The 142,666-nt window shown below is 38.4% G+C and overlaps 1 protein-coding gene across 6 annotated transcripts; it reads left to right on the plus strand.

Moving 5' to 3' along the window:
- The first annotated feature begins 15,708 nt into the window (after window positions 1-15,708).
- Window positions 15,709-98,088, plus strand: LOC146424742 (transducin-like enhancer protein 1). 6 transcript variants are annotated; one of them, XM_085043181.1, is made up of 20 exons: window positions 15,709-16,688; window positions 17,266-17,366; window positions 18,935-18,998; window positions 19,089-19,133; window positions 38,141-38,203; window positions 39,098-39,202; window positions 58,480-58,684; window positions 59,427-59,443; window positions 67,517-67,633; window positions 70,664-70,717; window positions 72,323-72,475; window positions 73,300-73,444; window positions 74,155-74,345; window positions 75,400-75,476; window positions 82,198-82,447; window positions 84,103-84,350; window positions 86,135-86,282; window positions 86,671-86,821; window positions 87,244-87,320; window positions 87,482-98,088. In XM_085043181.1, exons 1-20 carry the CDS (start codon window positions 16,665-16,667, stop codon window positions 87,587-87,589), a joined length of 2,343 nt encoding a protein of 780 aa, XP_084899307.1. In that variant the 5' UTR covers window positions 15,709-16,664; the 3' UTR covers window positions 87,590-98,088. The 6 variants fall into 6 exon arrangements, with proteins under 6 accessions (XP_084899307.1, XP_084899308.1, XP_084899309.1 ...); XM_085043182.1 differs by having other exon boundaries at window positions 58,483-58,684; XM_085043183.1 differs by having other exon boundaries at window positions 39,098-39,172.
- Window positions 98,089-142,666: the final 44,578 nt, after the last annotated feature.

Consider the following 142,666-nt stretch of genomic DNA (forward strand, 5'->3'; position numbering starts at 1 on the left):
AAAACCTATTGGTATGTTCCCCCTGTCAATTCTCCCCCTCCATCTCCCAGGACTGGCTCCAGGGGAGAAAAATCCTGCCCCTTCTCTTCCCCTTATAAGCCTGTGTCTGCGTCAGAGAGAGGTCTTCCATCTCTGAGCTGCTAGCATCTGCTACCTGCCCTGTCTCCCTTCCCTCTTCTCCTTCCCTGCACCCCTTTTCCCCATACCCCAAATAAACCTCCCTAGCAGAACAGAGATGGAGTCCAGTTCGTTCTTTCGTCTCACTACGTTTCCTGCTAGAATTTCTGTGGCTGGGAGACTCGCGCCACACCGCGGGACCCCGGGGGCCGGGCGCCCCAGATCTGGTGGAATTATGAGGACCAGGGACCTGGTCCGGGAGGGGAGCCAGCCTGTGCCACCCTCCCGGAGCCTGCAGTAACACATCCCAGGTCTGAGAACCATGAGTCAAGATTTATAAAACAGATACTATGAAAAAAAAATCCAGAAGTTACTTTTGTAAATAATGTAGGACCTGAACTACAGCATAATCATATTAAATGAGCTTTATTATTTCAAACATACATATAAACATGTAGAAATGCCTGTGACTTGCTGTTTATGAGAAAGCTCAACATATAATTGATTTAAAATGTAAATTGATTGATTTTTTTAGTATTTTCCATAGTTTTTATCACTTAAGGATAGATAAAACAGAGCTTTTTAGCAGACATAAACCAAACCATGCACTCTGCATAGAAATGTCTGCTTATATTCCCCAAACTGCTATGACTTCCAGCAAAAGATTGTTTTAAAGTTGTTTTTGGCTAAAGATTAGGAGGAACTCCACCAGAAAGAAGACATGGCTTATGACCACACATTATCAATGTAGCATGTGGTGGCTAGCATGAAATCTGTTTGTGGATGTGGTTCCTTCCCTTTGGAGTTGCTGCAGCTCTGTTAGATCTAGATGTTTAAGAGCATGAAGCTGTGATCCATATTCCTTGGGGTTCTTTTTTCTAATCTTAGTTCTAAAATCTCTGGGTACACCAGATGCCTCTTACTATTTTTTTCAGTTGCACCTCTTTTCTCTCATGAATTTCTGGCTAAAATCTTAATATTTGACAAAAATAAATAACCAAAAGGTATCTTTATGGTTACATCTGACTACACACCCCAAATTTTTCATTAAGTAAATGGAAATTGGAGCAGTACAGAGGAACCTGCACAGAACTGTTCTACATCAAAAGCACTGTTATGCAGTTATGAGGTGAAAGTATGTGATAATAGCACCCATCTTGACACAAGAACGGAACCACTGGCTGCGCTCCTTTAAGATTAATGTCAACACCCCTCTCTTTTGAAAAAGCAAGCTTCTCCTCTCAATTTTGTACCTATTGGCTATCCCTATATTTTGTGGAGAGGTAAGACAATGTTCCCAATGGCTGCTGTTGGTCCTCTCTCAAGTTGGTATATTATCCTGTTGTGCTAGTGCTGTTCCAGCAGTTTGCATTGATCAATAAAGTAGGGTTGCTATTCCTGTAGATCAGCAGTTGTAAATGCCAAATGAAAAACACAACTAAATGACAAATTCAAATTCAATGTTTTGACAGTTGTTTTTTTTCCAGTGGAGGTCTGAGTGTCCTCTTTGAAAATTATTTTAATATATCATTAGCACCCAATCATATTTATTCAGTTCTTCAAGGTTGATTTGTAGTTATTACAGCAAGTTCCCCATTACAATGGGTTGAACTACTTCACCCTTACTCCCAAAGGAAATCAGTGTACTGCAAAACTACAAGCAATCACACAGTTTTTTTCCCTTGAACAAGCACATCAAGGACTAGTTTCCACCAAAATACCCAGCACATGGTTGATAATAATCTCTAAATGAGATAGCATGGACACTGGAAGTGACCTAGGTGTGGCCACTAATTGCAAAGCAGGTTTGTGCCCCTTTACTGTATTTTGGCATGCTTCTAATTCCATCTTAAATCTTTTTTTTCATAACTGATATGAGCATAGGTCCATATATTTTGAAGCAGAATCTTAGGATTTGTGGAGAACCATTTGGCTGCGTGAATCTTTGTTTCCACCCCTTAAAAGCACATCTTTGATGACAGGAAATAAAAATATAAATATGTTCTGTCGCTGTTGAGCAGCTAGCAGAGTAATGAAAACACCAGTTCTCAGTGGCAAGAAGGAATGCCCTTTATTGTTTTGATTTCATCACATATATAGAGTTCTCAAAAGTCACCCAGATTGGTCAGTCAGAAGCCTTCCCCCAGGCCTGATTGGCCAGGCCTGCACTGCCCAAGTTCTGGGACACTGTTCCAATAACATCCAAACTTTATCTTTATTTATAAAACACAAGAAGAATTCTCGTGGGAAAAGCCTGTGCTAGCCACAATGTTCCTACAAAGATCTCACAAAATCAGGTAATTTAAGCTAAAACCTACACACTTTGCAAAATACTCCAAAGCAGTTATTAAAAAAATTCCTTAAAAGAAGTACTAAAGGATTTTTAGTCAATATTTTTATTGTATCCTAGTTGAAAGAGATACAGCCCTAAATCTAAATTCTATGAGGTTTCTTTCTGGGGAAATCAAGAGGAATAAACCCCAACTTTTTATTGTGACAGCTTCCCTTTAATAACCTTCAATACCTGTAGAACCCTGATGCTTAATTTACAAACTACAGACGTCTTCCTATTGAACTAAAAGGTGAGGTCTTTTAGCAGTGATCTGTAGCTGGACCTTTAAGTTCTTACTGAACTGGAAACAATCACTAGACACATAACCATTATCTTCATTGATGGATTTCAGATACCCACGGATAAAAGTTTACAAATAGCAGAGAAATTACTGGGCCCAACCTACTTGCAACAACAACAACAAAAAAACCTCCACTTGACTAAATACTTTTTCTTAAAATACCTCTGACACATGAATGTTCAGCAGATTTATGTAAAAGATTAGTTTAAAGCGGTAATGCAACAACAGACACTTTGATCCAGACTGACTAAAACAAAATTTTGAATTAGAATATTTTTAATATAATGAAAAAATTATTTGACTAATTTATCCTTTGCTTCACAGAAACATTCTGTCTTTTCTCTAAAGTTGATGGGATAGACATCAAGCCAAACTTTTTTTCCAATCTGGAATTACAAGACTGGATGAAAAAGGGTTTCATATTTGTGGCTGTTTTTACTCTGAAACCTGAGGGTGTTACTTGGTATGTTAAAAAAAAAATCCAACCAGTGATTATTCTGTGGGATGAAACCAACACCACTATACATAAGAAGTGGCGTAGGAATATCTGAATTGATTGGCTCCAGTGTTCTTTCATAAAACCTGAGGACTTCATCACAGTGGAAGTTTTTGGATTCCCCTAGTGAACCACTGACACTTTTGTTTTTTTGTACAGCAGCTGAAGACGAAGATGTAACTTCTGAGTATGTCCTGCCATGATTTTCTGCAGCCTTGAAAGACACATCTTTTCCCCCTCTCACCAGTAAGTAGGCAGCAGGGGTAATGCAAATGGGAAAAGAGAGAACCATGTGTGGAATAGAATACCATTTATTCTAAAAACAGTATCAGAGGGTTTTAAATTAAAAGAGAAAATACAGACATATCACCATCCTATATAAGCTCTGACATGTCATTATTCACTGTGCAAAAATCTCAGTCTGGTACTGAGTACAGCTGTGCTCTTGGTAACCAGGCGCAGTGTGAACCCCACATAAGATATCTACATGGTCTCATGGTTTATCCTTTGTACATAGACAAAAAGTGCATCTATTCTCATGCTCTCCTTTAACCAGACTCAAGGATGAAAATAAGTTCATGGCGTGTTTGCTTCCTATCTACAAATGTAAAACATCATGTCAGTCTCCCATCTAATAAGCTAAAGAACCAAGTACAAATATCATCTAGAAAATCCTTTCACTAAAACACAACAAAAATATTTTTATAATTTCTTCTATTCTGCAGAAATTGATCACAAATCCCAGTGGCTTTGCATCACCATAATCATGAAGCATCTTTCTATTAGTGATGTATTTGTTTGTGGGCTTGCATATGAGCATGGAGACTTGATATATGGAAGAAGAGAAAAAATGGAACAAGAGCCTCATATTTAAAAATGTAGATGTTAAAACCCACCTGAATTTCTGAACCCCAGAAATGAACAAAGTGACTTGTAAGGAAAAAATCCACAAAGTCTAAAGCACAGCTTTGAGTCACTTAATATGCTGTCACTTTTTCAATTGAGTTTGCATTTAATAAAATCTGATTTTTTAATAAAGGGAAGAAATATATTTTGCCTTATTTTTGTATAAAGTTTAGGAAAAAAACCCCAGGAACTTAAAGTGCAAGAAAATGTTCCACCAGTTTCTTATCATATGATTAAAAGGCTAAGATTTTTTGGACTCTTAATTACAGAATTATCTTCAGGAGTTTTTTTTTTTTTCCTTAAGATATCAAAAGGTATTTATAAATTAATTTAAATTATTCTCCATGTATCTATTTTGTGGTAAAAACTACATTAATATGTCTGTTTCCACAGATATACACATTTGCAAACAGAAGATCTAAATTAAGGTGATATTCCTTCACACTGGCTGTTTGTATTTATCAATGTCATGCTAATACTTTCAGTGTATTTTAACATTATTTTTCAGGTGCCAGTTGCAGTTTGCAATTTATATTGAGGAACAGATCTAAAATGCTGAAAGCATAAGACAACAGCATTCCCTGGCATCTCATGGTCTTAAAAGGGACATTTTTAATCAGACAGTATTAATTTTGAATAATCATTTGCAATGGGAAAAAGTAGAAAAAAAGTGATGCTACTTCGGTTAGACTTCAATGAATCATGGCATAAACTGAAAGCTTAGCACCCATGGATCAGGTTCTCTTCACAGCCCTTCAGGTTCACTGAATGCCCTGCCTGGGAATTAAACAGTTCAGTTCTTACCTCATGCTATTTTATATGTACATCTCTATGTATACATTGATGTAATTACATGTATGTATGTATGTATATGCATAAACAACTTTCTGATCTACTGAAGAACAACAAATTGTTTTTTCAGAACAACCAAGAAACAAAATTATACCCTGTATCATACAATATTTTGTGTCTTATCCATAATTTGGGATATACCACACTTAGTGCCCTAAACAGTGAGTTTCCCTTTCTGCTCAGCTGATGCAAGAGAAAGCTGGGAATAACATTTATACATTTTACTCTTATTTCATATGTACAGGATTTTTATAAAATATACTTTTCCAGAAGATTTGGGAAAGCACTAATATTCACTTTTTCATTCAAGTAACACTTATACATTGGTGGGCAATTAATAGTCACATGCTAGATAGAGGATGAAGTTCAGTCAGAGGCTTAAGGCAGTACAGTCTGCCTTCTATAAAGGAAAAATCTTCCTGTCTGGGCCAGATGCTAGTAGCCCTGATTTCTCTAATAATCTCCCACTCATGAAGAAAATATCTAACTAGGCCCAAGACATCATGTAAAGGTTTCTCAAATGTTTCCAATGAAAAAAAAAATACAACAAAGCAAGTATCTAAAGCAGCACTTAAACTCTATTTCCTAGTCTCTTATGCTTTTCAAATACTTATTATGCCAATAAATGTTTTCTTCATTTTTACTAGATATTTACTGCAGATGTCTTGCAATGACATGACAAACTTCAGGGCACTATCAATATAATAAAGTGATTGATCTGAAGATTTCTATTTTTAAAGTTCTGCTACATTCTCATTAGAAGTTAAAAACTCTGGAATAAAAAATTCAAACAACTAAATGAGAAACCAAAACAAATGAAAAAACAAACAAAAATAAGTGACAGCAGGATACCTTGAGAAAGAACTATTTTTTCTGCACTTAAGAGCTGCTTATAAAATATTTTCTAGTACTGTATTCCAGATAAACTACACTCTATCACTTCTTTGTGCACACAAGTAAACCAGTCACACATGTTCTTTGCAGGCAAAAGAAGAAGATACTAATGCAGAGCAGCAAAATTATGAAAGACCTTAAAACAAGAAAGAGTGGACAAAGAGGAACAAATATGCCCCACAGTAAAATTCTACCCAGCAGTATTTCCACAACTGCCCAGGTTTCTTGAGAAGAAAGCTGTGCTTCACAATTAGGTTAACACAGGTGATTCGGGATGGTTGCTTTTCTCTATGAGAAAATAGAAAACTCTCAGTATATCTTAGGTCATTCAGTATACTTTACTAAACATGTTAGATACCTAGGATGAAATCCTACTTCATTTAAAGTGAATAGGACCTGTTGAATGCATAGAGACCTATAGTTAGCCCTGTACCTCATTCATGAAGAGTCTCTCCTGCTTTATGACTCAGGGGACAGGGACACACATTTGCTTGACTTACACTATTAAACAAGGTAGGATAATGTGTGAGGCAGAGAAAAGGAGATGAGGTTTATGCCTGTGCTGCAGCTGGCAGCCCACATTCAACGGAAACCATTAGAAGACAACCATCCTGGGGCAGTAATCCATAGACAATCCTTTATACTCCTAGGGCCTCTTGTGAGGGGTCCAATGGCGTCTGATAGAAGTAAATCGGGATAGAAGTACACATGCTTCTCTTTCCTGTTGTGCTCAAACACAGGGGCAAAATGTGCCAGGCTTTGTTGAGCAATTTGCTTGTGGGGACTTTTGCTCAATTGAGAATTCAGAAGTTCTCTTGTGGTTTGGCTGGCTGGTTCAGAGAGAAACAACCAATACTCAAAACTTATTTAAAAACATGTGGGACCTGGTCTGTACCATCTGACCAGTTCAGCAGGAGCCCTATGTGAACCACTTAAAGAAAAATCCTTTAGAACACAGACTTCTCTCTTCCCATAGTATCTCAGACGAACACAGACCTAAAGTCCAACAATTGCCTGTGATTTTTTTTCTCCATACATTTATTTGCTTTCTTTTTCCCCTCAGTGGAATTGATAGTTTAAGGAAAGAAATTGTACAACATTCTAATTCAAACTGGGCATGATTTCAAAATAAAAATATCTACTGCCTTAAACAGAAACTTGAGATAGGCATTCAGGTGTCTATATATATTCAGACACATCAGAATTTATAAGAAATACAGGCAAAATCAGGCTCCTAATAAAATCATGTAAATACAGCCAAAATGGACCAAGCTTTATCACATTAATTAAATTAATTAAATACCTCTGCTCTTTTAGAGGAGTTGCATTTAGGTAATTGCAGGTTGAAGATTTAATAATAATTGATTTAATAATCACTGCAAATGATTATTAAATTTCTCTTAAAAATTAAATGCCATATTCTGAATTGATCTGCAAGGCGGTAGAATTTGCCATGCAAAATGCATATAGAAAATATCCCTAAATGCTTACTCACATCCTCCTTTTGCTAGAGAAATATATCTCAGCTTTGTGGAGCTAAAGAAAAAACTAGGGGAAAGAAAAGAAAGGAGGTGAAGGAGAGGAGAGGAGAGGAGAGGAGAGGAGAGGAGAGGAGAGGAGAGGAGAGGAGAGGAGAGGAGAGGAGAGGAGAGGAGAGGAGAGGAGGGAGAGGAGGGAGAGGAGAGGGAGAGGGAGGAGGAGAGGAGGAGAGGGAGAGAGGAGAGGAGAGGAGAGGAGAGGAGAGGAGAGGAGAGGAGAGGAGAGGAGAGGAGAGGAGAGGAGAGGAGAGGAGAGGAGAGGAGAGGAGAGGAGACATTTCATTTGCAGATGTGAAGAGAACTGATAAAAGTGCTCTTGTATTGTCCCACCTTCAGAATACTAATCACATATCTCCTTCATTTAAATGAGAGACTTTATTCAAAACCAAAATATGGGCAATATAAGACTATTGTCTTCAATGTATAATAATGCCAAATGATGTATGTGCACCTGTATTCCTGTATGTCTTGTGCTGCTTACTCTCTGCTTTTTGGAGTTTATATGGGTGAGATTTTCAAATTATTTTATTGCAAAATCAATGAAGATATAATGGTTTCACTTATGAGATCCAGTTTATTCCCAAAGTACAATCTACTGCCAGTTTTAGGGCATAGACATTCTCCTGAGTTATGCTCTAGGGTCAAGTTGCATCCAGATTTTCTTCTGCATGGATGCTACTTAACTCCAACAGCTGAGCACCTGAGCATGCATAAGGACATTAACAGACAGTAAAGCTACAACAGAAAACATGAGAGGCTGGGTAGAAAATGTCTTATCACCTGCTGAATTTATAATGGTAAATGATTGATATGTGCATATTTTCATTACTTTTGAGCTCAGGTGGATTGATGGAAAATCATTCTTGTGCAAAAGACACACACAAACCCAACCAAACAACACCAAAAAAAGCAACCAAGACCCAAAACAACAAAACACAACCCCTTGCTGCCTCCACCATCCCCTTCACACCAAAGCAATGTTCAACATCCCAGCTATACTATGCTCATTAGCTCTCTTGTTTTCATAAATTATGTCCTTTCAGGATCTTTGGCTGCTTTCTCCTCAATAAACAGTATTATTATTAACTCTACATCATGCTTTCTAACTGCTAAATATTCAGACATTTGGACTACTGAACATGGTTACTGTCTGTGCAATCATGACGTGGTTTTCTGCAATAGAAGGTCTATTGGTATTTTAGAAGCATTAATTTATGAGTTGAATTGAACAGGATGGATCTACTTTTCCTTTCCTTCATACCAATTTTCTACTGGGTGATGCCAATGATTATGAGCATACCAGTGTATCGGAATAGATGGATAGATGAATGACATGCCTTTTTGATTGGATGCTTCATGTGGACATTCATTTGAGGACTGAGTAGATGACACGTGTTAGTGACAATTCTATGTGTATGTCAAATGGTGGAATTTATAATTTGAATATGAAATCTATTATTTCATATTTTGGAAAATGGATATACTCTATTAATAATCACAGTTGTTGTTACATGTTTGTCCTTCAGGATATAAACTTAGACGCTTGCATTGAATGTAGTGGAAGGGCAGCGTAAGTAAAAAAAAAAGAGACGTGGACAGTGCTGGATGACTCAGATAATTAATTATTTTCTTTTTATGTTGTGAGCAACTGTTACCATTTACAATCTTGCCTGAAGTTCGATGGTTTTTTACTAAGGAAACTTCCACATTTGTTAAGAATTGCATCACATCGGTACTGAAATGTTCCCTCCCTGTTTAATTCCTCTCCCCTGCTCTCCTCCCCATCACTGTTCTTGTCCAGCAACTTCTTTCACATAATTTCTCCACTTCCCACTGGGTCCTAAAGACATTTTGGTTAATTCCATCAAGAATATGGAAGCCCAGAGCTTTCAGGGCAAGCGAAAGTTGTAAACAGACATAATGCCTTTTTGCCACCAGTGCTGTAAGAGCATCCACACAGATGTTGAAGTTGTAGCAAGACAGCACATTACAGCATCCGCACTGATGAGACAGCAGAACAGGACAAGCTGCTTTCGTCTAGCCTCTACCAGGCTGAAATCTGAGGTCTGCAGTAGAAGGTTGGTATAAGAACAGCTCATATGGTGTTTATAACCTCAGTATAGGCAAGAACCTCTTCTGAAGGACTGAGAGGCAGAATTATTACAGAGAGAAACAGCTGTCAAACTCTAGCCAACTTTCAGTTGAATCTGCTTCCAAATGGCTGACAGAGCGTTATGGTTCCACACACAATATTTCTGTATCACATCCGTACTTAAACAATTCCTAAAGGCTGCTACTTTCATACATGGAGAAGAGATACAAGGGTAAAAGATAGGGCTTCATGTACCTTAGCAGCAGCAAGCACGTTGCTGTTCCTAATCATGAAATGCCAGTGCACTTGGAGCCGTCCCTCTCAGAAAATCCCTTTCTTTGTACAACAAAACTTCCTTCAGCCATTTCAACAAATGTTTTGAAAGCATAATTTCCATACAACCATTTTCCTCAATGCTATTTCCCCTGTGGTTTTAAGTCAAAGGGTCTTTGGTGATCTGTAGATTCTTTCCAATGTTATTGACAGCTTGGGGCAAACAAAATTCTACAAATTCTGTCAAAAGACAATATATATGGAATCAAAATGCAATGGGAAAGTTTTAGTATTTTGCCAGGCAAGGAAAAATAGTGTACCACAACTAGTTGACTCACGTGCAATGGTTAATGGTACCTTTGTGGTAATCTTTTAGGTAGCTCCCGAAAAGAGAGATAAAACGTCTACAGTTGCATGGTATCATGTGTTTGGTAAAAACACATATGTTTTGCATATGTATGTCACACACAACCTACCATTCCATATGCACGGCCCTGATCTGGTGAAGTCTGACACAAAGATATCCTTTTTCAAGCAAGTATTGTCATGGACTTCAAAAGGACTATTTCCAGGAGTAAAACTTTGTCATGTGTTTGATGACAGGATCAGGGAGCTGGTATGATCATGCACTCTCATTTACTGTACAAAATATACACACATTGCTCCTTTAGCTGCCACCTCCTGCAATGGATGCCTCATCCTGCTACAGGCTGAAGTGTGATACACTGGCAAGTGGTCTTTATTAGAAAGGTCATTGACATTGTCAAGCATCCTTTGAAAGGTGACATTGCACCTAGAAGGTTATCAGGCCAGAGCCAAGAAGTCTACAACAATTTCTCTGTCAATATTGTAAACAGGTAATACATCTGACCTCTTTTTGGACTTAACAAAACACAGATGATTAAAGTTCTTCTGTGCCTCTTTCACCCCTCTGTCATCCATGTATACAACTTTCCCTAAGCTTTGTCTTGAAGTACCCTGCAGAAGTAGTGAAGTTGAGAAAGAGCTACTTTAATTATAAGTACCACAGTAATGAATTCAAGTACACTCATTTATCATAAAGGGCTTCCCCATCTGTCTCTAAAGTATGCTCAAAAATGCTGTGTATTTGATAACATGAATGTTAAAAATTTAACACATTTTAGCTTTAAGCACTCCATTTTGGCTAGCTTTTTGTAAGATTGTACAACTGAATTTTGACTGAAGGAGCAGATTGGGGGCGGAGGGGGGTGTGTGTGTTGGGAGTGTGTGTGTGCGCGCGCACGTGTGTGTGTGTGGTCTCTTCCTAATTTATTTGCACTTCACCCCACTGGGATCAAGCTGCAATCCCTGTAGGCAAAAGAAGATTAGGGAAAGCGACTGACGGTTTTTTCCCAGACACAGAAGGGAAAGCGACTTCTCAAGTACCGCAAGTTTTTCTGGCCACTGTACAAATTGTTCCTTAGTATGGAGAGTTTCCAAAAGACCTAATTAGCAACTCGCTACAAACATTTCTTTGCATTAGCTAATGATCCGGCTACACTTGTAAGCAAACAGTACCAACATATCTAATCAATGCAGAAAACCAACAGAATGCCTATTAAACATCTGGATGTAATTTTCTAGTTAGACTTAGAACAAAATGAAAACATATGCAGGTTTCTTTGATCTATGCCTCAACAAAGAAATTGTCGATAAAAAAACACACTGGCCAGTCAATGTGTCATTTTCATAAAGCCCAGTCATTTCTTTTCAAATGTTCCCAGTTTAATTTTTTTTGGTTTCCTGCAATCTCTAATTTTACCATATTGTGTGAAACCAAAAGGGATTCTTTGGATCTCATTCTATTTGAGGTTTTAGTGCTGCACGATCTGCTACTGGCTTTTTTTTTTTTTTTTTTTTTTTAAAATAAGGGTTTTTTTAAGGGTGGAGGAATGGGGGAAGTGAATACAGCCATGATGGTAAAATGACCTGGTGCAACTTTTTGAACATTCTTGCCTACAAGGAAAGCTACTAATTAAAAAGAAATCAAATTACAAAGAGGGTATGCAATGGCTATTAGCCAAAAGACAGCAAATAATTAGAAATACAATTGCTTTACCCTGCACACATCATTTCCACTTCATAAATAAATAAATATTTTAAAAGTGATACTGTTTTGCACACCCTTATAATAATTACTATTATTTCAACTCTATAAACAATCACCACTATGCCGTATTTTCAACCATGTATTATATGAGTCAGGTACTATTTTTTTCTCTATATCACCTGCATCATGCTGGCATTTAAAAAAACCACCAAACAACAAAATAAAGCCTAAAACAAACAAAATCAAATAGAACAACCCCCATGCCCATGCACACACGCATGTTTCTCTTTCAGTTGCAAATCCAATGATCTTCCTATCTAAAACTCTGAAAGCATAAATTCTATTGAATTCTAGAATTGCTTCCTCCATTGATTTGCTTCCTCCATTGATTTGCTCTCACTATATAGAGTAGAAGAGTGGGACAAATCACACATTTGTTAAATTGTTTACCGCCCACCTGCAGCTAACTCCTAGTGACTAACATCATCAAACTTGTTGTTTTATGTGACAGTTTGTGCAAAGTTAAAAAATATTGCTTGTAAATAGTACTGTGAACAGTGAAGGAAAAAATAATAAACGGTGCATTAAACAGAAGTTCATACAATACATCATTTCCCTAAAGAATGGATGCTCCATATGAAACTCTTTCAGTGTATTTAACCTAAATTTTCGACCCAAAAGTGTTTTTTTTTCACTCAAAGCTCCAGCTGCTTCCAGTGAGTTTTCAGCACATATTATGACCATTTAGGATTAGGCCCCTTGTTATAAGAGGTAGGAAGACTATACTAAAATTTTTACAGTAGAAAACAACTAATTTCAAACAACAGAGTCAAATGGATGATTAGACAGAACAGTTGGGGAGGGTTAATACAGAAGGAAATATCTTTATTTTTAAAACATGAGGGATTTAAAACCAATTATTTTTAATCCGGTTTGAGAATTGTGTAGAATACATACAGCATTGTGGCATAATAATCGGGTATAAAATGCTACCTACTTGAATACAACATGTTTAGCCATATTACTGCCTTTCTGTGGTGTAAATAGTGAATATTGCCATGGAATGAGAATGTTCAGTTTCCTGGAATTAATCCAGTTTTATACCCATCCAACAAAAATAATTTTTATGCACTAATGAGCCAATGATGATGCATTATAAATTAGTTAAATATCAGATCATGTTGGCTATAATTCCTGCTATGTAATGTCAGAGCTCTCATTTGAAAAAAGAACCATCACATTTGATTTTGCTCCTGCTTGTACAGTTCTTCTATCTCAAATATAATGGATAAGATTCAAAATGCCCTTAAGTGTCTGATTCCAGAGTCTAAGTAGGTTAAACGCACTTGCTAATAAAACCCAGGAAAACAGAGCTTTTCTCTTTCTGTTAAAACATGCCTTGGACATTTTAATGTTGACAAATACAGGTAACAAGACATTTCAACTTTCATGTACGTGAGCAATTAAAAAAAACCCAAACCTCTTTTGTTTATGTTCCAAAACACAGTGTTGTTTTAATGTCATATCTGTCAATATCTCATTAACAACTTGTGCCAGCAGGTTAAGCAAAGTACAACGAAAGTTAGGTAAGTGTTACATTATTATAGACTCCATAGCTACTAGGTACACACACAAAGTATATAATCATAGTTTGCATTTTTATGGCACCTTTCATCTGAAGATCTAAGTACTTTAATAAGCATTAAGTAATTAAGTTTTCCATTGCTGTGAACAGAGCAGTGAGTTGGCTTGTCCAAGACAACAAGGGAAGAGCTCGGAACAGAATGCAAGATTTTTAGCTTTGGTTATGCAGGCGGAACACCAGACAAGTTTACACTCCTGTCCTGGGAACCACAAACTATCACAGCTCACTATCAAGGGTATTTTGCCTCATCTCTTAAAAACCATTAAAAGCCCACATATTTATTTCTGTGTTACCAAGAATGTAGGCACATATACATCATACACATAAACAGACACACACATACATATGTACACCTACAGGTACAGACACCATTACATTGACACATATACAGCCACACAGACATATGCATGGAGACATAGATGTATCAGTACTAACTGACAAAACTCTGCAGTCCTGGAATAAAGTCCAAACTTTGCCCTGCAGAAGACTGAGACAATTTCTTTCCTTTTTTTTTTTTAAGTAAAAATGGGAATATGGAATATTCTGGGAATAATACTGGGAAATTATCACTCAATGATTAAAGCTTTACATTGATACTGCAAAACATCAAATTTCCTATGGAATTTTAAACAAAGACTGCTCTTTCTTTAGGATACAAGATGAAGCACAGTACACTTCTAAGGAAGTAATCTGTATCTAGCAAACATTAACGGGCAATTGTGAGAAAATGCAGCTTATAACATCGCCTTTACAGTGTTTAAATAACGTGATTCAACATTCTATAAGACCTCTTTTTAGGTACCCCACGGATATATACTGTCAGCATAAGTGTGTCTTAAGGCACTGTTCTAAGTGCAAAGGTACCAGTATTTCACACTTCATTGTGGAATTCTGCTATGAATAAGGTGCTTGCTAATAGAGGATATGTTTTGAAGTTTACTTCCCACTGCAAACTATGTCACCATTTGTCATCTCCTCAGCAAGCACACACAGTATGCGGAATTCGTTTGACCTCATATATCTCACGGGGGCCTATAAACCAAAGTTCTTGACAGCTTTCCTCTATCAGGCCCCTCTTAAAAAGAAGCCATTTTTCCCCAAAGGACAACTTCCGACTGATCAGAGGGTCATTCCAACCAACACAGCAGTTGGCGTGCCCTGAGCCGCGCAAGCACGCGGGAGGGTTTATCCTTCCTTTCGGCGTTTTCCGTGGCACGTTGTCAGCAGGTGCCACGGCACCGCCGCTGTCGCTTGGCGAACAAGGCGGGGCCGTGCGCCTGAGCCGCAGTGGCAGCGCGGGTCGCAGCGCGGGTCGCCGTGCGGTGCGGGTTATCCCGGGGCTGCTGTCCCGGGGCGCTGTCTGTCCCGGTCGCTCCCCTCACACACCGCTCCGCTCCGCGCCGCGCCGCGCTGCAAGGCTCCTCCGCGCCCGCGGCTCCGGCAGAGGCGGGGCGCGCGCATGCGCCGCGCGCAGCCTCCCGCAGCTCCGCCCGCGCTCGAGCCCCACGTTACTTTGATGGACAGCTCGGCCTCCCCGCTCTCCTTCCCGCCGACCTTCCCCGCCCCCCCGCGGCGCCGCGCGCCCCGCGCCCTCCCATTGGCCAGCTCGGAGCGCTCCCGCCGCTCCGCCGCAAGACGCTTCCCAGCGAAAGCCGAGAGGCGGCGCGACTCCGGCTCTCGCCATTGGCCCGCGGGGCCGGGGTGCGTCACGGGCCCACGTTGGCGATGGCGCCGGCGATTGGGCTGTCGACCCGCCGCGCGGTGGCGGGGGCGGGGCCGCGCGGCTGGTTAGCCGGCGGAGTGTGAAACCGCGTGCTAATGTAAGCGGCGCGGGCGAGCTCGGCGTGTCCAGCTCGGCCACGGCCGCGCTCCGGTCCCGCCGAGCGCCGCCCGCCAGGCCGCCGCCTCGGCTTCCCCTTGCCCTTGGCCGGCGCGGAGGGGACGGGGGAAACGAAGCCGGTGGTGTTCCTGTCCTCTCAGGTTCGGATTTTTCAACCGGGGAGAACTTTATCCCGGGTCGGCGAGGAGCGGCGGGCCACCGCGGAGGGGAGCGAGGGTGAGGATGATGCTGCTGCTGATGTTGCCGCGATATATCGCGCTCGGGGGGCTCTGGTGAGACGCGCAGTTCCCAGATGCGCGCCCGCCTGGAGGAGGCTGTAGTGGTGCCGTTGCACGAAGGAGCTTCCCGTCTGATTTAAACCCGATACGGACGCTTTCTTTTCTTTTTTTTTTTTTTTTTTTTTTTATTTTTAAATCATCCCCAACGGGGCTGGTTGCGTGGACGCTAAGGCCAGCGAGCATCTTGAGGGGTTTGCTTTCCTTTTGTCCTAGAGACTTCTCTGCAACTAACGGAAGAGCCTGTGCTGCGTGTGTGGTACCCTTTCCTCTGCCCTCCAGCGTTTCGTGCATGTGCTATTGGAGCTGCTCCGATCGGGGACGGCTGTGCAAGAGCCCCCGCCTGCCTCCTTCCTTCTCCTCCTCCTCCTGCCTTCCTCCCTTGATCATCGCTCTGTGTCTTGCCGGGGATTTGGCCCCTGCGCCGACGCCTGGGAGCAGCGCGTTCCTCACTGGAGACTTTCTCTCGCCCCCTCGGCTTGCGACGGTCCCTCTGCTGACACGGCGTCCCGCTTCGTCAGGCTGGATTTTCCCCTTCTGACAAGGGGCAGAAGTGGAGAGAGGAGTCGCCTCCGCTCGGGGTTTCCGGCCTTACAATCGCATCGACCACTTGCGAGTCCGTGAAGGGGATTATTCACTATCGCTGAGGGGCGGCTGTCGCCTCCCCCCTGCGCCCCGTCGGGTCCCGTCCCGCCGCGCCCGGGCGTTGCGGGCGCCGCCCGCCGGTCGAAGCGCCGCCGAAGGAGCGCGGAGCGGTGGTGACCGACCCGAGCGCGGCCCGTCCTCCTTTCCCGGCCACCTTCATCCCTTTCCGGAACGACAGCAACAAAGGACGCCGCGGCTGGGGGATGTCCCCGCGGCAGGGGCACTGAGCCGCGCCTCGCCCCGCTCCTGCCCAGGGCGGCGGAGAAAGGGTGGCCGGCGGGTGTCGCCGCTCCTGTCCCCTTGGCGCACAGGGTGTGAAGCCGGGGCAGGGCGGGGAGTCTGGCCGCGATAACCGCGCTGCGAGGGAGACCCGCCGCGGCCGGAGCCATGTTCCCCCAGAGCCGGCATCCCGTAAGTACGGTTTGGGCCGCCGCTCCGCGGGTAAGGGGCGCGGGGCGAGGGCCGGGCGGTCCGGAGCTCCTTTACTCGGCTGGAGCGGGGGAAGGGAGAGGAAGGCGCCCTCACAAGTTCATTCCCTCCGGGGTGGAGCGGCTCATTCTGCCTGCCGGAGCGGCCCCCTCTACTTTTTGTTGAGTGGACAACTTATTTGCCTTGGGAATGACGGCGGGGGGGGGGGTCACCGTCGGGCCAGGCAGCATCCGCCGAACACAGCGCCCGGAATGGGGCTGGTTGTGTCTCCGCGGCGGGGGTCGGCGGGGTGGAGCCGGCACGCCCCGCTTTCGTGTAGACGGTGGCGGCAGGAGCGGGTGGGTCGGAGCCGGAGCGCGGTTAACCTCGGCCCCATCGCAGATGAGGGACGGGAAGGTGGGTAACAAGTGCGCAGCGCCCCGGGGCGGGGGCGGACCGGCCGGCGGCTCTCTCCATCTCTCCGGCCCAGCCGCGATGGGCAGCGCCGCCTCCTCTTCCCCGCGGGGCGGCCGCGCTGTGTCTGAACGTGCATCTCTCTCCCGTGCCGCCACCGCGCCAGACCCCGCACCAGGCTGCGGGCCAGCCTTTCAAATTCACCATCCCGGAGTCGCTGGACCGCATCAAGGAAGAGTTCCAGTTCCTCCAGGCGCAGTACCACAGGTGAGCGCCTGCGGGCCGCCCCGGGACCGGGGTCTACCGCCCGGTCCTCGGCCGGGCGCGGGGGGCTGCACCGAACGGGCACGTCCAGGTGGTGGCGTGCGGCGTCGCGACAGAGCCCCGCCGAGGGACCCCGACGGGCCGATGAGGGGAGCGCGGGCAGCCCCCGTCCGCGGCGGGGGCAGGGGGTGCCGAGTGCCCGTGGTCCCCTGGCAGCTGCGGAAGGGTGGTGGTGTCGAAGCTGGAGCGTTTGGTACCTGTGTGCATTTGAAAAAATACAGTATTTCTTATGCACGTTATGTGCGGGGATCATTTCAGTATATTGAGAGAGAATACCTGTGCAAATTCTGTGGTACAGCGCTTTAAGGAGGCTACTTCCCGTGTTTTGCCCATTTGTGTGTGGTGTTATTGCAAAAATTAATTAAAAGCCAGTGTCCTGTGGTTAAGAGCCAGGGAGGATGGTTAAAGCACACAAGGACTTGGAGCAGTAACACAAAGTTTACTAGAATCCATGGAAGCCGTGGGATGTTCTCCTCGTTTCAGTGCTGCCCCTGAGAAGTTCTTTGTGGTTGTGTGCTTGCTTCTGAGGTACTTTCAGAGATTTTGGGTGCAGGTTCTTTGTTACCCTGGGCAACTGGTGTTAACGAGCATTAATCGTCCTTAATTTTGTACTTATGCGCAGCTGGAGTATTTGCAGATAAGTAAAAGCTTTACAGGCTTCCCAGTTAGAAATCGCTGGGTTTTTGTTACGCTTGCTCTTCCTTTACCTATGATACTGTAGTCTTACAAAAAACCATTAACCTGCTTAGGCCATTTATTGCTTAAGAAATACAATGTATTGCTTAAGAAATACCGAAACTAAACATTCGGTATCATAGTCGTAAGTGAAAAATGCTGCTTGCACTCTAACTGTTCCACAGGATGCTCACAAGTATCATTAAAAAATAATCATTTTGATAGAGAACAAAGGGAACTTTGAGGCTCTCAATGAAAGTCAGAACTATACCACTGTTTGTGATGAGATGTGCAAGTGCCAAATGCAACTTATTTTTATTTATGAAAACGAAAATGGAAAAGAAACTTGCAAGTACCCATTTTCAAGCACTGGGCAAGTTAATATTTGCTAGAGTGTATTTAAGGCAAGAATTATGTTCAAGTTGTAATTGTAAAAGTGAATGATGTTACTTGGCAGTAATTTACTAAATGCTGTACAGAAAGAAATTACTCTCTTACCTATTTTACTCATGAGAAATACTTTGGAGAAATTCACATACTGTTCTAACTTTTAAGTTGTAGCACTTAATAGCAGCTCCTTGTCAAAGCATGAAAAATGGACGTGTTTGGGTTCTGGAGACAGTTCGGGCCTCATGCAGCACCCATGAAATGTTCTTTAAATTTCCACTTCAGCCTTTTTATTTGAAGTATGAATTAAGTCTTTATAGTATAGATTAGTTTATGAGGATTTTTAATTAGCAGCTTCTGTCAAAATAAAAATAGGGTGGGTAGATGTCAAAAAAAATGACATTACATCTAAGCATGATGTTATATTAATTACGTGATCTGTTTTGTAGCCTTAAATTGGAATGTGAGAAACTGGCAAGTGAAAAGACAGAAATGCAGAGGCATTATGTGATGGTAAGTGTATTTGTTTTTATTTTTATTTCAGTAAATATCTCCTTAATGTAAGTCAGCATAAGAAAATAATGTATGCCCATTTATTTGCAGTACTATGAAATGTCATATGGATTAAACATTGAAATGCACAAACAGGTAAGACATTTTGTTTTCTAAACCACAAAATCTGCAGTCTGTCTGGTGTATCTAAATGTAGCTGTGCTGTTTATGTTCAGATGACTGTTTGGTGTCTGAAGCAATAGCCTGATTAGTAGACCTCTGCTTACCTCCTGTCAAATAAGGTGTAGATTAGATTAAGCATCAAGGCCTTTTTGGTCCTGAAAAGACTTTGGCATAAATAGGAAAGGTCTTGTAACTGTGGTTTTAAAAATGTAATTCAGTACTTTACAAGTTTGGGGGTTTTTGCGTTGGTTTTCTTTTTGTTTGTTTGTTTTGTTGCTGGTAGAGGCTGTGACATGTAGAACTGATCTTACGTCTGTGTAGCATATGCAGTCATAGTTACTCAAATCCTTGCCTGATAAAGGTATGAAGAGATTAGTGACTTGGAAAGCTCTAGTTATGACTATGAGTTTGCAAGTTCCCATAAAATTCACACTTATGGCCACTATAATGGTGAATAAAAAGAGTATTGAACTGGAACAAGACACTAAGGACCTCATAAGAGAAGAAAAGCTAAATGATTGCACAGCCCAGAGGACCCTCAATTGAGTAGTCATTGTCTGCCAAATAAAGCATTAATGGCAGGGTGTAAGTATTCTGTAGATATGCTGACATTCACTTTTTCATCAAGATGCTAGTACAATAAGTCTTTCAGAAATCGATGGCCTCTTAAAAAAATTATCATTAGATGAAGTTGCACAGTTGGACACATTTCAAAGTGCAACAATACAATTCTTTCTTGATGTGTATGTGCTATTTCATCTAAAACTCTTGTTTCATTAAATTAAAGAGCATGGCTGACCGGCTAGGGCACAGCGAAGAAATTGATTAGTTCAGGCTTCAGATCTTCAGTATATTCAAAGACATTCATTAAGCAAGTGAATTATGGAGTTGAATTTTGCTTTTGTAACTCTGAACTCTTTGATTTTTTTTTTTTTTTTGTTGTTGTGGTTGTTTGTTTTGTTTTCCCCTAAAAATATGATATTTGGTAAGGTGGAATTGTAATTTCCATGATAGCTTTCTGTCTGCAAATCTGGGTAGATGTTCTTTTGAATTTTGGAGGTATGCTTGTTTCAATTCAAAATGGCATTAAAAGAAGTAGTATTATGACAACCTTTTTTTTTTTTTTAATAATGCAGCAAATAACTAGATGGAACAGCAAGCTTAGTGTTTGACTTTGTTATGTATTGTAGCTTAACTAACTTTCTTGTGGCTTGTATTTTAGAAGAATGTCAGTTTTTCTGTGAGGTGACTTTCCTAGCTTTGTGATTTCAAGATTCTTTTCTTGGATTTTTTCTCTTCAACAACTTCTTGGCATACTGTAACCTGTGAGGAAGTCAGCATCTGTATAGGAAGCTCGTTTGTTGCAAAAAGGATGTTCTTTTCAGAGGATCTTTGAAGGGAATGTGTGATTTCAGTCTGTGTACTAGGAATTAACTTTAGATAAAATCAATTAAACCTACAGGATTCAAGTGTGTGAGAACTAAGGTTTCCACTTTGACCTTAACATATGTATAGAGGTTTAATGTCCTATATGCATGGCAGTTAGAATTATGTGCCCAGTAGGCAGTGATACTTCAGAAGCTTTTAAGATTTATGACAGAGCATTATATCTGTGTTGGTTGTAGCTGGGGAGAGTAGTGCACGCTTACTCTGTGTGTGCTGTTGAGAAGAATAGGCTTTTGAAGGCATAAATACGTTTCTCTGGATGTGAGTCTCAGATACTATGCTTTTACATGTTAAGTAATTCCAATTTCTGGTAAAAGTAGCACCTTCATGTTAAAGACTATTGATTTAGATGCCTGCAGTGAGGATGCCAAATGGTGTTGCAGTTCAGTATGTAGGTGGCCTTAGATTACAGGAAGCAAAAAAGAAAAGCCTAACAATGACATTCTTCTGAATTTCCACTGCTAACGATAAGTTCTGAGGAGGCTTTTGACAGATAGTAATCATAATTCTTATTAACTGGTGACGTCTACCCCCAAGGGTGTAGCCAGGCTCAAATTGATGCTTTTTGCTGGCTGATCACCAGCATGGCCTAAGTGCTCATTATGTTGTAGAAAGGGCCTTTGGAGCTCTCATTACGTTTGACAGGAATTCTCTCTAGGGGGAAACTGGGCATTAGCTAGACTCCTGACAGGCTGAAATTGTTCCTGCTTTATGGCTTATAACCAAATGCTAGCAAGGCATCATCAGGGGACACAAAACATTGTCATTTTTGACAACATCTTTGTTACTGGAAAATGCAGTGATGGGGAAACTTTCCAGAGAACAAGCTTTAACGTTTTTAAGGTCTTCCTCCTGTTTGGATGCTGTACTTGCTCTGTGTGAAATGCTTCAGATTGTTTGGGCTGCTGTTTCAAAAAGAAAATTACACTGCAGCAGAGCTTATTTATGAAGTGTGGTGTGTTTATGTATTTATGGACTGTTAAGGTACAGTCACTTAGATAAAACAGAATACTTGTAGTTAGCCTCTCTGTAAATGAGGTTGAGTTCTTGTACTGATAGACGTGTGTCAGCAGTTCTGTCTTTATTTAATTTAGTAATCTATTGTAATTTAAAATAAAGTTAGTCAAGACTTGGATGTTGTTATAAATGGACTTAACTGAGGTGAACTTTGCATACACAAACAGCACTACTGGCAGAGCTTTCCACTTAAATATGTTGCATTTAAGTCCAGAAAAGGCCCTGGTAAGGCTTCCCTCACAAATTTATTTAGCTTTGGCACTTTGCAGTGTTTAATTGCGTGATGTGTGCTTAAACCAAGGCACTGCTGCATTTCAACCGGCTGGCTGAACAGTGGCCAGAAAATAATCCTTTTGACACATTTTTTTGTTTACTTTACATTTGGTTGTGTTTGTTTGTTTCCTTCTTTTTATGCATAGTATTTTAAATTTCTTTAATTAAAGAATTTCAAAGATTTTTTTTTTTTAAGAGCAAGTTTTATGTAGACACTTTCACCATGTTCTTAGAAATTATTTTAAGGTAAATAGTTACTGACAATGTTTTGCATTCCTGAAACAGAAACAACCACCTGAAGATTTGTGTAGGTAGATGTAGGTTGATTTAGATGCTGTTTTCTTATGTGTCAAGACAGAATGAATAAGAGCATTGTGTGGTCTTAAGTTTCTTTTCTGTGTTATATTGTCCAAGTGAAGTTTTCCTCAGTGTGACATCTGTGGCTGGCAAAGTAGATGAATCAACTACTAATGCCAAGATGAAGAGGTGGTTGGGTGTTAAAAATCCTGCTGTACTTAGAGCTGCTGCCCTTGGCTCCTAGGGCAGTGCGTCTTTATTTTCGCCAGCTCTGCTTGTCATCTTCTGACATAAGTCAGAAGATAAGGTTTCCCGTACATTTAATGTCTAGATTGTTTAGACACAAGTTTCTTTTGTTCGTTGGCAAGCAGCCAAAATAAAAAATTTGTCGGTGCCAGAACCAAGTTTATACACTTATAAACTGCTACAGTGTCTGGGTTTCTGCTATCCCAACAGTTATGGCAAGGATTCCTGCTCTTTGGGTCGGTCTTTTTGATCGCTGTGACCTGCCTGGAGGCAGACCTCTCATTCAGTACCTTGCCTGCTGTAGAAAAGTATACAAAGTCCAAAGCTGCACTGTGTTACCCAGTTGTACAAGAGTTATGAGTCCATTTTATCCTGGAATGTGTTGTGGAATCATTTCTAATGCTTTACAGCAAAGGACAGAATCTTCTAATGATATCTCATTAGAACATCAGTCTTCAGGAGTGGGTTAAACAGGAGGGAATTAAGGAGCTTAGTTAGCTCTCCGCAGCTCCTCAGTAGGATGGCTGTGCTGTTGAAAGGGATTTAAAGATAAATTAATTTTTTTTCTTTTTTTTCCTATGTTTTAATTATTGGAATGAAAAACTCCTTAAGGTTTTGGTGGTGTGCAGTGAATGTTTCAAGAGCATTTTGCAGTTGGCACAGCCACTAAAGACAAGCAGGAACTGTTTTTATTTAAAAGAGCAAGTGGTAGGATTGATTGTGACACAGTATTTTTTCACTCAAAAAATTGTACTTATTCTACAAATGTTTAGTTTGTGAGTACAGTTGTGTCAGCAGTCTAGTCATTTCAACCACAAATAGAGTTGCCAGTTTGAAAGGGGAGAAAAGACTAGAGTTATGACCTCAACTTTCACGATTTTTAAACCATGTTTCAAGCTCGAGGCCACCATTGTGAAGGAGTTACGTGACAGATTCAGGGCACTTTGAAGTACATCTCCATGTGGCTTTCACATAACCATGTTGTCAGATACCATCTATTATGTCAGCTCCATATAGAACATAATTCCAAAGTGTGTCACAGTGTAAACACTGTGCATATGTTAAATACTGCCTGATCATCTCTCATTTTAGACTTAGTCTACCGGATTTCAGGTTCCTCGCAGAGCTGAGAGGGTTTCTGTCAGCTACACTGTTAAACTTCCCTTGCATTGCTAGAGCTTGCATTGCTGCATGTTTTTTGATATTCTTTGTGTATCTGTTCAATTGGAGGGAAGAAAAAAACGGCCTGGTAATTTTTCAGGTAGGGTGAAGAGTAAAGAGGAATATGCTTTGTGAATGTGCAATATCCTTTTGTCACAACAGATTCTTTGGGGAAGGCTTAATGATTTTCCTCCTTCTGGTTGCTATACCAAATCAAGCTGAGCATTTGAATTACCTTTCTTCCCTCCTTACTTAAGTGTTTGTAGCAAAGTGCTAAAATTGCAGTGTCTCCTGTGCAAAACGGAAGATTGGGATCCTTTAGGTTTGATAGACCGTTGGCGTACAGTAAAAGCCTTTAAAACCAATTTTGGGTCAACTGGCACTTATCAGAGTACCTACTTTGGCACAGTACCTACTTTAAAAATGGTAACAGCTTTGAATAGAACTAATGAAATTCCCTTTCCACTTAGGGTAAGGTTTAGGGATATCTAATGGTAATTATGTCAAACACTACTATTTTCACCTTCTGCATCACACTTCTTTGTTGGATTCTTCAGTGTAGGTATTTTAACAGTAGTTGCTCACGTAGTTCCTTTCAGAAAGAGAAGGAGCAAAAGCAGGGAGAATTCATGATTTTGTCAGCATTTATTTGTCAAAACAGCTAGTTTAATGGATTAGTCCTTATGATTACTTGTAGGCTATGGCTTTTAAAGTTCTTGCAAGTTGGTCCCATAGCAAAGCTGAATTTGCAACCTGTGTTCTTCTAAGTATCAAATTTCTGCTTAAAATAGTTTTCTGGTGGTAATATTCCATGACATGTCAGGGCAACACTTTCTAGTGTTTGACCTGCCCTTATTGTGAAGAATTTTATCCTTCACCAACTGGTAGTTTACCTTTCTGCACTGGTGACCATTGCATGCCTCTTGTTTTTCTATTGTGCACCTCTACGAAGGAGCTGACACAGTTCTCTCCATAATAATTTCTTTGTCAGCAATGAGGTCTCATTTTCCATTAATCCCCTTCTTCTTGAAGTTAATCAAATCTGTTTTCTCCCTGGTATGATGAGTGCTCTGAGTGCCTGGTTGTCTTACTAGTGACACTTAGGGATTTGCTCCAGTTTAGCAACATCTTCCATCTTGCCAAACAAGGGGAACAGAAAGGAGAATTATTTCAATCAGCCAGCTGGTTACAGTCATTCTACTGTACAGTCATTCTACTGGCCTCGTATGAGGTGTAGTCTTCATCAGCACGTGAGCGTGGGGCCAATGCATATTTAACTTGTTCTCTAGAGCCCTCCTCAGCAAAACTGCTTTCTAGCGTGTTACCACTACTGCTGTGCTGTTGTGGGGAGAAGCCTGTCCCTGATGTAGGACAAACCCCAACCTTTGTTTGCTTTGAACCCAGTTTCCACTGTCTTTATTTGAAGACCCGTGCTTCTCAGGGTAGAAGCTGTTGCTGCCTAGCTGCATTTTCGATGGAGTCAAAATGTCATACCTCTTGCAGCCTGTCTGCATTGACTGGTTTGCAAGTTGGGCAGTCCCAGTTTAAAGAGTTGTGTAACTTTCTTTGATCATTTTCCTTGCTTTTCACTCAACCTTTTCAATTTTTAACTTTACCTTTTGAAATAAGGAAACTAGAGCTGTATGCAGTTCTCAGGATGCATGTGAACCAGAGATTTGTATTACCACCTTCTCTTTTCTGGATGTTTTTTTTTTTTTTTTTTTTTTTTTTGTTAATTTTTATTTCTTGTTCAGTAAAGTTTCCAAGTTTTTGCTTTTGATTTCCATAAAATGCTGAGCTGCTGGAGACTCTTTTCACGTTTTAGTTCTTGCTCATGAATGATAACTGTTAGCTCGGGAGCCATCATTTTACATGGCTAGGGATGTCTACTCCCAGTGTGTGTAAATTTTGTTCATATACAATTGTTTTCATTGCCCACTTACTCTTGTAAGGTCTCTTTGCAATTCTTTAGCCATTGCTTTTACTTTTTTATGGAATAAAATAATGTATTTCTTATTTCCTTACAGCCTTTGTGTTTGCTTTCTGTCTAATTCTTTTATGGAGCAAGTTTTCTTACTCACTGCTTGCTGTCTTTTCCAGGCAGGACTTCTGATTGTATTAGTAAAACAGATTGCAGCAAAGGCCCCTGTGAAACTACACCAGTGAACTGTTTCTGGCATAGAGCTGGAGGTGATTGAAAAGTAGATTAGAGCTTGCTAAAATTGAGTTTAATTTTAACTGAACTCTACTTAAATCAGGTTAGACTTAAAAATCAGTTGTTTCCTGAGGTTATCTCTTTTAAAAAATAAACCCTAATGCTATGCAAACAAACAAAACCTCCCAACAAAACGAAAACTTAAAATACTACAACCTTGTGAAATAATGCTAGAAGCCTTTTCCATTCCAATTTCACTTGAAACTATTATGATTATATTTTCAAGTTAGTGATTTCAATATTGTTTCCATAGGTTTGTATGAATCTTGACAGCAACAGGGTGGGCTGTTTGAGGTTTTTTTGGTTTTAAGCGTTGAGTACTATTTCAGTTGTTAGCAAGCCTAGTTATAAAATACTCTTTCTAGTATGGGGAAATCAGTTCAGGAAATTAATGTTTGGGGAGTGCCCTTGAACTTTTTTGTTACAATAATACTCCGTGGCTGATGAAAAATTGCAGAGTGTTTAAGAGAGTCTAGTCACTAACTGGTGATTGGCTAAATTGCTCCGATCTTTTCTTTGCGTTCCATAGAACATTTGTTCTTTGTGAACAAATTAGCACTGATGATTGAATTACAAATTAAAGTTGTTTGAGGGATGTTAGGTAAGCTTTCTGTCAGGGCTGCCTACCTGAAAGCATTTTGTACTTCTTACAAGATGTGAAGAGCTAACTAGATTTTTTGGGTATGTGATAAGAAAACAGAAAATGAGGTTAATTTGTATTTTGGTGTTAGAATTCTTAGCTGGTTTGGTTTTTGGATTTTTATTTTTTATTTTTCTGTTCCACTCCTTCAGCAGCATGGATGTTCTTTTTTTCTGTTTGGTCTTTTTGTCTTCCTCTTGAAGCTTTTTGATGTTTGTGTAAACAGTTGGTCAAAGCATCTTACTTGTAAGGTGACCAGTCAGTGTATTGACAAGAACAGACACAATAGAAAACTGCATTAGGAGGCAAGCCGTTGGGATTTGCAGTAAATATATTACAGAACACAAGTGCATTGCCGATACTGCTTGTTTAGCAGTTTGCAAGGGCAATGGTAGTATGGATTTTTGAATTAGAAGGGAAGGACTGATCTTTCTGTGTGCTGGAACATCTAGTTGATGGCTGAGGATAAAATTGATTTAGAGAACAAAATGCTGCCATCTCTATTTGTGCAATTTTAAAGGCTTCTATGGATTACCAAGCAAAAACAAAAGATAGCTTTCAGTTTTGGAACAGGGGAGCAAGAATGGGTATGCTTGTTCAGCTGCATCTTGATTAGGTATTAAGTCTGTGACAACCTGCTTTTGTTGGCTCAAGGGAAATAAAGGACATCTGAAACTGCATGGGTTTTATGATATGTGAAAATCTGCCTATTTATGAATTTGTTTTTTAGGTGTTCTAAACCCCTTGAAATGCTGTGCTTTCTGCTTCAGGACATGATGATCTCAACTCTAAGTACAGAAGTTTGAATTAAAGTTGCTGGGGGAAAGGGATGGAAATCCTACACTTTCTTGGGAAAACGGACTTACAGAAAGACCCTTCTTTTGTACTTTAGCCCCAACAGGTTCAATTTGCAACAAAGTTTTTTGTTTTATTTAAAAAAAGTTAAACATTTATCACTCTTCAAGGTGTAAGGGCATAAGACCACTCTGAATTTCTTTTGTAGTAACTGGTTATAAGATTTCCAGTCATTGCTTTTCAGACAGTAAACTAGATTAGCTGTCTGTGGCCTCAAATGGTGAGTACAAATTGTCAGTTAAGCAAATGCAGAATCTTGAACTAGGCTTGGAAGCTATGGAAAGATTTTTTGTTGTTTCTTTAAACTGAAATATGAACTGTAGAATCACATCACTGGTAGGGATGTAGTGCCTACCTGTGTCCTCTTACCAGGATCAGCTATATCAGTGTCATTGCTGATAGGGTGCTTGTTCTGTCTGTTAGCAAAGACTTCAACAGTAGTGGCAACCCTCAAGCTCTTCAGGTAGCAGATTGCTTTTATGTCCTTGCTGTTGAAGTGCTTCTTCAGTTACAATTTCAGTCTTTTCTATTACAGTTTCAGCTCTTTACTATGCATTTTCTTCACCCTGAATAAGGAGAGCAAATCATTCCCATGCCTTCCATAGCCATGCTGCATACCTCTAAAGTTGAGTGTTCATTCTCTGAATGGTGCTGCCCAGCTGAAGTACAGTGCAATACTCCAGGGGAGGAAATGCCGTGCTGAGTAGCATAGAAGGTTTACTTAGTACACGGCTTACTGTGGTGGCAGCCTTTTTAGCAATAGCATGCTATTGACTTATGTTCAACTTCTGATCCTCTGTGACCAAGAGATTCCTTCCTAAGGCCCATTATTTCCTTTTCCTTTATGTTCCTGTCTAGGCATGCTATGGGCTTTTATCCTTGTCCTTCTTTTTACTTTTCAGTCCGTTTTTCCATTCACTGTAAAGTGAGTTCTGAAGCTATTCTCCAGCATATTCTATCTTTCTCAGCTTGAAACTCTCTGCAAATTGAGGATTAGGGTAAATGAAGAGATCTTTGCTTGTTAGTGAGAACTACTGAAAAAAATACTGGACCTATCATGAATGCAGAACTTCTTAGTTTGCAAAAAAGAAAAAAAGAATTTTTCCATACATGTTGTTGTAATAATCAAGCAGTTTTGTCCTTGTTCCCATGAAGTTTTTGCTGTGCTGTTTCTGTTGCTCGTAATACTGCTGTGAGTGTCAGATTCTTAACAAAGATGTTAACATCATCTGCATCTCTTATCTGTAATTACTTTACCTTTTTGGACTTTGCATAATTCTGATGTTTTCCGCTGAAAAATACTTCTGAGCTGTGGTTTATATCTGTTTAACTTAATTTTTTGTGGAGAAGAGGCTTTTTAATGCCTAAATTTAAGGAATAGTAACAAAGCTGGAGTGTCTCTGCTCTTTCATTTGCTTTGTTTTGTTAGGCCCTGACCTTTCATAGTTTCCTATCCACTTGACTTTTGAGGTTCTGCAAGGTGTCCATTAGCTGCTCAGTCTTCACTAATGCACTTTTTGTATTTCATTAGACCTAGGCAATATGAAGATATTTTACTTGGATCTCTCACATGTTTCTTTGCTGTTTAAGCTGCAGACTTGATCTTACATAAGCAGTAATTTATAATAAATGATCTATAATGATTCTAGTATAGTTAAGATGCATGCAAGAAAGCACAGACTTTCTGGCCTTCTTGATATCCCTTGACCATATCTTTGCTTTTCTAAATGAGGGGATTAAACCTCTGGCTATTCCAATCTCTAAGGAGAAGCTTTACTGTAGCTGTTTCTTACTACTGGCATATATGTGCTTGTGCTGTATATGTTTGTACTGCCTCATTGGATTTAGTTTCCACTTCATGTACACTTTCCTGTTTATGTGAAGTCAGTGGAGAATCTAGGATTTAGTCACTTGGCACAATTCCATCCTTCCCTTTTTTCCTGTCTCACTTCCACCTCCATGTTTAAGTCTATTAACTGTCATCCATGTCCTTACTATTGTTTCAAAAAGAAAATGCTATCTCTCTCTTAATGCCATTTGATCTCCCTCATCAGTAGCAAGTCCTATAAAGCTGACCTTATCCATTGGCATGTGGTTTTCTGAAGTTTTACTCCCTTCCCTCCCTTCCCTCATTATAAACTCTGCAGTGATTGCAGCCTTAGTCAAATTTATTTCTATTTCGACAGTTTGAATCAGCTTTTATCTATTACAATGCAATCTAGATGGTCTCTTTACTATTGTTTCTATTCTGTAAGCAATAGAACGTACATAAAAAATAATAAAATGGGTAAGGAATTTACCGTCATGTTCCCAAAGTTTTCCTGAAAGATGTGTGAACCTTTTTCCCCACACGGTGAAAATATCCATTATTTTCGTCTTCCCTGCCAACCCTGTGTGGTGGGTAGTTCTGCTAGTTACTAACAAAGGAGTTGTCAATCCTCTTAACTTGTTATTCATTAGTGAGTCACCTGATGGCACCTGAAGCATAGATATGAATAAGTATTTAAATTGTTTTTCTTGCTTGATAGATTTTTGAAACTGAACTGTGAATATACCAAGTATTTTAAAATGGTGAAGCGACATGTAAGGTGGAATAGTACATGTGACTGACTTGACAAGCTTTATTTGGTAGTTATTTCTAAAGTCTGGTTGTAGCGTAGTGATTTTGTTTCCTCCCCCCATATTTCAGACCCTTTGTGTGTCTCTTTTGTTGGATGGCATGCTTACTGTTCTAGTAAAGCTCAGGTTCTACTGCTTACAGTCTTACTTGAATGTTGATAAAGACAGAATCCTGACTGGAAGTTTTGTTATTGACTTGCATACTGTAAACGTATGTGCCTCATTTGAGGAACTTTATGCTTTAGTTTTTAGAAACTCTGCTATTACAGGTACTTATCTATCTGTATAAGTACTGCCATCCCAATCAAGTGGCTCAGTGTGACAAGTACTGAAAAGAGATTTGCAGAAATTCCAATGTGGTTTATGGGAGTGAGAGCAAAATAGGAAGTAGTTTTGAAATAACATCCTAAACTGAATGAAGAGCCACTGGGCCTCTTTCTTGGTAGGACTGTAGCAGTTACAGATATACTGATTTTTATGCCTCTTTTGTCTTTCTGTTCTCTTTGTCTCCTCCTTGTTACTGTGTAGTGCAATGTTGCTCAGTTGTCCAGAGTAAATGAAATTCTTAATGACCTTAAAGGTAATGCTGCAAAGCATGCTGGATAATTTTGGAGACCTCACTGCTTCTAGAGCACCATAACAATTCATAACAGTGGAGTCAGATGAGAAGAGGGGAACTCATTGGTAGCTGATGTTTCTCCTAAAAACCTCTGCTCCCATCTTGGCTCTCCTAGTGGGTGGATGCCTCCTTTGAGTTTATTTAGCTTACTGATGTAGTGGTCTACTAAGCTGGCCGTTTCCCACTTTGTATTATAGTAATGTTTTCTGCCTGACTAGTTGTTGAGATGTTTGGCAGGCCTCTAGATGTCTCCAGTACGGTTCAAAGAAACTGTGTCCCTGGAGGCAGAGGTGGCAAAGATCTCTTCTGGATTGGAGTCAGCCTTTGACTCGATCAGCATCTCTTGGAATCTAAATGAAAGTGGGAACTCTGTGTCCTGGAAAACAGCTTGAAAGTAAAACAAAGCTGTGTGCTCACTTCAGAGATTTAAATACTTCAGTGTGTATTTAAGGTTAGCTTAAGCTTGGAAACTAAACAATGGAACTAAAATTTAGATAAATACACCTTTTGTACTTGTGAGTGCTTAAGCAAGATGGGCTGAAGTTAGATTAAAGGAGAAATGTGGTAACTGCCTTCTTTAGCCAAGTTTAAGAAGAGTCTTGACATAGTGAAGATATGTGAAAGGAACACTTCGACATCCCACATCCTGACAACAGCTTCTTTGTTGCCAGTTGGCTTTGTTTCAACAGGATTTACAGCTGTAAATGGGATGGGCAGTTGTGTACAGTCGTTCATTGAGAGTTACAGCCTCTCTCTATTATTATAAAGCATTGAAATTAGACATCTGAAATATATCCAGTCACTTTACACTTGAATGGTATCCAAATCTGTAGTAGATATTTGGCAAGTGTAGCTGTTGTCTTGTGCATCATATGTAGCTTATGTTTAAATTAATGTGACCTTTCTGTAATTTAAATGAACTTCTAAGAGGATTCAGATAAATGTAGTTTAGGTACCGAATTAAAACCCACTAATTTCACTTTGGAAACTGTCTAACATTTTATGGCTTTATATTTTTTTTATTCTGTTAATATTTCTACTACCTCTTCATTTCCCTGCTCCCACTTGCGATATGGCGGTGTTTCGGGTTTTTTCATTGCTAAAGATTTTTCGTGCCAGTCTTGTGGGATTTTAATATCATCATCTTGTGGGTGACTGATCTCACAATTAAAAGGAGTAGTACAAATATGGAGCAGAGGAAAAGCTGTACTTGTTAACCATACGTCATGCTAAACTGAAGTTTATGCCCAAAATACAAAGATTATTCCTATTGCTGAAATGAATGCTACCCATTGTCACTTGTCAGATTGAATATCAAGTATCTGTTGAGAATAAACCTTCCCATTCGTTTCTATTGGTGAGAATATTAGTGATGACAGTATTTATAATTTAAAATAGAGTTGGAAGGCCAACTTCTGCAGTTTGTCACATGTTGGTTAATACGGCAATAAAGGGGAGATGGATGTGGCTACTTGTGCAAGTCTATTACTCAGGAGGCCTGTAAATTTGATTGGCTGCTGCAGTTCTTCCAGAATCATAGGATTTGAGAGCAATAGAAAGATAAGATATCCAATTACCCAAATGATTTGCGGGGTTAGCCAACGTTGTCATGGAAACGCAAGTTGGAACAAATTAAATTTTAAGCAATAAAATAATCTTAAAGCACGTCTGGGAACAAGAAAATTTGGCAGTGGCACTTACCTGAATTGAATCTTAGCTTGACACGCTGTTGTTTGACATTGATATACTGTGGGGGCCTAAACTTTTAAATGGCATGTTGCCTTTATTTTTTTTCTTTTTCAGACATTGGCAAAATGGAATGTAGTGTATTAATTTTAAATAAAAGGGCATTCATAATATATGCATATCTCCATGCTCAACCTGGATTCAATAACTCATGAATAGCAAAGTTCACAGAATGCTAGCCTTAATCATTTGAAGCTTTTGAGTGTTTAAGTTTTGAGATTTAATTATAACTCCAACATCCCCTCGTCCCCTGAATTCTTAGCAAGAAATTTTGGGAGGTGCTAGTCTTGCTATAGCAAGTACTAACAAATCTTGCTGAGAGTTAAGCACAGTGAAATAATTATTTTTCTGTAAATGCTCTGTGAAGGTGTGCGCTTTCTGTTGTGTTTGAAGATCTTGATCACAAAAAGAGTAAAAGCTTTGCCATATGACTGCACTGCTTGTTTCAATGATTCTGTTGGAAAAATTAAAATACTAAATGGATACTTAAACTTCACCACAAAAATAAAACATAGACATGCAGTTTCTTACTGCATTTCACAAGTCTTTGGGTATTTGAATGAGTACTGGCTTGCAGCAGGGATTAAAAAAAAAGGTCAAGCATGTCCCATAAAGAGAGCTTTTATTCACACGCCTTACAGACAGATGGAGATGAAAATTGGGCTGAGGTCAAGCCATTTGCAGCATTCTCATAGGCTTCGATTTTCTTCTCATCCCTACCACAGATAATCTCAAATGATTCAGTAATGACCAAAAGTGCAACATTGACCTTTACTCCCAGTGGATTACTGTGTTACATGCTGTAAATGGCAGGAAGTCCATTTTGTCCTTCCAGGAGGAGTTCAGTGTTGTACTTGGCTTTCTACATCTTTAAAGTGTAAGGTGAGGCAGGGTGCTTAAGAATTACCTTCTAAAGCTTTTGTGAATGTGTTTTAACAGTATATTCCTTTCTGTGCATTAAAGGTTGATTCTCTGATTATTTTGCCTGGAGGAAATGAATTAGGACATGCTTCTTTGATATCATCAGAGCTTTGGGGCTTTTTGCTTTACTTTTAATCATGTTGTTCCTAAACTGTATTCTTCTCAATTTAATTACAAATCTGATTTACAAAATTGGATCAAAATAATAAATAAAAACATTATAAATGACAATAGATAAACCCATGGTTCAGAACTGGTGATAGAGTGTCTTCAGATCTGATCTAACTTTGTGATACTGGAAGTTCTGTGCAAGAAAGAATAACAAGCTTCTGCCATAAAATAGGCATTTTTAGCTAAGCATTGCTTTGTAAAATAAAGTCTGGACAGCTTTGAGGAGTCTCAGCAATAATAATGGAGCAGGTGCTGCAGCACAACTGATTGCTAAAATAAATGTGTTATAAGATTTAATTTTTACCTTAAATCACTGTGGATGCTATGGCTAAGATTACTACTGGTGTATATATTGGTAGACACTGGTTAGTGCAAAACTAAAATTATTTCTGTTGAAACCTCTGAAGCTGAAAGGTAATCACCTTTCTCTAATTCTCAACTAATAACTAATAAACTAATTCTCAGAGGGAGTCTGTGTTTTTCACTCGGAAGTTAGAGTGGTGGTTCCCATATACTAGGGTTTCTTGCATTAGTACTAAAATACACGTGGGTGTTTGTTATGCTGTGAAATAGCATTTGGATGCTTGTATTATACTTCCTTGTCATGTCATTGCAAAAATCTGTAGTTTTCAAGAAATCGTGGTGCTTTAAGTATGATACCCTATGTGGTGCTTTGGAAAGTACAGGCTGTCAAATGCAAAATTATCTGGAATAGACTATTGTAAAGGAAAACTGTTCAATACTTCTTCCTAACAATGCGGAAGGAAAAATAATTCAATTCTACAAACAAGATTTAAGTCCTTAGTAAAATGCCTTATTTAAATTAGTATTATATTTAGTAGCTAGTCTGGCTGCTTTGTTCTTTGTCATTATGTTAAGAATTCACTTTAACAAGTGAGCAAGACAAACTTAAGTACAAACACTTGAGTTTGGCAGTGGTTAGGTCAAAACATTTAAGTCCTTAACTAAATGGAACAGAGGCAAAAAAATTACACAAGTGAAGAGGAAAAAAAATCCATCAGCTCAACTTAATTTTACAAAATGCAGCTGAATTCCTTCATGTTAATTATTAATGATACTTCAGAAAGGAGGGTAGCACTTTAGTCAGGGGTCTGACAAGCTAGTCATTTGCAAATAAATCAAAAGACAGTCATTACAGCAGCAAGAACCAATGAATGATGTAGTTTTGTTATTCTTTGATGGGCCTCACACTCAAGTTCTCTATTAAAAATGAATGTATTCAAGAGGCTCTGCATTAAGAACACAAACAATTAAGGGCACTTCAGATGCTTTGCTAAGAGCTGCCATAGAGCTGCAAGGACTTTCGTGAGAGATGCAGGCTTCTGTAGTCTGCTTTGCCAAGGAGCCAAGAACATGGGCAATTAGTCCTTACGTCTGTTTGACCAGCTTTGTGCAAAGTTTCCTTTGTTCATCCTTAGGATCTCTCTATATGTCTCAAGATCAGCAGTTAGGTAATAGTTACGTTGTATTCTAAAGCCTCTAGAAACAGGAGATAAGTACCTTTATTTTAAGACTTTCAAATTTGTGAACCCCAGGTCTAGGGGCTTACTCTAATGACAACAGTTACTGGTGTCTGGTCTTGATTAATGAAACTGTTCTTGACTCCTTCAGAAAGGGGTTTTGCTTTCCAAAATGAATGTGTACACACTCACAGGCACACGTGCATGTATGCTCAAGGGTATTTCACCTTAAAAAGCAAATGCACATTGTCTACTGAACAGTTGCATTTATATTTAAAGTAACAGATGTCCCATTTTCTCAATTCTGAAAATAACCTCTTGCAACTTTTGATTGGCAAAATTACATGAATTATGCATTAGAATGTAACTTTCAGAGCTTGCTGGACAAAAAAAAAAATTTTTAACATATTTGTGAATAAAAATATTTTTTACTTAATATTTGAGGGTAGGAAATGGGAGGTGCATGAAATTGCACAGCAGATAAATAACTTTAAGTACTTTAAACATATGTGTAAAATAACTATTAAGCAAGCTGCCTTTTAATTTGAAATGCAAGTAGACATTTCCTGTGATGAATAGAACAGGCATTTCAGTTTTCAGTGTAGATGTCCTGGCACTTGTTACAACAGTAAGAAATCTCAAAATAAACTTATTTTGCGGCATGTACATTGAAGTTTACCTAGCGCTGTAGCTGAATTAAGTTTGCCGTTCATATGTGATCATCAATGATGCCCAGCTTTGGTAAAGACAAACTAAGAATACATTTGGGTTTTTTTCACTGTTCTGATATTGGATCAGGTGTGATATTACAGAGACAGTAATTTTAAAGGAATATTGGTGTGGAAAGTGAGCAAATTGATTATGCCCTCATTTTTAGAAAATAAGAGAAAATCTTAACTGACCTGCATTAGAACTGACAATTATCATGTGATGTACATTATGTTGCATTCTTTCGTGTTACTGTTATTACAGTGTAGCTTAGATATTTGTGACTTGGGCAGAAAAGTCCAATAATGTGGACAACTTCTATGTTTTACAGACTACTAAAAATAGGGTTGCCTTTGGTTTCCTTATAGCAACAATAAAGACACATACCTCAGAATAGGGAGCTTTTGTGTAGGCCACACAGGCCCAACAACTTTTCAGCAGACACCAAGCGAGTTTCTTACTTTAAGCTTTTTCTATCCCCTCTTGTCACCTGCTATGATTCATACTGGCTTCTGTCCTGAAAACCAAAGGTAATCCCATTGGCCTAGGGCAATCAACTCCTTGGATCCTAAACATCTTAGCTAAACATCAGCCAAACACATTGCTATGTATCATACTACCTTTCCACAGCTGATGTACCCTGTTTTCTGGAGAGATACACTAGGTATGTGGAAAAATGCCCTTTAGTACCTGGTTTTGGTTTTCTTTTTTTCCTTTAACACAGAAGTACCAACAGCTTTGGTAATAGTTAAATTTGATAACCAGTAATAGTTAAGCAGGTAACTTCCGAGTATTGACTTTGCTGTGATGAATGTAATACTAGTACTAAAGGCTAAACATGGAGTTATGGATATTTTATGGCTGGGGCCCAAACAGAATGGAAAAGACCAGTGTGGTATTCTGTGAAGTTATATGTTCACGTTGTTGCGGGGGGTAAAGATTTCCTGTAAAGCAACTGTCACTTCATTGCCCTTAGATAAGGAAAACCTTTTTATCCTAGGAAGAAATCATCCTAAAACTTCTTTGGAAGGTTTGGCAAAACTTCACAGAGTGGATGTGTCCAATGTCAGGCTTTGGTCAGGTGGAGTGCTTTATGTCAGAGAGATGAGGTGTTGTATGATTCTAGATCCTATCATGTGTTTTCCCAGTGTCTGTCAGAGCTTGGGAAAGGTGTTAAAACTTGATAATTGTATTTACATTCTGAATCACCTGTCTGCTGAGACACAGGTAGAGGGTGGATTTTGTATCCCAATTATTGTGTGACTGATGTATAAGGATCAACGTATCACAGTGTCTTAAAGAAAATCAGAAATATGTGAATGTTCAGGAAACAGCTTGGCAGAAAAGTTAACAGTTTTGTCTGACTTAACTGAGTTTATCTTTGCTCAGGTTTAATACACATCATTTCATAGAAGGCCTAATGATTCTCAGTAGTGACCTCTTGTTTCTTCTGTCTTAAAAAAATAAAAAAAACTCCTCAGACTAACCAAAAAATGTCTTTATGGGTTAATTTTACAACAGAGACTGACAGGAGCTGTTCAGTGTCTTTAACATAGGCTGTGTTCTTGTCTGGATGCTAATTCTGGTTTTGTGCAACTGTGCTACAGTGACTGAAATAGTTGTTTTTAAGGAAATTTGAGGGAGTTGTATAGGTATACCTTAAAGGTTAATTATAATGTTGATTTTGAATTACGGGCTGTTGTATAGGTCTGAAAAGCTGTAAACACAGGTAACACTGAGTAATGAGAGAAAAAGATCCCTTTACCCTACCAGGAATCGAGTGTTTAAGTTGACATGACAAAATGGGAGACACAGAAGTGCAAGATGCATAAAGCTGTTGAAAAGCTTTGTGCTTTTTTATTTTTTTATGTCAAACTCTTTGCCCTGCTGTAATCTCTGTTGATTTCACTGTAGGATTGTTCTGTTCTTTACTGGCTCTTAACCTTTTTCTCCTGGTGCTCATGGTTTCACGAATTTGCTGTTGTAGACTATCACATTTTCTGATCTGGATTTTTTTCTTTGCTTGCATTATTTTAATTCTCTTTCAATATAGATTTTAGAAGTCTGTATTTTTGGTCTCCTTTCTTCCTTACTTCTGTTTTGGTATTTGTTTTGTACTCCTGATGGTGCATTTCTGTCAGTAAAAATAGTTTTACCTTCTAATAGGCAGATAAAATTGATTTCCTCCTATGCCTGTTGCCTTCATGTTATGCTGCTTGATAATTTGAGTAATAATAAATCTACTTTTTAAAAGGCTTTATCTTGGAGTTAATGGATTTCAAAAATGCTCTGCTTGTTAATATACTATATACAAGGACCAGATTTGTGCTTAATGTGTATACAGATTAGGTGCTTTAGACATGGCAGATGTCCTAGAGTAGCTAACTAAATCTCTTTCCTCTCCTGGGCTTGTATACAAAATATTTATATTTGCAGTAGTATGAAAAATGGGTATTTTTTTGTTATTTTCTTCACTGTATGATCTTAATATAATCTTGTATACTAGTTAATATATGCCAAACCTCCTAAAATGCAGTTTTTAATCAAAATACTTTTCCTCTGCAGACAGAAATCGCCAAGAGATTGAATACTATTTGTGCACAAGTCATCCCATTTTTGTCTCAGGAAGTAAGTAAAACTGTTCAGCTGTTAAAGTGCAATTATGTTGTTTTTCTGTTTGCAAATTAGCTAGTTTTAAGATGTTAATTTTATCACAATACACAAGTGTAAGGAACATGTGTTATAGCTGAAGTGTGCAAACCCCCTGCTAATTTGAGCTAACAAATCTGAGTTCAAACTAGTGACAGCAGCTCAGCCTCATTCATTGCCTGAGGAGAGTGGGAGTCTGTAAAATAGTAGCAATACAAAAAAAATGCTTTCATTTTTAATAATGGTGATTGCTTTATTAGATATTCAGTTGTCAAATGGAGATGTAGTGAAAAAAGCATGTATGTTCTCTACATAATTTGTATCAAAGGTGAGTATTTACCTCACATGTAAAACACTGTTTAAGGTTGTAAACCTATATTTGGTCTGAATGGCTCTGATTTTTGCATGTTGCGGGCAGCTGCTGTTACATTTTGAAGCTTGTTATTTCAAACTCTGCAGTGTTACAAAGAATATTTGTAACACTTCATTTCAGTGAAGCTGTTTTCCCTGTTTGAAATTTCAGTCAGTTTTGCTATGTGGGCACAGAATCTATAAATGTTAAAAGTGACACTAGTATAAAGTTGACATTATTGCCCTGTCAACTCAATTAAAAATAATTATTCATTTGCTAGACAATTAATAATGAAGTGGCATGGGGTAAGAGATAAGCTGGCTGCCTTCAGGGCTCTTCTTTCCTTTTGAACAAGTGAAAATAGGACATTGTTACCTTTTCCCTGGATGAGATATCTTGCAAAGGGTAGTGTGGTTTTCTGCTAACAAACTGGTTATTCAAGTATTTTTGATCCTGGTTTGATATTGTGTGGTCAGTACCTGAGCACAAATTCCTCCCTATACCCCTTCTTCTTTCAACAGCATCAGCAACAAGTGGCCCAAGCTGTAGAACGTGCCAAGCAAGTGACCATGGCTGAACTGAATGCCATCATCGGGGTACGTGGCCTTCCAGGTCTACCTCCTACAGTGTGTATAACTTGCTTTCATATCTTACTGCTATGCTATTTTTATAATAAACTTAATGTTTTGATATCTAACACTGTTTTGATGCCCAGTGTTGCTGAAGTGTTTGTGCTTCACACAGATTTTAGCAGGGATAAAGGTAATAGTTTACTTTGTCAGAACATCATTTTGTCCAGCAGTGCTGCATGTAACAAAACTTTTCCTGTAAGAAATGTAATTATTAGGAGAGTTGCTTGTTTATTTATGGGTATTGTACGGCAGTTGAGCTTGATACTTTTTCCTCATGCTTTTTGTGACACTTGAGTTCTTGGAGCTTATACAACTAACCATTCTTCTTTCTTTCCCTTTCTTGTGAATCTTTCATGAATTTTAAATTAGCAAGCTACTGAATAGAAACTTCACTTGCTTTTGAAGTAGTATTAATTGTCTGACACAGTGTTCTAATAGCCTTTCACCAAGAATGTGCTTTTAAATATGCTAAAAAAGTTAATACTACTTGCTTGTGACTGCTTGTCAATCACAAGTCATTTGCTTTGTATTAATGAACTTTTTGAGCCATACATTCCTTCCACTGTATGAGTTCATTTCCCCTGCCACTAAGTCTGGAATATTTCTCATGTTTTCTGCCCTTCTGACTAAGTGAAAGAAGTAGCCGAAACAAGAACCTGTCCTTTCTGATTTTATTCATATGTGAGAGCCTTGAGCAGATTCAAATTACTCATTTATCAATTTATGTTAATTGCTTGTGAGAAGATGCCCTGCTGGTCTTTATAGTTCCCTCAGACACTTTGTAATGATAATTAGACATGCTGCTGTACGGATTAACAGTGCCATAGTCCAATGACGTCTACAGACAATGGAACCAGTTAATCCATCTGTGCTTAAAATTACATCCCAACTGGAGATGGAAAAAAAAAATAGGAATGAGGGAGGATTAAAAGAATGAGCCTCAGCTTGAAAATGCTCCTTTCATCAGTTTCTCAATTGCAGATCTGCAGTCGGTTTGCCTGTGGTAAGCTATTGGCAGTCAATTAGGTGAAATAAACTGGGAGGGTGACCTTCATTTCCTTTTAATAGCTTTTCCTCCCTGAAATGGGGAGCTTCAGTGGATTTTCAGCTTAAATTTTATTCAAGCTGCTTTATTACACTTGACAGATTAGCTTTGCATAAACATACCCCCCCTTCAAATCTGTACTGTTTTTGCTTCGTATCAAATTTTGACTGTTACTTAGTTGATTTGCTAATCACATCTTAGAAACCCACACAATTACATCTGTATTTGTCAGAATCTCTCTATGCTTTGCTTGTGTAATGAATTAGTTTATGAATACCTGATTTGATCTTTGAAATACACCACATGTACATTTGTGGTATTCGATTAGCAAAGATTAGAGAACTGTACTTCCTTGCATTTTTTAAAACAAATTATTTCTTAAGGATGAAAAAGGCATGGAAAACCCCTCTAATGAACTAGTTTTAAAGTAGAGTTTATGCAGTAAAAGGAAAAGTATTAAAATAGATTTTAAAACATTCTTTTTCACCTTAAAATAGTCCTGCTTAGACAAACCAAATTTTGGTATCTCAAGCACAACATCTAGTTCTTTTTAAAGTCTGCATAATCTAGTCTTTTAAAAGATGTAGGATCTACAAGTGCCATATGCAATTATGAACTTACGAGGTTTTATGGGAAGTGGGGAGGGAAGTTCTGTGGAAGCAGGAATAGAAGCCTCTCCCTTTTTTGTTTTTAAATTATCCAAGGATCACCTGAAGAAATACTTTCCTGTGTCTTATGAAAGACTTCTGAATGATGCCATACAAATCCAAAACTGTGAGTGAGGAAATTAACACACTGGGCACAAACATTGTTTGACCATGTAGATGCATGCAATTACATAATGCCAAAATTAGACTTGTGTCCCAGTGATCTTTACAGTCTTATTAATCAACAGTTACCTTGTGCCAGACAATAAGTTTCATGCTCTGACATATGCTTGGTTTTGTTTGAAAGGGACAGTGTATGTCCTGGAAAATCTGAATAGCATAAAATCAGGTTGACAATTCAGTGGACCTTTGCTCCCCCTCACTGAGCACTCAGGGTGTCAAGCCCTTTCCCCAGAGGGGAGGACACATCAGAAGCCTGTCTGTTCTTGCAAGCGGCAGCTGCACTGAGGGTGAGCATGGCACAGTTTGATAGCAGCTGTCAGTATTGTTCAGGGACCCGACTTAGTGTAAAGAACAATGGAAGGGCCATGCTGCTAAAGTGCAGTGTCTTTCAAGATAAGGAAAGATATAGCAATTTAACGGTTTAGACACCTATTATAAGCATGAAAGATCATCAAACGTCTTTTCAGGATGCAAATAGGCTGGACCAATCTGTAACAGTAGAAGATGTGGTTGAGTGACCTCTGGTGTTATGCTACCTAATATACATGCATATGATAAATCTCGAGGATGGCAGGGAAATTTCATTTTCCTAGCTGGTATTAACTTGCCTGGTTTCTCTTGACTGAATAAAGTTCTGTGTTTTTGTCAGGATTTGCCTTTTTTCCCCTCCCTCCTTTCTGTCCTTAACGGCCATAGTTTCCTGACACCAGATGATTCAAGAGTTTCCCAACTGGCTTCCTTCAGTTAGAGCAAGTCCTGTTACTGCTCTGCAGTGTGTGAATGCTGGAAGAAAGACTTTTTAATTACCAGGAATAATGTTTCGAAATACAGACTGATTTTGAGCTATATTTATTTTATACTTTTTATTTCCAATTGAAAAGGTGAAAGCCTATTAGAGGACAGACTATGAGGATAGCGACTTACAGTCTCACAGGACTGGGATTTTTCAGAGAATTTGCCTGGAAAATCAAAAGCCAGGCTTTGGAATAGGTGTATATTAAACACGTATGAAACAGAATGAATAAATTGACACTTTTTTTTTTTTTTTTAGGAAAGTAATATAGTTGGACTCAGTGAGCTCGCGAGCAGTGCTAATCCTCTGTGTTGATTAAAAATTCTTACTTCAGGAAAAAACCCTGGATGATGTTTGTTATTAACAGTCATACTTCCAGCCTTACACTTATCCTGCATGTTCTTGAAGGCTTTGACTTTCAGCCATGGGGTAGCAGTGTGGCTAAACGATCTGCTTTCAAATTTTTAAAATAGCTCCATTTAATATTTATTGTATTAGAGTTGAATAAAGTAGCAATTTTGTCAGATAAATAATGAACAAAGCAGAAACCTTCAACTAAAAGGATGATTGTCCCCATTAACTCCTTGGCATTGCTGCAACTGCAGGCAGTATCCACTTCTGGCCTTAAGGAATAATCTAGATCATGGTATGAAAGAGTTGGGTAGACTATTATGGTTTAACTTGAAGGGTTGTTTTGTCTCCTTTGTGGGTGGTTGGGTTTTTTTTGTGTTTTGTTTCATTGTTTGCTTGGTTTTTTGTGGGGTTGTTTTCTTGAGATATGTCTAGAAAATAACAGGTTCATATTAGGAAGTATAAGTGCCAGTTAACTTGGTATGTCTAGGTGTGAACAATGCAATATTAGATTTACTTTTTAATCAATAAACTAGTTTTATGAGTAGAATATGCAAATACCTCAATGAGAAATACAGGCAGCAATCTGGAAACTTTCTTTAGCACTGCACTACGTTTTTGATGCATGATTTCAGCATAACACTGAGAAGTAAGATATGTCTTATTTCGCCTTTTGAGGTGGGCTGCTGCTGATTCTGTGAAATATGCATCTTTTGGACTGACAGTGCTCCTGAGACAGATTGAGTTGTTAGCCTCCAAGAGGCCTCTCCACTGTTGCATGAGGTGATTGGCTAAAGGATTAGCAAGATGTGGGATTATTTTTTCTCTCTTGGCTGTGGTTGCCAGCTATCTCTGGGATTGTAGTGTGTGAAGCTTAAGAGGATGAGGTTAACCTCTTGAGAGTTTATTCTTATGAGTGTGTAGATAATCCTTAGAAAGCCTATAAATAACTAGGCTGTATGTTTCATTATAAAATAGAAATACGGGCTAGAGCAGAAATGAATGCAGAATTTAGTGCAAGGGAAGAGCTAAGCAGCTGTAGCATTACTTTAGATCCTTCTCAGCCATGATCTGCATTATGTGCTGAGGGAGGGGAAATTGCCTAGTTCTTTTAAATTAAATAAAATGAGATCTAGTGAGCACAAGGCACTACTCACTTTTAACATAAACTATCTAACTCCAAGCCTACATTACTGAACTCTGGCAATAGGAGCTCTATGGTGTTGTGACATCCTGCTTTATTCTTCATATTTTAGAATACATGGAAACCTTAGTTATATCCTAGGATTCTGTCATGGTAGCTGCTTTTAGAATACAAAGGCTCCTGACTTAGTTTGCAAGTTTAAAATAGATAGATAGCAGCAGAGGGAGATGTTCATCAGCAGGATAGTCAGTATTCTTAAAATACCAGTCCCTTAACCATGGTCAGATTTTTACTGTTAGTGGCACTAAGACTGAATGAAAAATAAGAAAGTGTTATTGATGTGTATTGGTAGCCTGACCTACTCAAAAGAGAAAGTCTGGGAGATGGTGTATAAAATATGAAAGAACGGTGTTAACCAAGCTTGGTTTCTGCTTGACACTCCACCCCCACACACACGCTCTGTGGACTGATGGGGAAGTGAAGACTCTTGGAGAAGCAATATAGAGGAAGGTAGTATCTAAACAAGACAATTTTCTGCAGAATAAAGTATTCTCAGTCATTCTGGAGAGAGCAGAATTGCATCCAAAAGTCAAATGGAATTGAATTGCAGGTCAGACCTCCCTTCTCTTGCAAGGCTTCTTTTAGGGTGGATGGAAAAAGCTTCACATTGGATCTTACGCAAAAAGAAAAATGAAAGAACTTCAGGTGTCTCTTGTCTAGATCTAGTATATAAACTACAAGTCAGAGGTGAGACCAAGTATATGGTTACAAGTTTGGGAAGTCTCAGAGCTTTCAGAAAAGGAGTGGAAAGATGATAGTTGAACAAAAATGTTGTTAGCTAGTGCTAAAACCTGAAGATATGCAGCTGCAACTGTGAATGCATAGAGAAGATAGATTCTTGAGAGATAACATCTGAGGTACCAAGTGTGAGTTGGTACCACTTGCAGGATTACTTTTTACTGAGTGGGTGTTGGGGATATGGCATGCACACACTGAATGGTGTAGAGCTCAAAACTGGTCTGTTTTGCAGCAAAGGTGACTCATAAATTTGGAAAAACATGTGTGGTAATAGTGAACAAAAGAAATTGTCAGTGGAACATGTGGTTTCAGGATTAGATAGAAGCAGGGAAGATTTGATATTGAAGAGTTGATTGATACATTTTGTGAACTTGGCTCCAAATGATTCTGTTAGACTGTTTTGGAAAGAATAATTTTGGTGGAATATAAGGGACTGGATAAAAATGCTGAAATAGTACAGTTGAAAGTAAAAATTTGCAGAATGTGGTTGGAGCTGTATGTCTGTATTCTGTAATTGGCACAGAGAGTGAGTTATTCCTAGAGGAAGGGATTACTTCCTCTAGAAAGTGATTCAACTCACCTCTCTTGAATCAAGTATATAGGCAGAATAGCTAACCATGTTTGAAGATAGTGATAAAGTGGATAATATTCATAAAAACGAGGTTGTTAAGTAAAAGGATACAAAATTAAGAGATGGACATAATTTTTCTCTCTTACAATTGTCTGCTTTGTGTTCATCCTTTGTGAGATATGTGGGGGAATTGGAGTAGATGAAGAGTCAGTAGGCTGAGATAAAAATGAGACGTAACCTTCAGTACTTGTCTGGAAAGTAGTGGGAAATATGGTAGGTTTGGAGGAGGAAGGAGTTGGATGGGAGAGGTGATATGGTTGGTCCAGACAAAAGAAAAATTTAGCTTAGATTGCTAAATGAGGAGAAATTAAATGCAAAGAAGTTAGTTAAGTAAGGATGAAGGATGGTCATGTTCATGGAACTGTCCCATCCCAATGTGAGTAGGAGTAGAGAGAGTTGCTGGTAGTTTGTTGAGTGATATAGAGCTCTAAGTTGGCCTACTTTGCAGTAAGAGAGAGGTGCAAAGAATGAACCATACAGATTTTGTGAAGCAAACACTGATAAACTGAGGTGAACCAGTTGCCACTGTGTGGATGGGAGTGATGTGGACTGCACAGACAAGGTATTCCTCTAACTAGGTGCCAGTATGAAAGATGGAGCCACTGAGAGTAGGAAGGTGCAGAGGAAGATACAGGAGGACACAAGTACTGTAAATACCAAACAATGGAAATGTGCAAGAAAACAGCAACCTGCATGCTATGTTTTTCATGGGGGAAGAGAAGACAAACTGATGAGATAGGGGCTATGTGGGAGGACTAGAGAAGAAGCTTGCTTTCTTTATTCTTGCATGGAGAGAGGCTAGCAGAGGCAGCTAGGGTAACTAGGAACTACTAAAGGTGCAACAAAGATTCAGTTTTCACAGCATCTTCCCATAACTCTTCAATATGCATAAGAGTTTGTTTCAATTGCAGAATTCCTGATATCTAGTAACTGCATTACTTTTTAACTTTTAAGAGTACGTGCTGAACTACCAAGGTTGCTATCTTGTATAATAATTGTCTGAAATTAATGCTTAACTGCCTGAAACAGTATCCAGTACTGTTTATAAAAGTGCTGGCTAACTGGCTCTTCTAATTGAACACTTAACTTGCAAGCAGCAGTAGTGAGGAAGTAAAAATAAGAATTAGCAAAAGTGCTCAAATGCATGTTCAGAAGTGGTTATTGTTTGGTGTGTCAAAGTTGTTATGGAATATAGAGGAAACATACAAGATTCTGGTCTTGGCTTGGAACAGTAAATAGAGATTGCAGTAATACTTTTCTTATGACTGTCGTATTTTTCATTTTTTGATGTCTCTGAAGTGTTCTTGTAATTAATAGTAGCTGGAACAAAATGGTGGTAAGTATAATTTCAAATCCTCTATTTTATTTCTGGATTTTAATTTACCGAAAAGCCTTGCTGCTTAATAATTTCTATCATGTTCAGCAACAGTTAAATTTCTGGAGATTATGAGAGCCTGGAAGGAAAATAAATACTTTTTAAGATAATCATATGTCAGTAGTAAAACCCCCTAGAGTAATATCTGTAAGTCATTTCCAAATTGGTGCATGCTTGAACTAGTTGTTTTTGGCAGCTGTGCAGCAGGAGCATGCTTTTGAAGTGTTGTTGGATGGTGGTGGTATGCTAACAGTAGCTAAAAAGGCAAATACATAGATTTGAGGTTAGAGGTGAGTAATAGCAGGAATTTATAGTTGCCGCAGAAATGAAATGTGCTGGCAGTTTCTGCAGACCAGAAGCAGTGTGTGCTGACAGCTTCATTCTAGAGACTTCAGGCTTGCATCTGTGTCTTCAGGGAAGGCAATATGTACTTGTCTAAAATTCAAGTAAAGCGTTGTTTTTGAGCTGACTTAGACTGACAGTGATAGAAGAATGTGAATGGTTTCTGAAAACCAGCCTTTGTCTTGTCTGGACTAGGAGATTTTAAGGTCTTCTGTGACTGTGATTCTGAATTTGTTACTTTTATTTAGAGTCTGGGAAGTCCTTTGGAAGCAGGTTTTCCCAAGCAAGGATCATTTTTTCTGTGGTGGCTCTGACTCTGCCCCTCGTGTCCTGTGGTATGTGTTTTTTACACAGGTTCCTCTGGCTCCTCCATTGTTGCAGTCTTGGTCTTCTACGGTTGCCTTCGGCTTCGTTGTTTATCCCTTATTTCTTTAGAATTTAGCCTAAGATAAAAAATATAACATAATTTTGCCTATCAAAAAAAAAAAAACCCAACCAAATTACATCATTTACATAAATTATAATTTTAAGGGCCCTTAAAAACATGGTCTTCAGATTAATTTCAGTTTTTTGGGGTTTTTTTGCTAGGATTTTGCTAGGAAGTGTTTGAGACAGGAACTGGTCTTAAGCCAACCCTGAAATACACATTTTTAGAACAATAACTATATGTATAAACACACCAAAGATCTATATTTTTACATAAAAATAATAAACAGTCAATGTATATGGAACATATATGGAACAGTATGTATAATATATAGTATATGCCATCTGTAGCAATATATTAGTCATATATTAAGATGTAAAATATTTTGTCTGTATCATATAAAATGTGGGGTGCTTGTACATACACAGAAGGTTATACTAGCAGAAGGCCTTCTTTAGTTTGGGGGGTGGTGGTTGTGTTGCCAGTATAGCTGCTGATACAAGCTCTACTCATGCTTCAGTGGGTCTGCACGTGGTACAACCTACCGAGTTTTAGGTTGACTTGCGGTGCCTAAAAGCACAGAGGAAGGAAGAAAACCCTTTTTTTCTGTCGGCAGAAGCCTTTGTGTGGGTGCAGCTATACCAGTAGAGTGTTAATGCACCTTGGGGAGAAGTTGTCACTGAACTGGAAGAATTCCATCTGCTGGTGATGCCCTGCATCCTCGCCGCCGGGCTCTGCCTGCATGGGGTGGGATGATCCACAGAGGCTCCACAGCATAGAGACGCTGCTTGTGCAGACCTACTCTGGTGAAAACGCCAGTCATGCTGGCAGTGCTATATAATTATTCCCTCTATGTTAATGGGATGTTAGAAATCCTGCCATTTAAGAATTATTGCTAAAAACTTGTTAAATAGTTAATTGATGATCACTTTAGTGGAAAAACAGCTGATGGGTTTATTCACTGGGTGCGGTGACAGATCATTTGGGTGGGGTCACCCACATCTGTCACCCACATTACTGCTTACAAATGTGATCTGAAGTGTATTATCTCTTATCTTTCTTATTCTGGTGCCTGGGCTTGCCCTCAAAGATGCCAGAAGGAAAGGCAGAGAAACCTAGCTGTTTACAGTAAGACAGGAAGGCACAGCAAAGATTAGAGTTACTGCTCAGATTTGTGCAAAGGCAAAGATAAGAGTCCTTTATCTCTTGTGATGTGTAGTGGTAATGTGCAAACTAGTCAATGGTTAATAAGCTACCCTTGATTATTAATTTTTAAATGCTTTTTGAATTATATTGGGAAGCATTGAAGACCTCTTCCTCTGTTCTGTAGGTGTAAAACTAACTACAGTAATAAAATTTAAAAATGGAGTCTTGTGATTCGGCAAAAGTACTGCGTGTACTGGTACTGGCCATGTAATTAATGGCAGCCCAAGTGTTACTGGTGTTGGAAGACTTCCGTTTTTAAAAAAAATTTTCCTTGTCATTGGAAAAATTCAAAATTTCTCATAAAAAATAGAAAATATTTTAGAATACCATCTAAGCAATACATGTACAGAATCAGAATCAAAATCAAAGAATTCATAAGGTTGGAAGGGGCCACAGGGGGACATCTGGTCCAACCTCCCTGCTCAAGCCAGGTCATCCCAGAGCTCATGGCACAGGATTGTGTCCAGATGGTTCTTGAATATCTCCATTGAGGGAGACTCCAAAACATCTCTGGGCAACCTGTTCAAATGCTCAGTCACCCACGCAGTAAAGAAGTTCTTCCTCATGTTCAGGTTAGACTTCCTGTGCATCAGTTTGCACACATTGCCTCCTGTCCTATTGCTCGGCAACACCGAGGAGAGCCTGGCTCCACCCTTTTGGCACCCTTACTTCACTTTAAGACATTTACGAGGTCCTCTCTCAGTCCTCTCTTCTTGAGGCTGAGCAGGCCCAGCTCTCTCAGCCTTTCCTTTTAACAGAGGTGCTCCATGTCCCTAATCATCTTAACTTCACTAAGTGAAGGCTTCGCTAGGGTGAGTAGAGGAGCAGGATCACCTCCCCTGACCTGCTGGCAGTGCTTTTCCCAATGCACCCCAGGACACCATTGGCCTTCTTGGCCACCAGGACACACTGCTGGCTCATGGACAGCTTGTTGTCCACCAGGACCCCCAGTTCCTTCTCCACAGAGCTGCTTCCCAGCAGATCAGCCCCAGCCTGTGCTGGTGCCTGGGGTTATTCCTCCTCAGTGCAGAATCCTGCTTTTGCCCTTGTTGAATTTCAGACAATTCCTCTCTGCCCACCTCTCCACCCTGTTGAGGCCTTTCTGAAGGCCTGCACAGCCCTCTGGGGTATTGGTCACTGCTCCCAGCTTTGTGTCATCAGTGAACTGCTGAGAAGGCATCTGTCCCTTTGTCCAAGTCACTGCTGAGCAAGGTAAACAATATTGGGTTTATTTTGAGCCTTGGGGTACAGTAGGCTTCTGACTAGACCTCGTGTTGGTTTGAAGTAGCTTCATGGATTACATTGTTGCTGGACCTCCTGTATCTGAATTTTTGTCTTTTAATAGTTAAAGTGACACAAGGACTTAGTGTACTTATATCAGTGGAGCACTGAAATATGACTTCTCTGCCTTATTTCAGTTACCTTAGAGCTGAAATTAATTTGTGAAAAAAGGACTGTTTGGGGAATGTGTGTGGCAAGCTGCTCTTATTGCAGTATAGCATCAGTTTTCTGTTTTATGAGAGGCAATTTATGCAACCTTTTACTGCTTAAAAAAGTTTTTATGCAATTGATACTTATTAGTGTGGTTTGCATTGTCTGAACAAGCAAACACAGGAAATGGGAAAAACTTTAAAGAGTTTTCCATTCAGAAATTTAACAAACTTGAGTTAACTTATATCTGCTTTCTGACTTGGGTATTTGCTTTCTGACATAAATTCTCTTCCCAGTAAAGTTGTGGGCTTTTGTTTGCTTTTTTTTGTGGGAGTGGAAAATCAGTGTCAAGACCCCACGATGCTACCCTTCTTTAATAAAACTACATCTTCTTTAATAAAGCATGAGAAAGGAACAGGATTTTACCCATGAGAGAGTTGGGCCTTTAAATAATCATGCCACTGCCACACAAATTCTGTATGTGTGAGCTATATGGCTTTGAATAGCTTTTACCAATAGTGTCCTTTTATGGACTTAAATTTCTGTAGTACAATGACATTTCATGTGGTTTATAGATGGAAGAGACTTGCTGTAGACACTATTCTTTGTTTCTGAAGGGACATTCTCTTCCCACATTAGGCACTGTGGCATGCAAGGATACTTTTCAAACAACTTCTATGAAACCACATTCTTGGCTCATTAACTAGACATGCAGTGGTGGGCACTTTAAAGTTTGTTTACTGTGGTATAGTGTCGCTTTCTGTCAGAATAAAGGATTTAGAAGATGAGGAAGCAAGGAAACCAAGTTGACCAAAATAAACAGGTATTTCAAAGGAATTAGTTAGAATATTAAGAAATTACAGTAGTACCTGACTCATTTTTCAAAATCTTGTTTGAATAGGGAGACAACAGGAAGCAGTAAGGATTGCCACAGGATCTAGTGGCAGGCCCATCACTAGCAAGAGGGTTACAAAGATGATTAAGAAACTGGAGCATCTCTCTTATGAGGAAAGGCTTACAGACTTGGGCCTGTTCAGCCTCCAGAAGAGACGACTGAGAGGGGATCTCATCAATGTCTGGAAGTATCTAAATGGAGTATGCCAAGACGGGGGATCCAGGCTCTGCTTGGTGATGCCAGACAACAGAACAAGAGGTAGTGGGCACAAACCCATGCACAGGAAGTTCTACCTGAACACAAGGAAGAACTTCTTTACTGTGTAGTGACCGAGCACTGGAACAGGTTGCCCAGAGAGGTTGTGGAATCTCCCTCGCTGGAGATATTCAAGAACTGCCTGGATGCAATCCTGTGCCATGTGTTCTGTGATGACCTGACTTGAGCAGGGAGGTTGCACCAGATGGCCCGCTGTTGTCCCTTGTAGCTTGACGCATTCTGTGATTCTGCAGTCTGAGAGTCATGAAATTGGTAAGGTTGGAAGGAACCACTGGAGGTCATCTGATCTACGTGCCCCTGCTCGAACAGGACCTCCTAGGGCCAGTTGTGCAGGACCATGTCCATATGGCTTTTGAGCATCTTCAAGGGTGGAAACTCCAAAGCTTCCTGGGCAGCCTGTGCAAGGGCTCAATCAATAACGAGTGTGTTCTGATGTTCAAGATGAACCTCTTGTGTTTCAGTCTATACCCATTGCCTCTTATTTTGTCATTGGGCAATGCAGTGATGGGGTTATAAAGATAAGGGACTGGGGTATGTCATATGAGGATGGGCTGAGAGAACTGGGACTATTTAGCCATCTCTAGACATATTGTTGGATGCTCTCTATTTTGTTTGTGTCTCTTGTAAGAAGAAATCCAGAACTGGACATTGTAATCCATCTGTAGTTTCAATGGTGGTAAGTACAGAGGAAGGATCCCCTCCCTAGTCTTGCTGGCAATGCCTTGTCTATTTCAGCCTAGGATAGCATTCACCTGCTTTGCCACAAGGGAACCTTGCTGCTGCCTCATGTGCAGTTTGGTATGGAAGGACCTTTCCTGCAAAGCTGCTTTGTAGCTGTGTGGACTCCAACATATATCAGTGTATGGGATTGTATCACCTGGTGTAGTATATTGCATTTGTCCTTGTTGAACTTCAGGAGATTCCTGTGAGTCCATTCTTTCGGCCTGCTGAGGTCCCTGTGAATGTTAACACAGCTGTCCGGTATATCAGCCACTCTTCTCAGTTGTGTGCTGTCAGCAAAAGAAAGCAAACTCAGACCTTAGTTTTGTAAATTCTTGCAGTGATACTGAAGCTTAGGGTTGAAATAGGTCAGGAGGTGTTCTGTGGGGACTGTTAACACACTTTGTGCAGTGATATTATCAACAAAAAAGAAACATCTAGAAGCACTGAGAAGGCAACATGACAGCTGCTGCCAGAGCAAAATTGGGAAATGGAGCAGTAAGCAGTGCATATTTGCTATTTCATAAATAAATCTGTTCACATAGGATAGGAAGGTTTGGATTGGAAGAAATCTTCAAAGGTCAAGCCAAACCCCTTTGCTGTGGGCAGGGACACCTTCCGCTAGACCAGGTTGCTCAAAACCCCATCCAGCCTGACTTTAAACTCTTCCAGGCATGGAGCATCCAGCTCTCACCACCCACATTATAAAAAGTTTTATGTCCAATTGAAACAGTTTTTCAGTGTCAAACCTTTTCCAGTAGCTACAGGCCTTGGTAAAAAGCTCTTCCCATTTTCTTACTGACACACTTTGTAGTTAAAGAGCACAGTGAGGTGTCCCTGGAGCCTTCAGGCTGAACAACCCCAACTTTGTCTTTTTTTCTTAGGAAAGGTGTTCCAGCACTCTCAGATAATTTCTGTGGGCCTTCCTGAACCTGCTCTAGCAAGTTAATGTCTTTCTCGCACTACGGACCCCAGAGCAGGGCATGGTACTCCAGGTAGGCATCTCAATGATGCCTGATGATTTTTTGCCTTTTTCTTTAATATACTTTTTATATATTCTCTGTACGCTTAGCCTACATACTTGTGATTTTTGTAGTCTGATATTCTAGCTTAGTTTTGGGGTTCTTCTAGGCAGGGAGACCAAACACTGTCAGTAGGAGGCCAGTGAGCTCTATGCTATCTTAAGAAACTGAAGTTTCAACCTTGTTTGAAGCCTTTTCTCTGGAACTTATTTTTTAAACTGAGTTCAAGCCTCATCTGCAGGGGAATTCTTTAGAGTAGGGGGGTATCATGCCATTTTGTTAAGCTTCTTATTGGGGTATCCTTGTCAAATATGCTAATTCGCAAGGTCTATAAAAATTGTATACACGTTCAAGGTGTTCCACCTTGAAGAACTGTGCACCTAGGATCCTATTAAATACCGAGGTATAAAACCCTTTTATCACTTAACTGCGTCCAGCTCATAATTCTTGGACCAGGAAAAAGCAACACACACATGATGCAGAAGGAGAAAGAGGGGCAGAATCACTCCCTTTGGCCTGCTGGCCAAATTCTTTTGATGAAGCCCAGGCTACAGTTGGCTTTCTGGACTACAGATGCAATGATCCAATGATTTATCTTCTAGCACCTCACCCCCCCAGTCCTTTTCAGCAGGGCTGTTCTCAAATCCTTCATCCCCCAGTCTAGGAATTGCCACAGCTCAGGTGCCAGACCTTGCATTTAGCCTTGTTGAACATCCTGAAAATTCATATGGGCCCACTTCTCAGGCCTGTCAAAGTCCATCTCGATGTCACCCCGTCCCTTATGTGAATCAATTGCATTGCAATTGTAGATGGTATCTGTTGCTGTTCTTATGTCCATGGATACAGTCACTTTTGTAGAATAGTGTGAATATATTCTTCCAGGAGGTTGTTTGTTGTCCTGCAATATGTTCTTCCCTGTGGTTGAAATACTCTTTGGAAAATACTTACAGAAATTTAATTGCAAGTATTAATTAATGGCTTAGACTGCCTATTGAGTTTCCTCCTTCCATATTTGACTCCTGGTACTGTGGATCATGCATGCAGGGTTTTTGAGGTTTTTTAGGATGAAGGAAAGAATAGGATGTACAAAAGCATAGTCTTGAGTTTCTTCCTTTTTTGAAAGGTCTTATTTGCAAAGTTTGTTTTAAGAATATTTCTAAACAGTGAAAGGAAAGGTTATTTCTTGATCAACTATCTGTATTTGCTCATACAGTGGCCTTCTTTTGTTTGTTGGCCACAGACATTTATTGCAGGCTCTCCTTTCCTTCTGCTGTTCAAGGAGCAAGTTCAAAATCTGAAGTTGTCCCTTTAAAAACGAAGTGAATGTGATAATGAAATTGAACACAGTTCGTGTCTTTCTGTCTGCTTGAGTTGAACAAAATCACATTTCTTCTGTTTTACAGAAGGTGAGATGAAATAGTGTCCTTTACATTTTAGGTCTCTAAATGACTTATGTACTTGCCAGATATTTTTTCAAAACTCCTCTATGGAGCTTGGGGGAATTTTTTGATAGTATTACTGATGCTAGTGCTGATAAGATTTTTAAAAAAAAAAAATTCTGCTTCTAAGTGTTTAGAAGAGCACAAGAGAAGACAGCTATTGTATATTGGGAGTAGGCATAACCCTTTTTCCACTGTTCATTTACAATCACATCTAAATTTTTATTTTGGTGCTTTTCAACAGATACTGAAGAGTACATTACACATCTGTTCTGTTTAAGAACAGAAGAATGCTCAAACTGTTTAATGATAGGAATTAAATACCAGATATTTAAGTAAAAAAAGTAAAATTAGGTGTTTGTGACCTCAACAGAGCTGCCTTAAGGTGAGGAGTGGTATTGCAGGAGCTTGTGCTTTATCTTTATGAGCAAGGAGCCTAAGGGAGACCTGTCCTTGTTTAATTGTAAGAACTCTGTTTCACAAAGAGGTACTGACTCTGTCTTTGGAAGTCTTTGCCGGAGATTGAAAATGAAGTTCCAAATTTTAAGTCCTGATTAAAGATATCTTTAGACCTGGACTTTGCCTAGAATGCTGGTGGTAAAAAGCTGTACTGCCTTTAAAATTGTTAGGACGTGCTTGCTCAGAGACATAATTGCTGATTTTCATATGCTGAGGTTTGGGTCTTTTTGGTTTGGTTACGGAGATGCTGGGAAGTAAAAATCTGAGGCAATAAACCTACAGTTAAACAGCACAGTAATATGAGTTTGTAATTCCTTTTCTCCCTTTGCAAATATGAAGAACTTCTGGGTTTGCAACAGAATGGGGGGTGAACTACTGATGTCTTTAACATCAGTACTGTGTCTAATTATCTCAGTGCAGTCACTTAGGTATGCATCATTGCACTCTTCTCTACCTTCCCACTTTCCTCTGAAAGTGGACACAGCCTTCGCTCTGCAACTAATGATAATAATTGGTACTAAGACAGACCTGTTACTCATCCTTTTTTAAGCACATTTCTTATGGCAGATGTCTAGTTTTTAATTAACTGCTAATGAACATGCCTAGTAGACCATAATACTGCTGCCAACCTACTCCATTTTATATCTCACTGCTGCTAAGCTCTTAAAAGGTTACAGAGCAGGCTTTAGTGTCTTTGAAGTGATGGGAAAGTGATCATATGCATAACATAATTGTTTGTAGGATCTACTATGGCAAATGTTTAGCTACTAAATGCATCTGGTGAACATTGCTGTTATCCCTCTCCCTGGTCTTTAGTTTCTTCCTTTGTGTGCAGCACATACTCTTTTTACCCATTCTACAAAGATAATACAATATGCTTATAAAAAATAAAGTTTTTAAAATAAAAATAATATAAACTATTGGAAAGGATCATCTTTATGGATGATCCCTCATCTCTTCGGGAGAACTTTAAACCTATTATGAATAAGTAATATATAACCACTAAATCAGTATTCCCAAGTTCTAAACAGCAGTGAACCTCAGATAATAAACATGAAATCATGATATAACTTTGGTGGCTTAAGGACCATGATCAGGATTTCAGTCTCAAGTCAGTTTAATATAGTGCTATATTTATGGATCTTTGTGTACCATGTCCCTAAGTAACCATTTGCAAAGCTACAAAGACGTGCAGAGCAGCTTTGCACTGCACTTTCAGCTCTCATACCACACCTTACCCTGGGCATTGTTCCCCACTATCCATGTGCAGCACCCCCAGAGACCACATGACACAGCCCTCCTGCTCTCAGTTTCAGAACTTCTCACAGAGCATTAATCTGTTCCTTGTTTCTTAGACTTTCAAAATGCGTGGTATGTAGGTTGCAAACCTGAGCCAGGGAAATGGTGGGTAACGTGCCCCTAACAATTTCTTAAAATGTTAACCTGTGCTTCCTGAAATCAAGTGGATTAACTTGTTTTCTAATTAAACCAAGCAGGAGAGAGATGAATAAGGCTTATCTGCATACACTTTCTGAAGAGTAGGGACAAGAGTGGAAAGAATTTAACTTCTGTTCTCTGTGTCAACCTTCCCATGGTAACATTGCAAAAGAAGCTAGTTTGAGCTTACTGTTGGAGAAGGGAGGAGGCTTTTATCCGTGAAACCAGTCTGGAAGGAATAAATCACTTTTTACTCTTAGGCAGTTGCACACCAAAACTAGATAATATAGAGTGATAGTGCAGCTGTGGACAAGTAAGACCAATGCCAACAGTGCTGCACAGGCACTGCTGATTCATGTTATCTCAAAGCTAGACTGCAGATGACTGACCGGGCAGAAGTGGTCAATGAGGAAGGAGATGACTAAATTACCATCTCTGAGAGAGGCTGCAAAAGTATCAGATTATCTCTTGTTTTGAAGAAATGTGCTAGAAACTACTGACATAAGGTCTGGGAGAAGAGGGATTATTGTTCTTTAGAGACTGAATAAAAAAAAACAAAAACAAAAAAACCCAAAACCAAATCAAGAACCATCCCCTCCCCAAAAAAAATCCACCAAAAAAATAAAAAAAAAACACACCACAAACCAAATACCCGCAGTCCTGTCAGATTTTGCAGTGCTCTTTACTGATAGTTCTTCAGTTAAGTGAAGCTTCACTAGCAGTAATTGGTTGATATTGTAGAAAGTGGCCTACTGTTTTAACTACTTAAAAACAAATCTTAATCCTTCCTTCAAAATATTACCGTTTGTGTTGTTGTAAACACATTAAATTAGAAGAATAAGAAGTACCTCTCTTTTACCTTGTTTTCTAAACATACTTACAAGAGTGGTGATGTATGTATTGAAGTGTACACTAGAAAGGCTTTTTATGCACCACTTGAAAATAAATTCCTGATTTGTGATGTGAGAAAGATTTGGCAAATGTGTGGCTTTATAGAATTGACTAAATGGATTGTGGTAAATTTAAAGATTAGTCTTGTATATGAAAATGAGTAAATGATTGCTGCATGACGGTTGGAACAGCAAAAAAATGAAAAATTAGCAAGTCCAGAGTTCTTGAATGTCAGCTCAGGTCTACTTACTTTTATAAACAGCTCAAGGCATGTCTTGGGGTGGGGTTTTGAGAAGCAAAAGTGTAGGGGTGCAGTAGTTACATATATATGTATAGATAAATAGTAATAAATAAACTCATTCATATGCCAGTAGATGTTATACAGGTATCATTCACAGTTTGTCTTGAAAAGTCTTCACACCTGTGGAAACAGATAAAATATTTCTGTATTATTTTGGGTTGAGTTTTTTTTGAATAATGGGTGAAATATCGTAAGCTGCAGTCTGGGTATGATTTGAGTAGCTGTCAGCAGCTACTGTAACAATTTTGCATGCTCTTACAGGACTGCTAGCATTCACCTGGTCAAACTTATGTTCGTCCTGTTCAGACATGTGTTTATCTGTCTCCTTTTTTATCCCATAAGTTGGATGGTACTCTAGCTTTTTCCAGGTTTCTGCCTTGAGCAGAGGGATAGTGGAGAGTTGCCAGGGTGGAGAGGATTGTTTGGTCTTCTGTTCATATGCCCAGATACAAAGAAGCAGGAGAGAGAGGCAGAAAATCTGTTAACCTGCAGCAGATTATGGGAGCTATGACTAAGATAAAGATGCTTTTGAAGGTTCATTTTCAAATAGAAAAAAAACCTGTGCTGAACATTTTGGACAAATTAAATGTATAGCTGAACTTGATAAACATTAATAAAACAATGAAAGTTTTATATAGTAAATATCTTTATATTTAAACTATGAGGAACACATTCTATTGTTAAAAATTCTGTTTCTAAAATTGCTTACAGGTTATTTTAGCAGATTGGTTACAGGGTTGTATGTCCATTCATTATGATTTTGATCTTGCAAGCTCCTTTTAAAAGAGATTGAGGTATTTTAATTTGTTAATACCATGGTTTTTTGTTAAGAATTCCATGCTGGATTTTAAGATCAAAGCTGCTTCCTAAACACAGTGCTAGGTCATGAATAATTCCCCCTCTCTCACCTAAAAACCTTGGCTAGAATAAAATGCAAATTTAACTCCACTAAATATGAAATTCGATATATCTTTTACATTTTTTTAATATTCAGAATAGAAATGTACTTGACGTTTCCAAATTGGGAGAAGAGAGGGGTATGAATTTAAATCAATCTTGCCACCGAAACTTCTTTTCCAGAGCAGGGTTAAGGCTTTCTATGAAAAGGGAGAGGTGTTTGAGTCTTCAGCTGCTGTTCTTTGTTGCCAGTGATGCTGAGGTGGGCAATAGCTGCCCAAAACAACCTATAGTTGCTGAACTTATTCCACAGGATGCAAAATAAGTGTCCAGCTAGCCTTTTTGGGTAATGGGATATGAGCAGAGCCGTCTGCAGACAGCATGATACAATGATATAGTGAAGTATATGGTGGGTTAAAAGGGAGAGGCTAGATTAAGAAGAAAGAAATAAATGTCAAAATCCACTATTGATTCTCAATAATTAACCAAACTTCTGCCTTATCCTTCCCAAACTATGTGCTATACATTGTTCTTCTGGGGATGATGATACGGCTGGAACAGCAGCAGCAGTTGCAGGCTCAGCATCTCTCCCATGGCCATGGACCTCCAGTGCCTCTAACGCCGCATCCATCAGGACTTCAGCCTCCAGGAATCCCTCCACTTGGAAGCAGTGCTGGCCTTCTTGCCCTGTCTAGTGCTTTGGGTGGGCAGTCTCACTTGGCAATAAAAGATGACAAGAAGCATCACGATGCAGACCACCACAGAGGTGAGAGGCATGGCAGGCCTGATTAGGACATTGTCAGATTTGCGCATTGCTGCAAATCTTGCGCATCTTTAAAGAGTTCAAGTTATATAGAATGAGAAAAAACTGATGGCAAACTTTTAACATGTCTGCATATATACCACTGAAGCAAAATTCAGCTTGGAATTTTTCAATATTTTAAAAGGGGATCACTAGGTGTCACCTGCTCTATACTTTGCAGGGCTTTTTGACATCTGGTTAATGCTTAGTTGTAATAGCAGTGGCCTGCACCATATTGTGGAAAATTGTTAAACTACATAATGGTGATTTTTTCAAAGAAAGTAATGTTGTTAAATGGGCGGGTGGGAAGGTAGGGGGAAAAAGAAGTTAAATTTTGAAGTGAATGTGTTCAAACAAAAGATTTAGATAATTGCATCTGTTACTTTAGTTTCATAAGCTTAAATTCTAGCACTGAGTTAAATATTGGGCAAGATTGCACTTGACTAATTTTTGAAAAGAAGATAATTTATTCTGTCATGAAATAAAACTAGGCTTTGTGTATGGTTAAACTGTAAATCGTGTTTACGAAATACTGTAATTTTCAGGAAACCACTGTATTAAGAATGTGCAATGACTTATATAAATAAAAGCCATTTTAAAACTGTTTGTGGCTTGTGTTCTAATTTTTCCCCCCTTTTTTATTTCTGTTCTTGCCTCTGTGTCTGAACGGGCATGTCTGTCCATTTCTTGGTTACTGCGGGAGCAGACAGGGAGCCAGGCACAGTAAGTACCAGCATTCCTGCTGTTTCCATTTCCAGTAATGTAATAATTAGATGTGCTGTTTGTCTTTTTTGTCTTCCTTTTAGTCATTTTCATAATACTAGGCATATGTGTTTTCTGTTAAGATATGTCTTCGTTTATGCAGAACACCAGATGATTCGTTTGATGGACTGTATGAAGGAGTTTTGTTTCTGAGCAGAATGTTTTTAGGCAAACATGAATTTTAGTTTGCTTATTGGCAGCAGAAAGGGGAGATGAAGCTGCAAATCAGCTGAAATTAGAAATACAGTAGAGATACTGTCCAGAGTTAAGATTTTTTTTCCCCTCTAGGATTTTTCAGGAATTAGAGTTGGAGAACAGGTGAGAAATTTAAATGTGAGAATTTTAAGTACATCATGATGGTGTTTGTCCTTAAGGGTTTTTTAACTGCATCTATTTAAGCCATACTAATGTCATTACTGCTTAATTTGTGTTTCATGTATAAACTTCTACAGTGATACTTTTTTTACTGTAGACATAAACTGTAATAGAATTGATCTTCTCTGAAAAGCCCCCTAAAGAATTTCTTTGTTGCAGCTTTTTGTACTGTTTTGTTTTGAGTGATACTGCTATATTAATTTGTTAGTGATGCTCATGTACAACTTCTTGTCAATTCAATTAACAAAGCTAATTCTGTGTTTATGTCATAGATGAATGTAGTGTCTATTTTGTTCCTTTCCTCAGTTAGAACAGACAAGAAGTAGGAAAAGTTATTTGACAGATAGCTTTACAGTATTAAACTTCTTTTTTTTATTGATGCTTATTTAATACATATACAAAGCTTTCTTGACAGTTATTTACTGGAAACTATCTACATATCTTTTGCAGCAGTTTTTTAATTTTAGATTACTAAGCAAGATACATTCATTTCAGCTTGCTTAATGTTATTAATGACAGTGTAACTGCAGAAATAATTTTAAGCTGAGTTTTTATGACATCTCAGACCTATTAAGGACATTTTCCTCTGTATGGGACATACTTTTTTGACTGATGTTAGTTGACTGCAGGGGTCTCAATAACTTCTGTTTAAGGGCTAAGGAAGGAGGTCTGTGCAGGGTGTGTCTGTGTGCACACACATACACATGTTAGTGGTGGCTCTGTGTTTTGAATTGGTTGTTATGTTTCCTGTCCTTGCCCTGGTCCCAGCTTCCCCTGCCCTGTCCATCATATAATTTGGTCAAGGGTTTGAGTTTAAAATTAAATGCTTAGTGTTGTAAAATTTTGACTCTGACTTAATCTTGCAGTTGAGAATAGTTCTTGCCTATGGAAGGAGAACTGCCGAAAATTAACCCTGGCTTTTGTGATGTGGGAGAGCTGCAGGATCACTTGCTTAGTTTACTACAGATGCAGATTTTATTTAATTTAACTATGTAAAATTGTTGCTGCAGTTGCTTCTGTCCCCATATGTCTAACCAATGACTGCTTTATTATTACCTGAAGCAGACTGTTTTTATTCTGGGTTTATCAGTAATTAACTTTTAAATAATCAGAGGCTTTATATAATAAAGGAGTTTTGCCACGTGGGTATATTGAGTTCTAGATACTACACTGTGGTCATTCTAGTTTATTTTTGGTCTCAGTGTAGGATAATACTTCATACCTAACTCAAATAGCTGAATACAGGTGAACTTGAATTAAAAATTGTTTGAATACAGTATTACGTCAACATCTTGACTTAACCTTCAGTGAAAGAATCATAATTCAAGAGAGAGTTAAGTTCAACTCTGTAGCTAAAATGATCCACTAGGAATTATGTGCTCTTCAAATTTCTCTAATTATCTTGTCTTTTTAATGGATTTTTTTTTAATGTAAAATATGTTTTTAAGGATAATATGAAATGGGTCTCAAGTACACAAGGCATAGCAGCAGGTCTGTTTGGTTATTATGTGTGGCTGAAATGCACGTCATCTAGGTCATCAAGATAAAATCAATTTGATTTTCAGAGTAACATTTTAAAAGTAATGGTGCTGCCAAAAATCCTGACAGGCATGCTTTCATCATCTAAGATACCAAACCCCATGCTGTTTGTAAGTTACATAAATTCACCATGATGTTTGGTATTACTGTGCAGTTCTACAGTATGATTTCCATTGAATATGTCTAGAGTGACACTACCAGTAGAAACTAACAGCTTTAAGTTTGAAAGTTTGAAAAATTAGAATTTAGTGATGAGTATTTGGTTTTCTATTGAGTTTTTTAACATAACTTTGAGTTAAAATGTATTGTGAGCATACACATTTGTAAATTAGATTTGGGTTTATTTTTTTTAATGGTTTATCCTTGGATAAGGGTTTTTTAAGGTTTTATCCTTGGATAAATAAGCAGTCATGAGCTTTTATGTATTGCATGTTTAGAAATACACCAAAAGTAGTGAAATTCTTGTATTATAAAATAATATAAAGATGTGGTTTTATTATTTTTTATTTTGTTCAGTTTAACTACTTTTGCTATATCTAAATAGCAAGGACTACTTTTTTCTTTTTTATGTTAGGTCAAGTTCCAGAAAGTAAAATGAAAAAGAGTTTTTTGGTAAATGCATGTTTGTGTGATATATAGGTTAGTAATAATACTACACTTACTACATGAATGCTAAAATCATTTTGTCAGCGTTGAATTGTGGGACTACATGAGTAACGGCTGGTGGGTGTTGGTTGATTTATCTCTGACCATCCCAAACTGGGTCGTGTTATTTTGAAAATGCCAGCATCCCTACTAATGTGGCACAGTCTGGCTGCAGGTAGTGAAGCCAGGCAAAGGAAGCAAGTTTTGCAACTGAAACTGAAAGCTTTGACGGACATCAATACAAAATAACTTTAATGTCCACTTTTTTTTTAGGAAACATAGTGGCAACATTTTTCAAACTCACCATAGGTGTTCATTTATCACTTGTCCTTTCACTGTTCTAGTATCCTGTTTGGACAGCACAGTAATGCAAATGTTTTGATGCACTCTGTTGTAACAGTAGTAATTTCTAGACAGTGAAATCTTACTTCATTGTGTGCTTAAGATTTACATTCGTTGATGTTGATCTTTTTTCCTCATGAAAAATACTGAGCTTATTTTCTAAGACCTAGGAAGTATTCATAAATTTTTGCAGACACATTTTTGCCTTTTTTGTTAAGCCTAAATGTTGCTATTGTTTTGCAAAGCAAATGCTCTTTTCCTACAATAGAAAAATATTATGTGTCCTGAGGTCTCTATCCTATTCTTCATCTCCCAGTCTTGGAGAAGGCCATGAACAATTGAGTGCAACTTTTTGGATTATATTACGTGCAAGCTGTTTTTGTTTTGTGTTTTCATTCTCTTAAATGCAGGAGGAAAATCATACAAGTTGTTACATGGAAGTGTAGGGTACTGATCAGTGTAGCGGAAGCATGTTTCTTGGAATTTGTGGAGAAAGAATGGCTCCAAACCACAAATAAGTTTCAGCAGAGGTTGCCCATACATAAGAGCTGTGGGTTGCTGTGTTGCAATTTAGTTTGTACCTAACAGAAGGCAGCAAAATGTTTATGACAAAGGACAAGGCGATTGGAGTGGTCTGGCATCAATTTTTATGGATGCCCTGATTTTGACAAGCATTAGCTAGAAAGTGCTGAAATCAACTGAAGTATTATTCCTTGTTAATATCTTCTGATTGTAAAATCAATGTAACATAAAATGGTTGTTGAAAAGAAGGTGAAGTCAAGTAGCTTTTCATGACCAGTATTCTGACATGAAACCTACTGACTATGTAAGTCATCTTTTGGGTTGTTGACTTGTGTGTGTGCAACAAGCATATTGAACAAATTGAAGTTAATGATTCTGGAGCAGAACAGCTTTGAGCGCAATCTTCTTTTGCCTTTCTGGGGGATATCAAAGCCCATCTTCCAACATCTACTGTATCCCTGTCAGTGAGTCCTGACAATGAGCAACTGATGTTTTGGGTGTAGTTAGACTTGACCCTGTTTTGCCTACTCCACAAGGAATGGCACCTGTTCCTGTCCATCTGTGCATGTCTGTGGGTAGCACTTGTGTGTGGTGCAGTGGCAGGGCACATGCTGCGTGTGTGGCTAAACAAACACAGAGGCTCTACTGAACGATGCAGGCAAGCCCGAGTTGTCAGCTGTGGTAACTGGCTCTGATGGCTGGTGGCTGCCATTGGTGTGAATGTGCAGTGAGTCACAGAATGACCAAGCACAGAACAATCCTCTGTGTGTGCACATCTTTGGGTGAGAGGGGAGTGAGAGGGCTAAGGAGCCCAGCACTAAAGAAGATCTTAATTGGGACCAGGTGTAGTTCAACCATGGGCACAGATGCCATGTAAAGGTGGTTATTTAATTGCTGTAATGATCAGCATACAGTTAATTGTCAGTTCTGTATGTACTATTCTGTATTAATTGTCTGTGCTCTATTATAAGTGGGGTTAAATGAGATACTGTGTGCTCTCAGCCTGTACCTCTGGCACACATACTTGAGGTTTGAAAGAGGTTCCTGTGGGGAACGGTATGGCAGTCAGAGAAGTGCATTTGAATAATGTGCATTATATTCCTGGTAGGGAACCTGCCTTCTTTCTGGGCATCATGACTAGGTTTTTGTTTCACATCTGCCTTCTGGTGGTTTCAGTATTTAACTTTTGCTGGCAGCAGAGGTGCTTAAGGATCACAAGTTGCCAGTTATACATCCTTTATGTGGTCTGGTAGTTCTGACAGCAAGCAGTCAACCACTAGCCATTTTGTTTTCTTTTGGGACTTACTTGAAGAAAATAAGTGTGTATATGTACACTGCTTCATGTGTATAAAGCAAATTATCAAAAGAAAAGGAAAACACATAAAACTGATTCTGACCACTTGCTCTGATCTAAGTTTCATGATTTGCAAATGTTGCATTGGCAATCCTCAATAAACTGATCTCTAAGTATGAAAGCAAGGAATATCTTCTGTTATGTATCTAATCTGTTGAAATTAATACAAAATAAAAATTGATGGCATGCAGTTTCTCTTTAGGATATCAACCATGCATGTATGTGCCCTTCTGCCTTTTTCACATAAACTGATTATTATTGAACATCAATCCCAATTGAAAATTTCTACAGGGTTATTAAAAAAAATTGTAGCCAAAGTAAAATTTCTTGTCCTACTTTAGAAAATAAGTCAGTTGTTAGTAGACCTGGTAGAAGAACTAAACAGAATACTCTCCTCAACAGAAGGTGACTAATATTGCGAGGTTGTTGCTGCTGTCTTCTGGCTGGCCCTGTTTGATAGTGGACATACAGCAAATATAAACTCTGTTGGAGGCAAGGTGGCTTTTAGTATGCTGTCTTTACTGTTCCCTGAATCTTAACATTACATGGGTGAGAGACATCAATAACTCAAGGCTTATATGATCCTCTACACCAGTTTTTGTTTGTATTTTCATTTATTTAATTTGCTCTTCAGTGTTCTGGATTTGCCATTTTCAATACTTTAAAAGATTCGTATTTTGTTGTTGAATGAAATCTTGCATATTTGGTAGTTGAAATTATGGTAGTAGTTTACAGTAGCAAGCTATTTTTTCTCTACCTGATCTTAGGCGCAGATGTTAGAACTTTCTTGAACTCCTAAAGGAAATAAAACTGGAACTTAATTTTCGCATTTACCAATAGATTTTTGCCATAAAGCCAGCACAACCTTATTTGCAGCTTCTGGTGTAGATATTGGGAAATGAGCTGCTGTACAGCCCTAGCATGGATGCTCTGATCACAAAGAACAGTGGTTTAAGTTAATGTGGTGAGTTATAGAAAGGTGGTGTAAGTATGACCATAGGGGATATGTTTTTCAGAATAGTCTTGTGATATAATTACATGTTTGTGTGAGAAACCATAAGTCTTTTGAAGAAAAAAACAAATCTAATAATCTTTGTTTGGCATTTAGGACACAGTGGGAGCTGGGATTTCCTAGGTATGTTTCACAGTTTCGAAATTCTACAAGACAAACAGTATAAAATATTGTCAGCATTATCTAAGTAGACTAAATTAAGAAAGAAAAAAAAAGTCAGCTATTGTAGTTACACCTATTGGTTGCCAAAATTTGCAAGCTGTAACTCCAGATGACAGGGTTGCTAAATTTTTTCCAGCTGTTGCCCCTTTACCACCTTTCTGCTATTCACACTTTTTTTTAGAAAATTAAACTAGGAACTGACTTTATTCTCTTTACTGCATTTGCTTTAATTGTTTTATTCTAAATTCTTCAGTAGTAAAATAGATATTTTAATAATTTTTGTTAAAGAAAGTATTTCTTAATTAAAAGACTTCCTTCCTTGTGAGGGAAACGTCTCTGGTCAAGAGTGAATTGACACCTTGCTTCTCAAGATGTTTCTGCTGCTTCTTAAGGTGTTTCTACTGCTACAAACACGATGGATTCAATATTAAAATGTTGAAAATAGGTTTTAATGGTTTTTAGACTAGTGAATCCCTGAATTTGTGTGTATCTGGGGGGAGATAAGGGGTTAAATTCCAACTGTATTTGTCAAGGCAATTAGTTCAATGATCCAACAAGCCCACCTTTTAGCTACAAAACATTTGGGTAAAGACATTATTTTGAGCTTCTTTATACTGAATTTCAATAGAACCTCCTATATGCTTTATGTAAGCCCTTTGGCATTTGTTTAGCTTGAATAGTCATGAATAAAAGAGCTTAGAGTTGGCTTTAAAATGCAGCTTCTGAATTAGGAAAAAGAGGATTCAGATTGCCTTATGTACCCTGTTTCGTTGTCGTCCTCCTTGGGGCTAAACATTTGTGTCTGGGCAAAACTACCTTGATGTCTTCAGGATTTAAAGGGGAAGCTATTCAGTGCACAGTTCACTGACTATTAGTACATGTTTATGATATATTACAAGTAAATATCTCTGTCTCTTGGGTAGATCTAAATATGTCCTTTGAGGGCTTACACTGAAGTACATGTCGGTATTAGACTTTTCTCTTGAGACAGATATGTGTATGGATGTGAACGCTTGTTTACTTATATATTTATGTGCCTATATTTATTTATCTAAGCGTGTACTTGGCTTTTAGGATCTAGGCTTACCAGGTCTTTGTGAAAGGAGATTTTTTCTCAACTCATTCAGCATTGTTCACAGCATTAACACATCAGTGAACAAATTGCCCTCTTGCATATGCTAATCCTGCACTTAAAAGAACTCATTGTAACACATTTTAATGCTTTAGCTGGAACTGAGATGGAGATGGGAATCGGGAATCACAAGCATGTCAAATTGTCATGTGACTGAAAAATGTCTAAAATGCTCTTTGGGTCAACAGTTTGTACTTAGCATAACTTAGCATGAATGAAAGCAGTCCATGTAGTTTGAGGAAAAGATTAGTCTTTGCTTTTGTCTTTTGTGTGTGTGTTTTGGCCTCGGTTTTTCAGATCAAGTCTGATTAAACAACACTTTAGCCTTAATTTTACACTAGTAATGAATGTTATGCTGGAAGTAAAAATATTTGATCTTTGTTTGCAATACATTTGTTGAGGAATCCAACTGGAGTTTACTTCAGCTAACAATTGATTACTGCGTAACCGTATAGAGCAAATACTTGTTATTTTAAGCATTAAAGGCAAACCACTGTTTATCTGTCCATACCTGCAGGTGTAAATATACCAAAGCCTCATCTATTTATGATATTCTAAAAGTGACTAACGAATTAGATTATGTGTAGTAAATATCTTTTATTGTATGGAATCTGAATGTTTAAAAAATAATAAAATCGTTTTTACTTGCTCATGACTAAACAGCAAACCTGCTTCTCCTAAACAATAAATTCAGTTGAATTAATTAGTTAAATAGATGGTGACTGACAAGTGAACTAAACTTTTGATAAGTTGAACAATGAAATGCCAAGCTTCTTAGAATGCGTGAAGCTGTGCATGCTTGCCTGGAGAACTTTGTTTTGAACTAAATTGAATTAAAGACTAAGAAGGTATCACATTTCTAAAGCATCTATCACATCAATTTGAGTTTTTAAAATATATGAAGAAATCGTAAAAGGAATTTTTGATTGACCTTGGTTTTTGTTTTTACAGAGTAATTCTCTGTTAGTCCCGGACAGTCTTCGAAGCACAGATAAACGCAGGAATGGCCCTGAATATGCCAATGACATCAAAAAGAGAAAGGTGGATGATAAGGATTCCAGCCACTATGTAAGCAAATCTGTGTCAAAGAAATGATTAATTTATTTGCACATACTGTTCTTGTATGAGGAGTAAAAGAGCTGTGAAGAACAAGGCAACTTTCCTATGGCTGAAGTTGTACATGAATATATGTGCCAGAGAGACCATCATTCAAGTTGTGAGGAGAGTAGTGACTCAGTAGTTTCAGATTTTGTTAAGTAGTGCTCAATAGGAGTAGCTGTTTGGGATTCACGTGTGTACTCAGAGCGTTTCTCAGAGTTTGAGTAACATTCTTTCTGGACTGCTCTAGAAACTGCAAGTTTGTTTGAAATGGAGGATTTTGTTATTAAGAGGGGTTTGGTAAATTTTAATGATAACTGGCTCTGACGACGCTGAGTTATAATTACCATTGCAAATTTCCTGTACTGTCAGGCTGTACCAACTTAAAAGTTTGCTTTTGGCTGATACGGCAATTTCATCAGAAAGCAAATTGAAATATTGAAAGTTCATAGTTTTGTGTTCTGCATTTTTTACTAGCTTGCTTGTTACTTGGTTTCAAAGAGGCAGTACAACAGTGCATGTCAACTCCAGAAGGTTCACATAGGCTTTCAAGTTTAAATGCCCTGGCAAATCACAGGATGGTACTTGAACAGGCCTAAGAGACCAGGACTGGTGTGACAGAGTACTGAAATGCAAAGTTTAAATCTAACAGAACATACTGTACTTTGACATAGCAATAATGTGGCAAATTGTCTGGTTTCTGTGATTCAGATCACTAATTACTTCTTGGTTAGTGAAACCCAAGAGAAAATTATGTGCCACTTTATTTTCTCAGTATTTGTTAAAGTAATTTTAATTTCCCTCCTTTTGGAGAATATATTTAAGCAGCTATTGGATATTTTAGTGTGGTTAATGGTTTTACAAGTTGTATTTCTACCACTTTCTAATAATAATGTTTTGATTACAGAAAGGTTTGGCAAGCTTCCCCATGTTACTCCCTCAGCTTTAAGGGTTTGATATTGTATTGGCATTTTTCATTTTAAATATTTGGAAATTAAGCATTTTTAAGGTACACTAGATATAAAAATTAAGAAAAAGCTTAACTTGCTGGTTTTTCTTGTGTTTCTGCTGTAAAGAAATGTAAAGGATGTTATTGCAGAGTAGAAGCAGTTTGTTTTCATCCACATTTTAAATGTGTTTCTGCCTTCTGTTGTTTGAAATGGATTTTACAGCTAAAGGCACCGTCAAAATAAAAAATGGAGCAAAGCGAGGATATTTGGAAATTCCAGATTTGTTCTAATCTGGATGAGGATTTTGGTTTTTTTTTTTTTTTTTGAAGGTCCACGACTTATGCAAATACAGAGCTGATGATTTTGAGCTCATTTTAGATGAGGCCATTGTAGGGACAAGGAAATACTGCCTTTTTTCAAAAGGGGATAAATGAGCTGTATGACCTGTTGCTTTTGGAAGGAGAATGCAAAATGTTTTTTTTTTCCCCCTTTTTGACTTCTGACTAATTTTCATGTTAGTACTTATGTGGTTTCAGTGTGTGACTTTATTAGTGAGGAGAATCTTCTGATATTAATACTACTTACAGGAGATGCCTTTAATAATCCTAGGAAATTTCTGGTGATTAAGATGACAAAGTCTGTGGAGTTCCCTTAAGCATTGCTTTGCAACTTGTTTTGCTCTTCTCCAGAGTGGTATTTCTGGCAAAAAAGCATCCCATCTACTGTTCTCCCACATCCTCAAATGTGTTCTTACCTGTTCTAGCAGTCTGTGTGCTTCTCAAGAGGTGGCAGATAACTGGAACTAAAACTTTCATTTCCTTCGTTTGTACTTGTTGGTTGGGTAGCTTCCTGAGATGCAAAATAGAGTGACCATTCTGTCTCTAGTGGCACTCTTGAATCCCTAATATGTTGCTGGTATTTCTCGGAGCAAGATTCAGCTGCTAACAGAAGGGTTGAAACTACCTGTTGGTTTGGCTTTTTCTTTTTATTTTGGATTATTTGGGGTGGTTATTTTGGTTGGTTGGTTGGTTGGTTTGGGGTTTTTGTTTGGCTGGTTTGGGTAATTCAAGTGAGAGGAAGGACCTGGTGTTACACGTGAAAGCTCAGGCACTTTGCAAGGAAGAGATGGGGCACAGTTGAGCAATCTTGCGTGCCTGGTTTGTTTTGCATAGAAACTTTTTAACAAAAAGTACTTCTATTGGAAATGTCAAATTTGTTCCCACAAAAGTTTAATGTTTTGACATTCACTTAGTTTCTTTGGTTTTGAGTCAGGACTCGCCTTCTGATTGAATCACTGTGTGGTACTGTGGAAATCACTAGACCGCTGTGCATCATAGAAAGTGTCTACTGGGACATCCTGGCCTCTGCTGGAGATAGGGACCAGGAGGCACTGGAGAAGCAACAATCATTAATAGAACAGCTCAGATGAACATAGATCTAAGTGAAACACTCAAAATGCAGCTTGACAAGCTGCAGTAGAACATTTCTGTTTAGGAATGTCCAAGTGTTTTGGTTTTCATGGGCAGAAATGTTGAAAAGCCTTGGCATTTCTGAAGTTTGTTCTTCTCCAGAACTTTTGATTTCAAAACCTGCCTGTATGGAAAAGGGGAAAAACGGTACCCTCACTTTGAGGAAGATGATTCACCAAACATTCCAAAAAGCTTCATTTTCCTGAGATCTGTTTTTCCGTGTATGCACAAGCAGTACGTTCTATAAATTAACACAAGATTAGTGATCAAATAGAGTACCTTTATCTTTTAGGAGTAGTGATAACACTGTTTATGATGGAGGGGTTTTGGACCGTCTTGCAGTGATGGTGAGATTGCCATGTTTCAACTAGTTCTACCTTACTTGGTTTTTGCAATTGTAGCAGAAATAAGGTGTTTTGTTTCTGTTTTAATTGTTTTCCCTATTGCTAATAAGTTAATGAAAGGCTGTTTGTTTTTTGTTTAGGAAAAACAAAAAATGTCTGAGTAGATGCGTAGTCTTTCTCTCTGGGCTCTTTATTGTACTAATTGAAATGAACACTATATTTATTTATTTTTAATAGGACAGTGATGGGGACAAGAGTGACGATAACTTGGTTGTAGATGTATCCAATGAGGTAACTTTTTTCATTTTTGTAGTCTTGACATTTGCCCAAAGGTTAAAGGAAAAGTACATTTAGATGCTAGAAAAAAATAATCATCTGTGTGGATATGTTAAAATATTCACAACTCCTCCTTTTTATTAGTATTGCAGTTACTATGTCTTCCTCTGAGCTTTATCTGGCTGCCTTCTTGGTTTTTCCTTCTGCTGCTTTGTCCAGGTCTGTTCCCTCCACAGTTAACATTCTGACACTTCACAGCTGCTCTGTAGTGCAGAGGGTTGTGATGAAGTAAATGGGGAAAGCTGAGTTTTTCAAACTACTGTCTTTGAATGAAAAAGGAAGACATTGTCTAATGTTGTATTTAGTTGTAGGATTGTTATTAGAAACATTACTTTAAAAATTGCTTGTATTTTAATGTCCTAGGTTAAAGGCAGAATTTTCCAGAAATGTAAATTTTTTAGAATGAAGTTTGTTTACAGGATTTTCCAGAGATGGTAGGCACTTTTTTCTCCAGGGCTGAGATTTGGCAATGGTATTAAGGTGAAGAGATGGGTATTCCCTTTCCTTCATCTTTTATTTCATACAACACAGACATTTAGGAAGCCTGAGTATGTCAGTGAGGTTCTTCAGCTCTGTGAAAAGCGCAGGAAGAGAAGCTGGTTGAGAAGTGCCCTCAATAGCTCCAAGTGCCCTCAGTAGCTCCAGGTGCCCAAATGATGTCAGCCAAGTAGAAAAATGGGTATCCAACTAGTGATTTTAGTAATCCTTTCAGAAGGTCAGCTTACAATGAAACTGCTTAATAATCAGTCAGTAGATTTAGTGGCCTTTTGTGAGGTGTGATTTCTCCCTGGTGCTATTCTTATGAGCCAAAGGAGCATGGAGAACCTGCAGGGCTCTGATAGCATTGTAACTTGTGGGGCTGGCTATTTCAAGTTAAAGTAATGCAGAGAGTGCCTCTGGAACAGAGAAAAATAATCACCTGAGAGGTGATTTCAGTTTTCTTGTAGATGTAAGTGGCAAGGCAATTACAGATGGTGTTTAGCAAAAAGTGACAGCTATTATGGCATATAAACATTCCTGTATAGGCCATTCACTTAAGAGTTGGACTTGATGATCCTTGTGGGTCTCTTCCAACTTAAAATATTCTGTGAAATCTGTGAAGGCATGCGCCTATCTCTTCTGAAGGTAGAGATGAACAAGTTCTTTATCACCTAAAAGGGGTTATTGAAATGTTTATTGTGACTAGCAGAGCATGGAGAGCACACATGATAAAAACAGTGTCAAGTTACTGCAGTTACTATTGGTCTTCTTGCTCTTACCATGTTTTCTGCACTTGCTTTAGTTTGTACTTAGGTATTCTTTGCAAGCTCTGTGCCTGGAAACAATTTATGATTATATGTAGTCTAAAATAAAAACAAATTGCTTACTACGTGACTTTACTTATATCTCTAAATTGATGAAGGGATTTCAGCTTTTTTTCTATAAAGAAAACAAAATGTCTTGTCATTTGCACTTAACTGCTTAAATTCTTCTAGTTTTTTTCTTTTCCCATAGACTCCTTAGTGGCGTTGGTGTACCAGTTTATGACACAGTTCTGCACTGTTCTTCCCATTGTTTTAGGATCCTTCTTCCCCAAGGGCAAGTCCCACTCATTCACCACGTGAAAATGGTATAGATAAAACCCGCCTACTCAAGAAGGATGCCTCCAGCAGTCCAGCATCTACAGCCTCTTCAGGAAGTTCCACTTCCCTCAAATCCAAAGAAATGGGTCTGGTAGGTAGTAGTCTGTGGTCCAGATAGTCTTCTTTCTTGTAGAATCTAACTCTCCATTTTTCAGCAATAACTTGTGGCACAAATTACCTTGGCAGTAAACATTAGAAGCTGAAATTGACTATTGTTTTTCCAGATCTTTAAAATATTACTTAGCTTTCCTCCCCAGAAATATTCTCTGCTTTGTTTTGATTTTTTATGTTTCCTATATTTCAGTCAAAAGAGTTGCAAATTTATTACAAAGAATGAGAGTTGGTTAGGCATTGGTTTGGGGTTTTTTAGGAGCAGTAACTTATGGTTTAATGTGGCCTGTATACAGTCAATAAGAAGTTCTTCAGGCTGTTGTTAAATTCTTCTAAATAAGCTGTTCTTGCTTGAAAACTTTTTCCTGCAGTATCACTAATAATTTGATCTGATTCTCTGTAACTTTCATGTCATGTTTTTTTGACATTATCAGCTATAGTGGTGTATTGTTTTTGTAGTTTGATTTGGTGTGTCCAATAATGATTGAGATATAAAAGATTTCAAGCTAAAATACTTTAGTAATGCATACTGTGTTTTTGTGAACAAAAAAATGGGCTCAGACATTTCTTTCCTTATGTTGCTAGAAGAGGAAAAATAACTATGTTTCTTATTTTAATTTTGGCAGCAAACAAAAAGGTCAGCATTTCTCTCTCACAAGTTAATGTTGTCAGCATTGTGGATTTATGAAAATTGGCTGAGGGACTAGGTAGTCGGTGCCCAGCATCCCAGCTGCTGTTGTGATAAATTGTATAATATGGTCTGGATTAAAAATAATACTCATTTAATTTGTTTAATGATACCAGCATGAAAAAGCCAGCACGCCTGTTCTGAAATCCAGCACACCAACTCCTCGAGGTGATGTGCCAACCCCAGGCACTAGTGCAACTCCAGGACTTCGTCCAGGCCTTGGCAAACCTCCAACAATGGACCCTCTGGTTAACCAAGCTGGTAAATGCATTACTTCATGAGTTTTTATGGTTCCAAAATTAATCTTTTTTTACACATGCAGTTCTTTGTGACTGTTAACTAAATATATTGCTTTGTTCTTGATATCAAGAGAGGGCTTGATGAGAAGCAGATGTTTGGATTATCAAGAGTTTGACTATCTTTCTATCTCTTAGTCTTCTTTGTTTACTTCTGTCTTTATCTTTTTTTTGCAAATAATCCAGAGACTAAATACAATATAAAAAGACTTCTCAGAAGTTTCTGGTACTTACTCTGCATGCAATCCCTTCTACAGTCTTTGTCTGAGTCTACTAATATTTGCTGCAGTCACAGCTTGACAAATGCCGGGGAAGTTTACTTTTGCTATTCAGGCTGGTACACACAGTTGCTTCAGACATGAGCTGTGTAAACCATGTCTGTCAGCTTTACTGCTTAATTTGGCAAAGAAGAGATTAATGTAAACAGAGGAATATTACAGAAATGGAAATAGGTAATGCTAGAAGAGATTGCTTGAAGTAATCAGCAAGTTCAGACTTCAGTAGATCTTATTTACACTGAAAAGAGCTGGTGGTACTGACAGATTATGGCAATGTTTCTTCACAGTGTATGTGAGAGGGAAAGGTGAGGTGTTGTAGCAGGGCCAAAAAAGGGCTGCTTTCTTCCCTGTACTCCAGAATACATAAATAAACCCACTTAATTTCACTATTCTGTAGCTGCAGGTTTGCGGACACCGCTGGCAGTACCAGGACCATACCCTGCTCCGTTTGGAATGGTACCTCATGCTGGCATGAATGGAGAGCTAACCAGTCCAGGGGCAGCATATGCCAGTCTGCACAATATGTCACCCCAGATGAGTGCTGCTGCTGCTGCAGCTGCCGTGGTTGCCTATGGAAGATCTCCTATGGTAGGCCATACGTTGCATGCAATCTTGGTCCTGTGAGTTGTGGTTCACTGAGGAAAGCTACATGCTTCATTTAGCACTGCAGAATTACCAACTCATAACAGTGCCAGAGGCCTGACAGCTTCACTGCATGCTTCACTTTGCTTTGCGGCTGAAGAAACAAATTTGCACCTTGAAAACAAAGAATCTCAGTGTATTACTGTGTGTTTTCTTTTTGTTCCTCACCTTCATCAGTGCTTTAACTGATGAATAAATACAAAAAAATCATTTTGCGCTGTAAATGAAAACATAATTTTGGTAGACACAGAGTATTTCACTGTAGCTGTGGAGATCTGCTTTTTTGTTGCTGAACCACATTTGTGTTCCATACAGACGTAACTAATTAATCTTGAAGCATGTAAAAGTCTTTCTATTTGGGTCTCCATCCCTGTATTTTCTTGGGTTTTTTGTGGAAATCAACCTGAGAAGTTGGTCAGTACCTATTTTGGATCTCTGAGATCAGGTGTGTTAAGAAGAGTTGCTGTTGCAGGTGTGGTAAGCAATTGGAGCCTGGCAGTTACAGTGGCTGTCACACAAAATAACCTAGGGGCCTGATTCTGCAAATATGAGCTTGATGGCAGCTTTCTGTATAGACAAATTTACCTACTTGGAAATTTGCAAAATTGGATTTTTTAATCAACTTCTCATTATTGTTTGCATGACCACTTTTCTCAAACTGGTAAATAGGGCTTCTATGTGAAAATTTGCAAATTTTAAATAACATGCACCCTCCTTCTAAAGCAATTATAAGTGTTAATTCTAGTATAATGTTTAGAAGAAAACCTAGATCTTTTCAGTCTCGAATTTCTGTTCATGTATGAGTGCATTTATCAGAAGTATACTCAGGAGAAACGTCTGGGTTTTGCCCCCCAGTGGAGGGTCATGCACTTATCTGATACTGTGGGTAAAAGCCACCTTTCGGTTAAATGCGTAGTATCTTGGGTGTGGAGAAAAATAGGCTTGCTGAGAAATTGATGTGAAATTCCAAGTGTGAGATTAATTCACTTTTTGTTGTCAGGTTGGGTTTGATCCTCCTCCTCACATGAGAGTACCTGGAATTCCTCCCAATCTAGCAGGCATTCCTGGGGGAAAACCGTAAGTAACTTTTAACATTTTGGTAACATTTGCAATATCTAGAGAGTATGAAGTTATATTGTGTCAGTGAATAGGAATTTCAAAGGAGATTGCGTCTGGTTGTTTTTAAAGAGGGTATTTTAGACTTCTCCAGGTAAAACCTGCAGCATAAAAATTCTCAAATGGTAGTTGTCTTGTCTCAAAACATAGGTGTATATATACCTATTTCCAAGGAAAAGTTGTTGAAGGTATACTTTAAGGTTTTTTTTTTTTTATTTCATCCTCTCTGGGGGAAGTTAGGGGACTACAAACTAAAGGGTAGATAGTGGTGAAATGTGTTAAAGATATATTGAAACTAAAATTTGCACTACATTGAGGATAAATGTGTAGTGCAAACTTGCAGACTCCTTGTCTGGCACTTGTTTTATCAGTCATGGGAGTCTGCAACTGATGACAGGGGGTATCTGGAGCAGTTACTTTAGCAACAGGTTACTCACACCTTACATAATGGAGCAAGCTATGTAGAACTTCTGTGTGAGTGCAGCTGGAGGGCAAAAGAATGATGAAGCAGTTGTGGAGCAGGTGGTGCCTAGAGGTAAAAAAGTTTTTACAATACATTCTTTTTATTTAAAAGTTTTTGTTATTGATGAAGCAGTTGTTAAATAGAATCCTCTGCCATGCTGTGTCTTACTGAGGTTGCAATCAAATAAAGTCAGCAGCATGAAATGTTTTGAAAGCAATTTGCTTTTGGTAGACCATTGACCCTGAACTTAACCAGTGCGGTAGGCTCATGAGCGTGTATGACCTCTGAAAATATGCAGTTATCTTTTAGGTATTTCTGGACAAGTAGTCTACACAGCTGCTAACAGGGCAAATTTAACTCAGCTGTTTTTCTGGAGAGAATGAGGCAGAGAGAATTCTAGCAGGTTTTTCAACACGCTGTTAAACCTGTTCTTAGTTCATGCTTGACAGTCAGTCCTGCCTTCTCTTCCAACAGGAACTTGCAATTAGAGTAGTTTTCTCTACTAGGTACTTAGATAATTTTGAAACTCACTTAAGACTTTGCACTTTCTGTGCGGGATGTTCATGTTACATAATGTGTTTACCGATCTAAATTTAATTTTTCCTTTTTCAGGAAACATTTAGGAATTATTACTTTTGGAATGCTGTCTAAGTTTTCAGACAGGCTGTGGTGAAAGTTATATACTCACACATTTCTGTTTGCTTTCATTTTGGACTCCTGTTTATAACTAGTGATACGTTGTAATGTCAGTCTTGCACACATCCTTGAAAGGATACCAGATTACTGGCAAAAAAGTGTATCTTTTCTTCCAGTCTTTTCCTATAACAATAGGAAAGCAGCAGATTTAATTTGGAAGGCCATCCTGAATGTGTTTTTGTTGTTCTCCATCGTGCTTCTGACAACAGGCTTAGCTATCTGTTGGCAGAGTGAGAAACCTGTTACATCTTGGTTTTACTTCAAGTTGGTGATGTGTTGACAAGATTACTGAAGTGAGGGCTCAATGAGTTGGTGGTGTGTATAAAGTGGTGGTATATTTAAATTTAGTGCACTAAGGATCAGGCTTTGTTCTCAAAACTCAGACTCATTCTGCTGACTTTAATAGAATTTGGCATACCTAAATAAAATGCTTTTGAAAATCGCATAATCCAGCTGCAGTAAGTTTTTACTTTTAAACAAATACATTCATAAGCTTTAAATGATTTCTTTCATTATTAATGCCTTGCAATATTTTATATTGTAAACCATCGAAACTTCTTTTTGTTCAATCAGAATTTTTCTTTGGCTGATTTCTAGTTGTTACACTGTTCAAAAAGAAGGACGGCATATGTGTATGCTGCTCCATTTTATATCCTGGTAATTTAGGTAAATTACTGTCAGAGGGGAAGGGGTAGATGATGTGTGGGGGTTGTTCAGGTGTTTTTAAAGTTTTTACCACTTTATTCACATTGCTTCATGTACTGCCTACTTTCATACATATTCCCTAGTCCTCATTCGATTTAATATGTTCTGCAGTGTTTAGGTTTTTTGCAGTCATATTACTTGTACATTTTCTCTAAAATTGCTTCTTTGCTTATCTTAGTAAGGCCAGACTAAAATTACATCAACTCGTCTGTTATCTTTCCATTGGCAACTGTAGAAGAATTTCTTGGTTTTATTCTTGATTGGCTAGATGCTGTCTGCTACCTGCAGCATTTTTGAGTATCTCACCTACTTTAGGTTTTATCTCCTGTATTTTCTGTACAGATATAATCATGCAAACTGGTGGAGTACACCTTGTTTGTTTTCAAAGTCAGCCTTTTCCTAAAGTGCAGATATGGTGTCACATTGAATTTGTTTTATTAGATGTGAAGTTTTAGTGAGTCCTGTTGCAAGAGGTACAGAGAATTTTCAAACTGTACTATTGAGTTCCCACTCATGTGTATGCTTAAAGCTGCACATTTTTTATCAGTGGTTATGCTTGTACTCTTTTTTCACCTAGCAGAAAATTAAATTCCCTTCTTTCTAAAGGACGGACACTTCTCATAGCACTTGAGTTTTAACCTTTATGTGTTCTGAGATTCGTTAATGACCAGCTGGTTAGAAAGATTAGTAGCCTATTAAAAACCCACTTGGATATGAACATGTGGTGTCTGACTCCTGAACTCTTTTGTTTTGATGCATTTAACTATGCCCTGGACTATAAGATTTTTGGTGTGTTGCTTTAATAATTTTTTTTTGCTTTGCATAGTCTTCAATACTTTGCACAGTATCAGTAGGCTGGAATTGTGTGCATTTTTATATCAATCTGAATACTTAGAATAGCTGGCAGGTAGTTAATTTGCTATATTCTTGGGTAGTGAATTAATTATCCTGAATTTTCCTCAGCACATCAGATGATACTTACTTGCTGTATACTTATCTGGAAATTGGAGATTTAAGCTGAGAAGCTCATTTGTATTAGTATCACTTACCATGTTGCTGTTCATAGGAACTCTGCAGGTTCTCAGTACTACTTTGACACACATGAGCAGAAGTCTTTGGATGCAGTAGTTCAGAAGAATATTTCTGTTTTTCAGAAATAATATAAGTGCAGGATGCTATTTCTCAGAACTCTTCTAAGAAAAAGGCACAGAAATTTGTCTTGTGATTGTTCTTTTCATAATATTAAATTAAAGGATATATTTACATATTAGTTTATTTGTACTTAGCTTGTTTTATGTTAAATTTTGATTGCATTTGTATAAGATAATTTTCTTTGTTAGCTGTGGTTGTTAGCCCAACACAAGGAAGGAAGCTTGTAATGCTAACAGTCACTTTACCAAAGAGGGATAATCATAGATTCCATAATTGGATAGCCATCTTTCATAGAGGCAGAATGCTCTGAGACAGAAATCTGTGCTAGTCATGAGACTAAACAGCAGTTTCTGGCATATATGATCAGTTCTGAAAGAAAAATGTGTGGGTCAGATGGTGCCTGTTAAGAAATCATGAGCTTTGGGTAACTCAAGAATTTGCCAGATTTTGCTAGCTGTTGATTCTTTTGAGGTTAGACAATGAAAATTCTTGTCATTTTTGAGAATAGAGGCCTGTGAATATGTCTAGTGCATTAAAAATACAGTCTTCTGTAGGTGTAGTGCTGTAAGTACAGTCCTTCCTAGCAGTAGCACTGTTAGTGCTCTGTCATGGTGACCTGATGAAGAGGAAGCCAAGGGCAGCAACGACTGAACTGCAAATAAGTAATTTTCACTGCTGTCTCCAGTACTGTGTTCTTCTGGAGACAGACACTTTCCTTGTCTAGGGAGTGTCAGGAGTGTCAGTCTGGCAAACGATGCAAGTTTTTTCAAGGTTAAAAGGTATTGTGTAACAAAAGTTGTACCACAGTACCTAGCAGAGCCAAGTCACTAGACTAGCATACCGTAAGTATGCTGGCAGTGGTGATGTTAGCATTACATGCCACATATCTTCAAGCAAACAAGTACATTTACTGTTTTGCGTGCTTGTCTTGGCAGAGAGATTTGACAAAACGTAGCCATTTCTTTCTACAGTGGATCGCAGATAACTTGCACTGTAGAAAAAGCTGTCTTGGTTTATAAAAAAAGTATCACTGGTCTGTTTGTTAGGCCATCAAACTCAGTCATTCTGAGTCCCGATCAACTAGCCTTGGAAGCAAATGCTAGAAAAGAGCGACTAATTCTATGATCAGTATAGCCCCACTTTAAACAGAGCCACACTGGTAAAATTCTACATGATTAAAAATACACTGGGTAGGCCTCTGATATTTCAAAGTGTAAGAGTCATCACAATTCTTCAGTAAACATGAAGTGCTTGAAAAATGTTTCTATTGTCTTCCTCACATCCCATCTCAGCAAGAGCTGAGAAGCTCTGTGTATGCACTTAAGCATTTCAAACAATAATTTTTTAGGTATTTTGAATTGAACAGAACACTTAAGCTGTGGCCTTCAAATAAAAAAAGAAAAAGTCATGGACAAGTAGATTATTCATCTTGAACATGCTGGAAAAAATTGCCTAATACTTGCTTAATTGTTTTGCTTCAGTCCATGATAAAAGCAAGGGCGGGCTGCAACTTCAAAGTTGTACGGTTCTGTGTACTCTTACTGCTAACAAATATTCTGCAGCTGACTTTGATCTGGAGCCCAGGATGGGGCCAAGCTTTTCAGTGTCTTAATGCTGTGACTCTTTAGTTGGATTCTGTAGATGAACCTGAGCAGTTGTTCAGCCTCAAGCAGTCTTGTTGCCGCTCCTGTTCTGCTTCCTCTCTCATCCTGTGCCTGATCTGTTTAGTGAATAGCTACTTTGGGACAGTCTTGTATCTATTCTTTTTCACAAACAGGAATGGATTTCTAATTAAGCCTTTATCATTACTGTAATTCTTCAAACAAAAAGCCAGAAAGGCTCCTGTGGGACAGAATACATTTGATATACTGCATACCTTGTGTACATGTAAGGCAGTGAACTTTGCACTTCTTTCTTGTCTTACATTTCCCATTCCTGACATTGCTTGACAAAAAAAGATGTCTTTTGCACTTTCTCATCCTCTATTTCTGTGTATTCTCTAAGCAAACTTTCTGCTCATGTGTCCAACCACGAAACATGAATAAGTACAGGAATTGTGTACATATGCACTATTAATTTCTTCTCTGTTTAATTGCAGTTACTCTTAACCAGTTTTTACCTTTCACTTAAGAGAAATATATTATATTGCATGGGTTGACTGTTTCCACTGTTACTTTCTGTATGAAAGAGCTGTAGAGTTCTTTCATCTCTCTTCTTTGCACCCTTTTTCAAAGGAATATCTTATGCCCAGGAGCAGAGCAGACTCAGTTGCTTTGTGATGTCTGTTACAGAACCAGGCATCTTCTTTGTTCCTTCATTTCAAACTGCCTGATACTTGGGATACTTGGGAACACATAATAAAATACTTTGCAAATTTTAGCTTATTACTCAGAACAGAATCTTGGGTTGTTGGATGATGGATATAATATTAATACTTGAACTACAGTGATTGAAGATTTCTGAGGAAGAAAGTAGATTTGGAAAAGAAAGGAGAATTTTGAACAAAAGAATATATTAGAAAAAATAAATGTTTCAGTAGGGAGATGGCAGCTTATTAGTGAAAAAAGAATACTCATATCTCACAATTTTTTATCCACTTTGGCCTCATGAAGGATGCTATTATAAATGTAACAACAGCATCAAAAGCATGAGCTGTGGATGCACTTAAAGCAGAAGTAGCAGAAAGGGAGCTCACTAGTAGAACAAAACCCAGCCTTTTGCTGTAGTATTTTCATTATTATTCAAAATAAGCAAACAAAGAGCCGCTCCTGCACCTGCAACCTTTATTAGTTGGTGTTTGTGCACTTGTCCTTGAGTAGAGCTCACTTTAAACTTTTCAGTGACCATGAAAAAATAATTTCATGTACTTTCCCCACGGAGGAGTGTTTTTATTCACTGCTAGAATGTCACTTCCTCAACCCTCAGTTTCCATAGACTTGAAATCATGCTATGAATACAAACAAAAGTGGTTTATTTGAATACTAATAAAAGTTTCAGAAGAGCCAAAAGTACCTGAAAAACTGAGCCTTTCCAAACTGAGGTTTTCCAATGTACTTATTCAAGGAAACATAGTTATGAGATGACATCAGCTTTCTGATAAAATGTGTGTGCAACCACTCTGTGTTTCTCTTCTCTGTTTAAAATACTATTACCAGCTAGAAAGAGAGATATGTGGGTATAGCCAGCGGTGATGTTAAAGATGAGGAGCAGGAATCAAGCAAAACTTTGGTCTTGGTATTGTAAGACAGCATGTGCAAGCCTCATGGGAGGATGAAAGAGTAGTGCCTGGTGAGAGACTGCTGCTATAGGACTTGTGGTGTTGAGACTAGGAACTGCTAGCTAGAAACCAGGGGTTGAAAGATCTTTTGATTATCCAGGTGGCTGAGGGATAGTAGCCATGACCTTTGTCTGTAGAGTTAAGGGTGGAATTTAACCTGCTTCCCCACTACACAAATACTTCAGCTGAAGCAAGCTGAGAATTTCTATTGTGAATCCTTGTCATATTCTGAGGTTTCATGTGCCTGTATTACTTGGCACTGTAGCTCTGATTTTCATGAGATTATTGGCAAAGAATTAAAATTAAAAATACTGCGTTTTTCTTGTGTTGCAGCTCTGCAATGTCTGATTTTTTAAATTGTTTTGTCTTCTCTCTTCTTTCCCCAAAAGAGCCTACTCCTTTCATGTAACTGCAGATGGTCAGATGCAGCCAGTTCCCTTCCCTCCTGATGCCCTCATCGGTCCAGGAATCCCTCGCCATGCCCGTCAGATCAACACTCTGAACCACGGGGAAGTTGTGTGTGCAGTTACCATCAGCAACCCCACGAGACATGTGTACACGGGTGGGAAGGGCTGTGTCAAGGTCTGGGACATCAGTCAGCCTGGCAACAAGAGCCCTGTCTCTCAGCTGGACTGCCTGGTAGGTGAACAGGAATTCATGCACAAGGATAGTTTCTCTTTAGACTATGAAAAAAAAAAAAAATTAGCTGTCCTTGTTTGGATTTTGTTCATATTAAAAGGAAATAGAGGGCAGATCTCTTTCCTGGTGCCCCTTTTTTTCATACATAATGGTATTACAGAGAATAGTGCTGGTTTGTTTAGTGATCATCACTAAGGGTCAAATAACAGATTAGATAAAATTTTTCAATGGAAGTGTACCTGATTTTTTTCCCATTCTAGTAAAACTGCTGATTTTTGTGCATGAGTTTAAAAGGTATGTGGCTTGTCTTATGCAGGGCTGCAGAGACCCTTCCTAGGTCTTTCACTCACAAAAGGAGAGAAACACTTATTTTTTGTAAGATGGTAGCAACCACATACTGAAATAATGTGACACAGTACCAAAAGTCACTTTAAGTCTTGCTATGCTTTTTGTTTATGATCCACCAGTTATACATACAGGCTGGTTGTTTTCACATGAGCAGGATACAAAAGGGACTGGGTACAATAGTACAGGTAGCTGAAAAGCTAACTCAAAAAAGGTAATAGCTCAACAGATAATATTTCTCAGTAGAAGCTATGTAGAGGTGTGTGCTGTGTTTACTGAGAAGAGTTAATGTTGTCAAGCACAGCAATATGTATTGTGAATGGAAATTCTAGCTTCAGTGTTGATCTAATTAAATGTGGTGGGTTTTTTGTGATTTTTACCCTTTATCCTTTCTTTACTGCTATCATTTTTTAATTGCCTAGTAGTAACAGTGCAATTGAATAGGTATTCTGTTCTGAGGCAGGTATCTGTCTGGCTGCAGAGCCTTCATTTTAGTTATAGAGCACTAATGACTGATTAGCCAACATTTTAAGTGGTCTGCTTACTGCTCCTTTGCTGCAAATTAAAAAAAATTGATAATAGAATGCTGTTAACTACTTCTTGCAGTGTTTCTTCCTATGTGTTGAGTTACAGATCTTAACCATCAATTTAATAAAAAACTGTTGCCAGTCAACCAAGGATGTAATAAGGAAAGGTAGAAATGTGTTCTGTTGCTAACTCCCCCACAATACCTCTCAATCGACAATAGTGTCACAAATGAGAGATTAATAAGCACAATAAGAGTTACGTTGAACAACAAAGGATCAACATAAATACAGAACCAATACAAGAATCCTTAATATTTTAACTTTAACGTAGGGAATGCAAAATAGTATGTGAAAGAAAAATTCAAAAATCTGAAGGGCATGAGACTAGAATGACATTTTCATATAGGGTTGTTAAATGCCAAATGAAAGGTCATTTGCTTTAATATTTCTATTGTTGGTGACCTTCACTGATGGAGTACATTTGCAGAAAAGCAAGCTTACTTTGGCTCTGTTTTTGTGTAATGAGATAGAAAACTTGCCATTCATTAGGTTTGAAACAGAGTAGACTGTGGCAACAGGAGTCTGCAGTTTTAATTCCTGCAGGTGCAGTTTCTAATTAGTGATGAGAAGTAGGTGTTTCAAACCTTTTAGAATCTGCTGGTTCCTCTTCAGTACTTCGGTAATGAAAAAAAAAACCAAACTGTTTGAAACTTTGATGCAGTCAGAATCATATTAGTGGTCATTACTGGCAGACATGTAACTGAGGTGATTTGTGTTGTACAGAACAGAGATAACTACATCCGCTCCTGTAAATTGCTGCCTGATGGATGCACCCTCATAGTTGGTGGGGAAGCCAGCACATTATCCATATGGGACCTGGCAGCTCCAACTCCTCGTATAAAAGCCGAGCTGACATCCTCAGCACCTGCCTGCTATGCTCTGGCTATCAGCCCTGATTCCAAGGTGTGCTTTTCCTGCTGCAGTGATGGGAACATTGCAGTGTGGGATCTGCACAATCAGACATTGGTCAGGTGAGTCATTGCTTGTTCACAGAAAATTTTAATAGATGTTACTCTTTGGACAGCTACATCAATATTTATCTTCCTGAATAGGGATCATGACAGCAAAGTAAATAGTGTGTCCTATTCAGAGAAATGGTTTAAGTTAGGCAGAAACTAGTTTTGGTAGCTTCAGCCTAGTCTTGGAACGAGTGCTGTCAGGGCTCAATTGGTTGGTCCATAACCTACTGTAGTCAATGTAGAAGCTCCTGTGGTTTTCTGTTATTTGGGATTGTTCTGCAGGTTTCTACAAGCAGCATTCCTGTTCGTTTGTTGTTGGTATTGTCTGAACGTGCCTTTTAGGGAACACTTTGAGGTTTGTTCTTTTCCTTTGTCTTAAGCCTTGTTAAGTAGATTATTTTTAGTTCTTATTTAGTGATGGTAAGTAGTAAAATTAATCTTACAAAAGTGGTTAAAAGTGTGGATACTCTCACTTCTTTAGGAAAGCACAGGGGCTTACTATAAGATAAATCTTAGTTTGTGCTTACTAAAGTAGTGATGGCTTACAATATTTTGAGAAGGGATAGTCTAATTTGGAAAAGGCTGTGATACCTCAAAAGTTCTGAACACAAAAACTGAAGAATATGCTTAGTCTGCTGTGTTTCAATTAAACTTCCTGTATATCCATAATTAGCTGTAAATTACATGCAGAGAGTCGTATTAATGTGCATGCAAATTTTACTTTCTGTTGAAATTTTAGGTCAATAAATACACCTTTATTTTAAATGTATAAAGTTTTCAGTTTGTCATGTGCATGCTTAGTCCCTGTAAAGGTGCACTCTGTGACATCTGTGAATGTCTTGCTTTTTAAATGTTTACTCTGTGTGTTCCCACCACTTGCTGGCTGATCTTGCTGATTGATAACACGTGGAATTTCAAGAACAGAGCTACTGAAACAAAACGTGCCACATGACCTTTCTGTGGCAGCTCTTTGTGATTCATACCCTTCATTCCCAAGTTATCTGTCTTTTCCCCACCTACCCTCCCACTTTCCACATTGAGGCACAGGCCTTTGGTAAAGCTAGCTGCTGATGAAAAATGCGGGAGACTCAGAGTGCTTTTGCCAAAGGATTAAGAAAAACTTGAGATGACCTTCTGGTTGCTGAAATCTGAGAGTTGCTAATGAGAAGGTTATAAAACAAACTGCACCATTTAGATTTTTCTAATCTCCTGCCACAGAGAATGCAACGTTGTGACTCAGCAATATTCATGTTTAACTATCTGGATCTCTATCTGGATCCCTTTCTATTAGTATATCTGCTTGTTATTTATCTTCTTGACTTGAAGCCAGAGAAAAATACAGAAGCTGTTTTCTGAAATTGGAAGTTTTGTGGCTCTTTGATTTAATCTGGGTTATCCTTAGTGGTTTTAACTATAGTTACTGTGCTTTAATGCTCTCACAAGGGAGTTTTTCTGGTTTTTGGGGGGGTGGGGGTGCTGATTTTTTGTGGTTTTGTTTTGTTTTATTCTGTTTTGGGTTTTTTGTTTTATTTTGTTGGGGTTTTTTATTTTCAAAACCTGATAGGAAAGATATGACTTTATTCAGCTAACCATGATGCAATTCATTCCTCTAGCACCTGGAAAATGTTTTTATAATACTGGTATTTAATGCTCAGTGAGAGGGAGGGGCTGATTCTTGCTCATCGGCAGACACAGAAGAGATGACACACATGTACAGAGTCCAAAACTAACACCACAACAGTGTTTACCTTGAGCTCTGGCAGGAAATCATTATTCAATCTGGTTTGTTTTATCAGGCAATTCCAGGGCCACACAGATGGAGCCAGCTGTATTGACATTTCTAATGATGGTACCAAGCTCTGGACAGGAGGTTTGGATAACACTGTCAGATCCTGGGACTTGAGAGAAGGGAGACAGCTACAACAGCATGACTTCACATCTCAGGTAACTGGATTTTCCTACAGACTGGGAGAATGTGTGGGGTGGGAAGGAAACCCTTAGGATGAAAAGTGAGATTTAGCACAGTAGAACTGACAGATTGTTTCCTCTTTTCCTTTTGGCTGCTCACAACACAGTATTTTGGAGCTTTCTTGCGGGCTTAGATTACAGAAGAAAATGATAGCCTGATGCTACTCTCTTTTCCTATTTTTGCAAGTTAATAGGTAAAAACAGGGATTGTTTAGTTATTTGAATTTTGAACTTCAGTTTTATTATTGAACTATGACAATTTGCCCGTATCTCTCTCTGTCTCCCTCTCCCAAATAATTCTAACTGCAGGAAAAATTACCTGTAGGAAAGAAATTAAAAGGTGTAAATATGGTTTAATTTTCAGATATTTTCCCTTGGTTATTGTCCCACTGGTGAATGGCTAGCTGTGGGAATGGAGAGCAGCAATGTTGAAGTGCTACATGTAAATAAACCAGACAAGTATCAACTGCACCTTCATGAGAGTTGTGTATTGTCACTCAAGTTTGCTTACTGTGGTAAGTTGGCCTGAATGTAGAACTGGAGGTCAGGGCTCTTAATTCGTGTTTTGCTGATTAGTTATTTCATAGTCATTAGTTACTACATCTCAGTTTCTCTAGTAATGCATAAATATCCCTGCTTTATGAATTCAAATGCACTTATCTACAAACAACCATCTGTTTGTCTAGAGGCTGCTGTGGGGATTCATTCATGTGTAAAAAGCTATTTCTGTTTGAAGAGTTTAGGGATTTCCTAGTATGTAACACACAGCAAAAGCATGAGTGTCCACATTGATTGTAAGCAAAAGCACTGTGTTGATTAGTGGTGAGAGCTTTTATTAGAGTAATTAGTGAACAGGTTTCATTGATGTGAATTGAAAACCCAAAATTTGTCAGATGTCTCTTTCATGGTTTTGTAATCCTTCTTGTTTATATTCTAGGTAAATGGTTTGTGAGTACTGGGAAAGATAACCTTCTTAATGCATGGAGAACTCCTTATGGAGCCAGTATCTTCCAGGTGAGGATGATGTTGTTTTTACTGAAAAAAAATAAAACCTGCAGAGTCCCAAGAGTGCACTCAGATAACTTCACATATATGATCTGCCCAAAATGGGATGTTGAGAAGAGGGTAACAGACTTTTTCTTAAATGATGTAATATATTTCTATTTTTCTTCTAGTCCAAAGAATCTTCATCAGTGCTTAGCTGTGACATCTCTGTGGATGATAAGTACATAGTCACTGGCTCTGGAGACAAAAAGGCTACAGTCTATGAAGTTATCTACTGAAAAATATGATGGGGATATTCTTTTAGAAGTTGAACTGGGCCAAAATTGTTCTTAATTGTAGAAGTAGAAAGGTTTTGAATTTTTGAAAGGAACAAAGGTGTTGAGGTTCCAGACCCTGCCATGAAATTACTCCGATTTTTCAGAATAGAAGGCGACATCCAGCAACTAAGTGTTGGCTACGTGGACCAGACAGAACACAGAGGCAAGATGGACAGATGTAGCCTAGGTTTTTGACATAATTTTTAAAAGCCAAGTCTACTGAAGAATGTTGGAGCCTTTTATTTTTTCCTTTGTGACCTCATGCAAATTGTTCTCATTGCCTGAATATGGGGGATAAATACCTTTCTGTTCCTTGCAGTTCAAGTTGCATTCTGTCCTGTGTAGAGCAGCAGTGTCTCAGATGAACTTGTTATCTGGTTTTGCATCTTGTGATATGTTTTTGTATTTTTGTTGAAGGTCAAACATTTGTATAAATTGTAAATATATTTAGTTTACTACAGTAAAGGCTTTAGTACCAACAACCAGTCTTCCCCCTTGCCCTGTCCCTGCCTGCCCTGCTTATTTAAAATTAAAAACCTTTTGGGGATATAAGTACCTTTTTAGAAGCAAAAGCAAACACTATGTATAGTTTGAAAATGGTGTCTTATTCTTTATAACTATTCTTAGATTCCTTTATCATACTTCAAAGTAGTTGATTTGACATATTAGGGTATCAAGTCCAGTAGATATTGTCTTGTTCTGCAGAAAACTTAACAGGCAGTTTTGTACGAATAATAGTGTAAATATAAAAATTGAACATTTCATAAAGCTGTGCAGTTTAAGTTTATTCTGATGTCCCATGTATATGTTCTTTGGCAGATACAGGAATTTGTACCTGATCATAACTCATTTGGTCATTTCTCTAGAAGAGGAGGTGACTTCCCTGTCCTTTTTCCCCCAGCTGAAGAGAATTCATGAGACTCCATTTCAACAAAGTACATCAGAGCCTTTATTCGTTAACTGAGGATGTCTGTGATTAGATAAACTAGATGGGTTGCATCCTTCATGTTTTACAGAGAAGTGGTAATGACCATTTCCTTTTTAAAGTCTTGTCTGTACTTAGATACTCAGGTAAATTTAACTAAATTACCAAAAGTGTGAGTTTTACAGGGGATTGCTTAAAGATGTTAAATACTTGCAGGGTTGCAAGTGAAGTAAATTAAGCTAAACTAAGTTAAACTTGCTTCTTAATTTCTTGTGAGAATACTGAAAAAGGAATATTTTGATTTTTAACTAATCCACTCTATAAATTAATTAGAATTAATTTTCCTGAGTGTCCCATATTACACAGGCCTGTAGGCTCTATGTATTCATGCAGAGCAATCTTTGAGTCCTTTCCACTGTCACATCAGTGTGTGACATCTGTGAAGAGCCATGCTAAGCAGCCAGTTACCAAAGCTATGCATCTTCAGGTTTTCTTGGTGTACTCAAGGGCAGTGGATGAGAAGAGAATGTGTTCATTTTATTAAACTATGTTTTTTCAGTGTAGTGTGTTCTACCACTGTGTGCTAGACAACAAACGTTGTTATTGCACTGGTGAGGGCCATGCATTGCCTACGTTCTGTAATTTGGTTGGAATTTCTGTTGCTAATGGAGAGTACAGATGAGCAGAAGGATAACTTTGAACAACTAATTCGGATTACACAAACTGGCAGACAGAAGAGCTGCTTTCTCATTTTGCTAGCATTTTACAATGGCCTATGTCCCTGCTCTTTCAAAGACACGTAGCTAGGAAGAAACAGGCTTGACTGACAGATGCATTGATTGGATAAGGAATTTTTCATCTGGGGGTAAATTTTATCTCAGTTTCTACACTGAAGAAACACAGGTTTTCTTTTCCATTTACATGACTGTTCTATTGAAACCATTTTATAGTGTCTAGAATTGTAATAGCCTTAATGTATTAACATTGCATTCGGAATGTAAAATGTTAACCATTCAGGATAATCTGGTCTCCTAGATATTTAAAATTAGTTTTCTATCCATATGTATCCGTATATATATTTGTTGATTGCTTTGTTGTTAATTTGTATCTGTATGAAAATGAGAGCCCAGTTTAGGTGCTGGTCATGTTGCTCTCAGACACAGTGAGGGAAAAAGCAGAATCACCAGGCTTTTCAAAGAATTAACTAGATTTGCTATGTTGAAATACTGGGAAGTGCTATGCCATTTTTAAAAGGGAAAGTTTTAAAACAAGAGCATTTACTACATTACTTAATTTTTACACTTTACATATTGATGTTCCTCAGAACATCTCGCTCTGCCAGTGATCACTGACTTTAGCAGTACTGGCAAATTTGCTGTAGTTGGGATCTTTTGGATTTTTGCCAAACTGCTATCACCTTTTTACTTATAGGTGTTCTTTTGCTGTTCTCTGAAGTCAATATCAGAGGAACCAAGAATGCAAGTATGCTAACACACCCATATAAATTTGAAAAAAAAATAATATGAGTATAATGGGTCTGCTATACATTGCAAATTACTGCTTGCTAGTAAGATCACATTCTTGGCAATCAGGGGGTTCAAAATCAGTGTCAGGAAAATCATAAAATACCTTGTTTTCTTGGCTTTTAGAATGAACAGTGTGTCAGAGCAGTTATGGAATCAGAAATTATGCATGTGAATCATATTTAATCATATTTGTACCATATATTTCTTGATTTTAATTATCAGTTCTTTTTTTCCCTCTCATCATATCTGCTTTAAGTCCTGGGTCTGAAAATTAGTGAATGCATTTGAAAACTTGTGGATGCATCATTGAGACTTGTGGATGAGTGGTTCTCTCAATTCGCTATTTCAGATTTCACTTAATGTTTATGAAACATCATGGGGTTTTTCATTTGCCAGACAGTAAAGCCCAGTCTACCTGCAGATGTAATTTTTAATGAAAAGATAGATTCGCTCAACTCCTGGCATGTCTGTCTATGCAATTACCTACAAGATTTAAAACCTGTGGAGCTTCAAACTTCTGTATAAGTTCTTGTAGCCCTGTGTAAAGTAGTGGGTGGAAATAATTGCTTATTGAATGAAGAAACAGACCAACCAAGAGCAGCAGTAACAGAAAAGGCACTGGGAAAACCACATGGGAAAAAGTACACCAGTAGCTGTGGTGTAGGTCATTTTTTGGGGCAGTCAATTTAATTGCAGTCCTAAATGATTCCTTTGGTTAGCCCCTTTTTGGGACAGCCTTTGTGTGCTGGGTGGCCCTGAGTATTCAGAGATGTCTGAATGCCACTCTGGCAAATGCTAGTGCTGGATAGAAGCAGGGAGTCCTTACAAAAGACATTTTGCATGTCAGTGCAAACAATAACTGATGAAGAGGGGATTTGTGGTAATACCAATTCAACTGAGCAAAATCCTTTGCCAGCTTTAATATGTATATTTTGTGTATGTGCACTTGGCATAACCCTTCATAAATCATTTGCGCAGAAAGTCATGATATCATTCCACACAATGCATTTGACAGTGTGTCAGACTCATTCTTTTTGATTATAATTCCAGGCAATGACAGTTCCCCAAGTCAGTCCACAAGCCACTGGTACCTGAGAGAGAATTTTCATCTGCATTACTTCTTTCTAATTCATTAGGCATTTCATAAGCTTTTGTTCCTTTAAAGGAAAGAGTGAGCACTAAATTAATATGAATTTCATATACTGTTAAAACAAGTGTTGTTTTTCAATATAAGCATCAATGTAGGATCTGTCATCTAGTATCATACATCTGTGTATGAATCATCGATTATTATTTTTGGGCCACATTTTTGCACTGGTGATGCAAGTAGAATTTTCAGAAGCTTCTAAGTTACTCAAGTAACTTTAACTTGGATTGACAAACTGATTTTTTGTTTTGATGTTTAATTTTTGCTGGGGTTTTTTTATTTGTTTGTATTTTTGTGGAATGACTGGCCCATGTATGAGCCCATGTGATTAGTCTAGTTAGAATAGTCTGTCATATTTTCTATTATATTGGTGCAATTTTGAGTTGATGGGGAAATTCCACCATTCTGTTAATTAAGAAAGGTGGATTTTTAGGTTTTTGGGCTAAAGAGGAGTACTGACTTCTGATTTCGCACTACTGATAAAAGTGTTTACCCCTTAAATCACTTCACTGGAGAATCTGGACTGGCTCCAACTTTGCTGTCTCCTTGAAGGATTTTATTTTTTTCTCCTACCACAAGTGCACAGAAAGAATTTAAAAATGTAGGTCTATGTAAGACATCAGTCATGGTGTCAGACAGATACTTTATGAATCGGGAAGGTGAAGCAATTCAGAGTAGAACCTGACAAACACCAGAATGACAGAGATTTCATGGCAGGAAAGGCATAGGCAGAATCACAGAATCACGTAGGTTGGAAAAGCCCTCCAAGAACATCTGCTCAACCTTTGACTGAACATCACATGTCAACTAAACCATGGCATTATGTGCTGCATTCAGTCATTTCTTGAACACCTCTGGAAATGGTGACTCCACCACCTCCCTGGGCAACCTGCTCCACTGCTTGACAACTTTTTCCATGAGAAAATTCTTCCTGATGCCCAACCTGAACCTCCCCTGGCTCAGCTTGAAGCTATGTGCTCTTGTCCTGTGGCTGAGAGGAGAGGCTGACTGACATCCACCTTGCTACAAGCTCATTTCAGGAGTTGCAGGGAGTGATGAGGTCTCCTCTGAGCCTTTTCTCCAGGCTAAACAATCCCAGCTCCCTCAGCCACTCATTCAAAGACTTGTGCTCCAGACCCTTCACCAGCTCCATTGCCCTTCTCTGGACATGCCTTGATGTCCTTATTGTGAGGGGCCTGAAATTGAACACAGGATTTGAGGTGACAAGGATAGGGAAAATCCCTTCCCTAGTCCTGCTGGCCATGCTAGTACTGACACAAGACAAAACACTGCTGGCCACCTGGTCACATTGCTGGACAAGGGAAAATGAGAACACAGAAACATATTTTAGGTATAATCTAACATGCAATCTACAAAATTCATCTAGAGTGACATTCCAGTGTTCAACTTCACTGACTTCTGTTTTTCTGTAAAGTTGTTCAAATGTTTCTGCATAGTTATTCAAGGGCACTTGAGCTGTGTATTGTCACTGGAAGTGGGCATTTGTTTTACATCCATAAACATCTAATCATCTAAGAGGAAAGGGAGTTAAATCACAGCCAGTTCTCAACATTTACCATTACTTTTTATTTCTGTAGCTTCCAAACAATTGATAATCCCATTTTCAGCAACAAGCTCCCAAATGTCCCATTGCAGCTTAAGTGCTTAGTGCAGTGTGGTAGATTTTGCAAGGGAAACCAGACATGTTAAGAACTGGGTGCTTGAAAAATCTGCCCTATGGGTCTAGCTTAATGACATTTGTGAGAAATTTACGCAGGATTTCTGCTCAGCTATATAAGAGAGCTCAAACGCTGACTTAAACATTTTCTAAACCAGGAAAAACTGTGTTTTGAGCACTTTAGGCACATGGGTGGGCTTTGGGTTTTTTTGCTTTGGTTTAGATTTTTTTACTATTTTGTGCTGATTTATTTCTTTTCTTCTTCCGACATAATGTCAAAAAGTATAAATTGAATACCACAAGAAAACATGACGGAAAATCAGAAGAATGAATATTAGTCTTCAGAGGGCAGAGTATTGTGGAAGATGCTGTATCTCAAAGCAAAGAACCTACTGCTTCGGTGATACATTAATTCTTGAGAGAGCTGAACTTCTGCTTCTTTGAGGCTAAAGTGCTGCTCAGAAAAGTGAATACCAAAAAATTTCTGTTGTGAGGACAAATGTTAGTTATCATTTTCAAATCTGAGCAAGTTTTTTTGGGGAGTTTGGGTTGTTACGGTTTTGTTTTGTTTGTTTGTTTTTTTCTTCCCATATTTCTTAGATCTGAGTCTCACAGTTCACTCCTAGAAGCTGAACAACAGTCCATGCCCTTTGTGGCACAATGCATTACTATGCATTACTAAGAACTTAGTTGCTAGTAAGCCTGTTGATGATACATGGAATACAGGAAAATCTGGTTGAATATTTTAATGGATAGCTGCATAGATTATATTGGGCAGTGTCTGTTGTAATGATTTCCCTTACTAAAGCAAGCACTCAGAGATAATATAGCTGCATTATTCTATACTCATACTTATTTATGTAATTCCTGGTTTTGGGTAGTTGACTCTTCATAGATAAATTCTGTGGTTGCATCTGAGTTAAAACTTAAAACTATGACATCTTTCCTAAAATTTCACGTGTGATTTTGGCCATATTTTTGTAAGGTTGTGTTGATTCATATGAGAGATGCTGAAGGAACACTTGACAATTCTATTGTGTACAGCTTGGCAAGGGTTGCCTTTGCTATGTTCAGAGTACAAAGATATAGTATCTCTCAGGCCCTGTTTCTATCTGTTTTCCCCCAAAAATGAGTTCGAGGTGAAGATAACACATAGTCTGGAGACTAAGTAATGAAACACTGTTATCGTTATCTCTTTTGTATGGTGTGTCATTAACACAGAAAATGGAGATGATAGCTTGTAACTGCAAACAATAAATGCTGTTTTTCCTTTGAGCACTGATTTTAATGGCAGTTTAAAGAAGTTAACAAGCAGAATGAAGGGGTCATAAATGAAAGTTAACCCATAGCATTGGGAAATTTAGAAATCACTTGTTACTTTCCTGGTAGTGAGCCTAATTTGTTTAAAATCAAATCCATCTGCTCATTTCACAGTCTTTGTCACACTTCCTTCAGTAATCTGTAGTGGATTACTCCCTTACTCTAAAAATTGGCTGCAGTTATGATAAGCTAATACCTCTTTATTTTGTGGTTTGCTGTAGCACAGTATTTTTCAGAGCAACTAAGATTCCCTTTATTCCTAAAAAATAGCCAGCTACTGAGGGGGTTTTTTTTTGCCATTGGACCTGATTTCTTTTTGATTAGATTTCAAGTAAATATACAATCTAATGGCTTTGCAAGTTCAGAATATTTTCTAATTGTTTATGAATCAGCCAAACACTGCTGTTAAGTATGTAAATGTCCTTAATGTCAGCCTGGTATTTGCTTAGCATGCCATGCATGCAACAAAACTTTGGAGTAATTCAACTTTTGTGGCCACATTAAATTTACTTACTGGAATAAGTTTCCTTTTTCATACAGAAATCAGTTTACTACTGTGCTCCCTTGTGTTTCCTCCTGAGTATACATTAGACCTCTAGAGATGTTTTAATGAGTTATACATACATAACACTTCTAACTTTCTCTGTCTTTCTGATTGTTATGTGAGATGTGTATTTCTGACAGCAGTTGAGTGAATAGTCACAAATATATGATATAATTGAATTTTTGAATGTGTACTTCAAGAAGTTTATAGGCTTGTATAGATAAATCATTAATTTTCTTTTGTTAAATTCAAGATTTTCAAGTCTTGATACTCCTGTATTTTTATTAGTGAATCTGTTTAAGGAAATACTTCTGCATTTTGGATGGTTTTCATAGCTTTTTTGTTTATGTAGACACTCTTCTTTGTTGAGTACAAGTTATTGACCTGGTATTCTATTTATAATTCTTCCTGGTTCTTCAGTATTTTATCTAGCTGTAACTTATTAAAAACCACAAATATGAAGTGGGGATATTAATGACAAGTGGTTTAAATGTGTGAGTTTCAAAATGCATGTTAGAATATTTCGACACTTTGTTCACTGTAATTTTACATTTTTTCATTACTTAAGTAATTAAAAAAAATCCTTAGGGTTGAATTATAGTAAAATTTTATACATCTCAGTACTAATTTTGTCTCCCAGCAGACAGCAATAATTTAGATGGGATTGTTTCTACTCTACCTAATTTATTCTTGGGCAGGGGGAAGGGGAAAAATATTAACCTTGCAAATTTTGCTAATTACAATAATTTCATTACTATTGTTAATTGTTTTTAATAACCTCCATGCCTTCAGAAATTTGGTCTTCTATATTTTGAAGAAAAACATACAGATATACAGGGTTCTGTAATAGAATGTGTTTACAGTATTTATCCCCTGGGTTAGCTGTAACAGTAAGGGGAAGTACAGTGACAGATACCACTTGCAATAGTTGCTAGTGCTATGTGCCTTTGAATCATTTTCTTTAGTCCATTACATTTTTTTGTAATCTTAGGTGAGGTTAGCAGCTTTAAATCAGTTTCATTTCTATTAAAGTGGATATGATAATACATTCTTAGAGCTTTACAAGAATTATTAATTTTAAATAATTTTAAATCTGCAAGGTAAATGGTTGCATGGATGGTTTTGAACTGATTTGACAGTTCAGGTTAACATCTTAGGTTTCAAAATCTGTTAGAGAAGGGGGAGAATTTACCAGTTATATTTGGGGTTTTTTTTATTGCTTTCGTTTTGTACTATATATGATTGGTGGGACTTTCTTACCACAGAGGGTATGCTCACATTTTTAATGTTCCCATAGTTTGCACTCTCTGTTTCATTTGAATTTAGCTTACAAATTAATCGCTTTCCATAGCTGTCTGCTTTGTACCTTAAAAAGTATGAAAATAATCAAAATATCGCTGTTTAACAGAGACGCTGTATATTTCTGTTTCTGATGTGAATAGCATTTAGCAGGGCTTGTCTAGTTAAAAGGCAGTTAAAATAGTAATCACACATGATCTGTGTCTAACTATTGTTCATAGAAAAAGTGCAACAAAGTGATATGTGGTGATAACAATTCAGAAGGAAAAGAATATGAAATTCAGATAGCAGCTTGAACGATTTTCTGTTAGCATGGGGCCCAATAACACTACAAAGCTATAAACTCTGTCTTTCTAGATTGCCCAGTTAGGTGGCAGAGATGCAATTTGTCTTTTCTGAAGCCGCCTGCTGCTTGCTAGCTCCATCTCCTGTCACAGCCTATTAGCTCCCCAAGAAAATTGGTGGGAAATTGCCTGCAGATTGTAGGAAATTGCATCTCCAGGCCCTGGAAAAAATGTAGGATAGCACAACACTGATCCTCCCAGAGCAGCTATTAATACAGCAAAAGCTGACCTTTGGCATGGTGTGAAACGACTTGCTGAATAAAGACTGTATTATGTGTGGTTGAAGGAGGGAAGGAATTATTATCCTAGCAATGCTTGTAGTCAGCCTGTTCCAGGAAGCTTAAGCATTAGCAGTAGGTTTTGCTGCCCCCAGCTCATTACCTTTGGAAGGTGGGAGAGGAGATGTTAGAGCCTTATACAGAAATTTCATTGTACAGAGGGGGGGAAACCCACCACGTATTTAAATGTTAATACATATGAAATTCAAGGGTTTAGTGACAAAGTTGAAAGGTAATTTATGAAGCTAAACTCAAAAAAAATTAATAGGTGCCTCTGCTCAGTCGAGTCTTGGTCAGACTAGGAACAACTTTTTGACTATTTCATTCTAATTATATATATGTATTATACTTTGGATTTTGGAGCAGTTTCAGTGAAATGGAACTGATTTGTTCTGTAACTGTAAACTGTAAAAAGTCATGGGATACACATTACTTATCATAGATTCATACATTTTAGCATTAAATTCCTTGCAGCTAGGAACCTCACATCTGTCATATTCAAACCAGTTCCCATGTGTTCTTTATGGTGTGAAATGCAATGAGTTTCATCCTTTGTCATTTCTACTAGAGCTACCTTTCTAATTCTGTACTTTACCTCAGTTTTATAGGGCCTTTCAATAAAAGACTCAGCTTTTCTGTGGATCCTGAGAGAGAGGATATGTAGAGTTACTTCACAACATAAAAATAAATGCCAGCATTTTTTTTGAGCTTGCAATTGTACTTAGTTGATTCAAAGCCTCCTGAGGAATATGTGGTTGTAAATCAGAATGGTGTATTGATCAGAAGCGAGTATGAGGAGGGCAGCAGCAGCAGGGAAAAAGTCATTTTGCAATCAAGAGCATTGCTGTTTTCAAACTCAGCTGAGATCTCTTGGTAACTGGCAGCTGCCCAGGGATCTAAGTGAAACCAATAGGTTCATTTCCTCTTGTATTAGTGTCCACTGCTGTAAATGAGCTAACAGGGCTTACGAGCACTCACCCAGCTGATTAGAGAAAATTAGTGGCCTGCCTTATGGAGCTGAGGCAGAGGAGCAGACTATAGGGCAGCATTGCAAAAAAAGGTATTGCACATATTCAAAGCACAGCTGAAGGGGATCAAGAGAACTTCATGTTGTGGGGCTCTCTGGACCACTGTTTTGAATTCTTGTGATCATGAATGCACACATATGTCAGTCTGAAATGCTAATTTGTTGAGGCATTGTCCTTCTAAATTAGTTACAGCACCTTTTGTGAAAGTTATGCAGTATAGTGCTGTGTGTCTTTTCTTGTAAATCACAAATACAGGAACAGAAGAGCTGTGGTGCTTGAGCCTTTATTCTGTATTTACAATAGCTGTTCATCTTCCAAGGTATTACATACTAATTGCATTCTCAAAATAAACCTTGCCATTTAGTAAAAAACTGGGTTTTTTGTATAGTTCAATACTATTGTTGGATGAGCAAAGAACATTTTACAGGACATAGAAAATCTGCCCTATTTAAAGGACACAGAAAATCTGCCCTGCTAATCACTGAATTTCCTTTCTCTTGTAACAAACAGACAAACGAAATTGGGTGATATAGTATTCACAATTTAATTTCTTCTGGCTGAGGGCTCTATGAGTGCTGTTACCTGCATGCATAGTCTGGCTTTAATGAGGCCAAGCCTATTATTCTGCACAGAGCAAGGAGGTAACAAATCATTCTGTATGAAAAGCAGAAGTTTTCATAAATTCAAAGCTGCAAGCTCTTGCTTTCTTATGGGAAGAACCAAAATTCAGACTGGGTTGTGAGGGATTTAGAGCACACCAAAAGCTTTTCTGGATAGTTGGATGGTTTAAGAGAGGATTGATGAGGGGGGAAAAACCACTGACAAACCAGTTCTCATCCAACACTTAATGACTGGAAAAGATGTACAAACCATAAATAGCACCCTTTATCCTGTACAGTTGATGAGCTCCAGCAAAAGACAGCACGTTAAACCATGCTTGCTTTATTTTTCTGTTGTTAGTTCAAAGATAGTTTGTTGTCAAATTAAGCTCTGGTCAGTCTTACTTTGGTCAGACCACATTTTTCATAATGCATAAATGCAGCCAGTAGCACATCACAAAAACAAAATCCAACTTCTTTATTCAGCCTGATTTGTTTTTTTTTCAAATTATGCCTTCCTGTGTAGCACTTCTCACTTGCCACACTAGGAAAACACAGCTTTTTTTACCCGTCTCTGTTCAAATTTCCAGTATTCCAAGTGCAGACCCATAAAATGGTTCTAATTTACTGCAGTATGCTGGTGAACATTAAATTTTTTGCTAGTGTCATTTTTCTAGCCCCAGCAAAAACTTTTAACTATGATTTTCTATTAACTATTCATTGTACCCAGAATTATATTCATGGTAATTCGTTGAAACAATTCACAACCTTTTCAAGTTCTCTATCAATGGCTACTACTGGGTGTTTTAATTTCTGTGAAACAGTTGGTCTGAGTATTCCTGGACTCTATGAAAAGATCCTTTCTCCTGCACCGTACTTTCTGATACTGTAGCTGAAAGTAAACTGAGTCCTCACCATTTTCTCTTAAGACTCAAACAGTGGGAAACAAAATCTGAAATTTCTGGGTCCATTTAGCAAAAAAGCTTTTATTTCTATGAACTATGGAAAAATTTTAATTTTACATTCTATTAAAGATTCATCCTTCTGCTATAAAAAGGAACTAAGAAGACATACAGCATAACTACAGCCTTTCTAAAGGCTTTTTGTGCTGGGATGGTATGGGGGTAGGTTGAAATAGGGTGGAGAGAATGAAGATGAGCAGCAAAGCCTCCCTTTTGACCAGGTTTTAATTAGTGCCAGACTGTGAGCTGGGAGAGACAAATGGCCTCCAAGAGGTTTGGAGGAGCATAGGTGCCATGTTCTGGTAGACCCCTAGTAAAGCTGGGGTGGGGAAATGTCAGTACACACAAGGTGGTAGCTGTAGTTTGGCCTCCATCTTGTACCTCCCCTTCTGCTGCTGGGGAAGGGCTGGGGCTTAGTGTTGGGCAAGGAGCTGAGGGATGGGGAAGTGAGGGAGAGGGACCAATGTTTGAGACCTGTTGGAAGAAGGGTTGCTGGGAGAAATTCAGGGGAGGAGAGTATCAGTAGTAGGAAACTGGGATCAAAAGATTTAGCATAAATCTCTTGTGGATAAGGAGAAGCCAAAAAAATTCGAAATAAATAATTTACAGCCCCATCACCAAATATTTTTTGGGGTCTGGGCTTATCCAAGATGGTGCGGGGACAAGTGATGAAATTGACCTGGAACAAAGCAGTTTGTGGGGTGATACCAAGTATTTGGCTTGTCATGGCTGCTTCCACTTGCAGGGTATTCACTAATTTAGTAGTGAACTTCTCACCTCTCTCACCTCCCTGCATCAAGCTGCTCTGTAGTGGATTTGAAGCATCTGAGGGGAAGGAATTACACACCCTGGCTCTGCTGCCTTTCTCCAGCGAGGGCGAAGGACTTTTATCTGGGCCTTGTTTGCTGGAAAGGAAGGGGACTGTAGATTGGATTGGAAAAGAACACTGTTTTTCTGTCAGCAGGGAAAACTTTTCCATTTACAGAAGAGATGGAGATACATTGGAATTAGCACACTTGAGCAGCAATGAAGATGCAACACCTAAAAGGTAAGCCAAGACTCTTTATTTGATTGAAGGTGTCTGGGTGGAATATTACGTTTTTGTCGAACCAAACACAGCAATGCTGGAACACACTGTTGGTTGTTCCGAGCTCTTCTTAATACCCTCAGGAAAAGAGGAAGAGTGGAAGAGCAAATAACTAAGCAAATGTTTATCTGCATGTTTGATAAGTTCCTGAGAAATGGTATTATCCAGCCAGGCAATGGCTACCAACTGGGTTAAAGTATAATATGCTTTTGGCAGAGACTTCAGCATTCTCATTTGAGACAGCTTGCTTGCAATTGTTCTAATGAAAATAGAACAATAGAAACAATAGAAATGTATATAAGGACCATCAGAGGTCCTTCTCTCTGTTCCCAGGAAAACGTCTTACTTGTAAGGAATTTCACCCTCCTTTTCAGGAACACAACATCCAGAAAATACTGAAAATGCCCAGTGCAAGTATGTTGATTATTAACTCTTGATCAGTCAAGCTGGAGACTTTGGAACCTGAATATAGTGCAGGAAACAGTTGAGGTATTTGTTTGAATGGAGAGTCTGCCTTTTTTAGCATGATATAACTAAATTGTGACAATACAAGCTCTCGTTTTGAACTGAATACAGGACCATGTCACAAAGTGCTGAATATTATATGGCATTTACCTCCAAAAAAAAAATCATTTGGTAATCTTACTGAAAATTCTTTGCTCTCTAATTTTTTGAAGTCTGGCAAATAATACAGAAAATTGCAGGTTTCGTTCAAAATCATTGTTTCTTTTCTAGGTCTGCTACCATAGAAATCCCTGAAAGTGGGTTTTGTATTTATGTGAGTTGTTATTCTCATGTGTAGTGACAGAATAATGTTCTGCTGTGTTGCTTTGAAATGTTCCACAATATGTACTATAGCAGTGTCTTCCCCACTACACTGCTTTAAAAGTCTAAGACGTATAATAGCAATTTCCCATGCTTTCATCCAAAGCCTGAAAATATGCCTCAAGCAAGACATTCAATCAAAAGTAAAACATTGCCAGCTATTTGACTGTCTGTCCAGCTCCTTCGGAGGTAGCTTGCTGCTACGCCAATGTGAAGAAATTCATTTTACAAAAGCAAAATGAAAGAAAACAGAAATTAAACAATAAGAGCAGCTTCAGCTCTGAGCAATTGTCTCAGTATCCCACAGCAATCAAGTTTTCCTTTCTAAAAGAACAGCCTTAATTTGATCTTACTCTCACTGATTTACTTTCTGCTTCAGTTTTGAGCTTTTTAAAGTAAGTGTTTCCTTTTTTCAGTGTCTCTTATCAGAGATTTGAAAGACCTTCCTAACATCTGTAACTCTTATACTCTTTTCTTTCCTCCTTGATTTTCGTTTTTCTTAGGGTTGCCCACAAGCAAAATATGCATTTTTCTCTTATCCAGTCCTGAGGAGCCCGTGTGTTGAGTGGGTTGGGCTGCTGGGTTATTGTTCAGGAATGGGTAAATCAAGACTATCCTCTTTAGATGAAACTAGTTAGAAATTGCTTTAAATCTCAATCTGCTGGGTGTTGGCAGCTTAGGAGGCCACAGTGGTTAGTATCTAGTTGTACTGGCAGAAGGAGATTTTTTGTTATTTCTGCTAGCTTTGCAATGAAAGTCATTTTGTGCAATATGTGCTTGATTTCCTGCTGTGGGTGTATGGAGGTCATCTCATAACTACCAATTCAGGCATCCAGCGGGAAATTTATTGGGAAAAAACCGGCAACAAAACCACCGCAACCAAAACCAACAACTGACTGGTAAAAAGCCTTTTTCTTTAGACCTACTTGCTCCACCAAGGGGAGATGATACATTCACTGCCATTATAAGTCTCCTCTATTATACATCTATGCCAGTCTTTGCTAAAATCTAATTAATTTTCAGCCAATTCTCTTGTATTTGTTCCATAAAACTACCTCATTTATGTAGGGTAGGCCTCTACCTTCATATCTTGGTCTTGCTCCCTAGTCTCCATTCATTAATTCAATAAAACCAAGGAGGAAACATAATGCTTATGCTGATGTTTGTCTTAAAGGCTTCTTGCCTCCTGCTAACTTGTTTTCAAAAGTAAGTTGAGTTGTTTAGGACTTGTCCAGTTGGATTTTGCATAACTCTGAGAATAGAGATACCACATGTTTTCTGGACAACATGTTTCAGTGCCTAGATAAACTCATTATGGCTGCTCTGTTTTTTTGCATATGGCTTTTTGCTTGATTTTTGGGTTTGGGTTTTTTATTTGTTTGTTTGTTTTTGTTGTTTGTTGTTTAATGCTGTTCTTATTGCTGCCTCTTTTCCTTTTGCTGTGCAGACCAGAGGGCTGTGTCTTGTCCTGTCTGGCAGAAATTGTTTGATGGGAAAAAATGATTTGTGGACTGTTCTTTCTCCCTAGTAGGGAAAAAACCAGGTAATTTTAACTCCACCGTTGTTATGACTCAGTCTTGAGTGGGCTGTAAAATCGTGTCATGCTTTTTCCCCCTTTCATTATATGAAGAAAGAATTTTTATACTAAAAATGCCATTGTGGTTTCCATCCTCGAGAACTGCTAAAACTCTTCTGTATATAAATCACTCTTTGCCATGCAGCAGCTGAGAAGACTTTACCTTAACTTCAAACACAGCACTTGCATGCAGCCCTGGCTTTATGGAGAAGGACTTATTCTTGGGTGAACTGCAATAGCACTAGAACGCTCTTATTGGGCTGAAGTTGTTCTAAAACGTCTTTGTATAACTTGAGCAGTCACAGGAACATTGGAATGAACATGGAATGCTGGAATGAGCTTGGCTAGTGATAATAAAATGTGGATTCAGGAGGATAGTAACTTTGTCATGCCCGTTTTCCTCTGGGCATTCTTGCTGGAGTAGACTTGGGAATACTCAGCTCTAATGTTGGTGCTGTCAGATATGCACCTGTGTCCAGATGCAGTGTGATTGACCAGAGGAGATCCTAAGAGAGCCTAAGATTCTTTTCTGATCCTTATTCAGTTATTTGTAACTTCAGCTACTGTAAGTCCATGTGTTATTGTCCAAGTAGACACCATGTACTCTGCTACGGCATCGAGATGCACAGATTATGTTTGCTAGTTGACAAGTGTAAATTAAAGTTCCTGTGATGCAGAAAGACTGTTTTTCCAATGTAGTAAGCATAGAATAAAAACTGTGTGAGGATATAGGTGGTAATGTAAAATGTGGTCTACCAGATAAAACATAGTGCATAATGTGGCTTGTAGACACAGGTGAACAAATTGCTCCAGGATATTCAAGGCTCACTGCAGTGCAAACAGAAATCAGGGGCGATCTGTTTGTTCTGTGTTCTCAAGACATTGTAAATATATTCGTCTTGCTACTGCTTACCTTTTGCTGGGTCAGGTATTTTAATACACTGTGGGATGCTCTCTTTGAGAAAAACTCTGAGTCTCAACTTCCTGTAATTCAAACAGGATTTCTTTTTGTTATCCTTGAAAGTTTAATTTAAGTGTGTTTGAAACTGCAGTCTTTGTGTAAGGAGCTGGTTGTAAAATTCTGAGGTTTAGCAGCTGGAAAATTCATCTCCAAGTTCCAGGGCAGAAAATTTAAAAGTTTTTAGAGAGATGAGCCTGACCTGCATACCAGTTGTATACAATTTTGTTTTGCTTTTTGAAGAGCAAGTATATTATGCTGAATGGAGAACTGGGATACTTCAGTTGCTGCTGAACCCTGTCTTCAAACTCAGCATTTCTTATGTGTTGTCTGTGTACTTTTATTTGTTGGTTTCTGTGCTGTTGTGTGTTAATCCTAATATAACAAGTATAGTTCATCTGTTCCTTCTTTCAGGTGAGTAGGGATAAAATGTGGAACATCTATCTATCTTGAGGAGAGTGGAGAAAGTGCCATAAATCCAAAGAAGTTCTTCTGAATTACACATATTGTGCACTCCTAGGAGCTCATGAATAACATAGATCTTATGGGCAGGCAGTAATTTTGTCCTTGTGTATGTGTGTGTGTGTAAAATACTCATTTTAGAAACTAATGGTCTGATACACTGACTTGGGCGTCTGTAGATGCTGCTTGCTGAGTATATGTTATGACATTGTGAAAAGAAAGAGCAATAGTAGTGTCTGTCTTAAGGAAAGGAAACTACTAAGTGAGGCTTTCCTTGTCTGTCATTTGTCATGACGATTACCATTCAATTACACAATTTTGGATCAGGTACTAACAGGCTTTCAAAAGAGCCATGGAGCCTATCACAGATTACTGCTGTGCCAAATATGATGTTGCTAGTCATATACGTGGGACTGGAGGAAGAAAAATACTCAGCAATCTGCCGTAACTTAATCCAGATGGTCAAGTTTATGTTTTCTTTAAAATGCAAACTGTCTCCAGTGAATTCAATAGAACCATATTGTAGCTTTCTTTTTTAGTATAATTTTAGCAGCTAGGTTAATGGGTTTGCCAAACTAATCTCAAGTGCCTGATTATTTCATTTCTGAAGGATTTTGAACTATCCTTTTTCTGTCTTTCCGTCTCTTTTTCTCCTCTAGTTTTTCCTTCCCCTTTCTATTTTTTTGAAGTACAGTGGTGTACAACGCTGAATTACTGGCTTAGGGTATTTAGCGATAGCTAATACATTGTGTTTTGTCTGGGATTAATCTTGATGTTTGAATAACATGGAACTATAATTATAATGTATTCAGCCAATGTATTTGCCTTGTTCCTGTCATCACTAGGTCAGTTATTGAATAAGAAACTTTGGTCCTAAATATGATCAATTTCTTTGCCTGTGCTTCCAGACTGTTACTTCCTATACTTTTTTATTATTTTGATTTTTTTTTGTCCTAAATTATTTCAAAGACTTGCCAAAAGTACCCAAAATTTAGGATAGAGGTTCTTATATTTTTGTTTAATCAAAGTAGGCTAAAACTGAAGCAATTCTGAGAAACTCAATAAAATATTTAATGCAAATTAATTCTGGTGGAACTAAATCTTTAAAGAAACTCTAATACCTACTACTAGTGAGGGAAAAAAAATCCATCTGAATAAAAAACCCCAAGAAAATGTCAAACCACTAGCTCTGATGCATGAGTATGCTTGGGTTTTTTATCATAGGTATTAGGTGATTATTAAGCAAAACCTCTTCTGTTTTTTAAGATGCTCCCATTCCTGCCGTGAACTTGAGCTTTAATATTCAGAGACCAGCATTTGCACATGAGTCAGTGAGATGCAATCAACCGTAGTAATGTTTGGACAGTGTTTGCTGTACCTGGTACAATAGGCTTACTTATTTTCCTGACATGCTGCTTTCTGTATTGAAGTAGTGTCCAGTAGGAATCAGCATTCCATTGTTGGTTTCACTTGCTGAAACAAGCAAACCAAAAGAGCATCCTATTCTATAGATTATGGGATCTGCTTTAGAGTGAATTAAAAAAAACGGGCAGAAAGATGGAGTGGTAACCCAGTTTAAGCATTATAAGTGTTTTTTTTAAATTGGAAAAGAAAAGAAAATAACCTGAAGTAGCTTTTTTATAACACAAGAGAACAGGCACTGATGCTTGCAAGGTGTTCTTATTTGTGAGGCAGTCAAACACTCAAAGCAACATGCCAGTGTTCAAGAGATAATTGCAGGACAAGGAGTTGTGTAATGATATTCATATCCAGCATGAATAATTTTGTCTTGTGTGAGAAATGCAAAAAGAGTTAGAGGTTTGAATCAAGATGCTTAGGCAATTATCACCTGTCCCTAAGTCTTTACAGGTGCATCTCAGGTATCGTGGGATGGAAGGCTCTGAGATGCTGCCAGGAGACCTAGGACCACAAGATAGACACCTGATAGAGCTTGCTGGAATAATTACAGTAAAACACATTCCCAGAAACATGTGGGATTCAAACCCCAGAAACATAATGGAAAGATGGAGGTCTTTTTGGTAAGGTTTTGGAAACAGACATACATTCAAACTTACAGAAGTGTTGTCATTGACTGCAATGACTCTGGAATTTTATCACATTTTTCTCTGCCATGTTTCTAAAAGCAATGTCTGCCTGACAAAACAGCTATATCTATTTTATTTTCAATATTTCTTCAGGGATCTGTTGAAGGCCTATTCAGAATTGCATCTCAGAGCTGTGTAAAAACATGTGAAAAGCTTTCTTCTTTTGTTGAATTTTTATGTTTGTTTGTCAGAAAAGATAGTGCTTTTTGATGATGCATTACCTGAGGTGGTTTAACCCTGTTTGGAGCTCTTGTCAGCTCACCCACCTAAACTGTCAGTAGCCCTTTTTGCTGAGGATGCCAGTACTTCCCAAGTCTCCTGGAAAACCTGAGTCACAAACAAGGTCATTTCCCTCTAGGCACTACTCCTAATCTCAACAAATCATGATTTATCCACAGTTTCTGGACACTATTTCCAAAAATCAGCATGTTTTTTGGTGAAGGATTTTTCTGACAAAATCCAAGAAGTCTTCCTTTAGGAAAGCTGGTGCTTTTAGAGGGACTGTCACCAAAAAGAAGCTGAGTAAATACTGGGTTTAGTGCATGCCAGGGGTTGGCCCTAGGCAGCATGAGTGCTTTTCCCCACTTAATGATCTTCAGTTTTCTCTCTGGTTCGATTGCCTGCAACACTGTTGTGAAACAGCAGTATAACAAAGGCCATGACAGCACAGCTAGCACTTTTAACTTACAACTGTACCCCATACAGCTTCATCCTTCTGCTTTTTTTTCTCTTCTGCCAAAAAAAAAAAAACCCTGAATAGGCAGAATTAGTGCTCCTTGAGTACCAGTTCACTTGCCTAGCAATTTTATTCAAAAGACAGATGATTCAGTATGTGAAAGAGGGCTGTTAGGGACCTCTGTGTGAGGTCCTTGGAAGGGTAATCTCATTCCAAAAATCTAGGTGGCTGGAATTCCCTCCCCCTCCCCTTTAATACAAATCCTTAAGTGTTAAGTCAGGCAGAAAATGAGTCTAGTCTACATTTATTTTACTGAATGGCAGTCAACTCCTGCCTAATCTTTCAACATATATTTGTTCAATGGATCAACAGATTGTGTAAGCAGCATGACGGATGGGTTTAGAAATGTGTCTGCTTATGTTTGGTTTGTACTGAACCACTGACCATTTTGTGTGTGAATCCATCATAAATTACATCTCCAGGTTACTCAGTATGAGTGAGGAGGGGAAATCCTTGTTCTCACTGTGTTGAAAGGCATCTTACACAGCTGTCAGGCTCCAGAATGGAAGCTGAATCACATCAGTACAACTTTAGCTCTGTTTTTCCAAAGCTGAATGGGTATGGCTCTGCTTTCATAAGTTTTTGCTAATTGCAACTCTACTGCTCTTTGAAGATAACATAAGGCAAAAGGCAAGAATGGTTATTGTCAATTAAATATATAATAATTGGGGAACACGGATATGACAGGGATTGTGTATGTTATTTAAGGTGCATTTTACAAAACCAAGTAATGACAGAAATATATAAGATTTTTTAAATAATGAAAATACAAATTAAAATTTCATTGTTACAACCAATGCAGAAATGACCTGATAAGCTGTATTTATTAACATCTGAAAGCAAGCTTGGAGGGTGCTACTCCAGGCATCAACAGGAGTGTAGGCTGTGTAAATACTTTCCTTAACTCTTCCTAGTCTGAAAACTGTTTCTAACGTGCTTGTTTGTGACTACTGCCACACTGGGAGATGAAGGAACAGGAGAAAATTCCAGGATCTAGAAACTGCTCTTCTGCAAATGGGCAGAGCTTGTGGGAAGGTGACCAAGGAGCAGGGGACATGGAAATGACCACAGTCCTTCTGAACACCCCTTCCCAGAGGCCAGGATGCAAAAATACAATGTCCTCCCCTTCTGGTGATTACGCTGGCTCTGAGTCACTGCATACCCACAGAGCATAGGCATGTGCTATAAAGCTTCCTTCCCCATATGCATCCCTCCACATGGTCAGGTTAGTGCATTAGGGGGGAAATATGAATAAAAGACCACCCTTATTGTTGCCACCCATCCTCATTTTCAGCTAAAAGTTACGACTTTGAAAATAATTTTGAACAGCTACGTTTCTGGAGACAGTGAGCCTCAGACGTGACTCCCTGCAGCCATCCCCAAGCTTTGTTTAAAGAGGTTTGATGGAGAACTGTGGCTCTGGGAAAAAAGGACAGTGGGAAGAGAGACAGAGAAGACACTCAGCAGAGGACTAGGTTTCTTTATGCAGGCGGTGGGGAGAAATTGAAGGAGAGTAATATTAGCTACTTTGCTCTTTTAGATGGTTGTGTTCTCATGAAGGCAAGTTTTTTATGTGGGTTTTTGTGGGATTTGTGTTATCCTCTTTTTTTTAGTCTCTTGTGCATTGAGACTTTTTAGGATTGGTAGGAAATGATTGAACTTTTTGTTGTTTGAAAGACTACACTTCAATGGAAAGCATGCACTGAATGTTTTTTTTAAAGAAAACACAGGAAAAAATCTATTTTTTGCAAACAAAGTGCATATAATTATGTTTCAATTTAATCCTTCTTTTTTTTCCTGTGTGGTGGAAAGTAAATTTGTCATTTCTCTATGGAATAATGTTTCCAACTTTTAGTTCAACAGAAAAAGAATTTCTTTCTAATCACCTCTAAAAATATTTTAATAAACTGATAAGTAAAGAAATGAAAAGGAGGAAAGCAGACTTGAGATTATGAAGAAGAAACTAGGAATGAAAATCTGAGCATATCTATAGAACAGGATTTAGGGCACAGAACTGAAAATGAAGCTTGTAGCTGAGAGAGTAGTATGCATGTTATCTGTGAGCCTGAAACCACTTTTTCTTAACCCTCATCCTCTAAGAAAAAAATGCAACATCTATTCAGTATAGTAATCTCTGGAGTATCATTTTAGTAATTTTACTTACTGTATTTCTTTTATATGGGTCATAATACTGACTGAAATTTCTCTACCCTCTTCTGTCTTGGTAAGATCTAGTGGGCTTTAGAAACTGCTTCTAGAACACAGTGTTTTCCCAATATTGGCTCAGGGAATAAGATGGCTGTGAATGCCCATGTTTGCTGAAATAAATAATCCCACACTGTCCTTGTGAATACTTTTGTTGTTTTTCCATTCCCTTTTTTAAAAAAAATAAAGTTGAGTGGAATGGTTTGAGGACCCCCTTATGTACAATTAAATGTTTCAAATATCACATTCTTGCTTTTATCTTTTGTTTATTTTCAGCTCTTCCTCTAGACAATACAGAGTTCCTTTCTTAGCCAAAAACTATGGTATTATTGCCAGTTTCTTACTTTTGAAAAAAATAAATTACATTATTAAATCAAAACAAAAAGCCCTTCACCCAGAAACAAATGCATAAACTTAAACCAATGCATAAATAGAAATATCAATAGGTATCTTTATTTCTTTTTTTACAGCTTCTGCTTAATATAACATACTGAATACTCTGTCTGTGAATATAAGTGTGATTTAGTAAATAATTCCACTTCTTCCGTACCCTTGTGTGTATATACACTAAATATCAATGGTGTGACAGAATTACTTGAACATTAAAATTCATAATTTTCTCTCAGCATACGTTATTTGTCAGGCCAGCAAATTGAAAATTGTAGTACAAGAAATATATTAATCTGCTCATTTGCAAAGTAATTCCTTTGGAAGTGTGTATTACTTCTATATCACTATCTTACTAGATAATTTGTTATTCGTTGTAATGATTAATTACAGAAATTCAGCTAGAGTATCTGCTGGCCCTCTACCAATACAAAGGGGGCTGCTGTTTGCAACTAAGGCTAATTGAAAATCTGGTTTTTTTTCAAATATCATTTTTGTTGTTGAAAATATAATTCCTTCTGTTCTCGCATGCTTCAGTCTTCTGTGTCCTCAGGTTCCTCTTCCTAGTGCTCAAAATTCCTGACTGGGTTTGATTGTGGGGATGCTGGAGGGAATACCACTCTGAATACAAGTAGAGCATCACAAGAGAACTTGAGCAAACTGGGCAGATTTATCTACAAGAATATGAACACGAAATCTTCAAACTAGAAACTCCATGTAATAAAGTTATGATATGTATTTTTAGAACTTTATTTTTTGTCCTTTGAAAATTCATCTCCATCTTGCTCCTTACTTCATAATGTTTTGAGTAATTTTAAGTGGGAAACATGAGTCCTGTTTCGAGCTCTGATACTGCCATGCAAGTCCAACAATTCAAAAGTAGACCTCAAAGGTTTTTCATTCTGAGCGCTGTACTTGAGGTATGCAAATTACAATTTATTCTCTTTCCAGTTACTTTCAAACCATATTATATGGCTGAAGCAGCATGAATCCACTCTTCAAAGTGCTGAAAAAGACTAAGAGAAGATAAACAACAGAAAACCTATGGTGTGTCACACTAATCCGGTCTCCAACCTTGGCAAACGCTTAGCTGTCATTGAGACAGAAGATGAGGTGCTGAGACACACACAGATGTAAACATGTTAGACAATGCTGTGGGGCTCTCTGAGATGCCTTTTGAGTAGTCTTCAAACAAGTCAGACATATAGAGAGTCTGAGATGCTTAAGCATGCATGTCCTCCATGCATGTTATGCATTTGCTTCCTGCTGCAAGTAACCAAGAAATTCAGGTTTGGATATCCAGCTCTTCACAGATTTCTTTCTAGAAAAATGTAGTTGGATTTGTTTATTCAAGCAAAAGTCTTCTCCCATGGCTGTTGGCACATAATTTTTTTTTTTTAATAATGTTGGCTTTTGAAAACTAGAAGTTTGGTATTTTTGCCACCCAATTTCTAAATTGTCTTAAACTACCTTTGTTTTATTCTATCAAAAGGATATTTGAACATCTTCTTTTCTTTTTTTCTGTCAGCTGCTTAACTGGATTTTTGTCAATACCAGAGACTGTGTGATTAGTGAGAAAAGCTTCAGTGTTCTTCAGTGAAGGAAGATACAGCAGAGCAGTGTAGAGGGACTGGCTAAGAGCCAGTTTGTTTTTAATCATCTGCTAAAGAAATACGTTGCAGTTTTAGATGGTTACTGACATTTTCATATGGAAGCATGTTTTGATTAGAATTTTTCTTTGCTTTTCAAGTATAAATTGGGAAGGTTTCAAGTGGTTTTAGCAGTAGGATCTGGTTTGAATAGAGCCCCAAAATATGGGAGTGGAGTGTGCTAGAGCGGAAAAAGCACTACTGGTGAAAAAACAACTGCTAAAACATTTTAGGAAGAAGGCCACCCTGTGGAAATGAAGTCTTGCAAGGAGCCTTGTGCCTTGCCCTTACTCATGTGCAGCAACAAGATCTCAAGATGCATTACATAGCATGGAAACCCTCTTCTTTGGCCACATGTCTCCAAGTTGTTTCTGAAGTTTTGTTGGCAGGCAGGGATAGACTGCTCTGATTCAGGATATTACTGACCTCTGTTTAAGAGGCCAGGAACTGCTTTCCTGAGCAACCTCTTGCAGGCTTTTTAACCGCACTGTCTCTCATTCTTATTTGTCTGCTTAATGACATGTTGCTTACCATCTTTGGTATTGTGCTTGAGATTCACATCTCAAATGCCATGTAAAAGCTAGGTAGCACTAATCTCTGCTGGCAGCTTGTTAAAATGTCGTGGTTTCAGCAATGCATTTATAACCACTCTAACTTAAGATAAATGTGACAGGTGCTAATTCCAAACACCCACGGTACTGAAACTGAGAACAGCTTAGCTAAAGCACTTTGAATTTCCTGAGGACATCTGAGGTCTATGGTTGCAACATCTCAGGCTGCTTTTACCTGAAAAAATAAAATGTTACATTAAAGATTCAAGATTAAATAATACATGTTTATTTTAAAAGAGATTAGGGGATAAATGTTATGCATATGTTTGAGATCTGAACTGTTTCTTATTCTCTGGACAAAGTGAAGGAAATTATAGGGTAAGAATAGGTTGATCTCCCCATGGGAAAAGAAATAAAATAATACCCAAGCACCAAGATCCATGCATTATCACATCTTCATTTGTGAGTATCCCTGATGAAGATTTTGCTGATGAATCTGTGTCATGGACTCCAGAGGTCCTCATGTGAGGAGGAAGCCATTCTGAGGGAGGAAGAGAAAACTGTTCTTCAGCTGACATGTTGCCAGAATGAAGTGATGTCCTTTTTTGGTTTGAGTGGGAAGTTCTGTACACAATAGTGCTGAAAGGTGTCCCCATCAGTACCCAGTGAAAGAAATGACATTTGCAGGGATTTTGCAATTTTGTTTTAAAAATGAGAGAGACAGAAAAAGAGAAATGGCATCATCTTCAAATGACTTTTGCCTATGGGATTTCTGTGTGGAAGGTGTTAAAACAACAAAATGCCTGCTGTCAAATTAGAAGAAAGCGCAAAATGTCAACCATGTCCTGAGGAACCACTGAACAACCAAGTATCTTGCTAGTGCTAGTGACTCCAAGAAGGTGAAAGGCCCTTTTATGACAGACAGTAGAAGGTACTTGGGGTGGTGGTAAAATTGTACAGCTGCAGAACAAGCACAGGACAGTAAGAGAAAAGTGAAGGCCAATAGGTGTGTGAGCAGTCTGCAAACCACAAGGGAGGGTCTCAAGTATACTATGATGGGTTTGGAGGTTAAAACATGATTTGTGCATAACTGCACAAAGAAAAGAGTACAGAGAAACCTCTTTCACACAGGAAAAGAAAGAATCTTGTACGGGGGATGCATAAGTTATACCATGTGAGGCACGTGGGGCTCCTTCAAGATAGTGGAACTGTGCAGAAAGAGGGATTCCTTTCCCATCATAAAGCTCATACATTGATATTTATAATCCCCCAGCAAGAACAAAATAAGAAGCCTCATCAAAAAGACAGTGATTATGGTATCTTTTCCATTGTTCTTTTTAAGCTATTCTATTTTGAAGTGTTTTTCCAGAAACTTGTTCTCTGTGGATATTTAGACATAGAAAAAGCTTTCTGGGTTCCAGATCCCAAACAATTAAAAGTTGTCTACATAGAGTATAACTACAAAGAAGCAGGGAGAGAGGTAATGACCTTTTATCCTATTTGCCAAAATTCCACTTAGCCTCAAAATACAGACTATTTGTCTCTCTCTTTCTGTCTATCTTTTTGTTTTTCTTTCTCTAGCTCCTAACCCCCCTAACCCCTTATAATATCCCTAAAGTGGTAGTTTTTTTTTTAATAGGGGAGAGTATTTTCCCTTTGCTGTTTTTTGTTCCAATGAAGTATGTAATTCAGCTACGTTGTATACTTAGAGCAATTTTCCCTGACACTCCAGCTGCATCTTCCTTTGGTTTTTGTTCCTTTGTGTGATATATGGTTTCGTTATTGAAGTTTTAACCAGCTTATCTCCATGAATCACTAGAGATCAGACCAGCTAAACTCTTAGCATTAAAGTTCACCCAACAGTGACACTGTTCACTGTAACGGAATGTTTAAACAAAATATTTCATTATACAAACCAAGTGCAATAATGAGTATGCAAAAACTATCAGGATAGTTTACTTACTTTTATCACAGAATCATATATTATCTTAGGCTGGAAGAGACCTTAAAGTTCATCTAGTTCCAACCCCCCTGCCATAGGTATGGACACCTTCCACCAGACCAGGTTGCTCAAAGCTCCATCCAACCTGGCCTTGAACACTTCCAGGGATGAGACATCCACAGCTTCTTTGGGTAGCCTCTTCCTATGCCTCTCCACCCTCACAGTAAACGATTTGTTCCTAATATGTTCCTAAACCTACTCACTTTCAGTTGGAAGCCATTCCTCCTTATTCTGTTCATTACATGTTCTTGCAAAAAGCCCTGTCCTGCTTGGCACTGGAAGGCAACATTTATAGCACCCTGAAGTCTTCTTCAGGCTGAACAACCCCAAATAGGTTATTTTCTCATAGGAGAGGTGCTCCATTCCTCTATTCAGCTTGGTGACCGCCTCTGGACTCATTCCAGTACATCTCCCTCCTTGCTGTGCTGGGACCGCAGAGCTGGATGCAGCACTCCAGGTGTGGTCTCACCAGACCAGAGGGAGCGGGCAGAAAGAATTTATAAATGGTCAAAAAATTATATTTTTCTCTGATATAGCTACTCAAGAATTAAAAATATTTCAAACATTTAACAATATTCCAAAGTACTTGTTACATTGAGACTAAGCAAAGATTTAGCCCCCTAAAAGGAAAATTATTTGGATTAAAAAAATCTGAGAAACAACTCGACACAGTACAAAGCAGAGAAAGAGCATTGAAACACTTCTGCTTATGTTACACTCTGAAATTGTGTAGTTCGTGCGTAACTCCTCATTTCACATGGTTTCTAATTGTAAAGTGAATGGGAAGAAGAGAAATGTTTTTCCTCGGATGTGGTATAACAGTGGAAGTCTTCAAGGTAGATCCTGTATATCTGGAAAATCAGCCTTCTGGCTGACTTTTTATGCCTTTCTCTTTAGGAAATACCTTCTTTGGGGTTAAGATTCTGTTTGGAAACTGAATGTCTGAGTGCTTAAACCAACTCTTTTGAGAGGGAAGCTGTACAGTGAGAGGCTATGTCCAGGGTGACAAAAATCTTTCCAAAAGATGATTGTAAACAAATTTATTTGTAGTTCTTTGACCATAGCTGTATGTTTGAAGTATTTTTCCTTTGTACTAAGCTATTTTCCTTTCTGCTTTAATATATATGATTTGGTACTTGTTTGTATAATTCCCTGAAGTTTTATGGTGCAATTAATCTGCATGTTGTTCTTGAGCTTAAAGATACAATTGTTCTGTAATCTCTCCTTTCTCTTATTCTATTATTTGCAAATCTGGGAAATGGTCACTGAGTTTTGAAATAAGCAATGAAACATGACCATCCATGGAAACTCTCTCGTGTAGCGTCAGAGTTATCAAGGAGACAGATGATGTATGACTGTATTTTTCAAGTTGTGGGATTTTAAGTTTTATGACTTTGGCTGTGGACTCTCCTGCTGACTCTGAGCAAACAGCTTAATCACTCTGTGCCTCTATAAAATGGTTGTAACAATTCCTTTTTGCGTCAGTGTTATGATGAAAATGAAGCAGTGCTCCTAAGTGATGGGTGCTGTGGCTGTAAGGTCAGGCAGTGAAAGCTAATCCCATTGCATCCTGATTTGCTGACAAATAGTTATTTAACAGTAGTCCTTGAATTTCTATGCATGTTATGCCCATCTGGGTACAGGGAAAGTAATATAGCTGTAAATCCATGGCTAACGTGGTTTGTAAGTGAGGGAGAGGGAGGGAAACACTGGGGCTGCTCCTCAGGCTGCATGGAGAGGAGAGTATTGATGAGTCATGTCTAGGCAAGGATGAAATGTATGCATCTCCCTCCCCAAACTTGGATTTATTTTTATTGTTTGGGGCCTTGTAATAATTTTGATCTCTTTCCTTTTGGCAGTGGGCAGTGGGCATTCTTCTGAGTAATGCCCATCACAGATATACTATCCTAAACACCAAAATTATGTTGTGACTGATTTTAGCTAGCCCTGAATCTTTTCATCTCCCACTGATGTCCACTACTGGATGTAAATCAGCTTAGTGCCAGCTGGCAGCTCTCTCATCCCCTCTTGTATGCACAATTGGCAGCAACAGTGGAGCACCATAAAGACTTTCAATTGCAGAAAATAAACTGGGACCAGAGTATGTAACTGGGTGTCTCTGCCTCACAGTGAAGTGACCCCAACCATGAGGTGACTGCTGCCAAAAACACCCCTTCTCATGGATAGCATACTGATTGCATCACCTTGTGAGCAGCTGTGAGAAGCCTCGAGAAGGGGTACCCTCTACTCTCCAAGGGAGCCAAGGGGGAATCAGTAGCCCAGCCAGATGAGCTAGATATTTCCTTCTTCTGAGAGCTGAGCCGTGCAAATCATCTTCAGATCCCCCCGGCTGTGGTAGTGCTGCTGGCAGACCCAGTGCTGGCTCCCTGAGCTGCAGCTGGTGCTGGTGCTGCTGCTGGCCTTCCTTGAGTCAACTTGCCTGTTTAAAATCTGCTTCTGCATTCACACTCAGACAGGGTGACCCATCAAAAGGTCCAAGTTTCCCCTTGTATCAGGTGCCTACTCATCTCTTAGCTGCCTTCACCATTCGGGTACCTTTTAGGCAGATGTAAAGAAAGTAGCAAGGGTGTGTTCTGACCACTGTGTTAAAATTCTAATGTTGAGAAGAACAAATGGACCCATGGGAGAATACAGGAAGGTGAATTGCACAGAAAATACCATGGTTTTCATGTGATGATGGTTTGGCTACTGCAGACATAAGATGGTAAAGTTGGTACAAAAGTCAAAATTCTAGCTTTCTGAAATAAGTAGAAATTCCAAAATTTCCTACAGAAAGAAAATGTAAATATCTTATAAAACAGCTGGTGCCTTTACTTCAGAAAATTCTAGATGAAATTGAGTGAGAGGTCAAGAGGACAATTTAGAAGTTAGGTCTACAGTTTTAGTCTGCCTTCAGTTCCTGTGGTGTCATAAAGTGTTTGTGGTCCTGGCTGGAGAGTTTACACGGACCTCTTGATCTATGGCACGTGGTAAGGGACGTCCTTGGCCACTTTGGGCTGTGCAGATCAACCGTGTAATCTGCAAAATGGCTCATTGGTTGTTTTGGTCAGTAGATTCAGTGAGAATTCAGGGGATCTTAAGGCTGGGAGCTCCATGCTCCAGCACTGTGTGTAGATATTGAGAAGTGTTCAGAAATAGCCATCAGTTTTAATAAATGGCAAGAAAACTTTTAGCTCTTTTGGTGGTTTATGTAGCAGAAAATTCATCAGGAAATTTCTGAACTAGACCTACCATACACTTTTCATACAGAAATGACCTCAAACAGTGCAGATACTCCTGACAAATAATGTACATGAATGTGATGAATACTAGACATAAAGTGACCAACAGATATATGACATGTTACATTTTTCTGGAGAAGATTTAGACCTGTCTCTGATATGCAGATTCTGAGCAGGATTAGAATTAGAATTAATTACACTTATTTTAAATGGTGATAATGCACCCTTGGGGACTAATGTCAGAGAATTAAACCTCACATCTTATCTGAGCTTCATTTGCTATCCTTATTTATGCTTCTTCCGTTCAGCTGAAGTGCCAGAAAATAACTCATGCTGCGAGGTGTAGCCTTTGTGTTTGGTTGTAGCACAGGGTGCTCAGATTTTACAGTATGCTGTGTAGAAATACCATGCCAATGTAGTCACTACAGATGGGGAAAAGGCTAAGGCTTTCTTTGGCTCAGTGTGTGATAGTTAGGGGACCCAGCCCCCTGAGCAGGAAGACAGGGATGGGGAGTAAAATGAAGGCCCGATAATTCAGGAGGAAATAGAGAGTGACCTGCTTGCCCACATGCATGTTCCCAAATCTATGGGGTTGGAATAGATCCACCTGAGTGTACTGAGGGTGCTGGTGAAAATGCTCACTGAGACATGCTCCATCATTTATCTGCAGTCCCAGCTATAAGGGGAGCTCCCAGTTTGAAGGGAGGTTGGCCAATCTTATTCACATCTGCAAAAAGGGCCAGAAGGAGGATCTGGGGAACTACAAGCCTGTCAGTGCCAGGAACAGTGGTGGAGCAGATCATCCTGAATGTCATCATACATAGGACAACCAGGGAATCAGGCCCCACCAGCAGGGCTTTGTGAAAGGCATGTCCTTTTTGACCAGCCTGGTCTGTTGTGACCACGTGACTTGCTCGCGTGGAGGAGGAGGAAAAGGCTGTGCATGTGTCTACAGGCACTTCAGTAAAACCTTTGATACAGTGTTCTGCAGAATTCTCCTGGAGAAACTGGGTGCTCATGGCTTAGACCAGTGCACTCTTCACTGAATTAAAAACTGTCCGCATGGCCTGGCCCAGAGAGGGCTGGTGAATGGTGCTGCATCCATTTGACAGCCTGTTACAAGTGGGGTTCCCCAGAGCTTAGTGTTGGGACCAGTTCTGTTTAATATCTTTATCCACAAGCTGGATGAGTGTTTTTTCAATCAGCTTGAAGATGATACCAAGTTGGTGGAGTGTTGATCTGCTGTAGGGTAGGAAGGCCCTGCAGAGGGATGTGGAGAAACAGGCTGAGAATAACAGCACGAGACTCAGCAAGGCAAGTGCCTGATCCTGCACTTGAGTCTCAACAGACCCAGGCAGTGCTACAGGCCTGGGGAAGAGTGGCTGTAAAGCTACATGGGGAAAACTCTTGGGAAAGCTGCCTGGGGGTCCAGCTGAACATGGTCCAGTACATGCCCAGGTGGCTGAGAAGGCCAGTGGCATCCTGGTTTGTATTAAACAGTATGTGGATAGTAGGACTAGGAAAGGGCACTCTCTGCACTCGGCACTGGTGAGGCCACACCTTGAATCCTGTGTCCACTTTAGTGCCCCTCATGACACAAAAGACATTGAGGTGCTCAACTGTGTTCAGAGCAGAGCAAAGGAGCTGGGGAAGCGTATGGAGCATGAGTCCTATAAGGAATGGCTGAGGGAGCTGGGCTTGTTTAGCCTAGAGAAAAGAAGACTGACAGCAGACGTTTGATCAGTCTCTAAAACTACCCGAAAGGAAGGTGTAGTGAGGTGGGAGCTGGTCTCTACTCCCAAGTAGGAAGAAACTGGGTGAGAGATAACGGCCTCAGGTTGCTCCAGGGTGGGTTTAAATTGGATAGCAGGAAAAATTCCTTCACAGAAAAGCTTGTCAAGCAATGAAACAGGCTTCTCAGGTAGGTGGCTGAGTCATGGTCCCTGGAAGTATTTAAAAGATATGTAGACATGGCACTCAGGGACATGGTTTAGTGGTGGACTTGGTAGTGCTGGTGTAATGGCTGAACATGACAGCTCCTCCAATCTGAATAGTTCTCTGTTGTATATATGTACTGGTGGATATTTCTGAATTGCACAAGAAGGGTTGTGGCTCGGAGGATTGCTGAATCATCTGAGGTGCAAAGAATAAATTAAAACATTGAAAATATATGTACATGTTGCTGAGGGCATTCTGAGAAAAAACAATTTTTATAAACAGTTGATCATCCAACCATGAAAGCTAAAGATAGAAAAAGTGATAAGAATAGACATAATCTACTTTCTTACTGCTTCAGAATTATCTTTTTCCCTTGGCAGATGTGGCTGACTAGCTCTTCTTTTCCCAAAACCTAATAAGCATTGGATTCAGCTAGTATATGAGGACTAAACCAAGAAATAAAATTATAAGTTTGGGATTAATTTTTAGAACTAAATCAAATACCCCTATCTTATCCACCATTCATAAATAAACTTACAGTTTATATTGTGATGCATTGTCTTTAATTACATGATTCTGTAGTTCAGGCATATAGTGATTTATTGTAAATGGTCATTGAATTTATAATCTGGTGGATACTTAGGTAATGGGCTATAGGCATCTGAGATGACAGCTTTCTTTAGTTAGGGCTATCAGTATTTGGCTTTTTACTGAACTTCATACCAGTTTAATCAGGAGTATTAAGTAGATGGAGGGACAATATCCATTATGGATTAAAAAACCCACACAAAGCCAAGAGTGAATCTGACTGATGCTGATATAATTGTTTTTCTGGATGGAAAAGAAGTCTTAACAATGATGGAGGCAAAAAGAACAGTCAGACATCCAATGCATTCATTCACATTTGCAGATATTTGTTATTATATCTTATAAAAGATATCAGGTGTCATTTTGCTGGAGGCACCAGACCTTCCTGAGCATATTTGAATTCTGAGAATCAGATTTTAGATTTTATTTCATTGACCAAAATGTGAATGATTTTGTACCTGAGGTTATAATCTTTAGAGAATAAGAGGTACAAGAATTGTACCTGTCGCTTATGTTGCCAGAATAGTTATTTTAAAAATTCACAGCTGTATATATCCTCTATTTACACACGCAATTGTTTAATCTGCCAAAATAATGGCAATAGTCAAGTACATAATGTTACAGAAAAAAAACAAAATAGTAATATTTATCATCCTACAAACAATATAACTATAATACCCTTTCTGAGTAGACATTTCATACTGCAAAAGGATATTTCTGCAATAATGCCTAGCAGATGTTTTTGATTGCTCACCTCTGTAGTCACCAGCACTGAACTCACTTCTTGGATAGCCTGAAGGTCAAAGATTTCTCACTAAAGGTTAACACCTGAAATCCAGTTTTGACAAGATGTTGCAACATATTATTCTGCCCAATTCCTCTTACCCGTCTCTCATCCCAGGAGAGTTCTCAGCTGTGCAAGCCATTGTAGTGTACTGGAGCCAGAGAAGTTTCTGCAGTTTACCATAGATTATCTGTTACTCCTGTTTTATGCTATCCTGTCTTGCATTCCATCAGTTTTTTGTGCCTATGCTCACTCTATTAGTAATTCTATTTCCATTCAGGTGAGAAGAACTGTTGGTCTGCTTTTTGCAGTTTAACTTTCAGTAACGGAGTACTCCTGCATGAGAACTTAGGACCTATTTAAATTGTAGTGAAAGAAAAAGAATATTTTGTATTAATTAAATATTTTAAAAATTCTATGCCTAGATTTCTATTTTTTGAGGATAAGTAGAAAAGATCTTTTGTGTAGGCAAAAGCAAATTTAATTTTTAAGTGGAGCTTTAGATTTTTTTTTTTAAAAACAGGGTTCTTTTACTTACATTCCTAGTGAAGTTCATTATCTTTCCTACAAAATAACGAAAGAGAGCTATTCACATTGGATGAGAAGGCATGATAGCTTAAGCCAAAAACCTCTTTGCACTGAGAACTATGACTAACATGGCAGCATTACCTACAGCTGATCCTGTCATTTCTTATAATCTTTTCCTTCCCACTACTGGGTAGAGTAACCAGGGCTGTTTTTGCTGCCTTCTGAATCTAGAGTTGTCTTCTGATGTGTGATATAACATCCTAGAGACGAAAAAAAGTCATGTTTTGGGATTTGATGGCTAATGGACCTAGGAAAACAAATCTATAGTCCTTCAGCATAGAGCTTTTAACAGGCCTTTAGTGCTCCTTCAGCATGGAATAATCTTGTTTTTCCACCCACTTGGATTTTTATCACTCCAAACAGTAGACTTTACAGAAACATTATATATGCTGAATAATGCCATATGATACCGCAGTAGCTGTAGAGAAGGAGAAAATGAGGTCTTAAAACTTGAGGGTGAGATATTGCCTTCTTTTTCTCTTCTCTACAAATTTGGTTATTTAGCAGATGCTTGTCCTATCTAGCAAACATGAATCAGACCTTCTTGGACTGAGGAACAGTGAGGATGGTCACAAGAAAAGTGTGCTTGTATCTATGTATCTCATTCTTTTCACAGGATTTCCTTAAGCATAAGAAAGCGTCAAACCTTGAGCATGCTGTCCAACTGAGCAGTGAGCTGATTGTGGGAGCATGGTTAGTACCCCTGTGATTTAAGGCAGATGGAAGAATTATCACTTTAGCATTCTTCAGGATGGCTTGTAAATTTCCTCTGGCAATCATTCAAATGGACATGTAGGAAAAAACGGGCATTTATTTCACTGAAGAGACTTTAGGGATGTCTACCAACATGGTGATAATCGGCAGGCATGTGCTGTCATTCAGATCTGTGCCATGCAAACCCACTTCCCCTGGGAAGATCTGTTCTCAAGAGACACATCAGAAACCTGTTGATAAGAGGAGCACTGAACTTTCTTCTGGTACACATGGTTGATGGTTATTTAATTTCAGTTATACTGTGCCAGATCAACTAGCAGAGAATTTGGCCTGAAAGAGAGACTGCATTTTAGGCAAATGGACTTTTTGCTATGATGCATTGCAGGGGCTGCTACAGAAGGGTGAAGAGGACTCTTCTTTCTCACTTTCACTGTGATGAACATCCTACATTTTATAGGACCAGATTTGCGTAGTACAGAGGTGAAATATGTTATCACTTTTTGGGGGTTATCGTTGCCAGAATGTTAGATGACTCACAAACTGAAACTATTTTTTGCTAGAAGAGTCAGCTGAATATGTGAAGCTGCTCCTTCTAATCCCTTTTCAGGGGATTTGATAGATAGATGGACAGTAATGCATTGGAAGGAATCCTTGGTAATTCACATAAAAGAATAAAACCCGCTACTTTATTCAGTAATGTTATGACTTGTAATGCTTTATAATAATGCTTTATGATATTTAGAGTGGCTGCCTACATACAGTATGTACTGTATAAGTTGCTTCCAATATCAAAACTGAATTTCTTGCCAAAATCTGAAATGTAAAAGTTCATATATTTTTAAAAGAAGAAGGAACCTTTAGATCATATATTTTAATATGCACCAAATGGGATACTGGTGTTCTCAACATTTTCGATGCAGTTTATTTTGTACTTAAATATTCTAGAAGTTTGGAGGGACAAGAAGATAAATGATCATATGAGTTGAAGTTTTTCATAAAATCAACACAGCAATCTTTTGCTTGAAGGGATACTGCTAACATTTAAGCCTGTCTATAGTTGTAAATGGATGTGAATTTATGTTAACTGTAAATAAATGTTAGCAGAAAAATGACCTACTGAGACACCTTTATATGATTCAGTAAATTATTGTACATGTAAGTTGTCTGATATAGCAGCTAAAACAGGTGCAACACCAAATCACATCTTTACAAAATTTCTAAATATATTAATTTTTAAATTACTAAATATCTACTGTTGTTTTTATTCTTTACTATGAGAACATATTTACTATGAGAACACATATATGTTTATAATTGTCATGCAAATATAGGAAGATAAGTTTCAAATGGAGGCATGTGGCAGAATGGAATTTAAATATACTGCACAATGATGTACGGAGATGACAGTGGAAATTTTGTTTCTCTGTAAAAAACCCACATAATCTATCCCATGTGATGTGATGATGCTTGCTGCAGAAAGTATCTTACGTGCTGCAGGAACTAATCAAAATTTCTATTTTTTTCTAACTTAAAAGGAATCTGGTTTTAGTGTCATTATTATGTGTTAAGTTACGAGTTAATACCAGCTCTCAATCCCCTACACTCCCTCCTGTTTTAAAATCAAAGCTACTGAAGTGGGATCAGACTGCGCTTTCTGCAAACATATGTCGCTTTTGTTGGTCCTGCTATATTTAGTAGAAAACAACCCTCACTTTAATTCTGGCAGTTGGTTTGATTCTGATCTTACATTAGAGTGTCTGATAATTTTGCTGGTGTTAACATTTTCACCATGTAGCGGGTAGATGAGAATCCATCCATATCTGTTGTTATATTGCTCTTGAGAAGACAAGGTGCCTAATAAATGCCTACAACAAACCTTCATTCTCTGAAGTGTTATAGTGCTCTAAATGGACAACCTGTGCAATGCAGAGTTTGGCCTGGTATTTATAAACAGCAATGTGAGTCAGGATATAAGAGGCTCTGGTTCTTTTCCAGCTATGTTGATGGTTAGGTAAAATACAGATCTTTTTCCTCCACACCATAAACTGCAAACACAGCTGCATAATACACACAGCCAAATGCCAAGGACCTAATAAGATTTTGCTTTCCAGAAATATAAATAATTTAATCAGATTAATGACATTGTTCTACCTGAGGGATTCTATAATTAGTAGATTATTGAAGCAGCATACAAGTTATCTACCATTAGCACCTGGAGGAATTCCTGTTGTCTTAAAAAGTGGAATCAAATTATATGAATATTCCTGTCATGCAATCTGTAAAGATAATAAGCCTCTGGCATTTTGTAAGCTATATAAATCCATGGATTTCACATTAAATATTTAAAGCACAGGAGGTGTTATTTGTTAGAATACTGATAAAAATAGTTCAGCCATTACAGCTGCCTTTTCCATTTGGTAAATCCCTCTTTGTTTGATTTGCTTTCAAGCCTTTTCAATTTGTTGGGGTTTTTTTGGTTGTTTGAGGTTTTTTTGTTGGTTTGGTTTTGGCTTTTTTTGGTTGGTTTTTGTTGTTGTTGTTGTTTGGCTTTTTTTTTAAATTGTTACATTTTTCCAGTTCTTCTGGAGGTGTCTTTTGGACTTTCTATGATAAGCACTCAAAAATTTTTACAGACGTTTCACCCTTGTGATACAGAGAGCATATTCAAGCCGGGGGTATAAACAGATATGAAGCAGGAATATTTTTTTGAACACCAAAGAAATATTGCTTGAAATACTTCAAAAAGGGTGTCTTTCTTCTGAATATTTACAAAGCAGATGCTTCTTCTCTGATGTATCCTCCCTTCTAAGAGCTTGTTTGGGATAATACTGAAGATGGAACTCATCAAGGTCAAATATACATTAACATATCATAATAAAAATGTTGAATAATTCTTGAACAATAGCGGCCATGGGGAAGATGACTGGTGTCTGAATAGACTACAGACTTCAACAGAGGATTTTAAAGATGATAAAAATATGATGACTATTTGTCTGAAAGTGACCTCTTAACAGTTTCAGTCATCTGGCAATTTAAAGTGAAAAACTTTGTTGGTAAAAGTCTCTCTGCTTTTAATGGATTGCCATGTCAGGCTGGAGCTGCAGCCAGGATAACTGATGACCTTTGAAGTCCTTAGAATAAATTATGATTTGTGTGCAAGAGATGATAATGCAGTTAAAAAGATTTATGTAATAGTTCTTCAAAGAGCTCAAGGAATTAACACAGGGTCATAAATTAGTAGGATTTACAAGTAAGAAATTACTTTACTGGGAGAGCCCTTTTCATCCCATATGGTTTTGCCTCCAGGCACTTGCTGATGTTTAAATGAAGAGATACCTGATGAACCCTCCAGGCAGCTGTGAAATTACAGGGCCACCTGTGTTGTTAACAGCCCATCCAGCTTTAATAGCAGCCAGGTACTTCCCTTGTAGAGAAGTGAGCTTCTACTTGTAGGACATGTGTCATAACCTTGTCACGAAGTATTTTTAGACCTCAGGCTAAATGACAAGCTAAAAGCCACTTTTACTCTTTTTCGCTTTATGGGTGGCCTAAGTAAATCCTTTCTAGCTGTTCTAAAGTGTATTAGCACTCCACAGGACTTGTCCCTATCAATGTGTAGATATTTCTGCAAAAAAATCACATATAAAGATTTAAGAGTGCTGCTCAGGAGATGCGTGATGCCTATGGAGCAAGTGCTTGATCATTTTTGATATTACCATGAGTGATGGTAGATATTTTTCAGTATTTAACTAGGAAGATACAGACCTTCAAGGACGGGAAAGAAAGGGGCTTCAGTAATGGTACCTGAGCAGTATTTCTTCTCTGGAGAGAAGTATTGCATCCATCTCCTCGGCACAGTCTCACAAAAAAACATTAGAGGAAGGATGTCTCTTTTCCCTCTGCCCCCTACCTCCCTCACATGTTTAGTTGGAAATTTCCCTACAATCACTTCACAGCCTCTTTCACTGAGGAAACTTTTCTTAAAGTATGTGCTGATTTTCTGGTGAGGACAGACACATGAAAGCCTGAAGCTTTAAATGTTCTGAAGTCTGAGAATTGTGTTTTGGGGTTTTTTAGCAAGCTGGAGAAACAGGCACTGTTTGAGAGGTTTTGTCGCTGTTGAGCAGCTAGCAGAGTAATGAAAGCACCAGTTCTCAGTGGCAAGAAGGAATGACCTTTATTGTTTTGATTTCATCACATATATAGAGTTCTCAAAAGTCACCCAGATTGGTCAGTCAGAAGCCTTCCCCCAGGCCTGATTGGCCAGGCCTGCACTGTCCAAGTTCTGGGACACTGTTCCAACAACATCCAAACTTTATCTTCATCTATAAAACACAAGAAGAATTCTCATGGGAAAAACCTGTGCTAGCCACAAGGTTTGGATTGACATATTCTATCAATAGTATTCTCTTACACACTTCAAAATGTTCATAAAACATATACCATTCTACATTTTTTTTTTTACCCTACCTTTTAAAAAATGATATTGTGGTAATCTTAAAGCTAAATGAAACGGAACTAGTTCTAGACTCATTGAAGTCTATTATTTCTTGGTCTCACTAAATTAGCAATGAGATTTTCCTAGATCAACCTATACATTTATGTTATTTTGATCTCCCTTTCTCTTAGCCTGAGACTTCAATATCTAATTCATTGGCACGATGAGCCTAAGGGACTCATGTCCCACTCTCCCAGTCCAAGGGAAATTAAGATAGGCTTAAATACCAAGGTACAGATTTTGCAGTCCAGTAGAAACATTGGTGCTTTCGAAAAATAAATTTTTAATTAAAAAAAAAAAATCAACCTTTTCAGTTTCTCTACAATTAGATGTATCTATATAGATTCTGGCAAAGAGAAATAATAAAACAACAAACTTACTACATCTAGAAAGGAAGATCATCTATATTTTGGCAACAAAATTCTTTACAAGCAAATCTGAACAAAATTTTTTTCCTCTTAATTTTTGCCCTCTTTTTTCTTTACTCCACAAAAATCATTTAAGCACACACTCACATGTCTACAGACCTACTCTTAGAAATATGTCTGTAGCTAAATTTTAATTTGATGACATCATATGACAAGGTAGGGTCATCTTATGTATTGTCAAGGGCAAAGAAATTCATGTCAGATATCCAAAATTACTCACATTTTTGTGGATCCCAGTGCATAATTCTACTTCTCACCTTCCTGCCTAAGTAGCTATAGAAGATGCTGTAAGCTCTAAACCAAACTTAATTCACATTTTCCTGCATTTACAAACTATTTGTAAAGAGAATTGAGTGAAAACATCACTTTTTTCATTCATAAGTAGTCATTTACCTGACCTGGGTCAGCATGTTGTTTAATGCAAATGTGGAAGAGTGTGAAGACCATGACTCCTGATGATTTTGGATGCTGATAATATACAATCTGTTTCTTGCTCCAAAGCCTCTAATTTTGCATCTGAAGAAATAAAAATTGAAGGCTAATTTAAAGGAAAAATATATGTACCTCATTAAAACTTATTTCAAACACGATACAGAGAGGATAAAGTTTGGTGAAATGCCAAGTGTTTAATCAGGGCAAATTAAACAACACTATTTTATCAATGCTTCTAATTGTAATTGAATGAGCTTTGGATGCATCGCTGAAGTGGGCTCTGACTATATGTCTTAGTTCATTCCTCCACCGCTTGGGCTTATTAGCTTACTGGTTAGATAACCCCTCTTGTTACATCTACAGCTTGTATGCAATTACTGGCTTTCCTTTCCTCCAGTTAGCCAAAGATTGAGATAAGGTATTTCATGCTCTTCTCCTACTCTGATTTCTGAATCTTCTAATTCTCATTTAAGACTTTTCAGACTTTGTAGGAGAAAGTGAATTAGATATGATTCTGCAGCTATTTGTCTGTGTCTGCGCACAAGGATGTATTTACACATTGTCTTTTCTCCTAAATTTTGTCTCAGTGAATATGACAGCCTGCTTATTGATAAAAGGGTCAGATTGCCATCTGGCTTTATTGGAATATCTGCTTCATAGCTTTGTTGATTAGAACTATCCTCAAAAGTAATTTTGTACCTGTAACTTTTCTGTACTCCAATCTCCAGTCACCTAGCCATCCCATTTCCTGTTGCATGCTGGCAGTAGTGGATACTGTAGCTCACCCTTCCAAAGATACAAGGATACAGTACTTCATGCATGTGATATGTGTAATGAACCATGTCATCAAGCTGAGTCAGACCTCTGGGAGCAAGGAAACTCTGATGCCACTTTCAGACTTTAGCTCATACTTGATCACTTAGCTATGATGCAATAGTTTGCAATTTATTTGAGTCTGAACTGCTGGCTTTGGCCTGAGCTCAGTGCTAGCTGGAGCCTGTTACAAATTGCTGGGTGAGGGAGGCCTGATGCTTTTCAGCAGCACAGTCACATGTGTGGCCATCCCATGTAGTTAGTTGCTGGGTGTTAAAGTGGTGTCTGTATTTTCTCTTCAGCTGTCGAAGGGTTGAAGCGTGTTTTTGATCCAAGTCCCTGGCATCTGTTCCTGACCTTTGACTTGTATCTTGGCTCTGGCTTACAACCCTTGGATCATATCCTGGCTCTGGTTTCTGCCTCTTGGCAGCTTGTTTGGTTCCTGTCTTTGGCTTCAGCCTTGGCTTGTATTCTGGCCCTGGCTCCAGACCCTTGGCTGTTAGGTGGGTTCCAGAATTTCAGTGTTTTTCCCTGTTCCAGGCTTCAGTCTGAATTGGCTGTACCCTTGTCTCCTGCAGTGAATAGTCTGCAAACATTTAATAATAACACTGGGGTTGTGTACAATGGAAGAAAATGTAATTGCTGAGGAAACTTGTCTCTGGATGTCCATTCCCCATCGTCTGTCCCTGAGATCCACCAGAAGGAAGTCTTGCAAAGAATGAGATGCTCTTCTTCGTAAAGTCGAAAACTGACAAATGTTTTCACCTTGCTTTTTGGAGCATATCTGCACACACAGTCTAAAAGCTGGTTTACATATATAGTAAAGTTTTATGTATATAGGGAAGGTGAAAATGAGTAATTTTGGTGTCCTGGAATATAAGCATGGACTGTAAACATTTTCTACAAAGCAGAGATATTGTTAAAAAGAACAACCACCCAAAAAACCCCCCAAAATAATAATAAAAATAATAGTAATAAAACAAACAAACAAAAAACCCCCAACCAACCAAATTAAAAAAAAAAAAACAAACAAACCCAAAACAAAACCAAACCAAACCACCAAACAAAAAAACTCCACAAAAACAAAACAAAACAAAATCCAAAAAGCCTCAGGAAAAAAACAAAAACAAAAACAGAAGAAACAAATCAGAGAGGAAAAGAGAGTGTTTACTTCTAAAACATTTTCTTGAATTGTCCAAGTTTCTTAGCTTTTTGATATAGAAGACAGTAAGAGAAATAATGAAGGGAAGAAGATTTTTGATTGAGAGGGCAATTTCTTCTGCATATCAACAGTTTTTTAAAATTATTTTTTATTAGTGTGATGTGAAGTTTGACCTTAGAACACCTTAGATCACGTGGACCTAGAACTTAATCTGACCTGATTTCTGAGGAAATCTGATCTTCAGGGAATTGTCTTGCCCTCTAGTACATTGCCAGCCAGGAGCCAAGGGTATGCAAGAGAAGAAAACAAATGCTTGAGGAAAACTAAAGATATTGACAAAAAATCAACCTACTGGAGATTTTTCAATGTCTGTCTGCAGAGTAAGGTCTGATTTTGATTTCTAATTGTAAACCAGCATGACTTCATCTTCTTCTGAGATCACCTAAATCAGGAATAGCTTCATTAGTCAAACTGTCTGGTTCCAGACCATTCTAGCTCTTATTTTTCATGTGTACAATATGAAGAATATCTGAAAATTATGTTGGAGTTTTTTCTCGGAAGAACAAAACAATCAAAATTAAAACACCACAACCCCAAATAAAATACATAGGCTTTTGACAAGGTTGTAGATGAAACAGGAGAAAGAAGGAAAGGAAAGGAAAGGAAAGGAAAGGAAAGGAAAGGAAAGGAAAGGAAAGGAAAGGAAAGGAAAGGAAAGGAAAGGAAAGGAAAGGAAAGAGGAAAGGAAAGGAAAGGAAAGGAAAGGAAAGGAAAGGAAAGGAAAGGAAAGGAAAGGAAAGGAAAGGAAAGGAAAGGAAAGGAAAGGAAAGGAAAGGAAAGGAAAGGAAAGGAAAGGAAAGGAAAGGAAAGGAAAGGAAAGGAAGGGAAAGGAAAGGAAAGGAAAGGAAAGGAAAGGAAAGGAAAGGAAAGGAAAGGAAAGGAAAGGAAAGGAAAGGAAAGGAAAGGAAGAATTTAGTGAGTGGGAGATGAGAGGGGCCGTAACTTCCTGAGAGTGTACTAAGCTTGGCAAATCTTCCAGGAGTGCAGCAGACAAGAGACAGGGGAGATGGCACAGGAATGATCTAGAGGGCTTAGAACAACAGGAGACACAAGGCTTGATTCTAAATATTAGAACACAGTTTTCTCACAGGAAGAATTTAGTGCATGGATTTAATTACAGTTCAGGAAAGCACTGAGTGTTTCAGTAGTACTGGAAAGAAAAACTAGTGAAAAAGTGGCTGATTTGTAGGATATGTATTACTTCCTCCCATGCTAAAAATTAGTTCCATTAAACTCAAACCCCTCTAGAACATGGAAACTTTATTTTTTTTTCTTTGTGTCCAATTGATGCCAAGAAGGGACCTGTTTTTTAACAGGAGTTACTATTAAACACATTTAGACTGATTGTGTTTGTTTTCTTGTCATTCCTGTCATATTTATTGACCGTCTCAACAGGCAAGCTATTTTCAAGTCTGAGTCTTGTGACAACACTCCCTCCTGATTTAAGCATTTTTCAACCTAAATTTTACTGTACATATTCTTTTTGCTCATTTCCAGCATCTTGTCTCTGTAGAATCCCCTGTAATTCTTCAAACTTTTAGTAATAGGAGTCGTTTTCTTATGATGAATGTCTTGTTGGTTTAACCTTCGTTACTGGATTTTTTTAGGACTAGTAGCTTTGTATCAGTCTACTAAGCAGAATTCTGGTAGATGCCTGAATATATGTTATGGCAAAAGCAGACAAGGCAAGTGCAGTGCTGTATGCCTTTTTGGATAGAGGTACTTAAACAACTCTCTCTGTGGGGAGATCTCGGACTTTCAACTCAGGGTTTGAACTCAGATGATGAGCTGTATGCAATTCTTACTTGTCTAATAATTCCTGCATAATTCAAAGTAGATTCCTGCTTAATTCAAAGTCACATTCCAAATTGCACAACAATTGTGCCCTTATGTAATCTCTTTTAAATGTCCAGCACAGCAAGTTGTCTTGCACTCATTGTGTGGCAGTAATGTATTGTCTTCATAGCTGCAGACTCAGCCTGTCTGTCTAAGCTTCAGCACTCTCTCAGTGGTTGCAGCCAACTCTCTTTTACAGGAAGACAGGGGAAAAGCTAGTAATCATGGTGGGCCTTCTTTCAGTCTTGTCACTCTTGTTGGGAATTATGTAATTGCCTAGACATAGGGCCTAGACTAGAAATCTAGCTACACCAACCAACTAGGACTACATACAGCAGCCTTCTGGCTGGCCTTATGTTGATCTGCTTTACTTATTATTTGGGAACTTTGCTTACGTTGATGATTTAGGATATAGCAGCTGAAGAATTAAAAGACTTAATCCCTTTGAATCATTGGTTGCTTTTGGAGTAACCAATTCACTGACTTTATTACTGGATCTGACTTTTAGCTTCTTTCAGGCCATCAGATTCAAGCTATCTTTGTCAGCTCTGTTAGGTCCAAATAATGGTTTTTGGGATGCTGGTAAATCTTGCACAAATCACTTCTTCAGTCCTGTTTTGCTTTCCCCTCTCTATCCTGCCCCATGGATGCAATGTGTTTTGTCAAATCTATATCAAATCTATCAGTCTCTGCTCCTTAGTCATTGCTGCCTGTTGTTTTCCCTCTTGCTTTTAGACACCTGGTTGTTTTCTCATCCAAATCAAAGCACTTCCCTGTGATTTAACAGCCACAGGACATTGTGTTCTTGTAAGTAGGTCAATGCTTCAAGGGCCAGTGTCACAGAACGATCTCTGAAGTTCATCTATTTCAAACCCCCTACTCAAAGCCATAACCCAGCTGGGACAAATCCTGCAGATCAGTCTGTTTTCTGTGCCTGACAGGTACTGGGTTTGCCCACCCACCGGCCACTAATTTTACCATATATCCTCTACAGGTTTCTGTTTTTAAGACTAAAACCTTACAGTATTTGGCTTGTATTTGGCTTAGTAGCATTATTATACCAAATTGTGCTGACTGTTATCAACCCTACTTATCCTCAAAAATCACCTTGGCAAAATTGTTATGCTTAACAATATCTGCTAGTTTAACAGAGATTTCTGTTCCTGTTATGTCTCATAACATTATATTTTCTGCTCTTTCCATTTTGTTTACTTGTTTTAGCAAGGAACTACGAAAAGCTAATTGTTTTACAAGAAAACTATGCGCTTAAAAATAGTTATTGCTTCAGTGTTACTGCAAATTGCAGTGTCATACCAAAATTTGCAGTCCACACAGTAACAAAGGTCGTGCTTGGGAAGAGTCCGGGGTCAACCATTGGAATGTTATTTTTTCATAAAATAGTTCTCCCTGAGAGTTTGATATCCTGCGAGTCTTTGGTTTTAAACAATTTATTGGAAAAAAATGCAACCAACATATCTAGTTATGCGTATATTAGCTGCCTTTGTAATTTGAACTGCCTGGATTAATCAAGCAGCTACCTGATTAAAACTTGGACTACAAATGTGTTAGTAAATACTTAGCTGTTTTGAAAAAGTCAGAGTTTGGGGGGTTTGTGTCAGCACTCTTGCTGTTTTTTGGGCAGCTATATTAACGAGCAGCTTTTCTTTCGTTGTTCAAATAAAAGCAAAACAGCCTTCAAATTTTGTACTCAGAAATTCCACTCATCTGCCTAATGTTCTTTTTTTAATTAGAAGGATACACATATGACTTAATTAATCAAGCCTGTCTTAGGGAATTATGCATTTATTAATGGTTTCTGCATTCAAACACATTATTAAGGGATTTGTGCTAAGTACCTGACATAAAACAGCCTAATTTTGCTTGCTTTGCCTAATGTATTGAGAAACAGCTTGTTGATCAGATTTCAAAACATTCATGCTAAGAACTAATGTCCTATTTAGAATGTTTAAAAATGCAGCAATTTGGCAACTGAGTACTCTACTGGGGTGTATTTAAAATAAAGTCAGTGCCAGACAAGAAATGAGAAGAATGGAACTTTTTTGACCATAATGATGAAGGAAGAAAGAAAAATCAGAAGGATTGCTTTGTTTAAGGTGTCCTCCCCCCCTTTTTTAAAATAGAAATTAAGTGTAATAAACATATTCTTTTATCTATGCATTAATAAATGGAATCTCTGATTGGTTTTTGTTTTTTGGCCTGAACCTTTGAGTTTAAGAAATATTTCTTTAGTCCTGCTTCACATGACATTCCACATTACCTGGAGGATGAGAACACTTATCCTGCAAGTGCCTCACTTCAGTAATATTCCTGTGTGTCATCCTACGCAGGGACTTGCCATCCTCATTTTGTGTCTATGTACTATTGCAATGCCTTATTTAAAGAGAAATAACAGACATTTGTCTTTAACAAAACTTCTGCTGTTTTGAAGTTATTAAGATTTGCTTATGAGAGTGATGCAGATGCACACACACTTTCACACTAACATACATGAAAGTAAACAGAAAACCTTCCCAGAAAGAAGGACTTAAGCTGATGTGGTTAGAAATAAGATATCACTATATGGAGGAAATTTCAAACTTTGCAGACTCTCTCTCAGCAAGACGAACTGGCTTCTATCTGTTTGGGTCTGGGTCTGAGTACGTTCAGTTCTTTGGGGCACTGTATTTTACCATCTTTAATGACCTGCCTGAGATAAAGACACCGTGTTATTTAATTTTAATTCTGCTGATCTAGGACAGCCAAATTTGCTTAAACTGGTGCTTCTCCCAGCTGCAGTTTTCTGGACACTGCCACCTGCAGTTCACCTGCCTGGGGAAATGTGAAGGACGCCAGTAGAAAGAACAGTTATTTTGTTACATAGCCCCAAAGAACCATACTAAAAATAGTCACTTTCTAAAGCTGTAGTCTTCTCACTGTTTTAAAATATTTTTAAGTCTTCTTTACTTAAGATTTTCTCTCACACTCCTTCTCCACTCCCCCACTTTGCTTTCTTCCATCAGGGCAGCAATCCTTTACTCCTCTGTCTGAAATAATTGGTGAGTGCCCTTCATTGTAACTTTCATCCTATTTGTCTGGTTTTGGGTGATTTGTTATTGAAAAGTTCACCTGGAACTCCCAGGGAGTGACTGCTAACATTTGTCCACTGGTATTTTGGGTGAATAGAAGCTAATCCTGGCTCAATCTTCTTTGTTAGTTCAGTTAAGTCTACAGGAATGAGGCACAAAGAGTTTGAAAGGAGTTTAAGTCCCACATGTGTACTTTAGGTCTCATAAAGTGTGCAGGGACAGTTTCTCCAAATTTAAATGAAAGCTTGAAAAAGACATAGTTAATTTTGAAGAAACAGAAAAGTGCCTTTGTGGTGTATGAAAAGGAGAACAGGAAAGGGAAAGAAAGAGAAAATTGAATTATTTTCTAAAGGTTAAAACAGGCATTTTGAATTAATGTTGAAGTCTCATTTCCTCCTCTCTGATGGTTTGCCTGTCACTGAGGAGGATTAAAGCTATATGGGATCTGAATTCATGTAAATGTTAATGTGCTGACCTTATCCTGCTTACTTCATTCTTCTGCTTCCAATGGTAGAAAGACTAGCTCTCACAGACTAACTCTTTCAAAATGGACTCCTCTTCCATGTTGTCAGAGTTCTCAAAGAAAAAATCAGAATGAACCATGCAAGCAAATGGCAAGGTGTACAGATGTTTGATGAGCTGGTCTCAACTGAGTTCCCATCTTTGAAAATGCTGTTTATTTGTCGTGATTTTTTTTCTTGCTTTTAACTACTAGTCTATAACTATTTCATTTTCCTTTTTAAATTAGTGAAATTTCTTATACAAAGTCAGTGAGGAGCTTCGTACTGGTTGAGTACCTTGAAAGCCATGCTGGTCTAGAAAAAAGTGCTGCTTTGTTAGTTTCCTTGTCAAAGGAATGCAGTCTTCTGACAATACTGGCATGATGCATCTGTAATTTACATTCTGATAATGATTAGTGACTACTTTTACAATAAAGGCATGGAAATGTTGGACTTCACTTTTTACGTTTCTTGAAAATAATAGTTCTAATCTGGAAACAATTTCAAGAGCTGGCAGAGGCTGCAAAATGTTTCAAAAACAGTAGATATGTAATTTAAACTTTCATAGATAACAAAACATTATGTTGGGACTGACTAAAAAATGGGACTGTAATTACTTTAGTTTCAATTGTCAGAAACTATTTTGAAGATATCTACTTAGAAGACTAGAAAAATTGTGATTATAATACACAGTCGTTAAAAATTACAGTTGTTTTTCTTATTATGAAAATGCATTATACTACTAGAATAGTTGATTCAATATGCTTCTAGACTATCATTTTAGTCATGGCAAACAAGGTATATTAGCATGTTGCCTGGACTTTACATGTCTAATTAAACTGAAAGTGACATCTGAGAGACTCAGGAATTTTTGGAAGCAGCTGTAGGGGAAGGGAATTCCAATCAGTGAGAGAACTCACAGAAGTCAAATGTTGATGAAATTGTCAAAATTTAATGACTCCATAAAATAATCACAGATTGGTGATGTTTACTTAAGAGGAGAAAAGCAGTATTTTATTATCCCAATCAATAGAGATATAAGGTAAAGGTGAGAGAACAGCAGGTAGAGTAGTAGTAGTTAATGGCGTAGGCAGAAAAAAGTGGATTTGTTGTATTGGAAGCAAATCAGTCAATTATAAGGAAATTATAGTAATTCTGGTCTCAGATGGATTTTCAGTGGGCTTGCAGTACTTTTTACACAGGTCAAAGCTATTTGCTCTTACCCTATATACTTAAAACTGTGACTTATATCCTTTGAATCTTGACACTTAGCGTTACTTGTCCTTTTTTCCCTCATAAGCAGCTGGTTGTCCTTGCAGAAATAATTTACTGGCTGGCTATCTCCAGACTCCTCCCTCTGTAATGACAAGCTGATATATTTGCTGCTGCTCAACCAAGCTAGACATCTCCTCAGGGTGTAGCATAGCTTCTTCTCAGTCAGTGCCCCTGTTTTGGTTTCTTTCTTCCACAGAGGGTTTGGTAATGTGTGTGTTATGTACTTGTACTGCATCTTGGCATTGTTCCTGAGACCACACTACCTTAGGTATTAGAAAGTGCTCACAAGTCCTGCATGCACTCTGAGTGCAACTTAGGCCTTGGCAATAGTTTCTGCTCCTTAATTTTAGATGATTTAGGTAATAGTGCTCTGCATGCAAGATTTTACTAGGTAACAGCAAAAATGGGTCTGTGCACTGTGTGGTAGATCAGAGGTCTTGCTCTTGTTATGGTACAGGCTGAATATTCAGACTGTTCATGTTGAGTAGTCAGCTGCTTGTGCCTTTCCATCAGATTTTTTAACTCCAAGCATTGTATTTGGATATACCTTTAGAGTAGCTGGGTTTGCCCATATTAGAAGCACATATATTAGAGTACTTTTTTTACTATACTGCCGTGGGTTTTGTTTTTTTCAAAGCTCTGCTAAACCCTCCTATAGCTGTAAGTTCACAATATGCTGTAAGACATGATGCTTGTTCCTAAATAAACTTGTGGATTATCTCTTGGCTAAAATTGAAACATTAGCAGGGCATTTGTCCCACCAGGAGTGCTAATTTCTGATGCAAATTTTAGCCAAGGGTGTTTCATTTTTCCCCAAGAAAAGATCACATTTGTGTAGTGTGTATTGGGCCTCCCTAGCTCTGATTACAGAGAATATCCAGACATGGTCTTGTGACATCTATTGCAGTTTTCTAAGGGAGGAAGAAAAATTAGGAAAGTGTTTAATAATTTTAACTGTTTCACTAGTGACTGCAGCCTCTGAAGACACCTCCTGTTCTTTCCTCTTGTTTCCTTTTTCAGATTAGCTGTGTCCTGCACTGGAGCCAATTAGTCTGGCTCTTGCTTTCCACTTCCAGCTGTTCCTGCAGGCATCCAAACTCATCTCTGTAATAAAGTCTGGACATCTGTGGCAGCAGTTGGGAGCAGGGAATGAAAGCCAGGGCTTTGAGGCCTGCCAGCTCTCTATCTAGTGGTCAGAAGCCTTGCTGTGCAGTACACTCCCAGGTTTGCAGGATGGCTGCTTCTGGCTTCACACTCCTCCTCGGGCCAGCATTGGTCCTAGCTTGCTCAGAGTTAGTGTGGTGGGGAGCACAGTCTGCTCACACACTCAGAGTCAGGGGGTTCGTCAGTCTTGGAGTGAAGAGGCAGTGATTTCATCAGTGCATGATTCTGTTTGGCCTCAGGGAAAGGTATTTTCTCTGCTGGATGCAGAAGTGCAAACAGAGGGATTAATAAGGCACGTGACTTGCTCGATGTGCTGGCAGTTCCATAGGGCTGGGTGCAGACAGAGCCTGCAGACCAGGAGCCCACCTAGACCACAGCTACCCATGCCTCCTCTCGTCTTCTAAGCACACAGGAGAGATGGGGTAAACACAAGCACTGCTTCCTTTTTGTGAAGGTGCATGCTGGTCATGGTGTGTGAAATTTGTGTGCGCTGAATATTGCTTTATGGGCAGAGGTTCAAGCACTGCTGTTTTTTCCCAGAGTCTAGCTGCTGAACAAACTGTCAAGCCACCCGCTTAAAATCTTTCTAAGCATACCCACAGGTACATCTTTCAACAAATACAGATAGGCCAATTTAAAAAAATAAACATATAGAGTATTTTTATTTTTTTGCTTTTTTCATTTTTCTAGTCAAAAGTTAGTTTTTCACTTGTATATGTACAAATACAACCATGCTTGTGGCTACCATTGGGAAAAAAACCCTTCCTCTTCTGCTGTAAAAGGTTTGGTTTGCCCAAGGGAAACTAACAGAGTTTCCTGAATTGCTGGGGCTGTAAATTCATATGATTGGTTTTTTTCTGCCTCCATCTTCATCAGCAGGGAAGACTGAAATATTTTAAAGGATTCTACAGATCTTGTACATTTCAGGGCGCTCGGACACAAGTTCTTGCTATTGCTATCCCAAACACTTTACCTATATTAAGTGGATTACTGAAGTACGTTTTTGGTTAAAAGGAATTTTAAACAGTGCCATCATTTTAGTAGGTAATATTAATAGCCTAGATTTGCCCATATAGAGAAGATAGACTAATGAAAACCTTGAGACAAGTGAGCTTCTGAGATATGAAGGATGGGTGTCCTGTCTCTGTACTTTTAGATGAGGTTCCTTTGCTGTAAAAGGGTGTCAGATTTGCATAGATGAATATTACTGAATTGCTAATCAGACCTGAATTATGAAATGTCACTGAACTCATATAATCAGTGCTAGTTCTGAAGCCCTGGATTATCACATTCTTTTCTCCCAGTGACTTCTGTTTGGTAACCTGTGTCTTACATTACTTTTTCTGCTTTCTTGCCAGTGAAGCTTTTAAATGAAAGAACAGTAAAAATCTTTGTAGAAGGTAGTGCTTTCTTAGTGCACAATTGTCATTGCTCATATTGAGAAAATGGGTGTTCTGACTGCAGGTGTTTGTGGAAATAAAAACAATGCTAAAGACATCTGACTAAAAAGTAAATATGGCTGCATTGAGTGGTTCTTCATTCCAAAGCTGATAGTTGCAAAAAAGACTGAATGATATTCAGCTGACATTATTGTAGAGACTACAGCACAAGATGCTGTTAATTGTTATGAAGAACTAAATTGTTCACCTTTTGCATCAATGAAAAAAAAATTCTGTTTTGTTTCAAATGCACTTCGGTTCAGATTTCACAGCATGGCATTACATTAAAGCAGTTTTCACATGTAAGGCCAAAGTTCAAACTGTTTCAGTGACATTTTAGATTACTTTTTGCTTGTGTTGGAAAAGTTTTGCATGGAATCCTTTAGGAATCTTAGAGCAGCTGCTAAGGATATTTTGTCCTTTCACATACTAGAATGGCCTTGAAGTGAAATGTGTGATTAAATTTATATGTCCTCTCATGCCCTTCATGGGGAAAAATACCGAGTGCACGCGCATCTTCTTCTGGAAACCTCTTGCAAAAGCTAATTCGGTTCTATACTGTAATGAAACAAAGTTATTGTTTACCTTACTTGTTGATGCTGTTGTTGAAAGAAACATTTGGTTAAATTGTCAAGACTTGAGGGGGAAAAACAGCTGCTTTTCTGTGCACTGTGAAATTTCTCTCTTGACTTCCCGATATACTTGGCAAGGCTTTAAATCTATGTTTAAACAGGAGAACATCCTGATCAGCTGAAAAACCTTGTGTTTCTGAAAGACATTTATAAAATAACTCCTGACTATTTCACAAATAACAGCATACTCCACTTGCTGGAAATGTGTACCATATGTTTCCTTAGGGATTATGCTTTTACCTCTAGATACTGAGAAGCAAATAGAATTGCTTTGAATAAAAAAGAGAAACAGAGAACCTGGACACCAACACAGCTTTCACAAAAAAGCACGTTATCTAGAAATACAGAATTTTGTACATGGTGAACATGGGGCAAGGGATGGGAATCGCTGCAGGATGACAGTGGTGTGCTGGGATTCAGACTGCAGCAAAATCTGCGGACTTAAATTGCTCCACTCTGAGATGCTTTTCAACTACACACCTGCCAAGAACATTGCCATTTTATATACAAATCAGTTGGCCAGAGTAGGTTAATTTTCTTATCAGATTAGAGGCCAGGCAAACTTCCTGACTTGTGAAGCACACCATAGCTGCTAGACCCAAGCTCCAGGCTACCTTTTATCCAAGTCTGCTGCCATCCTGCACTAATGCATCAGCCTGGGGCTTTCTTGCCCGTCCCTCCCACTGAAAACCTCTTCTATTTCTCCTCTCAGCTTACTTTTTGCTCTGTCCTTATTAACTTGTAGGAATAGGGGAAAAAGTGGAAGGAAGCGATGATTTCAAACTTGGCTGTTATGCTGTGGCAAAATTGTCAGGCTGAGGCTCTAAGACTTAAAATTTCTCCCATGCTGTTGCACACTTTATGTGCACTTGCAAAAGGGATGATGAAAGACTGTGAATAATCCTGGAATGGTATTCTGGCCCTCAGCATTTCAGGTTTTCACTCAACTGATATTCCAGGCTTTCTGCCAGTTGAAAATGTGAAATCAAAATCCAAGTTTGCTAATTGAGAGAATGAGAGGAGAAGTCAACTGGTTCCTCATCAGTTTCTCTTAGAGGTAAATGGTGTCATGGTGGGACATGTGGTATACAGAGCTCAAACAACTGGGCCATAGAAAGATGAAGTTTGAAATATTAAAAGCAAGGATTTATTTTCTCTCTTTTTTGGTGCAATGTAATTATTATGCAAAATATAGTTATTTCATATATGTATTATACAATGGAGTTATTTTCACAATGAAATTAACTGTGCCAAATTGTTAAATTGGCCAACTGCTAATTTGTCACAAAGTTAGGACATTTGGGAAGCCATCTCTTGGGCAGTCACACGATATATGCAACACTATACGAGTTGCAGAGTTAGGGCATAAAGCACTGACTGGATGTCAAGGTAAATTTAGGTATCCTGAGTTTCTCTATACAGATTTTGTTTAGGTTTGTGATATTCATCTGTGTAAGGAGAGAGAAAAGGAAAAGCAATCTCTCTTGAGGAGATGTTCTTGCTTCCATTGGTTTTGATGTGGACTTTGCAAAGAAACAAACAAAAAATTCCCTTTCGGTAAGTTGAAGCACTGATCGTGTTACTCATCAGCACACTCTAGAAAAATGAATGCCTGGTGACATTATTGTGGATATGATACTTTTAAAAGAGAAGAGGATGAAATTCTGCATAGTTATGATGATAAAAGGCTTTGAACTGACAAAATCTGTTGATGTGTAGGATGCATTTTTAAAAAGTGCATAGTCATCTGATTATCTGGAAATTTTCTGTAAGACCTTAGAACAACTGAAATCTGGGTACCTCTCATCCTTTCCATCCTGAGGTTTGACTTCAAAATTAATAATTCCTTTGCCAATAAAATCTTTTTAAGCGGTAAAAAAAAAAAAAAAAAATCTGCTTTCTCTGTTAGCCTAAAGTTACCTCAAGCATTGAGTGTTTCATTACCTCAACCTGACATTTGAGCACTTCAAGAAGAGAAATATTCTGGCAGAGTCACAAGCACAGTTGGTTCTCAGTAATGTGTTATATTTGTGATAACTGGTTCTCAAGCATGCCAGCGTACAATCTCAATCACTGTATAAGCTAGTAAAGAAGATGAAAGGTGGTTCATAGCACTTGTTTGGCAGCACAATTTTTGTGAAGTCAAAAGATGGGTGCATTCTCCAGTCATCAGTAATTAGAATTCAATTGATTTATTATTTGTTTTATTGACAATACAGGTCTTCCAGAAGAAGATGTGATATTTGTGCTTCTTTTTGCTCAATTAGAGCCATACCATTACTTTGAAAGCTGTTTTAGGAAAAATAAGTTTTCCCATGTACTACACTGACCCTTGACTGCTCAAGGGCTAAACAATATTATCTTAGATTGAGAGTAAAATTCCCATGGGGTATTTTCTGGCATATTTATGTGGAAATTATTGAATAGCTAGAGAAGTGTGTCAATAAACATATAAGCTTGCTGTGCAAAAAGTAAATTATATATTCATAAGGAGCTTGTCTCTTATGCTGAAACTCACACAAAATTTAATACAGCCATTACCATTTTTCAAAAATATTTTAGAAAAAATGAACACACTTTAAATAATACTTTTGAACTTCAACTGTTTTATAAATAATGACAATTCTTAGGTTTCTTAAAGAGATTTCTAAGTTCATTCTGAAGATGGGGGAACTAAGGTTGAATCGTTTCATGTTTTTCAAAGAAAGCAAAAATGGTGAAAAAAAGGGGATTTGAATCTGAGCTCTTGACATCAGATTGAATATGTTTCTTCCTTAAATGTGTGCATTCAACTCAACATTCCAGAAGGTGCCCCCATCTCCATGCTATAACTTAATGCAGGACTAAAATAGAAGTCCTTCTTTGGCCCTCTAAGATCAGAAAGTTTGAGCCAGTGGTTAACATTTGTTCGGCACACCTGGATTTAAGTCCTCTCTTGGTTTGGTTTCTCAGAAAGGTCTTTAGTACCTGTGAAAGAATGTAAATAGGGCGAGGCATCTAGTATGTGATTCACAATTCCAAGCATAAATGTTAAGTCACCTTTTATTTTTCGGCTGTAAAGATTTTAGTTCCTAGAGATCTGCCAAAAAAGGTTTTTCTGTTGTTAGTTCAGAGGCGATCAGTGCCTGGTCTTGCCCAATATTCAAAGCAAAACCCCTCCGGTTTCCACCACCTTTCTCCCTAGACACCATCTCCTGCAGAATCTGGTCAAGCATGCATGATTTTCACCCACCTGAAGCAAACCTGTGCAACTGAACTTCACACACAGTACATGAATTACCATCTCTCCATCTCCCTCTCTCCCTGCTCTTTGCCTTTCTGCACTGGACCAAGTATAGTGTGTAGTATATGGAGTGAAAGACTTGAGTTTTAGCTTCTGCTCACAGACAGAATTATTAGCATATTTTGAATTAAAATTATTATAGAAATATTAATATTTATAACTTGACTATGACATATAGAACTTCTGTTTCATGAATAAGGTCTTGCTGTTTTGGAAAACTTAATCGCATGAGACTGTTCATAAATTTGTGACATTTACTATTAAAATCAGAATAATGCTGAATGCCTCACTGCTTTTTAGTCATTCACATTTCTCTATGATAACTCTTCTTGGAGGGGATTTATTCATTAAGCTGGGCAGCTTACTGATTTTAAACTGTTTTT

This window comes from Lichenostomus cassidix, chromosome Z (assembly GCF_008360975.1).
Source record: "Lichenostomus cassidix isolate B80296 chromosome Z, HeHo_3.0, whole genome shotgun sequence".
Taxonomy (NCBI): Eukaryota; Metazoa; Chordata; class Aves; order Passeriformes; family Meliphagidae; genus Lichenostomus; species Lichenostomus cassidix.

Coding starts and splice junctions, on each gene's coding strand:
- LOC146424742 (XM_085043181.1), top strand. CDS start 16,665: ATGTTCCCCCAGAGCCGGCATCCC. Junction 75,477..82,197: donor GGCATTCCTGGGGGAAAACC/GTAAGTAACTTT, acceptor TTTCCCCAAAAG/AGCCTACTCCTTTCATGTAA. Junction 84,351..86,134: donor CACAATCAGACATTGGTCAG/GTGAGTCATTGC, acceptor TTGTTTTATCAG/GCAATTCCAGGGCCACACAG.